This window comes from Melopsittacus undulatus, chromosome 19, assembly GCF_012275295.1.
Source record: "Melopsittacus undulatus isolate bMelUnd1 chromosome 19, bMelUnd1.mat.Z, whole genome shotgun sequence".
NCBI lineage: Eukaryota > Metazoa > Chordata > Aves > Psittaciformes > Psittaculidae > Melopsittacus > Melopsittacus undulatus.
Genome location: NC_047545.1, coordinates 2,026,176 through 2,161,724, shown reverse-complemented (window position 1 = coordinate 2,161,724; position 135,549 = coordinate 2,026,176). Strand labels below are relative to the sequence as shown.

Sequence of the window (135,549 nt, the reverse complement as noted above, 5' to 3'; positions counted from 1 at the left end):
GGCGCGGGGGCCCGGCGTTCGGGCGGGTTGGCAGGGCGCCCGGGCCCGGGCGGCCGGGGCCGGGGGGGGCCTTGTTGCCCACGGCAACGGCCCTGGGGGCCGGGGGCAGAGAGTGAGGGGCGGGCGGGGGGCAGCGTTGCGAAGCCAGGAGTGCGCTGAACAGGCGCAGCACCAGTGCCCCCTCCTGGCCCTCCGGCCCCGGGCGCGGGGGCCCGGCGTTCGGGCGGGTTGGCAGGGCGCCCGGGCCCGGGCGGCCGGGGCCGGGGGGGGCCTTGTTGCCCACGGCAACGGCCCTGGGGGCCGGGGGCAGAGAGTGAGGGGCGGGCGGGGGGCAGCGTTGCGAAGCCAGGAGTGCGCTGAACAGGCGCAGCACCAGTGCCCCCTCCTGGCCCTCCGGCCCCGGGCGCGGGGGCCCGGCGTTCGGGCGGGTTGGCAGGGCGCCCGGGCCCGGGCGGCCGGGGCCGGGGGGGGCCTTGTTGCCCACGGCAACGGCCCTGGGGGCCGGGGGCAGAGAGTGAGGGGCGGGCGGGGGGCAGCGTTGCGAAGCCAGGAGTGCGCTGAACAGGCGCAGCACCAGTGCCCCCTCCTGGCCCTCCGGCCCCGGGCGCGGGGGCCCGGCGTTCGGGCGGGTTGGCAGGGCGCCCGGGCCCGGGCGGCCGGGGCCGGGGGGGGCCTTGTTGCCCACGGCAACGGCCCTGGGGGCCGGGGGCAGAGAGTGAGGGGCGGGCGGGGGGCAGCGTTGCGAAGCCAGGAGTGCGCTGAACAGGCGCAGCACCAGTGCCCCCTCCTGGCCCTCCGGCCCCGGGCGCGGGGGCCCGGCGTTCGGGCGGGTTGGCAGGGCGCCCGGGCCCGGGCGGCCGGGGCCGGGGGGGGCCTTGTTGCCCACGGCAACGGCCCTGGGGGCCGGGGGCAGAGAGTGAGGGGCGGGCGGGGGGCAGCGTTGCGAAGCCAGGAGTGCGCTGAACAGGCGCAGCACCAGTGCCCCCTCCTGGCCCTCCGGCCCCGGGCGCGGGGGCCCGGCGTTCGGGCGGGTTGGCAGGGCGCCCGGGCCCGGGCGGCCGGGGCCGGGGGGGGCCTTGTTGCCCACGGCAACGGCCCTGGGGGCCGGGGGCAGAGAGTGAGGGGCGGGCGGGGGGCAGCGTTGCGAAGCCAGGAGTGCGCTGAACAGGCGCAGCACCAGTGCCCCCTCCTGGCCCTCCGGCCCCGGGCGCGGGGGCCCGGCGTTCGGGCGGGTTGGCAGGGCGCCCGGGCCCGGGCGGCCGGGGCCGGGGGGGGCCTTGTTGCCCACGGCAACGGCCCTGGGGGCCGGGGGCAGAGAGTGAGGGGCGGGCGGGGGGCAGCGTTGCGAAGCCAGGAGTGCGCTGAACAGGCGCAGCACCAGTGCCCCCTCCTGGCCCTCCGGCCCCGGGCGCGGGGGCCCGGCGTTCGGGCGGGTTGGCAGGGCGCCCGGGCCCGGGCGGCCGGGGCCGGGGGGGGCCTTGTTGCCCACGGCAACGGCCCTGGGGGCCGGGGGCAGAGAGTGAGGGGCGGGCGGGGGGCAGCGTTGCGAAGCCAGGAGTGCGCTGAACAGGCGCAGCACCAGTGCCCCCTCCTGGCCCTCCGGCCCCGGGCGCGGGGGCCCGGCGTTCGGGCGGGTTGGCAGGGCGCCCGGGCCCGGGCGGCCGGGGCCGGGGGGGGCCTTGTTGCCCACGGCAACGGCCCTGGGGGCCGGGGGCAGAGAGTGAGGGGCGGGCGGGGGGCAGCGTTGCGAAGCCAGGAGTGCGCTGAACAGGCGCAGCACCAGTGCCCCCTCCTGGCCCTCCGGCCCCGGGCGCGGGGGCCCGGCGTTCGGGCGGGTTGGCAGGGCGCCCGGGCCCGGGCGGCCGGGGCCGGGGGGGGCCTTGTTGCCCACGGCAACGGCCCTGGGGGCCGGGGGCAGAGAGTGAGGGGCGGGCGGGGGGCAGCGTTGCGAAGCCAGGAGTGCGCTGAACAGGCGCAGCACCAGTGCCCCCTCCTGGCCCTCCGGCCCCGGGCGCGGGGGCCCGGCGTTCGGGCGGGTTGGCAGGGCGCCCGGGCCCGGGCGGCCGGGGCCGGGGGGGGCCTTGTTGCCCACGGCAACGGCCCTGGGGGCCGGGGGCAGAGAGTGAGGGGCGGGCGGGGGGCAGCGTTGCGAAGCCAGGAGTGCGCTGAACAGGCGCAGCACCAGTGCCCCCTCCTGGCCCTCCGGCCCCGGGCGCGGGGGCCCGGCGTTCGGGCGGGTTGGCAGGGCGCCCGGGCCCGGGCGGCCGGGGCCGGGGGGGGCCTTGTTGCCCACGGCAACGGCCCTGGGGGCCGGGGGCAGAGAGTGAGGGGCGGGCGGGGGGCAGCGTTGCGAAGCCAGGAGTGCGCTGAACAGGCGCAGCACCAGTGCCCCCTCCTGGCCCTCCGGCCCCGGGCGCGGGGGCCCGGCGTTCGGGCGGGTTGGCAGGGCGCCCGGGCCCGGGCGGCCGGGGCCGGGGGGGGCCTTGTTGCCCACGGCAACGGCCCTGGGGGCCGGGGGCAGAGAGTGAGGGGCGGGCGGGGGGCAGCGTTGCGAAGCCAGGAGTGCGCTGAACAGGCGCAGCACCAGTGCCCCCTCCTGGCCCTCCGGCCCCGGGCGCGGGGGCCCGGCGTTCGGGCGGGTTGGCAGGGCGCCCGGGCCCGGGCGGCCGGGGCCGGGGGGGGCCTTGTTGCCCACGGCAACGGCCCTGGGGGCCGGGGGCAGAGAGTGAGGGGCGGGCGGGGGGCAGCGTTGCGAAGCCAGGAGTGCGCTGAACAGGCGCAGCACCAGTGCCCCCTCCTGGCCCTCCGGCCCCGGGCGCGGGGGCCCGGCGTTCGGGCGGGTTGGCAGGGCGCCCGGGCCCGGGCGGCCGGGGCCGGGGGGGGCCTTGTTGCCCACGGCAACGGCCCTGGGGGCCGGGGGCAGAGAGTGAGGGGCGGGCGGGGGGCAGCGTTGCGAAGCCAGGAGTGCGCTGAACAGGCGCAGCACCAGTGCCCCCTCCTGGCCCTCCGGCCCCGGGCGCGGGGGCCCGGCGTTCGGGCGGGTTGGCAGGGCGCCCGGGCCCGGGCGGCCGGGGCCGGGGGGGGCCTTGTTGCCCACGGCAACGGCCCTGGGGGCCGGGGGCAGAGAGTGAGGGGCGGGCGGGGGGCAGCGTTGCGAAGCCAGGAGTGCGCTGAACAGGCGCAGCACCAGTGCCCCCTCCTGGCCCTCCGGCCCCGGGCGCGGGGGCCCGGCGTTCGGGCGGGTTGGCAGGGCGCCCGGGCCCGGGCGGCCGGGGCCGGGGGGGGCCTTGTTGCCCACGGCAACGGCCCTGGGGGCCGGGGGCAGAGAGTGAGGGGCGGGCGGGGGGCAGCGTTGCGAAGCCAGGACTGCGCTGAACAGGCGCAGCACCAGTGCCCCCTCCTGGCCCTCCGGCCCCGGGCGCGGGGGCCCGGCGTTCGGGCGGGTTGGCAGGGCGCCCGGGCCCGGGCGGCCGGGGCCGGGGGGGGCCTTGTTGCCCACGGCAACGGCCCTGGGGGCCGGGGGCAGAGAGTGAGGGGCGGGCGGGTGGCAGCGTTGCGAAGCCAGGAGTGCGCTGAACAGGCGCAGCACCAGTGCCCCCTCCTGGCCCTCCGGCCCCGGGCGCGGGGGCCCGGCGTTCGGGCGGGTTGGCAGGGCGCCCGGGCCCGGGCGGCCGGGGCCGGGGGGGGCCTTGTTGCCCACGGCAACGGCCCTGGGGGCCGGGGGCAGAGAGTGAGGGGCGGGCGGGGGGCAGCGTTGCGAAGCCAGGAGTGCGCTGAACAGGCGCAGCACCAGTGCCCCCTCCTGGCCCTCCGGCCCCGGGCGCGGGGGCCCGGCGTTCGGGCGGGTTGGCAGGGCGCCCGGGCCCGGGCGGCCGGGGCCGGGGGGGGCCTTGTTGCCCACGGCAACGGCCCTGGGGGCCGGGGGCAGAGAGTGAGGGGCGGGCGGGGGGCAGCGTTGCGAAGCCAGGAGTGCGCTGAACAGGCGCAGCACCAGTGCCCCCTCCTGGCCCTCCGGCCCCGGGCGCGGGGGCCCGGCGTTCGGGCGGGTTGGCAGGGCCCCCGGGCCCGGGCGGCCGGGGCCGGGGGGGGCCTTGTTGCCCACGGCAACGGCCCTGGGGGCCGGGGGCAGAGAGTGAGGGGCGGGCGGGGGGCAGCGTTGCGAAGCCAGGAGTGCGCTGAACAGGCGCAGCACCAGTGCCCCCTCCTGGCCCTCCGGCCCCGGGCGCGGGGGCCCGGCGTTCGGGCGGGTTGGCAGGGCGCCCGGGCCCGGGCGGCCGGGGCCGGGGGGGGCCTTGTTGCCCACGGCAACGGCCCTGGGGGCCGGGGGCAGAGAGTGAGGGGCGGGCGGGGGGCAGCGTTGCGAAGCCAGGAGTGCGCTGAACAGGCGCAGCACCAGTGCCCCCTCCTGGCCCTCCGGCCCCGGGCGCGGGGGCCCGGCGTTCGGGCGGGTTGGCAGGGCGCCCGGGCCCGGGCGGCCGGGGCCGGGGGGGGCCTTGTTGCCCACGGCAACGGCCCTGGGGGCCGGGGGCAGAGAGTGAGGGGCGGGCGGGGGGCAGCGTTGCGAAGCCAGGAGTGCGCTGAACAGGCGCAGCACCAGTGCCCCCTCCTGGCCCTCCGGCCCCGGGCGCGGGGGCCCGGCGTTCGGGCGGGTTGGCAGGGCGCCCGGGCCCGGGCGGCCGGGGCCGGGGGGGGCCTTGTTGCCCACGGCAACGGCCCTGGGGGCCGGGGGCAGAGAGTGAGGGGCGGGCGGGGGGCAGCGTTGCGAAGCCAGGAGTGCGCTGAACAGGCGCAGCACCAGTGCCCCCTCCTGGCACTCCGGCCCCGGGCGCGGGGGCCCGGCGTTCGGGCGGGTTGGCAGGGCGCCCGGGCCCGGGCGGCCGGGGCCGGGGGGGGCCTTGTTGCCCACGGCAACGGCCCTGGGGGCCGGGGGCAGAGAGTGAGGGGCGGGCGGGGGGCAGCGTTGCGAAGCCAGGAGTGCGCTGAACAGGCGCAGCACCAGTGCCCCCTCCTGGCCCTCCGGCCCCGGGCGCGGGGGCCCGGCGTTCGGGCGGGTTGGCAGGGCGCCCGGGCCCGGGCGGCCGGGGCCGGGGGGGGCCTTGTTGCCCACGGCAACGGCCCTGGGGGCCGGGGGCAGAGAGTGAGGGGCGGGCGGGGGGCAGCGTTGCGAAGCCAGGAGTGCGCTGAACAGGCGCAGCACCAGTGCCCCCTCCTGGCCCTCCGGCCCCGGGCGCGGGGGCCCGGCGTTGGGGGGGGTTTGGCAGGGCGCCCGGGCCCGGGCGGCCGGGGCCGGGGGGGGCCTTGTTGCCCACGGCAACGGCCCTGGGGGCTGGGGGCAGAGAGTGAGGGGCGGGCGGGGGGCAGCGTTGCGAAGCCAGGAGTGCGCTGAACAGGCGCAGCACCAGTGCCCCCTCCTGGCCCTCCGGCCCCGGGCGCGGGGGCCCGGCGTTCGGGCGGGTTGGCAGGGCGCCCGGGCCCGGGCGGCCGGGGCCGGGGGGGGCCTTGTTGCCCACGGCAACGGCCCTGGGGGCCGGGGGCAGAGAGTGAGGGGCGGGCGGGGGGCAGCGTTGCGAAGCCAGGAGTGCGCTGAACAGGCGCAGCACCAGTGCCCCCTCCTGGCCCTCCGGCCCCGGGCGCGGGGGCCCGGCGTTCGGGCGGGTTGGCAGGGCGCCCGGGCCCGGGCGGCCGGGGCCGGGGGGGGCCTTGTTGCCCACGGCAACGGCCCTGGGGGCCGGGGGCAGAGAGTGAGGGGCGGGCGGGGGGCAGCGTTGCGAAGCCAGGAGTGCGCTGAACAGGCGCAGCACCAGTGCCCCCTCCTGGCCCTCCGGCCCCGGGCGCGGGGGCCCGGCGTTCGGGCGGGTTGGCAGGGCGCCCGGGCCCGGGCGGCCGGGGCCGGGGGGGGCCTTGTTGCCCACGGCAACGGCCCTGGGGGCCGGGGGCAGAGAGTGTGGGGCGGGCGGGGGGCAGCGTTGCGAAGCCAGGAGTGCGCTGAACAGGCGCAGCACCAGTGCCCCCTCCTGGCCCTCCGGCCCCGGGCGCGGGGGCCCGGCGTTCGGGCGGGTTGGCAGGGCGCCCGGGCCCGGGCGGCCGGGGCCGGGGGGGGCCTTGTTGCCCACGGCAACGGCCCTGGGGGCCGGGGGCAGAGAGTGAGGGGCGGGCGGGGGGCAGCGTTGCGAAGCCAGGAGTGCGCTGAACAGGCGCAGCACCAGTGCCCCCTCCTGGCCCTCCGGCCCCGGGCGCGGGGGCCCGGCGTTCGGGCGGGTTGGCAGGGCGCCCGGGCCCGGGCGGCCGGGGCCGGGGGGGGCCTTGTTGCCCACGGCAACGGCCCTGGGGGCCGGGGGCAGAGAGTGAGGGGCGGGCGGGGGGCAGCGTTGCGAAGCCAGGAGTGCGCTGAACAGGCGCAGCACCAGTGCCCCCTCCTGGCCCTCCGGCCCCGGGCGCGGGGGCCCGGCGTTCGGGCGGGTTGGCAGGGCGCCCGGGCCCGGGCGGCCGGGGCCGGGGGGGGCCTTGTTGCCCACGGCAACGGCCCTGGGGGCCGGGGGCAGAGAGTGAGGGGCGGGCGGGGGGCAGCGTTGCGAAGCCAGGAGTGCGCTGAACAGGCGCAGCACCAGTGCCCCCTCCTGGCCCTCCGGCCCCGGGCGCGGGGGCCCGGCGTTCGGGCGGGTTGGCAGGGCGCCCGGGCCCGGGCGGCCGGGGCCGGGGGGGGCCTTGTTGCCCACGGCAACGGCCCTGGGGGCCGGGGGCAGAGAGTGAGGGGCGGGCGGGGGGCAGCGTTGCGAAGCCAGGAGTGCGCTGAACAGGCGCAGCACCAGTGCCCCCTCCTGGCCCTCCGGCCCCGGGCGCGGGGGCCCGGCGTTCGGGCGGGTTGGCAGGGCGCCCGGGCCCGGGCGGCCGGGGCCGGGGGGGGCCTTGTTGCCCACGGCAACGGCCCTGGGGGCCGGGGGCAGAGAGTGAGGGGCGGGCGGGGGGCAGCGTTGCGAAGCCAGGAGTGCGCTGAACAGGCGCAGCACCAGTGCCCCCTCCTGGCCCTCCGGCCCCGGGCGCGGGGGCCCGGCGTTCGGGCGGGTTGGCAGGGCGCCCGGGCCCGGGCGGCCGGGGCCGGGGGGGGCCTTGTTGCCCACGGCAACGGCCCTGGGGGCCGGGGGCAGAGAGTGAGGGGCGGGCGGGGGGCAGCGTTGCGAAGCCAGGAGTGCGCTGAACAGGCGCAGCACCAGTGCCCCCTCCTGGCCCTCCGGCCCCGGGCGCGGGGGCCCGGCGTTCGGGCGGGTTGGCAGGGCGCCCGGGCCCGGGCGGCCGGGGCCGGGGGGGGCCTTGTTGCCCACGGCAACGGCCCTGGGGGCCGGGGGCAGAGAGTGTGGGGCGGGCGGGGGGCAGCGTTGCGAAGCCAGGAGTGCGCTGAACAGGCGCAGCACCAGTGCCCCCTCCTGGCCCTCCGGCCCCGGGCGCGGGGGCCCGGCGTTCGGGCGGGTTGGCAGGGCGCCCGGGCCCGGGCGGCCGGGGCCGGGGGGGGCCTTGTTGCCCACGGCAACGGCCCTGGGGGCCGGGGGCAGAGAGTGAGGGGCGGGCGGGGGGCAGCGTTGCGAAGCCAGGAGTGCGCTGAACAGGCGCAGCACCAGTGCCCCCTCCTGGCCCTCCGGCCCCGGGCGCGGGGGCCCGGCGTTCGGGCGGGTTGGCAGGGCGCCCGGGCCCGGGCGGCCGGGGCCGGGGGGGGCCTTGTTGCCCACGGCAACGGCCCTGGGGGCCGGGGGCAGAGAGTGAGGGGCGGGCGGGGGGCAGCGTTGCGAAGCCAGGAGTGCGCTGAACAGGCGCAGCACCAGTGCCCCCTCCTGGCCCTCCGGCCCCGGGCGCGGGGGCCCGGCGTTCGGGCGGGTTGGCAGGGCGCCCGGGCCCGGGCGGCCGGGGCCGGGGGGGGCCTTGTTGCCCACGGCAACGGCCCTGGGGGCCGGGGGCAGAGAGTGAGGGGCGGGCGGGGGGCAGCGTTGCGAAGCCAGGAGTGCGCTGAACAGGCGCAGCACCAGTGCCCCCTCCTGGCCCTCCGGCCCCGGGCGCGGGGGCCCGGCGTTCGGGCGGGTTGGCAGGGCGCCCGGGCCCGGGCGGCCGGGGCCGGGGGGGGCCTTGTTGCCCACGGCAACGGCCCTGGGGGCCGGGGGCAGAGAGTGAGGGGCGGGCGGGGGGCAGCGTTGCGAAGCCAGGAGTGCGCTGAACAGGCGCAGCACCAGTGCCCCCTCCTGGCCCTCCGGCCCCGGGCGCGGGGGCCCGGCGTTCGGGCGGGTTGGCAGGGCGCCCGGGCCCGGGCGGCCGGGGCCGGGGGGGGCCTTGTTGCCCACGGCAACGGCCCTGGGGGCCGGGGGCAGAGAGTGAGGGGCGGGCGGGGGGCAGCGTTGCGAAGCCAGGAGTGCGCTGAACAGGCGCAGCACCAGTGCCCCCTCCTGGCCCTCCGGCCCCGGGCGCGGGGGCCCGGCGTTCGGGCGGGTTGGCAGGGCGCCCGGGCCCGGGCGGCCGGGGCCGGGGGGGGCCTTGTTGCCCACGGCAACGGCCCTGGGGGCCGGGGGCAGAGAGTGAGGGGCGGGCGGGGGGCAGCGTTGCGAAGCCAGGAGTGCGCTGAACAGGCGCAGCACCAGTGCCCCCTCCTGGCCCTCCGGCCCCGGGCGCGGGGGCCCGGCGTTCGGGCGGGTTGGCAGGGCGCCCGGGCCCGGGCGGCCGGGGCCGGGGGGGGCCTTGTTGCCCACGGCAACGGCCCTGGGGGCCGGGGGCAGAGAGTGAGGGGCGGGCGGGGGGCAGCGTTGCGAAGCCAGGAGTGCGCTGAACAGGCGCAGCACCAGTGCCCCCTCCTGGCCCTCCGGCCCCGGGCGCGGGGGCCCGGCGTTCGGGCGGGTTGGCAGGGCGCCCGGGCCCGGGCGGCCGGGGCCGGGGGGGGCCTTGTTGCCCACGGCAACGGCCCTGGGGGCCGGGGGCAGAGAGTGAGGGGCGGGCGGGGGGCAGCGTTGCGAAGCCAGGAGTGCGCTGAACAGGCGCAGCACCAGTGCCCCCTCCTGGCCCTCCGGCCCCGGGCGCGGGGGCCCGGCGTTCGGGCGGGTTGGCAGGGCGCCCGGGCCCGGGCGGCCGGGGCCGGGGGGGGCCTTGTTGCCCACGGCAACGGCCCTGGGGGCCGGGGGCAGAGAGTGAGGGGCGGGCGGGGGGCAGCGTTGCGAAGCCAGGAGTGCGCTGAACAGGCGCAGCACCAGTGCCCCCTCCTGGCCCTCCGGCCCCGGGCGCGGGGGCCCGGCGTTCGGGCGGGTTGGCAGGGCGCCCGGGCCCGGGCGGCCGGGGCCGGGGGGGGCCTTGTTGCCCACGGCAACGGCCCTGGGGGCCGGGGGCAGAGAGTGAGGGGCGGGCGGGGGGCAGCGTTGTGAAGCCAGGAGTGCGCTGAACAGGCGCAGCACCAGTGCCCCCTCCTGGCCCTCCGGCCCCGGGCGCGGGGGCCCGGCGTTCGGGCGGGTTGGCAGGGCGCCCGGGCCCGGGCGGCCGGGGCCGGGGGGGGCCTTGTTGCCCACGGCAACGGCCCTGGGGGCCGGGGGCAGAGAGTGAGGGGCGGGCGGGGGGCAGCGTTGCGAAGCCAGGAGTGCGCTGAACAGGCGCAGCACCAGTGCCCCCTCCTGGCCCTCCGGCCCCGGGCGCGGGGGCCCGGCGTTCGGGCGGGTTGGCAGGGCGCCCGGGCCCGGGCGGCCGGGGCCGGGGGGGGCCTTGTTGCCCACGGCAACGGCCCTGGGGGCCGGGGGCAGAGAGTGAGGGGCGGGCGGGGGGCAGCGTTGCGAAGCCAGGAGTGCGCTGAACAGGCGCAGCACCAGTGCCCCCTCCTGGCCCTCCGGCCCCGGGCGCGGGGGCCCGGCGTTCGGGCGGGTTGGCAGGGCGCCCGGGCCCGGGCGGCCGGGGCCGGGGGGGGCCTTGTTGCCCACGGCAACGGCCCTGGGGGCCGGGGGCAGAGAGTGAGGGGCGGGCGGGGGGCAGCGTTGCGAAGCCAGGAGTGCGCTGAACAGGCGCAGCACCAGTGCCCCCTCCTGGCCCTCCGGCCCCGGGCGCGGGGGCCCGGCGTTCGGGCGGGTTGGCAGGGCGCCCGGGCCCGGGCGGCCGGGGCCGGGGGGGGCCTTGTTGCCCACGGCAACGGCCCTGGGGGCCGGGGGCAGAGAGTGAGGGGCGGGCGGGGGGCAGCGTTGCGAAGCCAGGAGTGCGCTGAACAGGCGCAGCACCAGTGCCCCCTCCTGGCCCTCCGGCCCCGGGCGCGGGGGCCCGGCGTTCGGGCGGGTTGGCAGGGCGCCCGGGCCCGGGCGGCCGGGGCCGGGGGGGGCCTTGTTGCCCACGGCAACGGCCCTGGGGGCCGGGGGCAGAGAGTGAGGGGCGGGCGGGGGGCAGCGTTGCGAAGCCAGGAGTGCGCTGAACAGGCGCAGCACCAGTGCCCCCTCCTGGCCCTCCGGCCCCGGGCGCGGGGGCCCGGCGTTCGGGCGGGTTGGCAGGGCGCCCGGGCCCGGGCGGCCGGGGCCGGGGGGGGCCTTGTTGCCCACGGCAACGGCCCTGGGGGCCGGGGGCAGAGAGTGAGGGGCGGGCGGGGGGCAGCGTTGCGAAGCCAGGAGTGCGCTGAACAGGCGCAGCACCAGTGCCCCCTCCTGGCCCTCCGGCCCCGGGCGCGGGGGCCCGGCGTTCGGGCGGGTTGGCCGGGCGCCCGAGCCCGGGCGGCCGGGGCCGGGGGGGGGCCTTGTTGCCCACGGCAACGGCCCTGGGGGCCGGGGGCAGAGAGTGAGGGGCGGGCGGGGGGCAGCGTTGCGAAGCCAGGAGTGCGCTGAACAGGCGCAGCACCAGTGCCCCCTCCTGGCCCTCCGGCCCCGGGCGCGGGGGCCCGGCGTTCGGGCGGGTTGGCCGGGCGCCCGGGCCCGGGCGGCCGGGGCCGGGGGGGGCCTTGTTGCCCACGGCAACGGCCCTGGGGGCCGGGGGCAGAGAGTGAGGGGCGGGCGGGGGGCAGCGTTGCGAAGCCAGGAGTGCGCTGAACAGGCGCAGCACCAGTGCCCCCTCCTGGCCCTCCGGCCCCGGGCGCGGGGGCCCGGCGTTCGGGCGGGTTGGCAGGGCGCCCGGGCCCGGGCATCCGGGGCCGGGGGGGGCCTTGTTGCCCACGGCAACGGCCCTGGGGGCCGGGGGCAGAGAGTGAGGGGCGGGCGGGGGGCAGCGTTGCGAAGCCAGGAGTGCGCTGAACAGGCGCAGCACCAGTGCCCCCTCCTGGCCCTCCGGCCCCGGGCGCGGGGGCCCGGCGTTCGGGCGGGTTGGCAGGGCGCCCGGGCCCGGGCGGCCGGGGCCGGGGGGGGCCTTGTTGCCCACGGCAACGGCCCTGGGGGCCGGGGGCAGAGAGTGAGGGGCGGGCGGGGGGCAGCGTTGCGAAGCCAGGAGTGCGCTGAACAGGCGCAGCACCAGTGCCCCCTCCTGGCCCTCCGGCCCCGGGCGCGGGGGCCCGGCGTTCGGGCGGGTTGGCAGGGCGCCCGGGCCCGGGCGGCCGGGGCCGGGGGGGGCCTTGTTGCCCACGGCAACGGCCCTGGGGGCCGGGGGCAGAGAGTGAGGGGCGGGCGGGGGGCAGCGTTGCGAAGCCAGGAGTGCGCTGAACAGGCGCAGCACCAGTGCCCCCTCCTGGCCCTCCGGCCCCGGGCGCGGGGGCCCGGCGTTCGGGCGGGTTGGCAGGGCGCCCGGGCCCGGGCGGCCGGGGCCGGGGGGGGCCTTGTTGCCCACGGCAACGGCCCTGGGGGCCGGGGGCAGAGAGTGAGGGGCGGGCGGGGGGCAGCGTTGCGAAGCCAGGAGTGCGCTGAACAGGCGCAGCACCAGTGCCCCCTCCTGGCCCTCCGGCCCCGGGCGCGGGGGCCCGGCGTTCGGGCGGGTTGGCAGGGCGCCCGGGCCCGGGCGGCCGGGGCCGGGGGGGGCCTTGTTGCCCACGGCAACGGCCCTGGGGGCCGGGGGCAGAGAGTGAGGGGCGGGCGGGGGGCAGCGTTGCGAAGCCAGGAGTGCGCTGAACAGGCGCAGCACCAGTGCCCCCTCCTGGCCCTCCGGCCCCGGGCGCGGGGGCCCGGCGTTCGGGCGGGTTGGCAGGGCGCCCGGGCCCGGGCGGCCGGGGCCGGGGGGGGCCTTGTTGCCCACGGCAACGGCCCTGGGGGCCGGGGGCAGAGAGTGAGGGGCGGGCGGGGGGCAGCGTTGCGAAGCCAGGAGTGCGCTGAACAGGCGCAGCACCAGTGCCCCCTCCTGGCCCTCCGGCCCCGGGCGCGGGGGCCCGGCGTTCGGGCGGGTTGGCAGGGCGCCCGGGCCCGGGCGGCCGGGGCCGGGGGGGGCCTTGTTGCCCACGGCAACGGCCCTGGGGGCCGGGGGCAGAGAGTGAGGGGCGGGCGGGGGGCAGCGTTGCGAAGCCAGGAGTGCGCTGAACAGGCGCAGCACCAGTGCCCCCTCCTGGCCCTCCGGCCCCGGGCGCGGGGGCCCGGCGTTCGGGCGGGTTGGCAGGGCGCCCGGGCCCGGGCGGCCGGGGCCGGGGGGGGCCTTGTTGCCCACGGCAACGGCCCTGGGGGCCGGGGGCAGAGAGTGAGGGGCGGGCGGGGGGCAGCGTTGCGAAGCCAGGAGTGCGCTGAACAGGCGCAGCACCAGTGCCCCCTCCTGGCCCTCCGGCCCCGGGCGCGGGGGCCCGGCGTTCGGGCGGGTTGGCAGGGCGCCCGGGCCCGGGCGGCCGGGGCCGGGGGGGGCCTTGTTGCCCACGGCAACGGCCCTGGGGGCCGGGGGCAGAGAGTGAGGGGCGGGCGGGGGGCAGCGTTGCGAAGCCAGGAGTGCGCTGAACAGGCGCAGCACCAGTGCCCCCTCCTGGCCCTCCGGCCCCGGGCGCGGGGGCCCGGCGTTCGGGCGGGTTGGCAGGGCGCCCGGGCCCGGGCGGCCGGGGCCGGGGGGGGCCTTGTTGCCCACGGCAACGGCCCTGGGGGCCGGGGGCAGAGAGTGAGGGGCGGGCGGGGGGCAGCGTTGCGAAGCCAGGAGTGCGCTGAACAGGCGCAGCACCAGTGCCCCCTCCTGGCCCTCCGGCCCCGGGCGCGGGGGGCCCGGCGTTCGGGCGGGTTGGCAGGGCGCCCGGGCCCGGGCGGCCGGGGCCGGGGGGGGCCTTGTTGCCCACGGCAACGGCCCTGGGGGCCGGGGGCAGAGAGTGAGGGGCGGGCGGGGGGCAGCGTTGCGAAGCCAGGAGTGCGCTGAACAGGCGCAGCACCAGTGCCCCCTCCTGGCCCTCCGGCCCCGGGCGCGGGGGCCCGGCGTTCGGGCGGGTTGGCAGGGCGCCCGGGCCCGGGCGGCCGGGGCCGGGGGGGGCCTTGTTGCCCACGGCAACGGCCCTGGGGGCCGGGGGCAGAGAGTGAGGGGCGGGCGGGGGGCAGCGTTGCGAAGCCAGGAGTGCGCTGAACAGGCGCAGCACCAGTGCCCCCTCCTGGCCCTCCGGCCCCGGGCGCGGGGGCCCGGCGTTCGGGCGGGTTGGCAGGGCGCCCGGGCCCGGGCGGCCGGGGCCGGGGGGGGCCTTGTTGCCCACGGCAACGGCCCTGGGGGCCGGGGGCAGAGAGTGAGGGGCGGGCGGGGGGCAGCGTTGCGAAGCCAGGAGTGCGCTGAACAGGCGCAGCACCAGTGCCCCCTCCTGGCCCTCCGGCCCCGGGCGCGGGGGCCCGGCGTTCGGGCGGGTTGGCAGGGCGCCCGGGCCCGGGCGGCCGGGGCCGGGGGGGGCCTTGTTGCCCACGGCAACGGCCCTGGGGGCCGGGGGCAGAGAGTGAGGGGCGGGCGGGGGGCAGCGTTGCGAAGCCAGGAGTGCGCTGAACAGGCGCAGCACCAGTGCCCCCTCCTGGCCCTCCGGCCCCGGGCGCGGGGGCCCGGCGTTCGGGCGGGTTGGCAGGGCGCCCGGGCCCGGGCGGCCGGGGCCGGGGGGGGCCTTGTTGCCCACGGCAACGGCCCTGGGGGCCGGGGGCAGAGAGTGAGGGGCGGGCGGGGGGCAGCGTTGCGAAGCCAGGAGTGCGCTGAACAGGCGCAGCACCAGTGCCCCCTCCTGGCCCTCCGGCCCCGGGCGCGGGGGCCCGGCGTTCGGGCGGGTTGGCAGGGCGCCCGGGCCCGGGCGGCCGGGGCCGGGGGGGGCCTTGTTGCCCACGGCAACGGCCCTGGGGGCCGGGGGCAGAGAGTGAGGGGCGGGCGGGGGGCAGCGTTGCGAAGCCAGGAGTGCGCTGAACAGGCGCAGCACCAGTGCCCCCTCCTGGCCCTCCGGCCCCGGGCGCGGGGGCCCGGCGTTCGGGCGGGTTGGCAGGGCGCCCGGGCCCGGGCGGCCGGGGCCGGGGGGGGCCTTGTTGCCCACGGCAACGGCCCTGGGGGCCGGGGGCAGAGAGTGAGGGGCGGGCGGGGGGCAGCGTTGCGAAGCCAGGAGTGCGCTGAACAGGCGCAGCACCAGTGCCCCCTCCTGGCCCTCCGGCCCCGGGCGCGGGGGCCCGGCGTTCGGGCGGGTTGGCAGGGCGCCCGGGCCCGGGCGGCCGGGGCCGGGGGGGGCCTTGTTGCCCACGGCAACGGCCCTGGGGGCCGGGGGCAGAGAGTGAGGGGCGGGCGGGGGGCAGCGTTGCGAAGCCAGGAGTGCGCTGAACAGGCGCAGCACCAGTGCCCCCTCCTGGCCCTCCGGCCCCGGGCGCGGGGGCCCGGCGTTCGGGCGGGTTGGCAGGGCGCCCGGGCCCGGGCGGCCGGGGCCGGGGGGGGCCTTGTTGCCCACGGCAACGGCCCTGGGGGCCGGGGGCAGAGAGTGAGGGGCGGGCGGGGGGCAGCGTTGCGAAGCCAGGAGTGCGCTGAACAGGCGCAGCACCAGTGCCCCCTCCTGGCCCTCCGGCCCCGGGCGCGGGGGCCCGGCGTTCGGGCGGGTTGGCAGGGCGCCCGGGCCCGGGCGGCCGGGGCCGGGGGGGGCCTTGTTGCCCACGGCAACGGCCCTGGGGGCCGGGGGCAGAGAGTGAGGGGCGGGCGGGGGGCAGCGTTGCGAAGCCAGGAGTGCGCTGAACAGGCGCAGCACCAGTGCCCCCTCCTGGCCCTCCGGCCCCGGGCGCGGGGGCCCGGCGTTCGGGCGGGTTGGCAGGGCGCCCGGGCCCGGGCGGCCGGGGCCGGGGGGGGCCTTGTTGCCCACGGCAACGGCCCTGGGGGCCGGGGGCAGAGAGTGAGGGGCGGGCGGGGGGCAGCGTTGCGAAGCCAGGAGTGCGCTGAACAGGCGCAGCACCAGTGCCCCCTCCTGGCCCTCCGGCCCCGGGCGCGGGGGCCCGGCGTTCGGGCGGGTTGGCAGGGCGCCCGGGCCCGGGCGGCCGGGGCCGGGGGGGGCCTTGTTGCCCACGGCAACGGCCCTGGGGGCCGGGGGCAGAGAGTGAGGGGCGGGCGGGGGGCAGCGTTGCGAAGCCAGGAGTGCGCTGAACAGGCGCAGCACCAGTGCCCCCTCCTGGCCCTCCGGCCCCGGGCGCGGGGGCCCGGCGTTCGGGCGGGTTGGCAGGGCGCCCGGGCCCGGGCGGCCGGGGCCGGGGGGGGCCTTGTTGCCCACGGCAACGGCCCTGGGGGCCGGGGGCAGAGAGTGAGGGGCGGGCGGGGGGCAGCGTTGCGAAGCCCGGAGTGCGCTGAACAGGCGCAGCACCAGTGCCCCCTCCTGGCCCTCCGGCCCCGGGCGCGGGGGCCCGGCGTTCGGGCGGGTTGGCCGGGCGCCCGGGCCCGGGCGGCCGGGGCCGGGGGGGGCCTTGTTGCCCACGGCAACGGCCCGGGGGGCGGGGGGCAGAGAGTGAGGGGCGGGCGGGGGGCAGCGTTGCGAAGCCAGGAGTGCGCTGAACAGGCGCAGCACCAGTGCCCCCTCCTGGCCCTCCGGCCCCGGGCGCGGGGGCCCGGCGTTCGGGCGGGTTGGCAGGGCGCCCGGGCCCGGGCGGCCGGGGCCGGGGGGGGCCTTGTTGCCCACGGCAACGGCCCTGGGGGCCGGGGGCAGAGAGTGAGGGGCGGGCGGGGGGCAGCGTTGCGAAGCCAGGAGTGCGCTGAACAGGCGCAGCACCAGTGCCCCCTCCTGGCCCTCCGGCCCCGGGCGCGGGGGCCCGGCGTTCGGGCGGGTTGGCAGGGCGCCCGGGCCCGGGCGGCCGGGGCCGGGGGGGGCCTTGTTGCCCACGGCAACGGCCCTGGGGGCCGGGGGCAGAGAGTGAGGGGCGGGCGGGGGGCAGCGTTGCGAAGCCAGGAGTGCGCTGAACAGGCGCAGCACCAGTGCCCCCTCCTGGCCCTCCGGCCCCGGGCGCGGGGGCCCGGCGTTCGGGCGGGTTGGCAGGGCGCCCGGGCCCGGGCGGCCGGGGCCGGGGGGGGCCTTGTTGCCCACGGCAACGGCCCTGGGGGCCGGGGGCAGAGAGTGAGGGGCGGGCGGGGGGCAGCGTTGCGAAGCCAGGAGTGCGCTGAACAGGCGCAGCACCAGTGCCCCCTCCTGGCCCTCCGGCCCCGGGCGCGGGGGCCCGGCGTTCGGGCGGGTTGGCAGGGCGCCCGGGCCCGGGCGGCCGGGGCCGGGGGGGGCCTTGTTGCCCACGGCAACGGCCCTGGGGGCCGGGGGCAGAGAGTGAGGGGCGGGCGGGGGGCAGCGTTGCGAAGCCAGGAGTGCGCTGAACAGGCGCAGCACCAGTGCCCCCTCCTGGCCCTCCGGCCCCGGGCGCGGGGGCCCGGCGTTCGGGCGGGTTGGCAGGGCGCCCGGGCCCGGGCGGCCGGGGCCGGGGGGGGCCTTGTTGCCCACGGCAACGGCCCTGGGGGCCGGGGGCAGAGAGTGAGGGGCGGGCGGGGGGCAGCGTTGCGAAGCCAGGAGTGCGCTGAACAGGCGCAGCACCAGTGCCCCCTCCTGGCCCTCCGGCCCCGGGCGCGGGGGCCCGGCGTTCGGGCGGGTTGGCAGGGCGCCCGGGCCCGGGCGGCCGGGGCCGGGGGGGGCCTTGTTGCCCACGGCAACGGCCCTGGGGGCCGGGGGCAGAGAGTGAGGGGCGGGCGGGGGGCAGCGTTGCGAAGCCAGGAGTGCGCTGAACAGGCGCAGCACCAGTGCCCCCTCCTGGCCCTCCGGCCCCGGGCGCGGGGGCCCGGCGTTCGGGCGGGTTGGCAGGGCGCCCGGGCCCGGGCGGCCGGGGCCGGGGGGGGCCTTGTTGCCCACGGCAACGGCCCTGGGGGCCGGGGGCAGAGAGTGAGGGGCGGGCGGGGGGCAGCGTTGCGAAGCCAGGAGTGCGCTGAACAGGCGCAGCACCAGTGCCCCCTCCTGGCCCTCCGGCCCCGGGCGCGGGGGCCCGGCGTTCGGGCGGGTTGGCAGGGCGCCCGGGCCCGGGCGGCCGGGGCCGGGGGGGGCCTTGTTGCCCACGGCAACGGCCCTGGGGGCCGGGGGCAGAGAGTGAGGGGCGGGCGGGGGGCAGCGTTGCGAAGCCAGGAGTGCGCTGAACAGGCGCAGCACCAGTGCCCCCTCCTGGCCCTCCGGCCCCGGGCGCGGGGGCCCGGCGTTCGGGCGGGTTGGCAGGGCGCCCGGGCCCGGGCGGCCGGGGCCGGGGGGGGCCTTGTTGCCCACGGCAACGGCCCTGGGGGCCGGGGGCAGAGAGTGAGGGGCGGGCGGGGGGCAGCGTTGCGAAGCCAGGAGTGCGCTGAACAGGCGCAGCACCAGTGCCCCCTCCTGGCCCTCCGGCCCCGGGCGCGGGGGCCCGGCGTTCGGGCGGGTTGGCAGGGCGCCCGGGCCCGGGCGGCCGGGGCCGGGGGGGGCCTTGTTGCCCACGGCAACGGCCCTGGGGGCCGGGGGCAGAGAGTGAGGGGCGGGCGGGGGGCAGCGTTGCGAAGCCAGGAGTGCGCTGAACAGGCGCAGCACCAGTGCCCCCTCCTGGCCCTCCGGCCCCGGGCGCGGGGGCCCGGCGTTCGGGCGGGTTGGCAGGGCGCCCGGGCCCGGGCGGCCGGGGCCGGGGGGGGGCCTTGTTGCCCACGGCAACGGCCCTGGGGGCCGGGGGCAGAGAGTGAGGGGCGGGCGGGGGGCAGCGTTGCGAAGCCAGGAGTGCGCTGAACAGGCGCAGCACCAGTGCCCCCTCCTGGCCCTCCGGCCCCGGGCGCGGGGGCCCGGCGTTCGGGCGGGTTGGCAGGGCGCCCGGGCCCGGGCGGCCGGGGCCGGGGGGGGCCTTGTTGCCCACGGCAACGGCCCTGGGGGCCGGGGGCAGAGAGTGAGGGGCGGGCGGGGGGCAGCGTTGCGAAGCCAGGAGTGCGCTGAACAGGCGCAGCACCAGGGCCCCCTCCTGGCCCTCCGGCCCCGGGCGCGGGGGCCCGGCGTTCGGGCGGGTTGGCCGGGCGCCCGGGCCCGGGCGGCCGGGGCCGGGGGGGGCCTTGTTGCCCACGGCAACGGCCCTGGGGGCCGGGGGCAGAGAGTGAGGGGCGGGCGGGGGGCAGCGTTGCGAAGCCAGGAGTGCGCTGAACAGGCGCAGCACCAGTGCCCCCTCCTGGCCCTCCGGCCCCGGGCGCGGGGGCCCGGCGTTCGGGCGGGTTGGCAGGGCGCCCGGGCCCGGGCGGCCGGGGCCGGGGGGGGCCTTGTTGCCCACGGCAACGGCCCTGGGGGCCGGGGGCAGAGAGTGAGGGGCGGGCGGGGGGCAGCGTTGCGAAGCCAGGAGTGCGCTGAACAGGCGCAGCACCAGTGCCCCCTCCTGGCCCTCCGGCCCCGGGCGCGGGGGCCCGGCGTTCGGGCGGGTTGGCAGGGCGCCCAGGCCCGGGCGGCCGGGGCCGGGGGGGGCCTTGTTGCCCACGGCAACGGCCCTGGGGGCCGGGGGCAGAGAGTGAGGGGCGGGCGGGGGGCAGCGTTGCGAAGCCAGGAGTGCGCTGAACAGGCGCAGCACCAGTGCCCCCTCCTGGCCCTCCGGCCCCGGGCGCGGGGGCCCGGCGTTCGGGCGGGTTGGCAGGGCGCCCGGGCCCGGGCGGCCGGGGCCGGGGGGGGGCCTTGTTGCCCACGGCAACGGCCCTGGGGGCCGGGGGCAGAGAGTGAGGGGCGGGCGGGGGGCAGCGTTGCGAAGCCAGGAGTGCGCTGAACAGGCGCAGCACCAGTGCCCCCTCCTGGCCCTCCGGCCCCGGGCGCGGGGGCCCGGCGTTCGGGCGGGTTGGCAGGGCGCCCGGGCCCGGGCGGCCGGGGCCGGGGGGGGCCTTGTTGCCCACGGCAACGGCCCTGGGGGCCGGGGGCAGAGAGTGAGGGGGGGGCGGGGGGCAGCGTTGCGAAGCCAGGAGTGCGCTGAACAGGCGCAGCACCAGTGCCCCCTCCTGGCCCTCCGGCCCCGGGCGCGGGGGCCCGGCGTTCGGGCGGGTTGGCAGGGCGCCCTTGCCCGGGCGGCCGGGGCCGGGGGGGGCCTTGTTGCCCACGGCATCGGCCCTGGGGGCCGGGGGCAGAGAGTGAGGGGCGGGCGGGGGGCAGCGTTGCGAAGCCAGGAGTGCGCTGAACAGGCGCAGCACCAGTGCCCCCTCCTGGCCCTCCGGCCCCGGGCGCGGGGGCCCGGCGTTCGGGCGGGTTGGCAGGGCGCCCGGGCCCGGGCGGCCGGGGCCGGGGGGGGCCTTGTTGCCCACGGCAACGGCCCTGGGGGCCGGGGGCAGAGAGTGAGGGGCGGGCGGGGGGCAGCGTTGCGAAGCCAGGAGTGCGCTGAACAGGCGCAGCACCAGTGCCCCCTCCTGGCCCTCCGGCCCCGGGCGCGGGGGCCCGGCGTTCGGGCGGGTTGGCAGGGCGCCCGGGCCCGGGCGGCCGGGGCCGGGGGGGGCCTTGTTGCCCACGGCAACGGCCCTGGGGGCCGGGGGCAGAGAGTGCGGGGCGGGCGGGTGGCAGCGTTGCGAAGCCAGGAGTGCGCTGAACAGGCGCAGCACCAGTGCCCCCTCCTGGCCCTCCGGCCCCGGGCGCGGGGGCCCGGCGTTCGGGCGGGTTGGCAGGGCGCCCGGGCCCGGGCGGCCGGGGCCGGGGGGGGCCTTGTTGCCCACGGCAACGGCCCTGGGGGCCGGGGGCAGAGATTGAGGGGCGGGCGGGGGGCAGCGTTGCGAAGCCAGGAGTGCGCTGAACAGGCGCAGCACCAGTGCCCCCTCCTGGCCCTCCGGCCCCGGGCGCGGGGGCCCGGCGTTCGGGCGGGTTGGCAGGGCGCCCGGGCCCGGGCGGCCGGGGCCGGGGGGGGCCTTGTTGCCCACGGCAACGGCCCTGGGGGCCGGGGGCAGAGAGTGAGGGGCGGGCGGGGGGCAGCGTTGCGAAGCCAGGAGTGCGCTGAACAGGCGCAGCACCAGTGCCCCCTCCTGGCCCTCCGGCCCCGGGCGCGGGGGCCCGGCGTTCGGGCGGGTTGGCAGGGCGCCCGGGCCCGGGCGGCCGGGGCCGGGGGGGGCCTTGTTGCCCACGGCAACGGCCCTGGGGGCCGGGGGCAGAGAGTGAGGGGCGGGCGGGGGGCAGCGTTGCGAAGCCAGGAGTGCGCTGAACAGGCGCAGCACCAGTGCCCCCTCCTGGCCCTCCGGCCCCGGGCGCGGGGGCCCGGCGTTCGGGCGGGTTGGCAGGGCGCCCGGGCCCGGGCGGCCGGGGCCGGGGGGGGCCTTGTTGCCCACGGCAACGGCCCTGGGGGCCGGGGGCAGAGAGTGAGGGGCGGGCGGGGGGCAGCGTTGCGAAGCCAGGAGTGCGCTGAACAGGCGCAGCACCAGTGCCCCCTCCTGGCCCTCCGGCCCCGGGCGCGGGGGCCCGGCGTTCGGGCGGGTTGGCAGGGCGCCCGGGCCCGGGCGGCCGGGGCCGGGGGGGGCCTTGTTGCCCACGGCAACGGCCCTGGGGGCCGGGGGCAGAGAGTGAGGGGCGGGCGGGGGGCAGCGTTGCGAAGCCAGGAGTGCGCTGAACAGGCGCAGCACCAGTGCCCCCTCCTGGCCCTCCGGCCCCGGGCGCGGGGGCCCGGCGTTCGGGCGGGTTGGCAGGGCGCCCGGGCCCGGGCGGCCGGGGCCGGGGGGGGCCTTGTTGCCCACGGCAACGGCCCTGGGGGCCGGGGGCAGAGAGTGAGGGGCGGGCGGGGGGCAGCGTTGCGAAGCCAGGAGTGCGCTGAACAGGCGCAGCACCAGTGCCCCCTCCTGGCCCTCCGGCCCCGGGCGCGGGGGCCCGGCGTTCGGGCGGGTTGGCAGGGCGCCCGGGCCCGGGCGGCCGGGGCCGGGGGGGGCCTTGTTGCCCACGGCAACGGCCCTGGGGGCCGGGGGCAGAGAGTGAGGGGCGGGCGGGGGGCAGCGTTGCGAAGCCAGGAGTGCGCTGAACAGGCGCAGCACCAGTGCCCCCTCCTGGCCCTCCGGCCCCGGGCGCGGGGGCCCGGCGTTCGGGCGGGTTGGCAGGGCGCCCGGGCCCGGGCGGCCGGGGCCGGGGGGGGCCTTGTTGCCCACGGCAACGGCCCTGGGGGCCGGGGGCAGAGAGTGGGGGGCGGGCGGGGGGCAGCGTTGCGAAGCCAGGAGTGCGCTGAACAGGCGCAGCACCAGTGCCCCCTCCTGGCCCTCCGGCCCCGGGCGCGGGGGCCCGGCGTTCGGGCGGGTTGGCAGGGCGCCCGGGCCCGGGCGGCCGGGGCCGGGGGGGGCCTTGTTGCCCACGGCAACGGCCCTGGGGGCCGGGGGCAGAGAGTGAGGGGCGGGCGGGGGGCAGCGTTGCGAAGCCAGGAGTGCGCTGAACAGGCGCAGCACCAGTGCCCCCTCCTGGCCCTCCGGCCCCGGGCGCGGGGGCCCGGCGTTCGGGCGGGTTGGCAGGGCGCCCGGGCCCGGGCGGCCGGGGCCGGGGGGGGCCTTGTTGCCCACGGCAACGGCCCTGGGGGCCGGGGGCAGAGAGTGAGGGGCGGGCGGGGGGCAGCGTTGCGAAGCCAGGAGTGCGCTGAACAGGCGCAGCACCAGTGCCCCCTCCTGGCCCTCCGGCCCCGGGCGCGGGGGCCCGGCGTTCGGGCGGGTTGGCAGGGCGCCCGGGCCCGGGCGGCCGGGGCCGGGGGGGGCCTTGTTGCCCACGGCAACGGCCCTGGGGGCCGGGGGCAGAGAGTGAGGGGCGGGCGGGGGGCAGCGTTGCGAAGCCAGGAGTGCGCTGAACAGGCGCAGCACCAGTGCCCCCTCCTGGCCCTCCGGCCCCGGGCGCGGGGGCCCGGCGTTCGGGCGGGTTGGCAGGGCGCCCGGGCCCGGGCGGCCGGGGCCGGGGGGGGCCTTGTTGCCCACGGCAACGGCCCTGGGGGCCGGGGGCAGAGAGTGAGGGGCGGGCGGGGGGCAGCGTTGCGAAGCCAGGAGTGCGCTGAACAGGCGCAGCACCAGTGCCCCCTCCTGGCCCTCCGGCCCCGGGCGCGGCGGCCCGGCGTTCGAGCGGGTTTGCTGGGCGCCTGGGCCCGGGCAGCCGGGCCCGGGGGGGGCCTTGTTGCCCACGGCAACAGCCCTGGGGGCCCTGGGCAGAGAGTGAGGGGCGGGAGAGGGGCAGCGTTGCGAAGCCAGGCGTGCGCTGAACAGGCGCAGCACCAGTGCCCCCTCCTGGCCCTCCGGCCCCGGGCGTGGGGGCCCGGCGTTCGGGCGGTTTTGCAGGGCGGCCGGGGCCGGGGGAGGCCTTGTTGCCCACAGCAACGGCCCTGGGGGCCGGGGGCAGAGAGTGAGGGGCGGGCGGGGGGCAGCGTTGCGAAGCCAGGCGTGCGCTGAACAGGCGCAGCACCAGTGCCCCCTCTTGGCCCTCCCGCCCCGATCGCGGGAGCCCGGCCGCCCTGCAGGCCCGCCCGAACGCCGAGCCCCCGCGCCCGGGCCAAAGGGCCAGGAGGGGGCACTGAGGCTGCGCCTGTTCAGCGCACGCCTGGCTTCGCAACGCTGCCCCCCGCCCGCCCCTGACTCTAAGGCCCAGTACCACAGGGCCGTTGCCGTAGGCAACAAGGACCCCCCGCCCCCAGCCGCCCGGGCCCGGGCGCCCTGCAATCCCGCCCAAACGCCGGGCCCCTACGCCCGGGGCCGCAGTGCCAGGAGGGGGTACTGGTGCTGCGCCTGTTCAGCGCACGCCTGGCTTCACAACGCTGCCCCCCGCCCGCCCCTGACTCTAAGGCCCAGTACCACAGGGCCGTTGCCTTCGGCAACAAGACCCTCTCCGGCCACGGCCGCCCAGGCCCGGCCGCCCTGCAGGCCCGCCCGAACGCCGGGCCCCCGCGCCCGAGGCCGGAGGCCCAGGAGGGGGCACTGGGGCTGCGCCCCTTCAGCGCACGCCTGGCTTCGCAACGCTGCGCACCGCCCGCCCCTCACTCTTCGCCCCCGGCCCACAGGGCCGTTGCCGTCGGCAACAAGGCTCCCCCCGGCCCCGGCCGCCCGGGCCTGGCCGCCCTGCAGGCCCGCCCGAACGCCGGGGCCCCGCTCCCGGGGCCGAAGAGCCACGAGGGGGCACTGGTGCTGCGCCTCTTCAGTGCACACATGGCTTCGCAACGGTGCCCCCCGCCCGCCCCTCACTCTTCGGCCACGGCCCACAGTGCCGTTTCCGTCGGCAACAAGGCTCCTCCCGGCTCTGGCCGCCCGGGCCCGGCCGCCCTGCAGGCCCGCCCGAACGACGGGGCCCTGCTCCCGGGGCCGAAGAGCCAGGAAGGGGCACTTGTGTTGTGCCTCTTCAGCGCACGCCTGGCTTCGCAACGCTGCCTCCCGCCCGCCCCTCACTCTTCGCCCCCGGTCCACAGGGCTATTGCCGTCTGCAACAAGAGCAAGAGCAGCTTAAAACAGGACAGAAATGACCATAAATGTTTAAGAAGTCACCAAAAACAGTTTAAAACTAGCAAGGAATGGGTAGCATAAAAATCCTGTCTTAAATTTCTCTTCAGATCTGAATGGAAAGTGAACACCTTACCTCCTTGCAGGGTGAAATTAATGTGAAATAAACAGTACAGGGGCTATTAGTTAGTACCCATTCAGAATGGTGTGTGCCTTGCTGAGGGTTGTGTTTATGGACCCACTCTTCCAAAGTCTCCCAGAACTGAACAGAATCATAAAGTCTCCAAGAGGATTTACTGAATCCCACAAAAAGAAGTGGTTGCGTGGCTGTGTCTTCTCATGCACAGAACATTAATTTGATAGAATGATTCTGGGACTAGGTGAGGAAGAAGACCAACCAGCTAACAGATGGAACAAAACCCCATCACAACACTGCAATCACACCTCACTCTGTGGGCCCTGTGGATAGAACTAGAATTTTCCATTGCTCTCAGGTGCCTCGTTAAGGCACTAGGGTCATTAGGAAGCCTTAATGACCCTAAACAGCCTCACCTATGCACCAGACCACACCCACGAGCTCTATTTAAACCCAGCTCTGTGCCTCAGGTCTTTCTTAGAGCTTTGCTGGAGGAATGCTGTTTTTCAGCCCTGTCCCTGCCTGTGAAGATTCTTAATCTGGACTTCAGACTGACCGCCCGGCTTGATCTTCTCTAAGATTACAGAGCAGCTTGGCAATTGCTGGACCTGATGGTGTGTTGCGGACTGGGTTGCTGCTTGTTCTCAAGCCTGATAGACTCCTGGCTGGACTTGGCTGCTGCTGGACCTTCTCTTCTTGGGTACCTTGAACTTGGGCCTAGGCTGGCGGAGGTCTCTTCTCCTGCTGTGGGAGCCCAGAGGTGGCCTGGTCTGCTCTTGTTTCCCTGAGGAGTGTGGAGATCCCTGCAAGGTTTGTGGGCAGTGTGGAGGACACGGCTGTGAGGGTGAGCCTGTGCTGCGGCACCAGAGGGGCCTCCTGCCAGGGAGCCGGGAGTGCTGTGTGTTCTGCCTCACCAACTGCCTCATCCACAGACAACTGCTGGGCTTCTCTGGGGCTTTTGCATGGGTTTCTTTGCCTGGAGCAAAACATTTGGCTGCTGACTTATGAACTAACTCCTTAGACCTGTTTGAGGCACTACAGTGAAGAGCTGCAGGTAAAGGCCTGCAGTCTGAGGAGCAAATTATGTGTGTTTTCCAAGTGCCATGAAGTGCTGCCACAGAAGTACCACTGCAAGGCAAAGTATGTGGGGCTGGTGTGCCCTTTCTCTGCTATATGTGTGATTGGACTCGGAAATGGCTTTTAATTGCAATGTTTCGTATCGAGCTTGTGGGGGGAGTCTTGCTGAGGCTGACACAACTCCCAATTTGACTGAGTTAACTGGCTAATTGGAGAGACATGGGAAGATGTACATCGAAAGAGAGTAAGAGGCTTCTGAAACAGGAGGTGGAGAAAGAGAACTGCATTCAAAATCCATTAACAGGAGCTTCAGCCAGCCTCAAGCAGTCATCTGTAATGCAGCTAAAGCAAGGTAAGTGTTGAGCCTTACTACTTTTACTGATAAGACTTTACTTTTTAAAGTAGTATGCTGAACATGTTTAAGTGTTTCTATGTATATTTGCAAACATAACTTCTATTGATGGGTCTCAAAATGCATTTGGAAGCTAGTTTGTGTGCTCTAGTGCTCCTCAGGGTTGCTACAACTACTAGGTGCTAAAAGCCCTTCAGAATAAGACTAAGTAGGAGCTGCAAGGATATTAAAAGCTTGTTTCCCACTTTAAATCACACATTTGATTGAATTGTAACTAAAATAGAGTGAATTTTTTGGACGCAAACGGCCGTGTGGGCCGGGGGCGAAGAGTGAGGGGCGAGCAAGGAGCAGCGTTGGGAAGCCAGGCGTGCGCTGAAGAGGGGCAGCACCAGTGCCCCCTCGTGGCTCTTCGGCCCCGGGCGCGGGGGCCCGGCGTTCGGGCGGGCCTGCAGGCCTGAGTCTGAGCATCCCGAGGAGGGGGTTGGAACGCACCGGGGGTCCCTGCTTAGCGCTCGGTAGATGCCGCAGGATCTGCTGGGCTGTGGGGGGGCTGGCAGAGCTCGGGTTGCTGAGTGTGTCCCCCACACACATAGCACCCCTTGGGCCCCAAAGGCAGCCCCAGGCACCCGCAGACCAGATCTGAAGGGGTTACGGTGCTGGGGTGCGGAAGTCCCTTGTGGTTTCCCCACTGCAGGTCACAGCAAAGTGAGCCGGAGGATGGCTTTGGGGTGCGCAGGGAACGAGCCCCCTGGGTGGTGCATTGAGGATGCCGGCAGCGGGATGCTCTACAGGCGGGGACGGCTCCTGGGAGAGGTAAATCCTTTATCACCCCTGCCCCTGCACCCCCAGAGAGCCCCTAACCCTGGCCAGAACCCCTGCATCCTGTGGTCAGGGTCATCCCCAGGATGTCCTGCTCCGAAGGGGAACCCATCACTCCCCCTCTGGGGAAGGGGCAACTGAGGCAGCAGGGACTGATACTGGGACCGAGCCATTGCCAATCAAGTGGCTTGGCTCATCCCGGGGTGCTGAGCTGCTCACTCCCATGGGATTGTTCTTGCAGGGCACCTTTGGACACTGCTACCAGCTGACAGAGGTGGCCAGCGGCAGGGTCTATGCAGCGAAGGTCATCCCGCGAGCCCATCTCACTGCAGTGGGCATCAGAGAGAGGGTGAGTCCAAGGAGGGGGGACAGAATGTCCCAAAGGAGGGAGGGCAGTGCCCGGAGGGACCCTACAGAGTCCCACAGCCCTGCCCTTGCTCCTTCTCCCTCATCCCGGTTGCTGGGGGGGGTCCCCATTTCCAAGGATGCTTGAGGGGGATCCCTGGGCAGCTGCTGGGCTCCTGCCAATGCAGGTGGAGCAGGAGCAGGAACTGCACAGCCGCCTGCACCACCGGCACATTGTCTGCCTCCATGGGCACTTTGCTGACCACCACCACGTCTACCTGCTGCTGGAGTACTGCAGCCGGAGGGTGAGCGAGCACCAGCACCCCAAAACACAGCATCCCCATGCCAGAGCTTTACCAAGCCCCACACTTGGTCTGCCCCAGTCCCTCGCCGACATCCTGCAGGTCCGGGGGATGCTGACGGAGCCGGAGGTGAGGTACTACCTGCTGCAGGTCATCTCAGGGCTGCGCTACCTGCACGGACAGGGCATCATCCACCGGGACCTCAAGCTGAGTGTGTGGGGCAGCATTGGGGGTGCAGCAGGAGGGGGACCCACACCTGAGCTACCCAAGCTCACCTCCCTCTGCAGGTAACTTCTTGGTGACCAAGAAGATGCAGGTGAAGATCGGGGACCTGGGGCTGGCACAGCTCAAGGCTCCGGCTGCTCTGCGCTGGGGGTGAGCGGGGCCATGGTGCTGCTGGGGGGGTCACTGCCAGGCTGGGGTTTACCTTGCTTGCTCCCCAGGGCGCTCTGTGGGACCCCCAGCTTCCTGGCCCCAAAGGTGCTGGACCGCAAGGGACACGGGGTGCCCTCGGATGTGTGGGCCCTGGGCTGTGCCATGTAAGCAGGGACCTGGAGGGCGGGTGATGGGTGCTGATGGGTGCTCCTGGGTGCACTGAGCAGCCTGACCCCCCCAGGTACACGGCGCTGACAGGCACCCCCCCGTTTGAGGCTGCTCAGCAGCAGGAGCTCTACCAGCACATCCAAGCTGCCCGGTACCCGCAGCCGAGCCAGCTCTCAGCCCATGCCCAGGCCCTCATCGCCCACCTGCTGGCCCCTGATGCTGCAGCACGGCCCAGCCTGCAGGATGTGCTGGACTACAGCTTCTTCACACAGGTGTGGGGCCGGTGCAGGGCACGGCCATGGTGGGGATGGGCCTGGGGGTCAGTGCCTCTCGCTCCTCAGGGCTTCACACCACAGAGGCTGCCACCCCGTGCCTGCCACTCGGTGCCCATCTTCCTGGCACAGGCCCTGCGGTGCAGACTGCGGCGGTGGCTGTGCCAGGAGCACCGGGATCACCGCAGCCTCTGCCCCATGAAGGAGCAGGACCTGAGCCATGCAAACATCCGCTTAGGAAAACCTTTATTAGTGCTAGGAACTGTCTAAAATCCAGTCATTGACACAAGCAGGGTGGGACGGGACCATTACAGACAGCGCACACTCACACCGGTCTGCCCTTAGAACAGGTTAACAAATAAATGAAAGACCCAAACCTGAATGAGACCTCTTTTCCCTGGGATGGGAAAGGGACAAAGAGCTGGGGAGGGAGAAGGAGAAGCTCCAAGAAGCCTGGTGCCTGGGGATCATCCATGCAGAGGGAATGCTTGGAGCAGCATCACCCCCCTTGCTCTGCCTGGCTGCAGGCTCCTGCAACACTTCTAACCACACCAACAGCAAGGTTTACTGGAAGGAGGAACTGAGTTATTTGTGGCCTAGGAAGGAGGGAGGAACGTGTGTGGCTTCCCTGTCCAGCTTCAGTTCTCTCCCTCAAGAGGTCTGAAAGAAAACACTGAAAGCTTGGTTAAATGTGACACCGAAACACCCACAGCGTTAACTCGAGTGGCCCCGGCCCCACTGACAGACACTCTCCTATGCCTAAAACAGAGGGTGGGGACAAAGACAAGATGCTCAGCGTGGCCCCAGCAAGCACCAAGGAGCCACTTTGCTGCTTATAGACCTGTCCACATCAGCGCAAGAGGGGACTGGTGAGGGAGGGTGTCACCAGGGGCTGTGGGGCAGGGAGGGGAGGTGACAGCAACAACTTTGTCTGCACTTGGGGTGAGTTTCTTCCTATGCTGTCAATCCCTGCTGGGAACAAACCAGAGCTGCTCAGTGACAGCCTAGACAAGAGAAGCAAAGGAACAGCCTGGCTGGGGAGGGAGATGCAGCACAAGACCCTGGCTGGGATGGTGGGTGCAAGCGCAGCACTCAACACCCTCCATGTGCCAGACCAACCCTGCAGCCCTCATACAGCATCACCCAAGGCTGGAGGTGGGGCAGGACACTAGAGCATAAGATCTGCTCTCCAGGACCATTGTCACACATCCCTCATGCTGACAGCTCCCCCCTGCTACCTTCCAGCTCCCCTGCACACTCGCTGCCATGCATGATCCCTACAGGAGCAAACCCAGAGATCAGGTTTTGACCTTGGGGGCAGTGCTCCCCCCTCCCACAGTCAGAGCAGAGCTGCTCACCTGCCTGCCTGGGCTAGAACAGCACAGCAGAGGGGGGCACACGATGCTAACACAACCCACGCCGCATGGGCACCAGTTTCAGGGCTCCTGGGGACAGGGGAAGAGCTGGAGGAAGCAGTGTGGCTGCTCCCAAGGCCGGGCAAAGGGCTGCTGCTGGCCCCCAGCTCGGCGCCTGGCACAAAGCCACATGGTATTTTTATCCTGGCATCTGTGGTGTTTTAAGCTGTCAGCTTCTCTTGCTTTAAACACAGCCCTGCCCTGTCCCACCCTGGCTCATAGGGGCCAGCAACAGCAACACACCCTGAAGCTGGCCCCTGGCACAGGGTCCCAGCACCTCCAATATAGCCCAGGGGAAGGCTGGCAGCGTGCGAAGCCCAGGCCACGCTCCCCAGATCCACTACTGCTCTGGGAATAGCTGCACTGGCCACCTCTGCCCCCCTCCCAGGCCTGCTGCCCAGGCAGGGGTGTCTGAGGGATTCAGGGCAGGACATTCCAGGAATTGCAATGGGATCTGGGATCTGCCCATCTTTATTCCGCAGCTGCCCTAAGACAGGGAGAACGTGGCTCCCAACAAGCTCCTCAGACCACTTGTTTGGTGCTCGGAACAGTTAAGTCTGCCCCACGGCACAAAACAAGCCAAGCCTGGTGGGAAGCCTCATTCCTTAAAAAGAAGGGATTAGAACAATGACTCAAGCTTGGTAACTGCTCTCACCCCCCTCCCTGGCTACAAACGAGGCCAAAACTCACCCTCATGCAGAAATTGGTTTGAAGTTCAGCCAATTCGTGTGGCTAATGACAGCCCCAACCCCTTTGTGCAGAGGTGTGTGCGACAAAGGCAGCTCAGCTCCTTTGGCAGAGCTGTCACTGCAGAGCCCTTTGACAGCTCTGCAGGGCTGAACCTGGCTCCTGAAGGCCAGGGTGAGCTTGGAGCAGGATCCTGGAGGAACAGCTCCAGGTAGGGGCTGCCCCAGGATGCATTTGGTGACAGAAGTAGGGGGCATTGCTTGGCCTGAGAGGACTGGAGTGTAGACAAAAGGAGCTGGCTTGATTCAAAAGAGGCTGGAGCAGCTTCTCAGCAGGCTGAAGGCAGTGAGTTGCTCTCTACCTTCAGTCCTTTGCTGGCCAGGAAGGCATCCTGCTTAGGCTCACGGCCCAGGAACTTCTTCAACATGTCAGAAGCATCCAGGGAACCACCAGGATGCAGGATGCAATTCCTGTAATCCATGCCCACCTGCAAGCAGAGAGAGACAGGGAGATGTGTTAAGACATCTGCTGATGCTGCCACCTTCCTCCACCTCTGTCAGGGGAGGCATCCCCTGCCATGCACTGGGAACCTGTGTGGGACATCCTCCTACCTTACAGTTCATGATCCCCTCCTGCTTGAAGCGTGTGTGGAACATATCCATGGAGTACACTTCACTCCAGAGGTAGCCATAGTACTGGGCATCATAGCCTCCGGCCAGGTGGCCAAATGTAGCAGGCATGTTTGTACCTTTGTGCATAGGATGGGAAGGGGAGTTAAGAGCAAGGCTACTGGAATTGCTCACAGCATAGAAAACCCCTTCCATAGTGTAAATATGGCAGAGCAGACACTGGGTCAGCTGGTTGACAATCCCAGGGGAAACAGGGAAGAACTTTCCAGCTATTTTTGTATCGTTTCAGCCCTGCTTTTCCTGGAGCCAGCAGAAGCTGTCTCTGCTGAGCCAGCCTGAAGCCTAAGCCTTGAAAACCCAATGAGCCAAGCTCGCAGGTGGGCATGGATTACAGGACCCCGAGCCCTTGTGTACCTGGGGTAGCAGGGACGCCCAGCACCTCTTCACATAGCCCAGCAAACACCTCCACGGGGTCAGCCTTCGTCTGGGTGTGCAGTGCCTGGTCCACCTTGGCCAGCACGATCTGACGCAAGTTGAAGAGCCCTGTTTCCAGAAGGAGGAGGCAAAATGAGCTGCTTCCTGCAGGCAGGAACATCTCCAAGGCTGGGTCTCAGCAGTGCAGGCTGGGGGCCTCCCATAGTTCCGCTCACACCCAACTTCTGACCCCTTTCCCCCATCCTGGTTCAGCAGCACTCATCCCCTAGGTCCCCAGGGCACCACGGAGAGCAAAGCAAAGACTTTGCTCTACCTGGCACTAACGGTCTCCTCAACCCCACACTCAAGGGAACACCACAGCCATGCTCTGCCCTTGCTGTGGATAGCATAGAGCCCTTGCTCCCTCCAGCCCCTCTGCAGGGACCAACCTGTGTTTGCCTGCCGGGATTTAATGAGCTTCTCCAGCAGCTCATCAGGGATGGGGCTTCCAGTTTTGTAGTGCCTGGACATGCGCAGCAGCGGCTCCTTCTCCCACACCCAGTTCTCCAGCATCTGTGATGGTGCCTCAACAAAGTCCCGCTCCACATGGGTCCCACTGAACATGGCAAACTCCGCCTAAGAGATGCAGCAAGCTGAGCAGGATGTCATTTAACCCCCACAGGAGAGCGTGACAGGGGGAAGGTAACAAACCAGCCCCTCTGCCAGCCCAGCCAGGCCTCACCTGAGAGCACAGCTGGTGCATGACATGCCCAAATTCATGGAAGTATGTCTCCACTTCATCGTGCTGCAGCAGGGAAGGTGCATCCGGTGTGGGCTTGGTGAAATTAGCCACCATGGCAGCCACTGAGATCTGCCGGCTGGAGTCTGGCAGGAGGCAGCCTGGCTGCAGGCCAAAGCAGGCTGCATGCCCATACTTGCCTTCCCTAGGGCAGGAAGAGGAGACTGTTACACAGATCACCCCCAAGGCCATCCACAGACCACCACCATCCTGCTCAGAGTAAAATCCCCTGGTAACCCCATGCTCTGCCTGAGCAGACACCGCTCCCACCACACAGCCCCACATCTGGCAGTGAGACAGCCTCTTCCCCAGGTGCATGGCAGGCCCTCTTCCCCATGCCCTGTCCCTTCTCTCTTGCTTCCCCTTGCCCAAGGCCTCACCTTGGGTACAGGTCCAAGTAGAATTTGCCAATGATCTCCCCAGAGGAGGCATCCTTCACCGTGTAGAGCTGGACGTCTTCATGCCAGACCTGAGCTTTCTCTTCCAGATGGAAGGTGAGGCCCAGCAGCTCCTGGTAAATGGCCAGCAGGCCTGTGGTGACCACCTGCATGGGGAAATACTCCTTCAGCAGATTCTGGTCCACACTGTACTTGGTCTCCTCCACCTGGTTCATGTAATAGCGCATGTCCCAGGCATTGATACGGTTGTCAAACTCCAGGCCACGCTTCTCGCACTCTTTCTTTTTCAGGTCCAGGATCACAGCCCGCTCCTTCTCCCCAAGGGGTTTCAGCTTCTGAGCCAGCTCATCTAGGAAAACCAAGGCAGGCAGGGTTAGTGCCCCGGGCTGAGAGCAGCAGACCTGGCTCAACACATGCCCCAGCTCTTGGCTCCACAGCCAAACGCCATACCCAGGAACGAAGCCACTATCTTGCTGCTTTTAGCCATGTTCATCTCCAGCACAAAGTCCGCGTGCGTGCTGAAGCCCAGCAGACTGGCTTTCTGAGCCCGCAAATCCACCAGCTCCTTGAGGATCAAGCAATTCTCCTGCATGGCAGAGTCAGAGTAAAGTGAAGCACGAGCCCCAGTGTTGAAAGAAGCACAAATGTCAGGCAAGACCCCTTTAGTTTCTGGCCCTGCTGGCCCACCTACCTCCTTGCACCTGGAGTTGAACATTTCCTCCACCTTCCTCCTTGTCTCGGGCACGTAGCACTTCTTCAGGAGAGGGAAATAGTGTGGGTATTTCAAGGTGACTTTCAGCTTGCCATCCTCTGTCTTCTCCAGGGAGTTCAGGAAGTCCTCAGGGAGCCCTCCTGAGAAAAGAGCAGACAAGACTGATGGAGAGCCCAGGCCTCTCCAGAAATACCAGCTCAGGGACTGAGGACCCTAACAGGCTCTTATTCCTTAGCCAGAGGAATCCAAGGCACTCAGGGCCACAGTAGCAGAGAAATAAGCCTGAGTGCTCCATACCTAGTTCTTCCTTCGAGAAGGGTAAGTAGGTGGTGTCTTCATTGAGGTTCTTGTTGAAGTCTATGCAAAGGACGCTCAACTTTTTCTTAATAGCTTTGATTTTCTTTAAAATACAGATGAACAGAGAAAAGTTAGTCCAAAAGGGGAAGTCAAACAGCACCATCCACTGTCTGCAGGCAGCAGCCTGCTGAGCTGCCCAGTAGTGAGTCTGTACTTGGCTTGAATTCAAAGACAACGCAGCAGAATTAACTGGATGAAGGTGCTGAGTTCTCAGCCTAGTACAGCCTCCCTTGGATCACACCTGGTAGGAAAGCAGCCACCTCAGCAAGGTCCTGACTGTCTCCTGCCAGTTCAGGAGGTGCAGGTGTTTAAGCAACAACCTCCTCTACCTTCATTTCACTTCACCTTCTCTTCTGTTTTTAATCTAGCTTCAAGCTCCTTCACTGCGCCACCGGTGCAGGGTGAAATAGGGAGATGCTGAGCTGCTCAACCCCCCTCGCCTGATCACCCCTTTGCATGCAGGGACTGGGTGCTGCTTCCACTTGGCCTGCACAGCACCATCTGTAACTTCAGCTTCTCAGGAGCCCCTCAACTCCCAGTGCTGACCCCACTTTGTAAATGTCATCCCCTGGGAATCAGGGGCAAAACTTCACTCTAAGCCTCAGTCCTCTGCTCTAGTGCTACAGTGTCCTCTTAGCCCTGCAAGGCTCCCATGCTTGTGCTTACTTTAAGCTTTGTGATCTCACCTCCTGCGTTTCCTCAGGAAGATGGAGACCATTTCTTTTACCCAGTTTGATCAGCCTCTCTAGATATCTCTTTGCTTCAGGCTTCAGTGAAGCACTCTCTGCTTTCTCCTGTAAAACAAAACCCAGAGGCACAGGGATCAGGTGTTGCAGAAAGTCATCTCCTGGTGGGAGCTGGGGGTTATTGTAACACCAGTGACCCAGAAGCAGATGGAAACACCCCACAAGAGGGCTTTGGTCTGGTGTGTTAGCTACTACAAGACTGCTTTAAGCACATCACCTTTATACCATAGTACAGCATGTTCCAGGGCGTTATGCTGCTCTGTCACCACAGAAGGCAGGCTGGGTTTACTAATATCACCTTATCAAAGGGGTAACTGAGGCCCTGAGGGAAGGAAGAGCCCTCAGAGCCCAAGTTTCTAATCCCCCAAACCAGCTGGACCATTCTGCCATGATCACAGAGCGATTCAGTTCCAGACCTGACTCGCCATCATTCGCTTCCAAGTTCCGGGATGAGGAAAAAGGATTTGTTGTAATTCCAGGAGGTTTCAGTGCCCTGCTCAGGCACAGCACTCACCTGGAGCCAAACAATCCTCTGGTACACGTCCTGCCTCATGCTCATCTCCACGTCGAACTCGGAGAGCTTCTTGTCAGCCTCAGTGCTCGCTGCACGGATGTCTTTGCAAGGAGAGACATGCTGGGGGAAGTCCAGCATGTTCCGACGGACTGCATGAGAGAAGAGGGACTGTGGTAAAGGCAATGGCTTCATGTCCCAGAACTGCTCGTGAGTGGGAGTGTACACAGAGAGCCTGTGTTAACTGGGAGCCAGTTTGACAGCCCTGGAGCCTGACCTGCCTCCCACACAAGGGAAGAGTGAGGCAAGCGGCTGCCATCAAACAAACCCAGCGCTGTCCTCTGCGAGCAGCACACTGTCACTGACAGCACCCAGTCACCCTTCCCCACTGCCATCCACTGACTTCCCTCCACAATCCCTCTTTCCCACAACCCCCTCACGGATTTCATGCCTGTGAGTTCCCAATCTCTTTTCCTCATTTACAGCTGGTATCAAAAAGAATCACAGGGTTTCTATGCTGGCAGACACAGGGCAGCATCACTGCTCTCCTTAAAGGACCAGGCTAAAAGTGACACACCTTTACTGCAGACACTCCTCAAAAGCCACCACACCCCAGGTGTGCTCTGGCCTGATGTGTTTCCAGTTTAGAAGGGAAAACAAGCTGCCACCATCTCTGAACTAACACTGCCCTCCATGCACAAGGACTCTCCACCCAGCAGACAGGCAGTAGGCAGCTACTCTCTGTTGCCCAGGCAAAGGGCTGAGAGTTCTGCTGAAGTTAACATCACCCCTCCTTAGTAAGGGCTTTTCCTCTTATTGTAGGAAGAAGAAATCAGAGGGAAGAAAGAAAAGGCCTGCAAGCTGGCTTCTGCTCCACATGGAAGCCCTAAACTGATAGCAGTGTTTGAACAAGGCACACAGAGAGATATTTACCTGCTGCCTTAAGGGAAAAAGGTAGCAAAGAGCTGAAGATTTCTTAGTACCATTTCTGCCCACACACGATTTGCTCCCACTAATGCACCTTAAAAGCAGGAGACAACCTGGCTACTCCGGCCACAGACCATGCTGCTGCCAAAGCACTGTCCTCATTTTAGACCCACTTTTCTATTCCAAATCTCTATTCTTTGTACTCATATCTAAGCTGTATAAACATTAACTGGAAAGAAACCACCCCAACAGACTGCTGAGGGAGCCAAAGGAAGGAAAAAGGAGGTGAAAGTCCAGAGGGAAAAAACAAACACCAAAACCCATCCATAAGACATAGATTTCCACACTTCCTCCTCTGTATGCATACCTGTATATTCAACCTCCACATCTGCCAGTGCCTTGAGAGTGTTCTCATAGGACACCTCACCCTGCTCCTGGGAGCCCACCCGGTCGTACACAGCCTTGGTCCTCTCCGTCAGGTCTGCAGCCATGGTCTCGATCTGCTCGGCCGTCAGGTCCCATCGCAGCTGGTTTGCCAGCAGCCTGGGGGACTGGCTATCCACAACGTTACCTGGAACATGAGGAAACGCTCTGCGAGCCGCAGCCGGGGAGGAAACCACAGCCGCATAGCTCAGGATCGATACAAGCACTTAAAGAAGAGGCCCAGCAACCAAACCACGCCGATGGGCACCGGGCTCCGAAGGAACGGCAGCCGCGGTATGCTCCGGCCGCTCTCTCCCCTCCACAGACCCCGGCTCCGCACCGAGCCCCTGCCCACGGAGCGGGGGGACCCTGGCAGCCCCGGAGCGGAGCTGTGGGCACCGAGGGGACGAGGGGCTCCCTATGGCAGCCCCGGTACCTGCGGGGGGCGCCATGCCGGGAGGCGCCGCGCTGCGGACGGGGCCGGGAGGAGACCGAGCACGGAGCATGTGCCCCAACCATAGAGGCGGGCAGAGAGAGCGGCCGCGCAGAGGGATTGTGGGAGCGTGGAGGACTCAGCGCCGCTCTCGCCGGGCCCTCACTGGGTCGGTGCGCTCACGGACGCGGAGCTCCGTCCGAGCCCCGACCCTGCCCCGACCCTCACCGGCGGCCCGGGGGCAGCAGCGGAGCCCACCGGGAGCAGCCCCGGGGCCCGGCGCTCCCCCCCGCCCGTTGCCATAGCAACGTCCCCTCTCGATGGTAAAACCGAGGAGGAGCAACAAGCCGGCTCTGCGCATGCGCTGTCTCCTCCTGCAGGACAGAGCCGAGGGGGGGGGAGACGGGAGCACTGCACAGGCGCAGAGGGCGGCGCATGCGCAGTGCTGAGCCCGCCCCGGCCGAGGCGAGTGTTGGGGCGTTGGGTGAGCGGGGCGGGGGGGGGGCCGGGCCAGGCCGCGTGTCCCGCTGAGGCACCGGTTGTGTCCGGTCCCTGTGGGGCAGGGACCGGGCCGGGCTCCGGTTGCAGCGGGGCCCGGAGGTTCCCTCCACCGGGGTCCCGTGTGGGCCGGGCCGGGGGCTGTGGTGCGGTGCGTTCCGTTATGGGGCCATGGGAAGTGCGGGGCTCGGGGCGGCCGTGGGTGCTGCGGGCAGGGGAAGCGGCTGTGGGATCCCAGGCTCGGTTGTGGCTGGGGCCCGGAGCCCAGCGCAGGCAGCGGTACCCGTGGCTGTGAGCGGGGGTATCGCTGGTGTACCGCTGGTGTCTCTCAGTGGGGGCCGGCTGAGCTCTGCTGGTGCCTCTTTCACACAGTTGGTGTTTAAACCGTGTAATCCCTATAATAAATCCCCTTGAAGGGGTTTGGGGTCTATAAGGGCAGTGCAGTGTTGTGGAGAGGCAGAGTGCTGCAACTCAGCAACAGTGCTGCTCAAGGAGATAGGGCTGTTGCACTTCCAGGACCTGCCTCGCGATCTTTGGGTCTGCTTATGGGGGTTGCTTTGCTTTAGCTCCTTCACTATCCATGTGCTGGTAGGGCAGGCTGGGGAGCAGTGCAGAGGACTGGCACCCTCAGCCCCTGCTCTGCTAGCAGTGCCACACAGCTTCAGCCTTTGGTTTGGTTTCAGAACCAAATCATGCTCTGGAAGCAGAAGACTCTGCTTTCTTAGGTGTGAGCGCCTCAGTTTGTCTAGTCCTAGTCAGTCAGAGCTGTTCTGGTGGCCTGAATGCCTGCAACACCTTTGGTGTATCCTTGGCAGGAGCCTTGCATGGCACTATTGTGCAGTTTGAGCTGAAGAGGGTGACTTGAGGCCTGGAGAATTCATGGAGATGGGGTTGTTTTTACAGCAGAGTGTTCAACAAAGGTCCTGGAAGCCTCAGCCAGTCCTGAACAACTCTTTTTCCTTACATTCATCCTGGGGGGAGAGCAGCAGTAAAGTTCTTCGATTTCTTGTCCATCAGGTCCTATAAGTTTTCTCTCTGTGGTTATTCTTGTTAAAGTTCCAAGGAGTTGGAGCGAGCTGCAGGGATGGCAGACCAGAAGCGCCTTGCCTACTCCATCATCCAGTTCCTACATGACCAGCTACAGAATGGGGGGCTGTCTCCAGATGCTCAGGAGAGTTTGGAAGGTAGGTGGCTTTATGTGCTTCCCTGTTCATGCATCCACGTCTGTCAGCCCAACACGTAGACACTGTTATTCTCTCTGCCTCTTCCTTGCTGTTCCTAACTTCAAACCTTGATCAAGATTGGAAATGAATTTGTCTTCTTGGGGAGGTATGAGGAATGCTGATTGCTCATCTGATTTCCTCTTATCTCTTTCAAAAGCAGATTAGTTGGAGGAAGGGATATACCCGAGATTAAAAACCCTTCTGACCCTGGCTTTGAGACTTACAAGTGTTATCTTAAATGAGGTAGAGTCAGGGGGGTGTAGTGTAGTGTAAAATCACATCTCTGTTGTTCACAGGTGTCTCATGCTTGCAGAGGGCTTCTCCCCTTTGCTGTCAATGCTTTTCCTCAGCACACCCTGGAGTACTTAGAGGTTTTTTTAGAGAGGGCTTTACTGGTAACAAGAGTGCCCTGATCTTAAAAGAGCTACTTAAGGAGCTTATGCTTTGGTCTTTGGCTTTGTGCATTTGTCCCACTAAAGGAGAGTACAGGCATGTCTGCAGAGTGGTGGGTGTATTCCTGGATGAGGCAAGAACAAAGGAGGGTGTTGGCTGGATAGAAGGGTTTGATCCTGGTGCTTTTGGACTATAAAACATGGCATGAGAGCTCCGTTGTGTCACTGCTGTTCCCCTCTTGTACTGGAAACAGCTTCCCCACCAGACTCCAGATGAGGGAGGAGGTGGTGGTTCAGTGTCTTTTGCATGGCCACAGTGACAGGCACCCTCTAGCAAGTGAAATGTACAACTTTCTCCTTGCTTTTTGCTACCCACAGCTATAGGAATGCCAGTAAAACCCCAGCTTGGTTAACTTGTACCCCCAGCACCTGCTCTGCAATCACCTGAGGGGAATAGGAGTTGAATGACTCCATTCAGGAGCTTTTGCTCCAAGAGCCCAGTTTGCCCAGCTCTGAGGCTGTGGTAAAATTTGAGGCTGTGTCCCAAATATCCTGGTGTGTAGTTTGTTTTCTTGTTTCTGGTATGTTCCACAGTAAGAAATTCAGCTGTTGTGGGAGAGGGTTAAGATTTAGATGGAGTGGGGAAAGCTAATTACATGACTCCTCTTGTCTAGTTGCCATCCAGTGCCTGGAGACAGCATTTGGGGTCTCGATGGAAGACCAAGGCCTAGCTGTGTCTCAGACTCTTCCTGAAATATTCGAAGCTGCTGCAGGAAAGGTTAGCAAGTGTCCTAAAATATGTGCTGAGTTTCCATTTGAGCAGCCAAAGCAATGAGCTCTGCTTGATTCCTCTGAGGAGAAATGCTTCCCCCTCAGAGGTGTGTGGGAGGGAAATGTTTTGGGCTTGATGAACCTGTGCTTGGGAAGGGGGAGGTGTAAGTTCTCCTCAGTGGGAGTCTAGCAAAGCCTTCTCCCTCTGCTTGTAAGGAGCCTGAACACATCAGAACGAACTCGGAGCCCATCACCCCCTCTGAAGATGACATAGCTGAGGCTGAAAGACTCAAGACTGAAGGTAATCTCCTCTGGAGCTGGTGTATAATGAGGTTTAGATGGTATTGAGGCACCTGGGAATGCTTGGAAAAGGTGGTGGTGGGGGGAAGACAAATGGGATCAACCCTTCTATTTCTTGTCTCTGCTGGTGCTGCAGTAGGTTGACATCATTTGGCTGTGTGGGACAGGCATCTTTCCTGTTGAGCTCTCCTCTGTGTGTTGCCTTTTTGCTGCTGTGCAAGAGAGCACGATTAGTTCTGCAATTTGATGGAGATGGTCCTCTGAGCCAACACTGCAGTGCTCTTCAGGATGTGTTCTGCTCTGGGGAGGCCTCAGATGGGCCTAAACTGGGGGGGGGAACAGCTCAAGCTGCTAAGGGGGGGCTTGCAGGATCAGGCAACCTGGAATTACCACTACACAGCTCCCCACCTTGTTGCTGAATGTGCCTTGCACTGCACTTGACCAGCAGCATTTGCAATTGGTTTGTGTTTCGCTTGTCCTATTTTCTTAAGTAGAGCATAGATTGAGGCCTGTTGCTTCTCTTTGACCCTATTTCCCCCCCACCCCTTTGTTAATGAGCCTTTTCACTATCTTTTTAGGAAATGAACAAATGAAAGCAGAAAACTTCGAAGCTGCAGTATCTTTCTATGGAAAAGCAATTGAATTAAATCCATCCAATGCTGTGTATTTCTGCAACAGGTACTGGTTATTTTTCTCTATCCTTGTACACCTGTGTTTTTGTTATGTAGATATAAAAGCCTTGAATGGTTAAAATGCCGTTGGTTTGTGGGGTTTTTTTTGGGGGGGTATGATTCTGTAGACTGCTTGTTCTGTTCCTTGCTCTTTGTGTGGTTTTGGGGGTTTTTCTAAGCTCATAGTGACACATACTTTCCTGTGCCCTGACATCTTTAGGTAGGCTGTGGGTGTGGAAGCAAACTCTTAGGCATTTGAGGAGACATAAAGATGCTAAGAAATACTGTCTGCTTTCATGCAGTTAACTCTTAAGTGGGATGGAGGGCCCAGGTTTCAGAGGCTGTGTTGATAATAGAAGCAAAGGAGTGAAATGAGACAAGCTTGTTCCTGAGAAGAAGTTGATGTGTGTGTAAAATGGGGTATGCAAGCAAATTCCCTGCTTTTCAGTTCCAGGCAAAAGTGTTTGGAAGTTGGTGGGAAGGCAGTTGGTGAATAAAGCAGGCTTTGAATTAGGATTTGGTTTAGCTGCCTACTTATTATGAGTATGTACCCACAGCTGGCTACAATGAAGAATGTGTCTGCACATATATTGATGATGTGGTAAGGTGCTTCTTGGGGCAAGGAGTGCACCTGGTGACTTTAGGTGTATGTGGGTCAGTCCCATGAGGTTTTGGGTAAATGCCCCTCAGTGAGAGTAGTGAGACTGAGGATTGAAAGAGCACATATGGCTTTAAAAAGCGTTTTCCCCTCTTGTGTGTGTGTGGAGGAAATGGATAAAACAGTTCTTATGACTAAGAAATCGAGGCATAAGAGAAGCTGGGAGAGATGATCTGAACTTGCAAGTGTGATAGTACAATGCCTCTCTGGAGGCCAGGCTCCTCTTGGAAAGTCCATAAGGAGAAGTAAGCCTAGATTTATTTGCAGTAGGAGTAGAATGTGGAGCTGGGTGTTTGGTTAACAGCCTGCTTGCTTAGGTATGACCTGGATTTATGTCAAGTTCACACCTGACTTTGCCTTGTACAATAGGAGACTACAGAGATTAAACAGGAGTGACCTTGATCAGCATATTGAAGCTGTTAAGTGTTTTCTGTATATCTTTCTCTGTTCCCTCCAGAGCTGCTGCATACAGTAAACTAGGAAACTATGCTGGAGCAGTGAGAGACTGTGAAAGAGCTATAGGCATTGATCCAAACTACAGCAAAGCTTATGGCAGAATGGGGTAAGAGCATTATGGTGTTTTGTACCAGAACTTTAAGCTCAATGCCTTGTGGCAGTGATACTGTTAGGGGTGTTCTGCCCTGGAGTGCCGTTTCTCCTTTGGGGCTGGAGGAAGATTGCAAGTGCTTATCTAAATGTGACCTTTTATTTCTGCTTTCATAGCTTGGCCCTCTCCAGCTTAAACAAACACACAGAAGCTGTAGTTTACTACAAAAAAGCCCTGGAGCTGGATCCAGACAATGACACGTACAAATCCAACCTTAAAATAGCTGAACAGAAAATGAAGGAGACTCCAAGTCCAGTAAGTTCGGAAACTAATGTTTGTTATCTGTGGATAAGATTAAAAGGAGGCTGCTTCATTGGAAATGAAGCTGCTTTCTGCTAAGCCTTGATGGCCTTAATTGTGTTTAGAATACAATTCTTGTGTGCAGACAGAGAGGGGAGACAAGTCTTGTTGTGACCATTGTTGAGCACAGTCACCTCAGGCTTATTTGAAAGAGCTGGAAGATGAGACTATTTAGAAAGGAGTGTTTTGAAACAGACAAGTCACTGCTCCTAAAATCCAGCTTTTTTTTTCCCCTAGTGACCTGTTAGCAATACCAAAAGGGCATTTTTTGTAGGTGGCTTTTTTTCCTTGCAAAGATTGTTTCCTTAAGAAACCTAGAGGTTTCCTAGCCAGAAAGCTGCACTGCAGCCTGGTTCCATGCAGGAAGATGTTCATAATTGTGAAGGGTTTCTAGTTCTCTAAAGACTTCTCCAGTGCAAACATGGCCAAGTGGATGTGTTTCATTTGGCACTTGTAATGGTTTTGAGCTGTATATTGTAATGTGGCTGTGAGGGGGGTGAAGCTGCCCATTGACTCCTTTAGTGAGCCTAATCCCCAAGGCTGACTGTGACTTGGAGCTTTACAGAAAGGGTATGGACAGAGCCTCTTCCCTTTGTTTTGTAACGCTAGGAGTAAAGTATTAATGTCCAATGTCAGGAAGTGGGAAGATATCATCATCTGCATGTGGTTTCTTTATGCTTACAGACTGGAGGTCCAGGAGGATTCGATTTAGCTGGCTTGCTGAACAACCCTGGCTTCATGAGTATGGTAAATGTGGACACAGATCAGGCTGTATGGTCTGGATGTTGGTCTGTTCAGGATGACATGTAGCAGTACGTGGCCTGGGAAGCTCCTGTGTCTCTAGCAGATTTGTTTTCATTCAGTGTGGAAACTGGGCTTGTACTTTGTGAAGTCGCTGCTCTTCATTTGACCTCATTCACCAGCTTCTCCTTGCAATATGCTGGCTATAGGAAGGGTGCCTGTTTTGCATTACCAGCCTTGTCTTGTGTGTTGTACTGTGGCTCCTCTTACCTATTTTTGTCCTACTGATCTGTTTCAAAGTATTTCTGCTTTCCCTTTGTAGCTGAATGGCACAACGTCTGCATATCCACCCCGTAATTTCTGACTAAATAGGGTGTCATTTTTTCTCCCCTCTTTAAATAGGCATCTAACCTAATGAACAATCCACAAGTACAACAGCTGTAAGTTTGATCCCATCTTGTATTTCCTTTTTGAATCGTTCATTTGAGGCTGTGTATGTGTTTGGCATTTGGAGTAGGTCTGAACTGGTGGGAGCAGGAGGGTGCTTAGACCAAAATTATGAAGGGCAGCTTTAAACCCATCCAGCTGCCTTGACGAGTGTATTTTGAGCACTCCAGACTGTGCTGAAGAGGTATCGTGGTATAAGCATTTGCAGAAGGCAAGCAGGGTAGATCATGGCACTGGAATTGAGTTTGGGAAGCTTGGGCTCAGCCTGGCTCTGCTGCATAGTGTTTATGTGACCTGGAGACAGGATTTCACAGCTCCATCTTGGTTAGAATGAGAATATTTCCATTCTTTGTGCTACAGGATTATGAGGATCAACTTAAAATGTTTGTGAGATACTTAGATAATACAAAGTCATCAACATAATAAAGCATGCATGCCACTAGTGAATATATTTAGGCAGACCTGTCAGTAGGTCTCTTTTGGTGCAGAGCAAGCAAATGGCTTGCGTGAGGAAGGGCAGTGTTTTAATTAAACCAAACACATGGCTTGCACACAAAAAGGGGCATCTCTGGGAATACAGGAACTGACAATCTTATAGGTATTGTGCAGTTTAATGTTACAGTTCCTCTTCTGCAGTTAAAGAAAGAAAAGTTGTTGCAGAAGATGCCCTTGCAGATAACATCATACTCTGTGTGTGAAGGTGCTCCCATTATGCCAACACTCCCCTTCCACTGTAAGCTAAACCATTTCTGTGGGTTTTTTTTCCTGCTCTGAGCAATGACTCTTATTTCCTCAGCATGTCTGGGATGATTTCTGGTGGCCACAATCCCATGGGAGCAGCAGGTACCAGCCCATCCACGAATGATCTTGCCAGCCTCATACAAGCGTGAGTAGGGAGCTGGGAGTTTCCATTGCCTTGGTCAATAAATTGGTTTGGGATTTTCTTTTTATGACCAGAAGCAGAACCTTAATTTAACAGTTGAGAAAGGCTTAAATACTGGGTGAAGCATCATGGAATGGTTTCGGTTGGAAGGGACCTTAAAGCTCATCCAGTTCCAAGCCCCTGGAACTGGCAAGGACATCTTCCACCAGAGCAGGTTGCTCCAAGCCCCATCCGGCCTGGCCTTGAGCACTGCCAGGGATCATCAGTCCTCTGCAGAAGGATGAGTCTTTGAGTCTTGTATTTCTAAACTCTCTCCAACCTTTTCATTAAGCCACAGTTTCTCTGGGCATCCTGTGCCTCAGCACCCTCACAAGGAAGAACTTGTGCTAAGAGCTCATCTCAGTCTCCCCTCTGGCAGGTTCAAGCCATTCCCCTTGTCCCGTCCCTACAGGCCCTTGTCCAAAGCCCTTCTCCAAGTTTCTTGTAGCCCTTTTAGACACTGGAGCTGCTCTAAGGTCTCCCTGGAGCCTTCTTCAGGCTGAGCAAGAGAGCAGACTGTGTGAGAGCATAAAGAGAGCTCTTGCTTTTTCTTCTTCAGGGGACAGCAGTTTGCTCAGCAGATGCAGCAGCAGAATCCTGAACTAATAGAGCAGCTACGAAGCCAGATCAGGAGTCGAACTCCAAGTGCCAGTAATGAAGATCAGCAGGAATGAGCCCTCCAGGTGAGGCTGTAGCCAGGAGTGCTGCTGGACTGTGACCAGCTGAATGGGAATTTTATGTATTTGGCTACAATATCAGTCTTCTGCCTTAATTTAGCATTGTGGTGTGTCTCCCCTCCACAGAGACTGGGTTATCTGCATCAGTACTGCTAGTACTGTGCCTCATGCAAGGCTCAGCCCAGAGGAGCGGTGAATAAGAACTTCCCTCACACATTGTGTGGCTGACAAAGAGAGTTTCATTATGTAGTGCTCACAGTGGTTAAAGGGACACTTTATTTGCTCACAGATTGAATTTGCAAATGTCTTGTCTTCCTGTCTCTGCAGCGCAGTCCGTGGGAACTATGTTCTTTGCTTTAAAAACTGGAAGCCATGTGTGTGTTGCCATTTCTTGAGTTGGAAGTGTCCAAGAGGGGGAAAAAAAATAATGGAAAACCAAAATACTTTCTATGACCTGCATGTTAAAGACAGAATCATGCTTTCTTTCCCTAGTCTTCATCCCTGCTCCTCTCCCTCAGCCTTTCCATTAGTCTCTTTGTTTTCTTCTGGAAGATCCAGCAAGCTGACCACAAACCAGCAGCAGCAGCAGTCTAAAGACACTCAGAACAATTAACTACACTGTTGCAGTTCTGTTATTTGCTACATGGGAATTTTTTAACTCATTTTTGAAGATTGATGCACTCTTCACTACAGGACGTCTTCACTTTCCTGCCATGTGCCACTTCAAAGAAGTGCTCAAGTCCTACTTAAGCCCACTTTAATCCTCCTGCCAGTTATGGTGTTTGAACACTGGAGATTGCAGGATCTACAGTTGATTAGATTGACTGCATTTCTCATTCAGGTCTGTAGCAGCATGGCCATGGTGTTAATGCATGGGAGTTTGGTGCACACCTCTCAAAGGATGGTGTAAATGTGGGGGACTCGTGACTGGCCAGGAAGAACCTGCCTCCATGCAACAGTGTTTCCTGGTGCAGTGCTTGGGGTTCTTCCCCAGTCCTGACAAAATTTGTCTAGTGTTTAGTAATTATGGCTCTGTTGTTGGAATGATCCAATCTGTGAACTAGTCAGGTGGACAGTAAGGATGTTTTTGGTGTTTAAAGGGGGTTTTTTTCCTGCTTTTTTTTATCTTATATGCATGTAAGTAATCAACCTGTTTGACCGTGCTAATGGTAGGAGTAGTGGGTGACTGAGTAGAGAGCAGATGGAGTAACAATACTGCCTGGATTCTAGGTGATGAAGTGGCTGCAGGTTTGGTGTTGGGGATTGGCAGTCACACCTCAATGTGTGGTGTGTGAGAAAAGGGAAGAGCTCTTGTAGCCACCTCAAGCCACCTCCTGCAGCCTTCCACCCCTCTAGTTACCTGTGTCACTCCTTGGGCTGATGTAAAGCTCTGGCCCCATCCCATAAAGTCAGCAGTTGAGGCCAGAGGCTTACATCGACCACAGAATGGGTTTTAAAGTAGTTATTTGCCTGTGGTGGGGTAGGTGTGTTCACAGCCTAACTGCTGGGCAAAAGGCACCCCCTCTGGAGATGGGTAGGTGTGAGATGGAAAACACCCTCTCAGGAGGCCTGGTGCTGTGAGTGAGCAGGTATATTTGCAGATTAATATCAAGGGAAAAAAACCAAAACCAAAACCGACCTGTAAATGCTCCATAAAGTAATATGTGATCAATGTAACTTGTGAAGAATAAACTATTTGGACACTTTCTTTGTTATCCCTCTTGCCCAGGTGACTGAAGCAATACATGGTGCTGTGGGGTCAGGGCTCTGCTCCTCCGAGGCCAAACCTACACCTGGGGTTTATCCACCTTTCCTCATTGTTCATTATTCCCTGCTGGAATGCTGCTCCTGCTGGAATGCTGCTCCTGCCCATTCCTGCTTCCCATACGCTCTTCCAGTTCTCTGCAGCTGGTTTTTGGTGGAGGATGCCATGCTCTTCGTTGGCTCCTCCACCGCTTGGGCCATCCCCAGCCCCTGTGCCTTGGCCCGGTCAGCACCGCCCGCTGCGGACAGTTCCCCGGGCCTGTGCTGACCCGGAACCTTCCGCCGCGCTCCGCGTTTCCCCTCCGGCGCGGCTTGAGCGGCGCTCTAGGCCGGACACCCCGTGCTGCGGGGGCGGGATGACAGGCGGCCCTCTCAGCCAATGGGCGACTGGGGCTTCCCGCCTGTGACCAATGGGAGGGCTTCGTGGGCGGGGCTCCGTGAGGGGGCGCTCGGACGGTGCGGGAGCCGGTGCGTGAGTGGGGGTCGGGGGGGGGCTTCGTGAGGTAACGGAGGGTGCGGGAGGGCTGAGGCTCAGGGGGGACCGGATGGCTCCCTCCAAGTGCCTGCAGGAGGATGGAGCCAGGAGGGGCTGGGCTCTGCTCCCAAGGAACAAGGGATGGGACAAGAGGAACCAGCCTCAAGCTGCACCAGGGCAGGTTTAGATGGAGCTGAGGAACAATTCCTGCCCCACAGGGTGCTCAGGCATTGGAACAGGCTGCCCAGGGCAGGGCTGCAGGCACCGGCCCTGCAAGTGCTCACACACCCTCAGTGCCATGGGTTAGGGGAGGCCTTGGCAGGGCTGGGAATGGTTGGACTGGATGAGCTTAAAGGGCTTTTCCAACCTGGTTGATTCTATGAATATATATATATATAATATATATTTTCCTCTATATAGGGCCCTCTGCTTTATATCATATCTCTTCTTGCTGGCATGGTTCATTATGGGCTGCTAAGCCAAGCGGTACCTGTCCTAAGTTAATTCTTTATTACAGAAGGCTTTCAGGCTGGTGAAGCAGTCCAGACGCTGGCAGTGCTGGATCCTGAACACTGGGCTGGTGGCAAGAGCAGGCAAGGAGAAACACGAGGTATTTCCTGTACTTACTGCTTCCTTCTTCACTAAGCTGCTTTGGCCTCAGGTCAGGGGCAGAACGGCTGCTCTCAGCTGCTGCAGGCACCTGGAGGCTTTATGCTCTGTTGGGGCTGTTGCTGGGTTAGAAGAAGGAAGATGAAAGCCTTGTGAGCTGTGTCGGCGCAGTCCTGGGCTCAGCCTGGAGAAGGGAGCCTTCTCTCAGCTGCATCAATGGGCTGCCTGCTGCAGAAGCCCTGTCCATGTACATTGAGCTGTCAGGATCTGGAGTGACTTGTTCAGACCTGGCTTGGCTGCTGGGTCAATCAGTGGCCGGGATGAGCATCACTTCTCATGGGTGCTGAGGACCCAGGGCCTGACCACTGTGACCTCTCTCTGTTGGCTTCTGCTTGAGTTGCAAATGTGGAGAAGATAGAAAAGAAAGCATTAACCCCCCCCCTCCCCATACCAAGTACAGAATCATTCAGGCTCCCACTTTCCCTTATTTAATAAGAGCCACCATTTCTGCCCTGTGCATCATGGGTGAGGGTGTTAACATGGCTGGGAGTGTTCAGTGTTAGTTTGTTACCCCAGTGCACTCTGGCTGGCAGCCTTTACCTGGTGACCTGCAAGAGAACCTTCTCAAGGTGCCGTTGCTTTGACTTTACAAGGCAGTTCTGTGGAAGTGGTGAGAGCAGCAGGGGGGGGACCTGTTCACATTTATGTATTAACAAAAAATAGTTTTAGCAGTGTTATTTTGCAATTATTTTAGGAAAATAAGTTTCACTGCATGAAACCTGGAGGGAAATGCTTTAATGTTTCAGATCAAGTCAGTTTTTGTGACCTAAGCAACTCAGATCTTCTGTCTTTCTCATGTATGAAACAACCTCTGCCTCTTCTTTTGTCACCCCCTATGGCCAATAGAAAACCTTGCAGGTAATTTCTCTGTAGGGTTTCCCTTTAGACACATGGGTATTGATCAGCAATCAACACTTGTACTGCCTCCTGGTACAGTACAAACAGCCAATGGTAGAGGCTGTGACCCACTCCAGCAAGATGGTGCGGATGGCTCAGGAAATTGAGCAGGAATTAATCCAATAGCGTAGTTTCAATTATTTAGTACCCCAAAATCCCCTGTGTGAATGTGGAAGGGAGATCTTTAGGTTCATTCCTGTGTGACAGATCCCACCCGCCCAAGTCCATATTCTCTTCTCATTGTTAAAAACCAAAGACTTGATCCTTTGGTTGGGCTCTATTGCAGTGTCAGGTGGGTTGTGTCTGTCCTGGTGTAGGTGTTTGGGGTGAAACCTCTACAGCCTGAGGCTGTGCCAGTTTGCTGTGGCTGGTGCAATTCTCACAAGGTTGTTAAGTTGCTGTTCTCTGCAGTTCCGTGTTTCTCTGCTGGTTTCTCTACTTGCTGTGTGCAGGGTTCTGCTGCTGTCAGCTCCTTCCACCACCTCTGGGGAGTTACAGGGGTTGCTATGCAGAAGCTGGCTGTGTTTTGGGATGCTTCTATAGGAAAATCTCTCTTGTTTTACTCCTGTCCACAGAGACTGAGTCCAGGAGCACGTTCCCCCTGAGATCTGTCTGTGCCATTGCCTGCTGATGTGCCTGCTCTAAGGGGAGCTGGAGGGACCCCCACTAACCACTGTCCACAGGGCCATTGACCAGGGAGTGCTCACCAGGAAGCACAATGAAGATCGTGGTGGCCAAAGTGCTGTGTCTCCTGGGCATCTGTGTCCTCATGCTGGTGGGGTCCCTCCTTCCTGTCAAGATAATCGAGGCTGATTACGAGAAAGCTCATCGCTCCAAGAAGGTTCTTGCCCTCTGCAATTCTTTTGGAGGAGGAGTTTTCCTGGCCACGTGCTTCAATGCTTTGCTGCCTGCTGTGAGAGAAAAGGTAACTGCTTCTGAGCCTCTCTCCTATGAACACTTCTGGTCAACTGGTGCCACTGTGTTCAGGTCCCCTGTGCAGGGGATGCAGCCTCCCTGCTCCTGCCCTGAGCTGGCCTCTGAGGCTGGTGGGAATAGGGATGAAGGGTTTCTGTCCAGCCAGGGCAGCTCATGAAGCCTCCTCAGAGATGGCTGTGCCTGGTGCCCAAGAGCTGTGCCCATCTCCCATTCAGCTACTGCTCCTGTGCAGATGGGGATCTATCTAGTTTTTAATGCAGAAGGAGGCTGAGCATCATCTGGATGTGAGGCTCAGAACTCCTCCTGTTTAGCGTGTGTTGAAAGCATTGACAGCTGCAAACCTTGCCCTGAAAGGCAAATAGGTTCCTTATCTCCCGTGCTGAGGCCTGTATACAAGGGTACAGGAAACATCCTGGATTAATTTTGTCTCCATTTAGAGACATGCTTCACTTTTTGAAGGACAAAGGTGATTGATTCACTGTGGATTGTTTGCTTCCTTCCAGCTCAATGAAGTTCTTCGGCAGGGGAACGTGACCACTGACTACCCGGTGGCTGAGACCATCATGATGGTTGGCTTCTTTGTGACGGTCTTTGTGGAGCAGCTCATCTTGACTTTCCAGAAGGAAAAACCTTCCTTCATTGATTTGGAGACCTTCAATGCTGGTTCGGATGTCGGGAGTGACTCTGAATACGAGAGTCCCTTCATCGCATCTTCCCGCGGGCGCCCCTTGTACAGTGAGCACAGTCACCACTCGCATGGCCTGAACATCAGGGAGCTGTCCCGTTCCAGCCCCATACGGCTCATTGGGCTGGGGTTTGCTTTGTGTACACACTCCATCTTCGAGGGACTGGCCCTGGGCTTGCAAGAGGAGGGTGGCAAACTCATGAGCTTGTTCCTAGGAGTTGCCATTCATGAGACGCTGGTGGCAGTGGCATTGGGCATCAGCATGGCTAAGAGCTCGTTGCCACTGAAGGATGCTGTGAAGATGTCTGTGACAGTGAGCCTGATGATTCCTCTGGGCATTAGCATTGGGATGGGGATTGAGAGCACCCAAAATGCAGCCAGCAGCATTACTTCCCTGCTCCTGCAAGGCATCGCAGGGGGCACTTTCTTGTTCATCACCTTCTTTGAGATCCTTGCAAAGGAGCTGGAAGAGAAGAACAACCGCCTCTTGAAGGTTCTGTTCCTGGTGCTGGGCTATGCAGCTCTGGCTGGGCTGGTCTTCTTCAAGTGGTGAACACAGGAGCAATGGGAAGCAAACCTCACCTCCTTCCCTTGCAAAAAGCACCAGAGATGAGCTTCTCTTCAGCCAAGGGGGATGTTGAAGCAAAATGGCTCAGTGAAACATCACAGTCCAGGTGGTATTTCCATATTGACTTAAAGAAGGAGAATTTCTTCCTGTGTGCTCAGAGGGAGATAAAGATGAGGAGTGTCCCAATGTAGGTGCCACAGGTATTGTCCCTCCTCTCCGAATCTGCAGGCACAGCAGCTTGTGGAGAGATTAGTTGAGCCAAACATTAAGAATCTGATTCTAAGGCTGCCTTCAAGGAGCCCATCAAGCATATGTGGTTTCCTGTTAATCTGCACTGCCAGCCACCTCCCTCCTTTCCCTCACACACATTACACAATCTGGGGCTGAGACACTGCTCCCTTCACTCCTGGGCTCTGAGAAGGTGAGAAACAATAACAGCAATACAGTCAAAAGCAAGTGTGATCATGGATTGCACAGCTGCACTAAGCTGCTTTTGTTAGCTTAGTTTTGAGCAATGCCTGGTTGTGAGAGCTGCCAAAAATCATCCCTTCTGGGCCCGTGGTGTGCCTGGTGCACAGCTCCCCCCAACAGAGCTTCCATCCTAATCCATGGTGACTCAGGAGCTTTTGTTTCGGACTTGTTAACGGACAAAACGAGGCCAGGTCCCTGTCCCGTGTTTCATTGTCCACCTCTCACCCATATGTTGAGCATTCCATAAGGAAAACCTCCAGCAGAGTGCTAATGTACCATTTGGCAATCTCATGTCCCTGTCCGAGGGCCTTGCTACAGCATTCCCAGAGCCTGGGATCCACCAGGAATGAGCAATTCCCAGCAATAATATTTGAAGGGCAGGTGCCTGTGCTGAAGTGGGTTTAGCAGCTGCCCTCAGGTGTGGCTTTGTGCTCCCTGCTCTCCCTGCTGCCAGGCTCCCGTGGCTGTGCTGCATTACAGAGGCTTTGCAGGGCAGCTTGCTGGAGTCCTCAGAAGCAATCTTCCCTTGGGCTTTAGGAGGTTGTGGAAGGGCTGATGAGAGGCACTGCGCAGGAGCAGCATTCCCATGGCTCCAGAGCACGGCTTCAGGGAAGCTCAGTGCACTGCACATCCTGTTGTGATCATTGGATTTACCCTCCTGGCTGAAGAGCTCAGATCAGAGCCTGGAGCTGGGAACTTGGCCTCCCTGCTGCCTCCTGCTGCTGTGACATGAGTGAGCCTTTGCTTGTGCAGCAGCTTCCTCAGGCAGAGCAAAGCTGGTTGGAAGTGCTGATGGGATTATAACGGGCTTAGCTGTGGTGCAGTCCCTGTTAGTGTGATCCAAAGTGGGAAGAAGGATGGGTGAGACTGTGAAACAGCATCTTGGAGGCAGTGGTTGGCACAGCTGCAGCATATGGAGGCTGATGAGACTCATCTGACACTTCCTGGTGATAGCTATTTTAATTGCCACAACGTACCAAAGTCAATTAATCTTGCTTTGAAAAACCTGGAGTGCCAGGGGGAAGGGAGAGTTATTTTAGGCCTCAGATGGCATAAATGAGCAGGGCCTGAGGAGAACGTAATAGGCCTGGATGTGATAAAGCTCTGTGTTGTTTCACTTCTGCAGCCAGCCACTCTGTATCCCAGCACCCCATTCCCCCTCCTCATCTTCCTCGTCCTTCGTTGGGCCTGGCCCCATCTGCATTTGAGGGCTGAGGTACTAAAGCCAAGCTAAGCTGTTGATGTGAGGTTTCTTAACCTGTGCCCGAGAGATCAGTAGGGATCCACTGCTGGGAGCTGGGATCATGGATCCCCCCCAGCCCTCTCTGGGTCTGGGGTCAGTGTGACAATGAGGAGCCAGGCCTCTGGTTTACACCCTTCTTCAGGTGGTGCTGAGCTGTCCCCCCTCTTCCTGCTGCCCTGGAGGGGTTTATTCACCTGTGAGTAGCAGAGTCCAGTGTTCCTGGGTTGGTTTAGGGGCAGAGGAGGATGAGCCCTATCTGCTGCTCCCAATAAAGCCTCTGGCCTCCATCCCTTTGTATCCCTTGTTCCTTTGAAGTCACAGTTGTTCCGCTGCGACCCCTGGTCATGCAACAGGGGCCTGTGCACATCCTCTGGCAGGCAAACCCCAGCCTGAGCTCAGAGGGTGAGCACAGGGGTAGAAGGCTCCCGTTCCCCCCTTCTCCCATCCCACCCTGCATGGCAGTGATTCAGCCTTGCGTGTGCAGCAGCCCCATTGCGTAAGGCTTGGGGGGGAGCTGGGGACTGAATGAAGCAAGAGGAGGAGCCGCAGCTGAAATGATCAAGGAAACTCATTCATTGCCTCTAATGAGTAGTATCCATCCAGCTCCTAACACCATGGGGGACTGCGGGCTGGGGGGAGCACAGGGGGGTGCCTTTTCATTGGGGGGGGGGCCAATCAGGGCCCTGCCCCATTCCCAAGAGGGAAGGTGGGTGGTGTGTGTGTGTCCCAGCCCCTTGCTTCCTGCTGGGCCCATCCTGCTCCTCAAGGGACACGTGCTGGTGGCTGCTATTAATAGGAGCTGCGGATTTTAATTGCTGCACGAGTGAGACGCTGGTAACTGCCCCCTCCGCAGTGACCTCCCAGCCCATGGGGCCTGTGCCCCCCTCGGGCTCCAGCCCCACTGTCCCCACGGTGGGGCAGAGCACCCCACAGCTCCTGCAGCTGTGCCCTGCCTGCAGGCCCCAGTCCTGCTTGGCTGCACTGAGGACGTGGTGGTGGTGGGGGGTCCCACAGCCCCAGCAGATGCCACCCGAGGACCCCACTGATGGGGGCTGTGGCCGAGGAGCGGCTCTGCCCCTGCCGGGGGCCCCTAAAGGGTTTTGGGGCTCCTGATCCTGCTCTGCCATGGCCACTGATGACAGAGCCCCCGTGCTCGGTGCCTGCAGCCCAGGGACCTGCCTAAGCCACCCCCAAAGACCCCGGGGGCTCTCAGCACCCTGCCGGCCGGGGGCTCAGCACCTCTGCATCCTGCTCCGTGTCCCTGTATCCACCCGTCCCCGTGCTGGGCTGTGCGCCCCTGTCCGTGCATCCTCGTTCCTCCCCCTGTGTCAGTGTCCGCACGTCCACGGGCGGCCCCATCCGCGTCTGTCCCCGTCCCCGTCCGTCTGTCCCCGTCCGTCTGTCCTCGGGGCTGGGGGTCCGGCGGCCCCGGGCGGGGCGGGCGCGGCGGGCGGGGCCGGCGGTGGGGCGGGATCGGCTTTGCGGCGGCCGCACCGCACCGAGCCCCGCAGCACCGCACCGAGCCCCTCTGCTCCGCACCGCACCGAGCCCGAGCCGGGCCGAGACGAGCCAAGCCGGGCCCCCGCTGAGCCGACCCCCGCTGAGCCGAGCCCGAGCCGAGCCCCACCGCACCGAGCCGAGCCGGGCCCCCGCTGAGCCGAGCCGAGCCCGAGCCGAGCCCGAGCCGGGCCGAGCCCCCGCCGCTCCGCACCTCACCGCTCCGCACCGAGCCGGGCACCACCGAACCCAGCCCCGCTGTGCCGGGGCCGGCCCCGGCCGGGCCATGCGCTGAGGCCGCCCCGCAGCCAAGGGCGGATCCCGGGCAGGACACGGTGAGGAGCGGGCACCGCAATGCGACCGGAGCGGAGGGGGGGGACGCGGGGGGTGCCCTGGGCGATGACACCGGGAGGGGGGGGGGGGGCAGCGGAGCCGAGACCCCAGCCCGGAGCGGAGGGACCCTGGTCCTTGTCTTCATCCTGCCCCTGCCATCTGAATCCTGCCCCTGCCATCTGAATCCTGCCCCTGCCGTCTGCATCCTGCCCCTGCCATCTGCATCCTGCCCCTGCCATCTGAATCCTGCCCCTGCCATCTGAATCCTGCCCCTGCCGTCTGCATCCTGCCCCTGCCATCTGCATCCTGCCCCTGCCATCTGCATCCTGCCCCTGCCATCTTCATCCTGCCCCTGCCGTCTGCATCCTGCCCCTGCCATCCGCATCCTGCCCTCCATCCATCCCTCCCTCCTACCTCTGCCCTCCATCACGATCACCAGACCCCCCCCCCCCAGCTGTTTGTCTCCTCCAGCGCTCGTGTCCAAGTGGGAGGTTGCTGGTGGGTGAAGAGCCCCCCGGCAGGACCATGTCTGGCTGACCCCATCCCCAGGAGCTGTGGGGAGGCCGTGGCCTCGGTGGGCACACGCTGAGGGCAGTGTGGGGTTGAGGCAGTGCCCATGAAGGCCCCTCCAGCCCAGCCCCTTGGTCCCAGTGCTGTGGCCCTGAGGCCGGGAGCTCTTTGGTCTGCGGGACCCTCACCAGCCCCGGCCAGGGTCTGATGTTCCCAGCCCTGGTCCCATGAGCCAGTCACGTTTGTGACATGGTAGAATCCAAGCGGTGTTTTTCTGCCCTCTCTGGGACAAGGTTGTGGGGTGCCCAAGGCCACAGTGATGGGCTCCCTCTCTACATCCCAGCTGCTTGCTCCCTGCCTGGGTGTTTGGGAACGAGCTGGGGTTTTGGAGCTGCCCGAGGGATCTGGTGCTGTTGGGTGGGGATGCCACAGCCATGGGAAGGAGCTGGTTCCCCTGGAGATGCATGGGGATGGAGGAGCTGTGGTGCTCAGCACAGGGCTGCCCAAGGGGCATTACTGTGCCCCTCTTCCAGCCCTGTTGGTCCCCGGATTGAGATGGAGGTGCTGGGAGCAGTGCTGGCTGGGACAGGATTGACTCCCTCCAGCACCCGCCCAAAGCAGTGTCACTGCCCTCCCTGCTTGTTGCTGTTGTGGGGCACCTCCAGACCCCCTGTCCATGGCCAAGGCTCTGTGATGCCCTATGTGTGCTGTGGACACCTCACAGGGCAGAGCTGATGCTGCCCTTCCTGTGCTGCAGCAGGGAAACTGAGGCAGGGTCTGCCTGAGGCAATGCTCAGCCTGGGGCTTGGCATCAGCGCCTCGTTGTGCCTCCATGTTCCTCATCCTGAGACTGCATCACTTGTGGGGGGGGGGTACAACCCCACAGCCCCATGTGAGGGGTTTGGCAGCCACAGGGGTCTGGGAGCCTGCAGGCCACAAACCCACAGCCGTGCCCGTGTCTCTGTGCCCCTGCAGCATCACCAGGGTGTGAGTGGAGCAGAGGGATGGCAGAGCACAGGACATGGCACAGGGCACAGCGTGGTGGCACTGGGTGCAATGGCACCTCTGCAGCCACAGCAGAGCTGGGGGGGGCTCTGGGGGGCACCGAGTCCTGCCTGGGCCGGCAGCTGCCCCATGGGGCTGTTCCTGCTGCCGGGGGGGGTTTGGGGGTGCTGGGGCTCTCAGTGGTTGTGTGTCCCCCCCCCCCTCAGTGCCATGGCCGTGGCTCTGCCATATGGCTGCAGCAGGCGGCTGGTAAAAATAACCAAAGCTGCTGCACCCCCCCCGGGCCGGGAGCACCCTGCAAGGGCACCTCAAGGGCATGGGGGGGGCCGGGACCCCCCAGTGCATCGGCCTGGACGGAGCAGGGGGGCTGCATCTCTAAGAGGGCTTCTACTGGGGTCGGGAGGGGGAGGCTGCCCCATTCTCCACCGCCCCCCTTCAAACTGGTGTCAAACTGGTGCCAAACTGGTGCCAAACTGGTTCCATCCCTATGCCCCCGCTGTGACACCTCCCTGTGCCCTCTCCCTGGCAGCAGCAGCAGCATCCGCACGGCAAGATGCCGGAGCAGAGCAACGATTACCGGGTGGTTGTGTTCGGTGCCGGCGGCGTGGGCAAGAGCTCCCTGGTGCTGCGGTTTGTGAAGGGGACCTTCCGGGACACCTACATCCCCACCATCGAGGACACTTATCGCCAGGTCATCAGCTGCGACAAGAGTGTCTGCACCCTGCAGATCACCGACACCACCGGCAGCCACCAGTTCCCAGCCATGCAGCGTCTCTCCATCTCCAAGGGCCATGCCTTCATCCTGGTCTTCTCCGTCACCAGCAAGCAGTCCCTGGAGGAGCTGAAGCCCATCTACCAGCAGATCGTGCAGATCAAGGGCAGCGTGGAGAGCATCCCCATCATGCTGGTGGGCAACAAGTGCGACGAGACCCAGCGGGAGGTGGAAAGCAGGGAGGGGGAGGCCATGGCCAAGGAGTGGAAATGCGCCTTCATGGAGACCTCGGCCAAGATGAACTACAATGTCAAGGAGCTCTTCCAGGAGCTGCTGAACCTGGAGAAGAGGAGGAACGTGAGCCTCACCATCGATGGGAAGCGCTCCAGCAAGCAGAAGAGGACAGACAAAATCAAGGGGAAGTGCAGCATCATGTAGAGCCCCACACTGGCCCGCACCCCCCCTCCGGTTCACCTCCCTCTCCCCCATGGCTGGATGTGGCATCGCAGTGGGGCCATCCCCTCGTCCTCTGTGCCATCACTGTGACTGTGTGGGCACGCTGGCAGCGTGGGCTGCGCTCGCCTCAGGTCTTGGGGTGAAGATGGGGCATCCCAATGAGCTGAGGGATGCTCGACCGCCCCGCGCTGGGCACAACGGGACCAGGGACACGCAGACAGGCACCACTGGGGAGCATATGGATGCACACACCCCCCCCTTCACGTTCTCTGCAGCACAACCGGCCTGGTCCCCCTCCTGTCCCCTCCCTGTGGGAGTCCCCACATTGGGAAGGCCGGTACAGGATGAGGGTGTCGGTGTCACCCCTGGGGACAGTCACTCGCGTCCCGGTTGCTCCACGCACCCCTGCCCGCACACAGGCAGAGACCTGGGGTAGGAGCAGCCCCTGCTTGGTGCCCGCTCACCCCTTGCCCCCAGCCCTGTCCCGTGCCCCCCCCCCCCCCCCTGCAGCCCCCTGCCCAGTTCTGGTGCCGCAGCCGGGAGCCACCAGTCCAAGCACAAAGCATCGGGTCCGAGGGAGGTCCTGACCCAGCACAATCCTGGTGAGCTCCGGTTGGAGACCCCCGGCCGCCCCCCCCCTGCCCTGTGAGCCCCACAGCCTGACTGCGCCGCGATGCGGCGGTGATGGGCGCTGCTGCTCCCTGCCTGCAGTGGGCAGCGTGTCCCTTGTTCCTGCAGTCCCTGCTGCAGACCCCACACCCTGGGGACCCCCAACACCCCCTGTCCCCCAGCTCCGGTGCAGCCCCGCTTGTTCCCCAGTGGCCGGAGTGGGGTCCCTGCGCTGTCACCAGCCCCTCATCCCAGCGAGGTTTGTCCCCTTGCTCCGGCCCTGCTCACCCTGCACCAGGGCCCCTGGGGCTGTCCCCATGGGGGTGTCCCTGGGGTGTCCCCCCCCCCAAACCCGTGCTGCTGTGCCCAGCTCTCCGCACCCTTGGCTTTTACAACAGGCCCCAAGCCCCAGGGGACGAGGTGAAGGTGATGTGATGATGTAGCCTTTATTCTAGAAATAGTCTTCCTTCAATAAAGAGATGAGAAATGCTCCTGCGTCACCGCAGAGCAGCACCGGCCAGGACCACTCTTGGGGGGGGGTAGGAAGGGGGGGGGCACTGCTTGGCACCAAGTGGGTGCGAAGAGGGATAGGGGTGCATGTATGTGCATCTGTCTGCATGCTCACCCGTGCATGCTGCAGGTGTGCGCGCACACACGCATGTAGAAGCATGTAGGTGCATGTGCACACGTGTGTGTGTGCCCCCCCCCCCAAAAGGGGTCCGTGCCCCCCCCCCCCCCCCCCCCCCCCCGCTCCTCGCTGCTGATGTCCCCGTGGGGAGGGGGTGGGAGCTCGGTGCGTGCGTCATCATGCCTGTTGCCATGGAAACCATCTGCTCCCCGGGCACGGGAGCCGTGTGGGCATGTGTGCGCGGGCGGGGGGCGGCGGGGGCGCGCGGCGGCTGCGGGGCCTTGGCATGGGCACGGCCCCACGGGCACGGCCCCATGGGGATGCTCAGGGCCCCATGGGGATGCTCAGGGCTCCATGGGGTGCTCAGGGCTCCATGGGGTGCTCAGGATCCATGGGGATGCTCAGGGCTCCATGGGGTGCTCAGGGCTCCATGGGGTCCTCAGGGCTCCATGGGGATGCTCAGAGCTCCATGGGGTGCTCAGGGATCCATGGGAATGCTCAGAGCTCCATAGGGTGCTCAGGGTTCCATGGGGTCCTCAGGGCTCCATGGGGATGCTCAGGGCTCTATGGGGATGCTCAGAGCTCCATGGGGATGCTCAGAGCTCCATGGGGTGCTCAGAGCTCCATGGGGATGCTCAGGGCTCCATGGGGATGCTCAGGGATCCATGGGGATGCTCAGAGCTCCATGGGGATGCTCAGGGCTCCATGGGGATGCTCAGGGCTCCATGGGGACAGCTGCAGCCCCGCTAGGATGGCACGGCTTCCTGGTGCTGTCCCCTTGTCCCTCCTGTCTGTATGTCCCTCCTTCCTGAGGGATGCCAGGGGCCAGGACCTTCAGGCAGAACAGGATGGGCACAGACAGGCACTGGGGACATTTGGTGCTGGTCCCCACCTGCTGGGACCCCCAGGATCCCCAGGCAAGGCTGAGGGGCTCACAGGGGGGAAAGGGGGGCAAAAGAAACCAGTGTGGGGACTCCTGTGCTGAGAACCCCCAGTGCTCACAGCAGCTCTGCAACACCTTCAGCTGGGGAACAGAACATCTCTGCCTCCCCATTCACGGGTCTCCCATCCCATGTCTTTGCTCCCATCCTCCTGTCTCCCACTGTCCCCCCCCTCGGGCTCGTGCAGATGGAGACCTGTGTCAATCAAGTCACTACGGAGCAGGAGCTCAATCCTGCTGCCTCGTGGGATGCTCCAAGGGATGTCCCTTAGGATGTGATCACTCAGCAAAGGCCTCTTTCTCCAAGGAGGGTCTGGGCAGCTGTGGCGACTGCAACCCCCCCATGCCCATGCCTGGCACTCAGCACCCATCGAAGCACCCAAAACCTGCACCCAGGAGCTCGGCTGGGCAGTGGCACAAGATTGAGACGGGCGATGCTCGCAGGGCACCCAGAGCCTCCTCCCTGGTCCAGGGGTTAAACAAGATGCTCCTGAGCATTCATTAGTGGCATGAGCCGTGCTCCAGCCCTTTCCCATTGCTCCCCCCGAAGATGAGGAGCTGTTGCTGCAGCCTGCAGCTGTCAAAGGCATAAATGCAGCAGCTGGGACCCAAATCAGTGCCTGGCACCATGCATCACGCCAGGCCCTGGTGGCTGCACAGGACATGGTCCCTGGTGTCCTCCGAAGGGAGGGGTGGCAGGGAAGGCTCCTGGAAGTGCTCGTGGTCCTTGCGGTGCTGGTTGGAAGCCTATGCCTGGTGTGGCCCCATCTGCAGCCAAAGCGGCTTAAACACCGTGGGTGAGGACATATGGGAGCAAACTGGATTAAGGGTAAAAATCAGCCTTCTCCCCACTAACAGGATTATTGGGTTTTCAGCCCAATCTCGGCCAGCGCTGGCATGTTCCTGGCAGCGGGGCCAGGGGGATCCGGTGGGGGCAGCCCAGACCCAGTGTTTGTCCATGCTGAGGTTGGAGCTGCAGCTAGAACACTGTGGTGTGGCCTGGCTGTAGAAGCGACGGTTCCAGTCTCTCCTGCTCCAGGGTCGTGGCTCTGTCCCCACACTGGCACTGCAGCCAGGAGCCAGGCACCAGTGGGATCCGTCCGGCTGCACTCGCCCTGTGCCAGTGGCAGCTGGGGGGAATCAAAGCCGTATTCATGGCCAGTGATTTCCTGCTCTCCCGCTGCTGATTCATCCCCCTGGGTTTTCCCCTCTCTGCACAGGGAGAGCAGCTCTGCAGCATCCCTCCAGTGGGAGACTGAGGCCATGGCCCCCTGGCACACAGGGACCACTGCCCCAGCCAGTGGATGGGGCCAGGGCACTGGGGGAGCAGGATGGGGGCACAGTGGGGCTCAGGGGCATGGGGACACGGGGCCATCCTCTCCCCGCACCCCACAGGTGCCAGGCACCCAGGGAAGGCTCTGCCCTGGGCACTGGGGCTGTTTGGGGTGCGTTGAGTCCCGTGTGAGACCCCTGCACACCGAAGGATCCCCGTGCCTCGCACCCCGGGCACCACGTGCCGCCGCTCCGCGCCCCGCCCCTCTCATTAATATTAATGTCATATTTACCTACGGAAGCCCCGCCCCCGCCGCTGATTGGCTGTTCATCCCGCCGCTCCGCAGCCGGCCCCTCCCCTTCCCCGCCCTCCCTCCGCACCGCCGCCGCAACCGAACCTGGCGGCCTCGCCCGGTCCCACCCCCTCGCCGGGCTGCGATTGGCTCTCCCCGCGACGCGAGCTCCTATTGGTCGGCTGAGCCGCCCGTCAGGCGGCGGGGCGGGGCCAGCCCTGCCCGCGCCCGGCCGGGGCTGGGCAGCAGGGTGCGTTGCGCGGCGGCGCTGGTGTCTGAGGCGGCGGCTCCGGTGTCTCTTCCGCCGCTCCGTGCCCCGGCCCCGCCGAGCCCGGTGAGGAGCGGCCCGAGCCGCGGGGACACGGGAGGGGATCGGCGGCTGCCGAGCGGGGCGGCCACGGCCGGCGCAGGCCGCGGCCTGCCGGAGGTTCTGGGCCGGCCTGGTCCGGCCCGGTCCGGCCCGGGGCTCCTCTGCGGCCAGTGAGGGGGGACATGGAGGGGTTGGGGGGAATGGGGATCTTGAGGGGACGCGGGGCAGAGAGGGGGGGATGGAGATGAGGGTGAGGGAGCGGAGGGGCCGGGGGTGCTCTGTGGGGCTGAGAGTGGCCGGGGCAGGGCCCTAAGGCGGGGCTGGTGTTGGAGGTGCCGGGGTCTGAGGGCTTTGGGCTGGCTGTGAGGGGTGCTGGGAGCGATGGGGGGTGCTGGGAGCCGTGGGGGGTGCTGGCCGCCGAGGTGGAGCTGTTGGGGGGCCCTGGGGTGTTGGTTGTTTCCTGGGGTGAGTTGGGCTGGAGCGATGGGGTTAGGGGGGTGCAGGGCTGGGGCAGTGGGGTGGGGTTAAGGGGCCCTGGGGGTGCTGGAGCTTGGGGTGTTGGGGTGAAGGGTAGGGATGAGCAGCTGAGAGGGTGTCTGATGGGGAGCTCGGGGTGCTGGTGCGTTGGGAGGGTGTAATTTCTGCATGAGGATCAGTGCTGGGAGACACCATGGGGCTGTGTTTGGGGGGTGCATGTAGAGAAGGGCTGTGCTGTGTTGTGGTGGGGGCACAGCAGGAGGCTGTTGGGGGAAAGGGGCTGTGGTGATGGAGGTGGTGGAGCAGGGTGTGCGACTGGAGCTGGAATGGTGAAGAGCATCCCCAGCTTTTGGGGGGATGAAGCAGTGAGGGGGGAGCTGGAGCTGATGGGAGACACAGTTCAGCACCAGCCCTTGTTGGAAGTTGTGTGACTTCATGGGGAATGGGTCTAGATCACCCTTTGGGGTCTGAAGGGAGGTTGGGAATCTTGTCAGAAGGATACCATGTAATCTACTTGGGTTTTTTTGGGTGTGAGTTAACGGTGGCTTGGTATAGAGAAGTTATGGAGAGAAGGGGAAAACAGCTGGAGGAGTTGATGGCTGGTAAAGGATAGTAATGGCAGGCACTCTGTTCTGGGCAGTACTTTGGAGGCATTAGTGAATTGTAGTGCATGGGTTATATAAAGGAGGGGTAGCTGCAGTATCTATCCGGATTTTCTGTGTTACTGAGGTAGAGCAGAATAGAGGAGGTAAGTGGGTGCCACAGACAAGGGGAAAAACCCGTTCCCTTCTCATTCCCAAACAGAGGTGTGGAATGAAAGGGCAGCTGCTGGCAGGTGTCCTTTAGGAGGTGAAGTGTGTGCTGTGTAGATGAACAGGGACCGGGACCACGGTGCGTGGTTTGGGAGCTGGGTCCCTGACCTCGGCAGCTCATTGTCTTCACCTGTGCTGGAGCAGGTGAATGGGATTTAGCTCTGTACTGAGCCATTGCCATCAGGTGTGGTGAAAGACTGATAGAGCTGCAGCCTGCACGTTCTCTGGTACCATGCTTGTTAATGAGACACGAAGTTATTGTGGCTTTTAGGGTGCTGAGCTATGTTTGATGTGTGGGGTGGGTTTTGTTTTGAGGGGGGAGCTGACAACCTTTAGCTTTATTTATAGCTGGGGACTTCTTGTAAAAGTGACCTGGGCAAGTACAACCATGGTGATTAGAACCAGGAGGAACGCTGGCTTGTGAAACGCAGACCACAGAGACCCATAGCATGCTGTTAGTCTGAGTAAGTAAAGTTGAAGCTTTTGAGGTAGTTGCTTGGCTTCCTCAATGTACCGCTTTTCAGACACTACTTGCTTCTCAAACATGTGTTACTGAAGTCACACCTTCATCCTTGGGTGGCTTTGTGTCTTTATGGGACACCTCGGGTGTGCAGGCAGATGATCACTGCTGGTTTGGGTTCAAAGTCATGATTGTAAAACAAATGCGCAGGAGCTCTGTGACAACGTAGCACCATTTATCATATACTGGTTATAGCCAGTATGGAGGAGGATGCACCAAAAAACCTGGATCAATATGTTTAAATAGAGCTTATTGTTTGTGAGGTTTTCTTCTGCCCTCCGTAGCTGTGAAACGAATGGAAATGGCTCTCACATGTGGCTGAAGTGTTGTTGTGGATTTTGATCACAGGAGGCACCTTTCAATGTACCTACCATTTTTATTTCTGCGTCCATCTTATCCCTGGCTATAGTGTATTATATATACTGGTATTATACTGGTGTTACGTCAGATGATTTGTGCTTTTTGATGTCATGAGTTACCTTAGGAAGGCATTATCCCCCTTTGAAGGTAGGGGAATGGCATCCTACCAGGAGAGTGACTTCTCGTGGTTCAGACAGGCAAGGATGATAACTCAGTGACCGGGAGAGAAGCGTGTGACTTGGGAGATGTAGATTTGTGCTCTGCTTATTGCACTTCCCCTGTGGCTGGCCCAACTTCTGCCTTATTTTCTTATCTGCAAACCAGAGATAACTGATCTACCCTGCCTCATGTGCTGGGAGGTTGTCATGCTCTGAAGTTTGTTAATGGACCAAGGTGAGTGCCTGGCTCCGTGTCCCTGAACTTGGCTCCAGAGGAACTAGACACTGCCCTTCAGAAAGCCCTGATTCTGATTCCTGGTAACTGCTGTTCACTTCCTGCTGTGCGAGTGAGGCAGTGGAAGTTGTCACTGTCAGTGGCCGGGAATCATGGTTCTCCCTGCCAGAAACTGTGCTGTTAGTGCAGGGGTTAGCCTGTGGAACCATGAGGCTGGCTGAGCACCAGCACCTACCTAATTGCCCTTAGGTCTTTTTTCCACAGGGCTTGAAGTAGCTGCTTGTCCACTTGTCAGCGGCAAGGGGAAGTTTTCTTTGGCATCTTTGGGAAGTGAATGGCAGAACTCGCTTAAAAACCCCTCCACCTTCTTGCCCTTTCAGCTGTGAAGATTAGCTCAGGTGGGAAAGATCATCCAGTTCAGTTGTCTTGGGTTTATAGACCCCAGCACAGCTCTGATTCAGGTGAGTTCCGAATGCTGTGAGTAGCAGCAAAGCTGGTGAGAGGGATGTCAGTGCTGCTGTGCTGTAGAAAGGCTGTGGGTGGATGACCCAAAAATGATGGCTGCATAAAAAGCAGGGTAAAAATGTTGTAATTGTCTGGGGAGGGTAGAGCGAGAGGAAAAAGGGGGTTATAAAATACCATATCTCTACCAGTGTAATAGTGGGTATGGCTTCAGGTAAGGTACCTGCTGTGGCTGTGGTCATGGCTTGCTTGTGTTTCTGGTAGACCCAGTGTTGATTTCCCCTTATGCATAAGAAATCAAAGGAATTGAGATGCAGAGGTCCAGTAGTTGAAAGCTCTCCCCAGTTGCTCAAGTATCACTCATTTAATGGGTTTAGCCTCAGACCAGGAGCCTTCCAGTGGGATCCCGTGTATACAGCCCAGTTCAGCATCTCTGACTTCTTTGGACAATGTGTGTCTCTTCTTCTCACCTGTTGCCAGATAAAGGGATAGATTTTCTTTCTTTCTAGCTTGATGGAATGGCAGAAGAAATGAAATGGGGAAGGGACCAAAACTAAACGAAAATGTAAATCCAGTTCCCTCCTGCTGTGTGGTCTGACTGTCATCATAATAATGACAAACCAGCAAAACTGGATTGGTTTGGTTTGGCTTTTGTGGGGTTTTTTCCAATTAATTTGTCTTCTATTTATCCACTTACTTTGCATTTGAAAATAAACTGCTGGAACTTAAAGAGTAAGAGAGCTGGAAGAGTTGGACCTTGCTTCTGGGTACCAGCTGGAAGCACCTGGTTTTGATGGCCATGTACATGGGCAGTTTGCTTCAGCTCACTCTGCTCCATCCCTTGGCATTAGTTCCAGCCATACAGATTTTACTGCTGTCACGTATAAGAGTCCCCTGTTATCAGCTGCTTCAGCTTTGTTCTGCTAAAAGGCCCTTTATTAAAATACCAGAACAAATGGGCCATTGTGTAATACAACCACGTTTTTATGTTAAATGCTGCTTCTGAAAGTTGCTCCCAACAGTCGCGAGTTTCTTGGACGTAAATTTTCTCTCCAGCAAACCCATCAATTGGATAAAAATGTTCCTTGTATTGCACAATTTCACTGCTCTCGTCCTTCTGCTCCTTAAAAATACCTGAAAATCCACAAACTAACTTAAAAAAACCCCAGCTGAAGGTGGTTGAGCCAACAAAGCTGTTTGTAAAGGCTGGGTAGAGCAATGCACAGTTAATTCTTAATGCTGGTGGTGTTTAGCTGGTGTGTGAGAGGAGCAGTTCTTCAGCTTAAGTAGGCTTAAGCTTTGTTTTAAGGGGTGTAGGAGATGTTTTCTTTTTCCTTGAGAGTGAATGATGAATTCGGCTGATGTTTCAAACTTGAGCATGCTTGAAACTTCCCATAGCTTTGGTTTATGTTAAATGGGTGGGGAGGGATTGACTGTGATGTTAAAGAGAGGGAAGGGAAAAAAAGGGGGGGGGGGGAGAAAATTTAGGCACACTGTTAATGCTGAGACAGAAAACAGGGAATTTAGTTAAGGATTACGCTTTTCCATAATTTGTGTGGTTCCCCCCTTCTATCAGGCAAGAAATAGCTTTTTACTCCAGCCTGTGTTGGTTCTTAGCACAGAAAATGTTTCCAAATATGCAGTTGAAGCTGTATATATTTATTTAATGGACTTTTAAGAAACTGTAAAAGCTGAGAAACTTCAGTAGCTTCTGCTTTATCTTAATTCTACAGAAAGAGGGAGGGGAAAAGGCTACAAAACAGACTGCGTAAGAGTCTCCCATACTTCTAATGCTCTCCAAAAGCTTTATTTTATCAATTTATTGCTTTCAGAAGAAAATAAACCTATTTTTAATGCTATAGTTTGGGGGGTTTTGAGCCCTGAAGGCTTTTTCTCCCTTTCTGCCTCATCTGCTGTTAGAAAAATGCACATGATCTGAATGTTTCTCGTGTGTTTTAAACCTTTGCAGCTTATCCTCAGATTTCTCTGCTTCAATTCTGAAGCCTACAGAAGCATTTCTCTGTAGGCTTACTGCAGACATTGCTTTTAGGAGGGTTTCTGCTGTAGTCTTCCAATCTAAGGGCAACTTCTTTCTTTCTGCTAAAGAATCAGTTATGCTCAATAAATCATGATATATCATGCCTGCCCTTCCCAGTTCTTTGCTAGGGATTATGGTATGATTCCCTAACACAAATGTGAATGTAATGTTACCATGCAGCTTTTTTACTGGGGGTAATAAAAAGGCCTGAGATGCTCTTTAACTTTTTAAAAGGAAAGCTTTTAGTTAAGGTCAAAAAAATCTGACCTTTCTGCTTGTAACTTTGGAATGGTGTCCATAAGCATAATCTTAGATGTGAATGCACTTCTGGCCACTGTGGGAATGAAGCGTGTGCATATAGGGGTGCTGAGAATCCGAGGGGATGGCTTCAGGTAATGCATTTCCAATGACCAAAAGGATCTGGTGAGCATTACATGTTGTGTCTTGGGCACAGTGCTGGGAAACCACAAGTGGAGTGAGCACCTGCAGTTGCATCCGATGGAAAGCTTGTGTTAGGCTCCTGTCAGGCAGGTTTCATTGCAGCTAATCTCCATTAAGTGTTGCTGTCACTCATATTGTGAGTTGCATTTGGAGTTATGCTGTTGATCTTGACCCATTGGATTCCATCCTTGTAAGATCCTGCCTGGTAAAGCTTGAACAAAAGCGGTGCTGATCATCTGGAAGGATATAAAGTGAGTTTTTGCAAAGAATGTGTTAAATGTTAGCAAATGGAACGTGCCTCCTGGTACCAGCATGTTTTCTGCTTAAGTACTGGTACTGTAGCTTTGAGATGGGGAAATAAATACTCATAAATCATATGCTTTTTATGAGGTTTTTGAAGGTATCAGCTTTGAAAGCAGGGAAGGTTGAGATGAATGTACTAAAATAAGAAATATTATCTAGCAGTTGAGAGTGGGTTGGTGGCCTGTAAGACATGGAATGAAATGAAGTTTGGAGGCAAAAGTCTGCAAGAATAGATGATCTTCAAACTGTCTTTTCTTTCACATGGTCAGGGAATCACCAAGTTTCATTTCCTTGGTTTGGCTTGGTGGTTTCTTGAGTGTTTGCTGGTAAAGAAGGGTCACAGGAAGTCTATAAATGAGGAGGACCGTTCACCTTGTGCTTCAGTCAGGTGAGGACAACTGCAGGTACGACAGGATTAGATGCTGGTTAGTACAGTGATTTAGTATTGTGGTTGGTTAGTTTGTGGTTTCCTTTTTCCCCCCCCTCACAAACAAGATCTGGAGGTTGTTTTCAGGTGAATGTGTAAGAAAAGCTCTCCAAAAGGAATGCAAAACTAACCTCTCATCATGTCTTTCAATTGAAAACCTCATGTTGCTTTGCCTACAGGTGGTTTCCAGAATGTGGGACCTGTAAGTGCTGTCAGTTTGGGGCAGGTGTGTTTTATTTGAGGTGGGACTGTACAGCATGCCCGTGTTTTGGGAAGCAAACAGCAATGTGGATACACATGGCCTTTTCTCTCACAAGTTTCTCCTTGCAGCCTTACTGAGCTGAGTTTGGCTCCTAGCACTCCAGCATCCATCTGAAAGAGCTGCTTCAGGCTGTGCTTTGCATTTCCTGCTCATTTGAATGAATTCTTGTTTCCTGGTGCTGTGGTGCTGGTTGTGTTGGGAGCCAAGTGTATCCCCAGGAAGAGATGGGAGAACAACGGGTGTGTTCCTCTTAATTCCATTTTGGTGAGTCTGCAGACTAGACAAAGCATAAATCCCACCCTGTGCTCTGAAGGGGCTTGTGGTAAATGCCCTTCCCTGGGAAAGGTAACCAAATTCCATGTTTTCTGCTCATTTCCACTGCAGAGGTGCAATGCCACATTCATTTGTCAGTTGCTCAAGTATATGGCACTATGGTCTCTGGTAGAAAACCATCAAGTTTAGAGCAGTTGTTTTAAAGACTGATGTATTAGTGCCTGTGAGGCGTAGCAGATACACTCTGTAAAGATACCAGCAGAAATATATGCAGCCTTTTTAACACTGGGGTGAAAGAAAGGGCTTCACTTTTGTTAGTATAGCTATAAGAGGAGCTGTTGCAAGTGACAGCAGTAGCTCTGTGCTCCCAGCATACCAATGCAGATGGAACTGGTTCCTTGCCAGGTATTAGTCATGGGGCACACCTACTTTGGAAGAGTAGCCTGTGGGTTTAGAGGAGTAATTATTTTCTAGCAGCCCTGTGGGGCACAAGCAATTGAGCTTATGGAGGACAAGGAAGGGCTTGCTCCAGGATGTTACTTAAAAAACTGTGTGCGTATGAACAGCAGCTGGTGATGACTTGACTGGAATTTAATTTGCCCAGGCATTGTTCATTACAGGCATCGTGGAAGACACAAGCTTCTGAAGGCTGAAACAATTGCTGGACTGATACATCTTTTGTGGCTAATTGCAATGGAAGCTGGATCACCAGAGCTGCAGCGGGCAGCCTTTCAACTTGGGCAGGGAAGAAGCTGAGCTGCTCTCATTTCAGGCCTTCTGGTAGACGGTCCAGCTTAGCCCTTCATCTTGCAGAGCTCTTGTAGCAATTAGAGGCTCTCTGTGTCAGGGACCTTGGGGTGAGCGACCGAGAACCTCTCTAGCTGAACTGCAGTGCTCTCGTGGGTCAATATTAAGCTTAAAGAAGTCAGTGCTTCTGGCTGATCACAGGATTCTTCTTCTCTGATTGCTAATTAGATGGGTAACATTCTTTGCCTTATTATCCCACCCTCAGCTCTTCTTTCCGGGGATTTAGGTTGACAGTTTCTAGAGTGCAGTTAACTCTTAAATTGCTGAAGTAGTTTAAGAACAACCTGCTCTTTTGGTGTGTGCTTGTGAAAAGTGTTTGTGGGGCCTATGTGTGAAAACCAAAAGGATGTGCTCTAGATCTAGCATTTCTGTTAGGAATACATATGATGTTGACTCAATGTTGCATCTCATTTTCCTGTTTCTTTTGGTTTATGGGTATTTCTGAGGGCAGTTTCAGCATTGAGTGCCTGTAGCTGTGACTTCTGGAGGACTATATTGTCAGTCTGTTTGTCAGAAGGCAAGGGTCTTGTCAGGGTAGAGGGAACAGATGCTTTCCTACTTGCTAGTGAAGAATATCTTTGTGATAGCCCAGGTAAGACTATTGTACCCAGTCCAGCAGGGCAGTGACTTTAATAGTCTCAGCAGCTGCATGGGTTATGTGTAGGAAAGGGTCTACCTGCATTAATAGGCTATCTTTGCTGGAGAAGGTTCCTCAATCTCTTGCAAAACTTCTTAAACAGCCATGATTATTTCTTTTAATATTTTTTGAGTGTGGAAAATACTGTTCTTGTGTTATATGGAAATAGTTCTCACCTTTGGAATAATCTTGTTCAGCAGCACTGGAGAGGCATAGTGCTCAAAATAGCAGCAGCTGCCATAAGCCAGGATGGAGCGGAGTCGAGTGAGTTGTGTTGTCAGTCGTGGGAACATAAATCCCATTCCACCTGCAGATGAGCATCCCCAAAATAGAAGAGGGTTGTCAACTACCAGAGGAGATGTATTGTGTGCATCTCTCTGGTGCACTGTTACTGCGCTCCCTTTGTACTGCATGAAGACGAGGAGAGTTAAAGAGTTGCTGTGGTTTAGCTGTAGCTCGAGAGAGTAACCACTTCCTACTCTCTTCAGTAAATAACAGCTGGGAGAGGTTGTTTGGCTAGTAACTGTGCACGCTGTTATGTTGTAAGGGAAATACAATCTGTCTGCAGGCAAACCACCCTGCTTAAAAAGTGTGCTGCTCCCTCATTTTTCCTGTAGTTTGAGAAGCCAGGGAGTCTGCTGCAGCTGTTTTAAGAACTTCCTGAATCTGCATTGAACCATTTCTCCTTGATTTAATCATGTAATCCCTGAAACTCTTGTCCCCTGCATAAATAAAGCCTTTCTCCTTTATATGCCCATGTGCACACTGCTGTGCTATGCTGTAATTGCGGGTTCACATTCCTGCAGGGACTGATTGTACCAAGCTAACCCAAGTGCTGGTGCCTCTGGATCAGGTTTGGACTGTCAAGAGTGATGTGGCTGGCTTCTTTTAAGCAGTTGTCCAAATGCTGTTTGAATTTTTAGGGCACACAAGGTAAAACTTAATCAAATGTAGGAGTTTTAAATTACTGCAAAAGGGCTCTCTGTTGGCTCTGGGTTTCTCTCCACCTTTCTCTTGTTGGCTTGTAAATTCCCATTCCTTCAATCTCAATGAGGGACCTGCTGGCTTAACCTGTAGCTTTTATGCTGATTAAAAATGAAATGTAATGGCTGGGTGGGAAGAAGAATGGTCTTGGACTCTTTTCACTTAATCTTGTAAGAGCATTTGAGAGGCTTTTGTCCACATCTTCTGTATTTCTTTGCTTGATGTTCTTCAGCTTGCTAGCAGGCTGCAGCTGACCCAGAGTGGTTCCTCTTGCAAGTGTTGGAAGCACAGGGCATTAATAAATTGTAGAATCCTGAAAACTGTAATTTCACACAGTAAACGCTTTATCTTGGGGCCTTTAGATGAAATTTGAGTGAAATTATTGAAGTAAAAGGCCATTTTCACTAGCAGTGTTTAATTTGGCGAAGAAAAATCAAAGATGATGCTCTTGCTTCTTGTACCTTCCTTCCAGGATAACGTTGTTGTTACTGCTAATTTAAAAGGTTGTTGTGGAAGTAGCTGTTGGAGTAGGACGTTAAGGAGCAGGTGAGCCTATTACATGATCTAATACTTGTCCCTCATGCCTGCATGCGTTTCTGCTCATTTCCTACAGGCTAACAGAGTTTGCTGGCAGGCTTGTTGCCAAGTCCTCTTTACAAGGTTTTGCAGGCTGGATAAATGTGCTGGGAAAGAACGGATTTGTAAGTGAGAGCTCATCAATCTGTGACCTCTTCCACCCTTGCACCCAGAGCTGGCAAGTACCTCTCTGTGAATTTGCTTGCATGACCAGATTTAGAGAAGATTTAACTCTACTCCATTTCTATCAATATTATTAGCTTGCTCTCCTGGCTTATGTGATACCGAAACAGATCTCATTAGGGGTGGGCTTTCTGTAGCATTTGGAGGCTGCCTCAGTTTTCTCCCAGCAGTGGTTGCTGTTCAGACCTGAAGAGGTTTGTTCATCGACCAGTTAGGGTTGGAAAGGACCTTCCTCTTCATGCATGAACTATTTGTTCGTGCAGTTCAGACATCATTAGCTGGTCTGAGTGAGGATGACTGTGCTACTGCACATCAGTGCTAAGAGGAGGGTTGAAATGGTATTGCCCCAAGTCAGCCTGGCTCTTGGGATGCTGTGGATTCCTGCTGTCATCTCCAGTATGACATGAACCACACTTGATGTTTCGGCGGTAGAAGGAGCTTCGGTGTTGGTCCATTGTGCAGGATGCAGGTTCATTGGATGATCTTCATTTATCCCAGTGGCTGGGCAACCATTTGCTTTGTAACATACTCAGTGTGCTCATAGGGACACTATAGTTCTGTATGGCTTTGGCTTTGCATTGTGACTGTAGGTGAAGGGGGTGCTGCTCCTTGTGGGTACAAAGGGAAAGCAGTAGTGATGCTCTGTCTTGGAGACAACAGGCTTCAAGAGCTTCCCAGCTCTCTGATTGCAGATATTTAGGACCATCAGCATGATTATAATGAAGCAGTTGAGCTTTTTCTTTTCAACACCACATTAGTAGGGAAGCAAACTATAGTTGCTTAAGAAGATTTTGAGAGCTTTTGATAAAAGATACTGAAGGAGTGTGATTTGAATACCCCTCTTTAAATACATTGTTTGAAAAAAGGCCTATTTCTGTGATGCTTTCAAGCACAGCTCTGCCTTACGTTATGTGAATAGTTTATACATACATACAGGGGTCAGTGATGAAGAACAAATGGTAACAGGCTCTGTTAGAACCCAGTGAATGTACATTCGGGTTGGTGCTGCTGTCTGGTAACCTTAAGTAATTCAGTATCTCAGAGTGTGCAGCTGCGTGTTGAAAGTGTTGGGGTTTGTTCTCTGCTTTGCTCAGCTGGGCAGGGGTAGTGCTGTGCCGTGCTGTGCTGTGCCACATGGGCTTTGTCCTTGTGTTCATGGAATGACAGGGAGCCCTGCGATGGAGGATGCTCCTGTTGGAGGCATCTTCTGGTAGAGAGCACCACAGGGCCCGGGGTTATTGTGGGATGGGCAGAGCAAGGTTTTGTCTTCGGGAAGTGAAGACAAATAGGTTTGCTGCCTTTTTCATAGTGTTTTGGACTCTTTTTACACTTGTTTAGAACCCATCTTTGAACATCAGCTCTATTTTAAGAGGTTTGGGGTTTATTGTTCTTTTGAGTGATAAAGGTACTCAATAGGAAAGGTTTAGCGAGGATGATGCAGATGGCACTTCTGATGCTGGCTTTCTCCATGCTCATCCATGGAGTCGTACATACCACTGGCCTTGAAGAGAACAATTTATATTTACTTCAAAGGGTCTTGCTTAGTTCTCTTTCCCTTGTGCTGTCACCAGGCTCCAGCTACAGCAACCTCACCTGTACTTGCTTCCAGCCAGAGCTTTGGAGGTTCTGTGGGTACGGGGCTGAGGTGTGCATGCCTCCTGGACAGAGGCGTGTGCAGGGAGGGCCTGGGAGCCTTGTGCCCGCTTTGCAGCTGAGCGTTCTGCTCTCAGCAGTCGTCTCTGGGTTTTAGTCAAGGGAGTGGGGTTGGTTCAGAAGGGAATAAACACCTCTCTGTTCCCAGTATGCGATAGATACTGATGCCTCATGGGTTGGGCTGGAGTGAGTCTGAGTGGGTGTCTTGGTCCAGCAGATTTCATGGAAGGGTGACAAGACTTGATGTTTTGCATGTTGTCTGATAGAACCATAGAATAGTTTGGGTTGGAAAGGACCTTAAGATCATCCAGTTCCAACCTCTCTGCCATGGGCAGGAACACCTCACACTAGACTATGTCACCCAAGGCTCTGTCCAACCTGGCCTTGAACACTACTAGGGATGGAGCATTCACAGCCTCCCTGGGCACCCTGTGCCATTGCCTCAGCATCTTAACAGTAAAGAACCTCTCCCTTACATCCAGCCTGATAGCAGTGCCCGTGTTTGTGTGACACCCACATCAGAGCTATCACAGCTGACAATGCTCTCAGGCTGCAGGTAGGAGACAGGTGCTGCTGCACGTACTGTCACTGTGCTTAGTGCCTGCCCATCCCTGTCCTGCCATGTAGCATGGGACATGTAGCTTCTCTTCCATGGGGTCAGTGTGCTGCACTGGCAGTGGATGGTTAATGCACCTCTATTTCCATCTCAGGCTCTTAGGGGACTCCCACACCTGCTGCTTTATCACAGAACAGGATCCTACAGGTGCAAGTTGGGCTTGGTTTGCCCTCACAGCTTTACCAGGCAAGTAATGGGCTTGACACATTTGAGGTTTGCACTTTTCAGACCACGTAACTCTGCAGTATTTCTGGTGAGCAACCTCCCAACACTGCTGCTGCTGCTGCTTCTCATCTTTAATGGCAGCAGCAGCTTAAAATGCCCTGATGCATAGGAGCATGTCTGATCTTCTGCCTTCAGCACACTGCAGCAGATGCTCTTGCTGTTTGGCTGAGAGAGGTTTAAAGAACAAATAGATTATTACTTGTAATTCTAATTTCTGTTGTTTCCTGCAAAGCTGTCCCTTCTGCAGGGAAACACAGTAGAGCCATAACAGGAAGGAGCAGACATCCTGTGCTTCCTGGTGACTGTAATGTTTCTGCTGACATGAAATGCATCATTGCATTAGTCTATCGCTAGCTGACTTTTATCTAGGGTGGTTTTTACTGTTAATGATTAGACACTAAACAGTTCCCTCTAGGAACAAGCTATGCAGCTACTTGTCCTCGCAGAGCTCGCAGCATCTGTTTTGGTGTTGTTGCTATGAAAACAGGCTGGGCACCAGCAGCAGCCCTTTTACTGCCCTGTGGCCCTCGCAGCACCAGCTGTAGTTACCTGATTGGTTTTATCATCACTTTAAGGAAACCCAAGCTTTACCTAAAATAATAATGTTCATATCCTCTACTCCCTGTGTGCTTTCTTCTGATTCACACCAGCACATTTAATGGGTGTTTCTCTTCTAACAGCCAGAGAAGGTCAAGTCTTAGAGGGATCTCTGTAGCTCTCTGTTGGCTGGCTGTTGAGGATGCTGAGGTTGACTGCCTGTCACCATGATTTAAATGCTAAGGTCATGTTTGGAGCTTCAGACATCATGCAGTGGAAACAGAAATGCAACTAGGATATTTATCCTTAAGTCAATGGCAAATCTTGCCTGATGTTGGTGGAGCCAGGGTTTTATCTCGGATGTATTCAAAGGTATAGATGAAACATTATTAAGGTTCCTGAAGAAAGGTGTATTAGTAAATCAGAGCTCTGTAACTGGGTGCTGGGCACATGCCTATGCCAAGTTCTGGTTTTTATGTTGTCTTATGTTGATGTCTTGTACTTGTTGGGCTGAGTGTGTGAGGGTAGCATTATGGCTGTAGCTGCAATGAGGACATGGGAGAAAGCATTGGGATCTTGGCACAGTCACTTGTGTGTCCTTTCATTGTCGCTTATGCCCTGCTGGGTGGTATTTGTGGGGCCAGAGCTCCTTAGGTCCAGATTGGTAAACCCATACCTAAGATTCCTTGGTTTCCTTCTGGTTTTTGCATGATGGGTCCAAATTCCTGCATTTTCTTGTGCTGATTTCATTATCTGTCGCTTGACAAAGGAAGATAATGCAGCAGTTTTCTGAAGCTAAATAGTGGTTCTGAATGACTGTATTTCTATCTCCCCTGTAACTTTCCTTACTTTAGGTGTGTGGGCTTTTTAATTTGATCATTGTGAGGAGGAACAAAAACCTGAAATGCTGCAGATCTGCCTTCCTCTTCCCTTTCTTTAGTTAAATTCTTGTCATTCTTTTTCTCTTTGACTCCCATGAGTTGCTCAGGCTATTTTTCTCTGGTTTCTTTTGTTGTAGGTTCTATATCGCAGTCTTACATCTTTAGAAATATATAATGCACATATGTGACTGCTTCCATGCCTTCTCAGCAGCATTGTTGTCAGCCTATGACAAATACCATGTGATTGATGGCTGACTAAGCATTCTGATTATTTCTTCATTCTTTGTGTGCCTAATGATACTTTTCTCTTGTTATAGGGAGGCATAAATGGATGGCATCTCTTGTGCTGATGGAGCCATCTTCAGACTCGGATCTGAAATTGCACAGAGTGCACACAGGTGCTCTGCCTCTGTGGCCAAAGGCAGCCTTAAAGCTTGGCTGACCATCAGCTGCTGATCACTGAATCCATGGGACATGTCCCTCATACTTGGTGACTTGAAATAGTTCTGTAATAGCCAAGTCCAGCCTGGTTGCCACAGGGCAAAAATAACACCAGTGTCTGTCAGGGTAAAAAGGGTCTTTGTAGCCATATAGCTACAGTGTCTGCCTTCATAAACCCCAAAAGGTGTGAAGTGCATTAGCTGGTTGGATGAAAGGCTGATGTCCAGAGTAATAAACATTCCCTGCAGGAATGTTTTAATTGCTCAAAACTCTCTCCATTTCCTTTTTTAGGAGAGCTGTCCTCTTTTCATCAGCCTTTGTGCTGAAGAAGGTGGTGTGAACACTCTCTGACCAGGTATGTTTATGCAGCAGTACACCATAAAGGCATCTGAATCATTGCTCCTCCCTCACAGTTAATTTTCCCTATCATTGTATCCTTGACTCCCCAAACCAGGGATATCTTATGAGGTGAGAAGTGTGGATATGGTAGCAGCATGCTCGGAGTCCACTTAGAGACAGTTTGGTCAAGATAAGGTGTAAAATGTCTAAAATTGCCCCAGGGTCACACAGAAAGGTAACGTGGAGCTGTTGCCTACAAGCTGAAATGGTTTTCCTGAATTATGTTCTTTTATGTGATGACTGTTACCATATCACATTTTTACTGCTCTTTAGATGTTAACAGTAGTCTCCAAGCTAGACACAGCTGTGCCATGCATTATCTGCTATACAGTTCCAGGTGAAAAGACTAAAGTTTTGATAGGATGATATAAAGGTACCTACAAGGTTATTAGTCAAAACTGACCTACCTTAAGAGCAGCTCTTCCAAAAGGCATTTACACATCCTTCCTCAAAGCGCTGTATCTGGCAGGGGAGCGTTACCAGAGTTGCTTGTTGCCTCTGACTTGCCTCTTGGGCAGAAAGGTCCTTTAGAGATGCCAGGAGCACGTTGATCTTCAGTGCCCTTCCATGGGGTTGGCATTGGAGTCGCCAAGAGAGGGCAGTGTGTCCTTGGAGCTGGACCCCACAGCATCAGCTGCCAGGCATGTGCTGCTCCCGCTGTCATCTGAGCAACAGCCTGAGTCTCAAGCACGCTGAGAGAACACAAGTCCTTAAAACCATATGAAATGAGTAATTGACTGGCAGATTTGTTAGCAAATGCATTAGGAGCTGTACATCATCATGTGACTGTTGGCCCTTTCCCTGGAACCGTGGCAGGGATACGGCAGTGCTTCCTCTTGCCTCACTTTCTGAACACAAGTGTCCCCTGTCTGTCCCAGTTGCGTCATTCTGCTCTACTTTTTGCACTTGGTGTCTCCTCCAAGAGGAGGAAGGATGTTCGTGGGATCAGTGTAGAGCTTTGCTGTGAGTCACAGTCAACTGAAGGCATAATTTAAAACATAAGGAATTGGGGAGGAAAAAAAACCAGCAACAAAAGGAAAACTAACAGAGGTTGCTACATGGTAATATTTTGCCTCAGGGCATCAAACAGGAGATGCTTATGCCAGTCTCCATCTCCAAAGCAAGTCTTTGTTCACTAAAGAGGCAGATATTCATTGAAGTGTAGAAGCATGCATCTCTCCCCAGCCCAGTGAGTTCTTTTCCCTTTCTAAGCTGTTCCTGCAGCAGGGCCTGTGAATGAGTTGTCACTGCTGTTTGCCTTCTGTTTTCAGGACCCATTTGTGAACCCTTTCATTTCATTCAGCTCTGAGTGGTGAATAACTCACTTCTCTGCTGCCAGTCAGGACTCTCACAGCTCCTGTCTGTTAGTTAGGAAGTGGTTTTTAATGCTGGCAATGTTGCCCAGTTCACAAAGTTAGGGGAAGGCACCTTTACTGCTGACTTATATCTTGCAGAAATGATGCTGCTCTGGCCTAGTAATCAGTGATATATCAAGAACATCCTGTTTCCCAGGGTTTATTAAGGAGTTCAAGTTTATAACTAATTGACAGTACAAAATTGCTTGATAGTCCTTGGAAGACAGGGTGCTTTGTATAACAGGAAAGTACATTGAAATAACCTCAAAAGTTGCTTCAAGAGAACAAGGTATCCCAGGAGGAGCAACCACATTGAAAATTATTAACCTTGCTTCTAAATCCTTCCTTGACACAGTTTTCTCACTTTCTGTCATGGCAGAATGAGGTGAAATTTGCCCATCTGGTAGGAAAGGGGTAGGATCCCCTCCCTGGGGGGTGCTGTATTGCTGGCTTGGATTTGAAGTTAGCAGCCTGTAGATGTTTAGTATTTGTTTTACTGGAACAGTTCCTGAATTGTCAATGAGCACAGCTATAGTTTATGCCATTCGGCTGCTTGTCATAATATTTAAAAGCAAATGTCTGCGCACTTTTATAATGGCACTTGAAGAATGATAAACCACAGCATCCCATCTGTGTTTCGCTTTGGTATTTACAGGGTAATGAATTCTCCCTTGCTGCTTCAGCTGGATATGCTTTCACCTCCTCTTCCTGTTTCAAGCAGTTGTTCAGTTGGTGTGCATTTTAAAATGCCTCCAGTTTTTAGGAGGTTGTCAGTGATAGAAAAGAACTCTTACTGCTTTTTTGCCTAGCAGAGGCATTGAGCTGATCTACTCATGTTAAATCTAAGCATCCCTAGAGGAAAGAAGTGTATTGTCACTGATTTGATCTGGTTAGAAGAGCTGGAGGCATTTGCTCAAACTGGAAGATTCCCCTATAAACATGGTTTTTTTCTTCAGACATACAGATTTTTTTGTTACTATTCTTAATCTGTCCTCTAAAAGGAGGAAAAGGTGATATTTTTGGGGTGAAACCAAGTTGTGAAGTCCAGAAACCTATCTAATGGAGCTCCTAGCAAAAGAAGGCTGTTGCTACAGCACATTCTTGTTCCATTACTGTTTGTACACTTTAAAATTGAGTTTTCCAAACAGCTTGAGGAAACTGGCATCCCATAAGTAAAGGTTTTAAATATAGCTCAGTTACTGCTGAAATAAGTCAGTTGTTTCCATGAACTGTTGTCCTGAGTAGGTTGCTCTAAAACCTTGGAAGTGTTCAGTGATATAGTGCAAAACAGAGTCATAACCCCAGCTATTTACTGAGGAATTGAGTTTGTCCTCGTTCTTTAATGAACTCTTGCAAATGGAATGCTCCTGTCTGCAAGGTTTGTTTTCAACTTCTTCCTCTTTTGCTTAGGGGAAAACCAAAGCCTGAGTAGGAATGCAAGACTGTAGTAACTGCCCTTGTCAATACCCCATCTTGCTGCAGAGTGGCCGGGTAGGTAAATCCAGTGCTTGAGTACCACACTGTGCTGCTCTGTGCTCCTTTTCCTTAGATCAGTGAGCATTTAAGGCGTTTTCATAGTCATTTCAGTTATGAATGACTTGTTTGTACACGGCTGTGTGGTCTTGAGTTGCACCTTCCCACGTGGGAACCCACTCGTGCATAGATGCCTGTGCATGAAGCTGGGTGGGGATCTGAGCTGCTTGGGATGCTTGCAGGCATCCTAGCAATGCTTCCCATTGCTCTGCTGTGAGATCCCAAGGGAGCTGAGCTTCACAGGAGCAGCTGCTGGTCAGGCTTTGCCTTTGGAGGGACTTTAAAGTGACAAGTGTAGTCTCATGGGTCCTGTCAAATCACTTGTGCAGCTTTGGAGCTTGGAAGCATAGCTCCCTGGAGGTGTGAAGCACTGCAGGACGTGGGGAAGGCTGTTTCTGCTTGCCTCTCCTCCAGCTCTTCCCTTTTTAGGACTTCAAAAATCTTCCAGAGCAAGGTGCCAGAACTTCCTAGCAACTTCACAACTAGTGATGTGCCTCCCAAAGCAAATGTGCACTGGCTGTGGTAGCTGTTCCTTAGCTGGGCAGCGTGCTGGAAAACAGCAGGAGCTCTGTGGGCAAGGAAAGAACCTGCTCATCCCTTGGAGGGAATAATGAGAGAAGGTTAAACTTCACAAGCTCTCCCTTTACCAGGGATATTTTGCATGGGTTGTCCGGATACAATTGTTTGATATTGATTTTACTATTTATAGGTACATATTTTTAGAGACATGACAAAGTCTGCTTCTGGGCCAACATCTTTTGCCTGTTATTGAAGTACTAAGCAGCAGAATTAAACTAAGCAGTGGAGTTGGTTATTCCATTAAGGTTACTTAATTCTGAGTATGATCTGAGCAGCTTCACCTTTAGTAATGCGTTTCTCTCCCTTTAACTTCACGTCAGCACTGGGGAGCCTGAACTCCTGGTGTGGATCTGCACCTACTTGCCTGCAGTGAGAGGTGCCATGCTGTCCAGAATCGCAGCACTGCTCTGAATCACTGTCTCGTGCTGATGCGTCTCAGTGGTAGTTTATCTGTCAGCCAGTAATGCTTTCATTCAGGCCTGTGGTATAACATGGAACAGTTCCTTGATTAGGGAACCATCAGGCATCTTAAAAGGAGTCTTTTGCTGGTTTACAGATTGTTTCCATGAGCTATTCTGCATTCTCTAAGGGTGCTGAATGACTTCACATCATCCCTTGGGTTAGGGTAGCTAGAGCTCCATATCAGCCCCACTGCTGAGTTGCCTGCAGCAGGCTCTTAGCAGAGAAGGGCTCCCTTCTGGAATGGGAATCTTGAAGCTCTTCTATACAAATAGCATGCTCTGGTTTTGAAGCCCCAAGTGAGTTTGTCAGGAACATTACATGTCAGCCTTCCTTTGCTAAGGTTGGTGGCTTGTTCACCATATGAATGCAGCACCTCTGACTTTCACACTTTTTCATGTAGTGAAGCATTCATTAAAAATCATAAAGACTAGTAGCACAATAGGATCATAGAATGGTTTGGGTTGGAAGGGCCCTTAAAGCTCATCCAGTCCCAACCCCCTGGAACTGGCAAGGACCCCTTCCACTGGAGCAGGTTGTGTCCAACCTGGCCTTGAGCACTGCCAGGGATCATCAGTCCTTCTCTGCAGAAGGATGAGTCTTTGAATCTTGTATTTCTAGACTCTCTCCAACCTTTTCATTAATCACGGTTGGAATGGTTGATAGCCCTGTTTGCTGCCTGCTCCATGATCTGCCAGATCTTGGAGTGTCCAAGGGAAGTATAGCAAGTTTTTCCTGCTGATGAGCTGGAAGATCCTGGTGGAAAGAATTCCATAGACTCTGCCTCCCATATTGTTCCTGGCACTGCAGGTTTTCTGGTGGGCTGGAATGGATGATCTGGTTTCCTTCGAGCCTTGCCCTGACTTTGAGGGAATGTTGGCAGCTGCAGGCTCCGGCCCTGGGACATGCTTTGCATAACCAACTGTTGCTGCTTCCAGTTAGTTTGGAAAGGAATTCCCCTCCTTGCTGCCCACTCCCTCTTCAAGGTATCTCTTCAAATGCTGGTACTTGTGCTGCCAGCCACATGCATGTTGGCAGAGCAGGCTTGAGAAGGGGGTTCTGGCCCGCACTGTCAAATAGGGCAGCACAGGTCATGAATGTCCAACTGTGATGAAGTTGGGTTGCTTTTTCCCCCAAAACCTGTTGTTGTGATAGTTTTCCATGACGATTTCCATGTTTCTAATGAGAATGGTAGAGCCACTCAATTCGAGCCACGTCTTGAATGACGACTCAGGTTCTCTGTTCAGGCTCTGTTGCCAGTAAGTGCTGCTGTGCAATATCCTCCTGGAGGAAACTGCAGCCTGCTTATCAGCTGTGTAGGAAATGGTTCTAAATGGGAGATAGGGGAGTGTCTGCTGTGAGCATGGCTGTCCATGCAGGGAGAGGTTTGTGCTAGGTAAGTGAATGCTGTACTTAACATAGACCTCATAGCAGCCTTCCAGTATCTGAAAGGGGGCTATAAGGATGCTGGTGAGGGACTCTTCATTAGGGACTGTAGTGATAAGACAAGGGGTGATGGCTTCAAACTTAAACAGGGGAAGTTTAGATTGGATATAAGGAAGAACTTCTTTACTGTAAGCATGGTGAGGCACTGGAATGGGTTGCCCAGGGAGGTTGTGAATGCTCCATCCCTGGCAGTGTTCAAGGCCAGGTTGGACAGAGCCATGGGTGACCTGGTCTAGGGTGAGGTGTCCCTGCCCATGGCAGGGGGTTGGAACTGGATGACCATAAGGTCCTTTCCAACCCGAACTGTTCTATGATTCTAACACACAGGGCAGCAAGCTGAGGACCTTTTGCCAGCTGGGAAGTGCCTGATGAACATGCAGGAGCATGTCCAGTCAGGTTACCACCTTGGCTCTGACAGGCTTGGTTTTGATGTCGGTAAACAGGAGGCTGTGCGGTCACGCTCTGCTCGGTCCCACTGCTGAATATCATGTTCTTTACCTTTGTGCTGGGAGAAGCACAGAAGGAAAGAGGGGGCAGAGTTTATCCCAGCACACTGAGGTCAAGGTTGTTTTCCCTCTTTGAGCAAGAACAGACCAGCCCCTGGAGTCGGATTCTGCAAGCCCATAAACAAAAGGCTTGTTTCTGCCGAAAGCCAAGGATGGGATTGTGTTCATCCGGAAAGTTGTTGGGGGGGGTTGGAACTAAATGATCTTAAGGTCCTTTCCAACCCTTGCTATTCTGTGATCCTCTTGCTCTGGCCTTCATGTTTATGTGGATAGCTGGCATTTGACACTCTCGTTTGGAATGTTGTCTTTGTGGGAATTGCTGTTAAAAAAAAGGAATATTTTCAAGTTCTTGGTTTTTGGCTGTTTTTACCGTTTTCCTGAAATCTGCAGGGGTGGAGGTGAAAGGGGCAAGGGCAGCCACGGCCTAAACCCCAGTGGAGAGTAAATGACGTGGGTTTTGCTCCTTTAAACAAAACAAACCCAACCAGATTGTTTGTGTTCAGGCAGCAAGCGCAGAAAACAGGCAGGCTTAGCTTGCAGCTCACATGGATTCTTGGAATGAAACCCTAGCTCTGCTTACAACAGCTTTGCCTTCAGTTGGGCTGACCAGAGGAGGGTTGAGCAATGGCTTACTGGTAAGCAGGAAGGAGGATGTCCCACGGAACTGGGTAACGTGGTGTAGCAGAGCAGCATCTCAACATGGGGGAAAGCCAACACGAGCTGGTTTCTCTCTGGCTTGTTTTGAATGCTTTCCTAAGACCAGCTTATTTGTGTATCTTGTGGTGTTTCTCAAAACCAAAACTTGCTGGTTTGTGTTTAGCCAGAGGACTCTACTTGTTTCTTTGCTAAAACACTGCTCTGCAGCATTCCCCTGCCCCAAAATGTGCAAACAACTCTCCCTCTCCCCCATGGGGGCTTAAGCTCAACATCTCAGGTCCCACATATAAGAAGGATGTAGACCTGTTGGAGTGGGTCCAGAAAAGGCCACAAAGATGCTCTGAGGGCTGGAGCAGCTCTGCTCTGGAGACAGGCTGAGATATATGTTATTCCTAATGATAACTTCATTAATAATGAACTGTCTATTTAGTGTATCAGTGATGGATCTCCTGAATTCCTCTTCTCTTGCCAGGAGGAATCACAACCGGGATCCCCAGCAACAAGCACAACCTGCGAGGCAGGAGCTGGAACTGCTTCACTGCAGTAAGGAGGTGAGCAAGAGCTTCAACCTTTTGCAACCTGTGGTATCGTTTCATTATTCATTTGCCTTCCTCTGATGATGAAGTTTTACCTGGTACAGTGGAAGATGGTACAGCAAATGGTACCACTGTGGTGGTTGTGATCTGGGGGTGCTGTTCTGGTTTGACTCTTGATGCTCCTGCTGGTCTGAGACAGAGGGTGGTGATTCCTCACTACCCATATGGAGCAGTGTCATGTAACAGTAATCCACCTCGTTAATTAGGGAAGAAGATCTGTAGATTCCAAAGATGACATGTTCCTCTGAGTCAGAAGGCATGAGGTGTTCGTGGGAGCCTTTGTTCTTGCTGGGAGACAAGGGAAGCTGTGGGCTTCAGCTGCTGTAGCTGGATGATGAAGTTCAGGTTCCTTTTTTATCTAGCCTTTGCTGGTAAGCATTTACCTGTAGCACACGAACACAGGATGCTACAAATGATGGCTTCTTTATTCCATATAGCAGTGGTTTTGCTCTGTGCTGGAATATTAAATGTTCCACACGACTTGTCTTCTCCCTGCCCTCTAAGCAGAATGGTCAAGGGTAGAGGCAGGAGATGCAACACATGATTCAAGGTGTGTGCCTCGCTTGTCCTGTGCTTTGTGACCTCTTGTCTTTGGCTCCACATGCATCCCACTGAAGCTGTTGCTTCTCTGACAACCATAATGATTTTTGTCCATTCTGCTGAGGGCAGCTCTTGCAAATAACCTTGTATTCCATTAAAATGAAATGATTTGTTCCAATCTTCCCTATACAAACAATCAACACTAAAGCATTGTCTGGTAGTGCGGACTAACAAAGCCTGTAATTAGTAATCTCCAGTTAATGGAGCAGCGTGGTGATTAAAGCCTCATGACTTTTCTATAGAAGAAATAAGTTAAACATTAGTTGTGCTGGTTTAAATTGTCCATGAGCTTTGTATGAGCTCTGAGAGCAGGAAAAATCAGCACCTTTCTGAAAGTTTTAGACTTATTTTTTCCATTTTGTTGGTATTTTCCCTGTGTGTCCCCAGATACAACACTGAAGTTTGATTTAAACTGCAATGGTGGGGTTCACCTCCTAGTGAGCTTCATTGACCTCACTGTGTAAAGGAGATGGGCCACAGTAGATGGGTAAACTTTGGTGTTCTTGAAGGCAAATGCCAGTGAGGTTAAGCATGGCATTTGATCTACACCAGGTTCCTTCCCTTTTTCCATTTCACCAGCATGTTTCCACTGCTTCCTTTTCCAAACCTTGCAGTTTTACTCCCAACCTTGTCTTCACATATGGTTTTCCTTCAGAGGTCTTGAATCTCATGTTGCCATGCAGATGGTGTTCTGTGGCACCACACGTGACGCGATGCAGTTGGGTCTAACCACATCCCATTTGTCCATTATTGTCCTGCTGGTCACCAGATGCTGACTTTTAAGTGCAGCTGCTTCTATAAAATACTTAGAAATTGTTTTAGTAGTCTTTAAATAAATTGTTGCTGCTTGGAAGGATCAATAGCTGAAGATTTCACAGTAAAAGGTGGGCTGCAGTATGTGAATATTGGTGTCCCCTTCCTCTGGTTGCCTCCATCTTCATAGTGTAGTACTTGACATGAGTGCTTTCCATGGAGCTTCACAAGTGCCTTTGTGCAGCAGTAGTCCTTTTGTGAAATCCTGTATTTCCTGTCCCATGTGTGAAATACCAGCAAGGTAAAGGAATTTATGACAAGCCCATGGCTGAGAATAGAGTAACTTGCTCCCATAGTTGTTGTCCTAGGGATGGATTATCTTTAGATCAAGGGTGCTGTATTTCAAAGAGGAGGAGTGTTGCTTGCTTCTATTAGTGTACCCATTGGAACTGATGGGGCAGGAGGCTGAGTGCATGTTTCAGTCCTCCCCATTTTCAGGAAGCGTTTGATATCCACACTGGGCATCTGAGGTCTGGGTCCAGCTGATGCTGCTTTGGGGCAGGAAGACAAACGGGTGCTGTTCTGCAGCAGCAGAAGTTGCTGCGGCAGCTCCAAAGAGCTAAGATCTGTGTGAGTCCAAAGGCAGTGGGTTCTGTGTGTCACAGGAAGGCTTTTGGAGATAAAAATGATGGCTAAATGTGCCTTTTGGGCATCAAATCGTCTACACCACTGTTCATTTGAGTGGGGGAAAAACTCCATCTGGAGTAACTGCTTGCATTGAGCTGGTCTGAACTGCAGAGGTCTCTGTTAAGCCGCTTAAGCCGGTGGAGTATTTAAAACTGGAAAGCTCTCTTTGTTATGCTGTGGCCTTTAATATTAAATAACGTCTGTACATTTGAATCAAGGAGACTATCATGCAACCATAGCTGTAACCGCAGCTCCAGCTAACAGTGCAGGCCAGCCAGCCCAGTGGAGCGAGGCACTGCAGCGCTTGGAAGCGGCAGCTCAGCCTTTGCAAGGAGGAAGATGGTTTTTGTTGCTGCTCTGAGCACTGCAGGGCAGTCCCAAGGCAGAGGTGCCCTCAGGATGCCCAGGGTGTCAGCAGATGGCAGCACCTTGCCCTGTGCTGGCTGTTATTTCTGGCCGGGAGATGCCTTGCTCCCCTGGATTCAACACCACAGTCTAGACTTACTGACAGACAGGATTCTTCTCCTGTTAGGTAAGCAAGATGTAGACGCCCATTATGCAAATTCCCAGCCATAGTGTCCCTCTGTAGCATACTTCAAATTGTCTAAATAAGGTGGTGTTTCATACAAAAACTTGTGGCCAGGCTTTTGGGCAGCTTTCAGCCCTCTCTGCTTGATGTATTTTCCCCTTGGAGATGGCTTATGGGTGCACACTGAGTGCTTTTTGCCCTCTGTCCAGATGTGGAACCATAGCAGGAGGCAGGCTGCATAAAGAACTAATGCTTTTCACAGGAAAAACTTAATGACCAGTAGCTTGTCTCTGTCACTGCAGCACACTACTCATACAAGCATCTCCATGGGTGTTGCTACATAAACCATAGATTCAACAGGCGTTTTTTGGTGTCCCTCTGTAGCATACTTCAAATTGTCTAAATAAGGTGGTGTTTCATACAAAAACTTGTGGCCAGGCTTTTGGGCAGCTTTCAGCCCTCTCTGCTTGATGTATTTTCCCCTTGGAGATGGCTTATGGGTGCACACTGAGTGCTTTTTGCCCTCTGTCCAGATGTGGAACCATAGCAGGAGGCAGGCTGCATAAAGAACTAATGCTTTTCACAGGAAAAACTTAATGACCAGTAGCTTGTCTCTGTCACTGCAGCACACTACTCATACAAGCATCTCCATGGGTGTTGCTACATAAACCATAGATTCAACAGGCGTTTTTTGGTGTCTGAGGGCTGTAAGCGTGCATCCCTGGGAACAGAAGGGTTAGAGGGTTATTTGTTAGCTGTTTACAGGGGAAATAACACACTCTGCCCTGTGGTGTCTGCAAAACAAGTGGTGTTTGAATGCTCCAGCTCATGTTGACAGCCAGGAGTAAGACTTTGCCCTTTGCAGTGCTGGGTGGGACTCTCCCTTCCTCTCGTGTGGGCTGTAATCCCATCCCTTCCTGCATGGGAAGGCTGCCTGTCCTTCAGCCTCCTCCTGCATTAATCCCTGAAATGTGCTCTGCATGTTAAGTAATTGCAGCCTGCAATTACTGACTCGTGATGTGATCATCTGCAGCTTCCCAGTGCATCTGTGCTCCTGGTTACTTGCATGAGTTACACTGTCTGTCTGCTTCCAGCAGCATTATATAAACCATCTCATTTAGAAAGTGTATTTTAACATTTCTGCTTGAAGATGTGAGATAATGAGAGGGGGTGAGCGTTGCTGAGTCAGTTCTTAGTGGCTCTGCTTTTTGTCCTTCCTGCCCTCCCACATGCTCCACCTGGGGATGGAGTTAACCTTCAGCAGTGACAGCCCCCCTGGGCTTTCCTCTCAACACATAGCAGTAAACAGAGCCTGGTTTCCTATTCTCCTGTTCCTTGGCCTGAGATAGCAGTTGAGGCTTTTGGAAGAGCCCTGGCTGAGGAGCTTTGGAGATCTGGGAAGGAAGCTTGCCCTGAAGTTTGGGCAAGCCGCTGCTCTGTCCTGTCCTTGCCAAATGGGCAAGCAGCCAGGATAACTAAATCAGCCTTGGAAACACTGAAACTCGAAGTAAAGGGGCATGTATTTGTATGGGTCAGCCCGGAAAAGAGAAGGTTGTGTGGTGACCTCATAGCAGCCTTCCAGTATCTGAAGGTGGCCTACGAAGATGCTGGAGAGGGGCTCTTCATCAGGGACTGCAGTGATAGGACAGGGGGTGATGGGTTCAGACTGAAACAGGGGAAGTTCAGGTTAGATCTAAGGAGATGGTATGGTGGCATCTGTGGTGCAGGTCAGCAGGGTTTGTCTGGCTTGTGATCCTTTTGAAGTTTAGAGCTGCCTAAGCACTTTTCTATTGGTGTGCAATAATGCTTGCTGTGGGTTTTAAAGGAAGCCTTTTCTGGTGAGATGGGAAGCTCTGGCTGTGGGCTTAACTGGAAGAACAGTTCCTCCTCTGTCAACATGGGGAAAGGATCTGCCTGACTGGGAAATTAGGCTGAGACGGTGCAGGGGATTTAGGTGAACAATCCATGTTTCTAGAATTGAATTCTGACTTTCTAGTGTGAAAACCCTTAATCTCTTCTGTGAATCCCATTGAATTTGTGCTTTCTGATTGCAGAACAGAGTTGCAGAGGTATATTGTCATTAAACGGGTTATGTGTTTAGCTGGTTTTTCTAAGTATAGGTTTATATAAAAGTGACTAAACAGCACTAACTTTTTACCTCCTTCCAGCCAGTTTCCCATCCTAGTGCAGGGTGCACGTACAGCTGCTCTTGCTGTCTGGACAGGCTTGCATTCCTCAGCCCTGAGGCCAGCATTCCTCTGCTCCTCTGCACCAGCTCATTTGCTCAGTGTTTGTTTCAATTTGGACTCCTAGAACTGTCTCCAGATCACTTAAGCTGCCAGACACCTTTAATAGCTGTGCATACAGCCCCCACCCTCTGGCATTTTCATATCTTGTTCATACTTACTAAAATAAAGTGGATATTTGGCAAATTTCAGTCGCTTGGTGCTGTTGTTCACTGGAATGAACCTGGAATCCCCAAATGCCATTTGTTAAAACCAGTTGCAATTGGCTTAATAGACACTGAGCTATTTCAGTTAAAAATCTGAGAGGAAAGCTGCCTTTTTGGTTTGTAAGTTTTGGGGGCAGCTTGGACTGGAGCAGTCTCTGCTTTGGGTTTCTCCTCTGCTCTGTGCACACAGGAGCTCATGCGTGAGCTGTACCTTCCATAGACCTCAGCCTAAGGTGACTCAGTTTTATTGTCATTTGCTCCCCACCGTCCAGTGCCACAGGGAAAAATGTGTGTGCAAAAGTGTCTAGGAAGAGCCAAATGAGTCACCAATTAGTTTGGGTGCTGTGCTTCAGGTTCAGAACAGCATTGCTGCTTCTTACCTATCGCTTTCCTCAGTTTATGTCTGGCAGCTGTATCTTTGTCTGGGGAGAAAAATCCAAACCAGCCCCAAAACACAGACAATGCATCCTATGCCTCGATGGCTTTGATGTAATTCTGACCTCAGTGCCTCCAGCCTGAGCTGGAGTTGAGCTAAGACAGTGGTGTTGGGATTCTTCATCTTTTTGAAGTCTAGACCTAAGTAATAGACTTTCTGTGTAACCATGAGGACAAGGCCAGCACTGTGCCAGCTACAGTTATAGTAAATCACTGCTCTGGAAGAAACAGTACAAACAAATGAGGAACAACTTTCCTTGGAAGCCTCCCATTTGAATATTGCCATAGTCTGATTATATGTAATTGATTGTCAGCATTTGGAAGTGAACTAGCAGGTCTGACTGTTCATAGCCACAGTTTGGCCAAAGCCTGATTAAACTGTATTGTATCATCTGTACTCGAAGCTTCTTAAAGGTGAATCTTCTGGGACTCATCTTTGCATCTTCTGGTCTTGGCTTTAGTAGCTCTGAACCAAAGGGATGCTTTATTTCCACAGCAGATCTCCAATCTGTTTTGGTGTTTCTACAGATAGTCCCCAGCTTGGGGACAGCTTTGGTTCTCTATGAGATACCTGCTATGAGGACTTGTAAAGCATCTGCAAGAGAACACAAAAAAGCCTCAGTACCATGAGGACAGGCAGTTTTGTCCAAGAGATTTCCTTATAAAGTATTGCTACAGCTGCAAAGCTCTGCCAACAGGAGCGGTCCCTTTCTCTCCTTTTCCTTTCCTTTCCTTGTTGCAGTGAAGACTCTGCTTCTGCCAGAGTCACACCCAGTGACTGTGATCGATGCAGAGCATGAAGGTGGCTGAAGATCCACAATAGATGGAGTTGTGTGCCTGACTGTGGAACCGGAGATGCGGAGAGGGTAGTTGTGCAGAACAGTTGGGAAAGGCTTCCTTTCCCACTTTCTCAAAGCTGCTGAATAGTGGAAAAAGGAGAAGGGAGAACTTATGCAGGGGTTCAGGTTCAGAGGTATGTCCAAGACAACAATAAGGGCTATCTACCCTCATCTCCCATGGTTTGCTTGAATAAGCATAAGGGTGTGAGAGTGCAGTTAACACCCAAAATCTGCGTTCCAGCTTGAAGGGATGTGAAATACTTGAAGTGGGTATGACTGAAATGCTGCATGCATCACATGGGGATACACAAAGTGTATTTATTTTTGCTGGTGGTATCTCTTCCCATTGCTCTTAGATCTGATGCTTCCTTTGGTCTGTCTTGGTACTGATGTCCTTCAAATGAGTTGACGCCTCTTGTTTTCAGTAGCTTTGGGGAATGACCTCTCCTTTCCCACAGTCATGTGCTGGATTTCACAGCAAGAACATGTTTCTTGCTGGTTGCCATTTGAGCATCACACCTGGGAAATGCGTTACTGGGAAAGAATGGCTTGAAATAGGGTTCACAGGCCCAACAAGTTCAGTTTAAGTGCAGTTGGTTTTGGAAGGCTTGGGCAAAAAGGGTAGTCATGGTCCCTTAAGGACCCTGAAAGGCATCAGGAGGGGAGGTGAGCTCAGAGCTCGAGTTGAGTTGGATTGAACTGCCATAGCTGGAGAATGGGAACTGCTGCTCCGTTGTCTTTGTGCCAAAACAACCCTGGGAGTCTCCATGAGAGAAATAAAATGGCTTTGGTCCAGTATTTACTGTAGGATGGGGAAGAGCAGTGATGTGCTTCCAGGCCGTTCACACGGCTGGGGCTGTGTGAATCATCTTGCACGGTTACCCAGCTTGGGAGGTCGTCTGTCTGCCTTGGCCCTCCTTGACATCTCCCTTTCCCTTCCCACGATGGGAGGGGAGATGTGGTGATCTCCGGTGAGTTTCCTGTGGTTGGGTGACTCAAGCAGTACTCAGTTGTCTTACTAATGCTTCTCATGTGTCACTAGCCCGTGTGGCCTGAGCACCCAAAAACCTGCTTGTGGCTAGCGCCTGGCTGGCACATGGTGGCAACCATCCCACCTCTGGAGCCTCTGCTTCAAAGGCCAAATCCTGCTTGTCTCTTTAGGTTGCCTGGGAATATGCCATAAGGGTTTGTATGAAACTGTTCCAGAATGCAGCTCTTCGCCTGTCAGTTTTGCTTAATCAAAGCTGAGTTTAACCTGCTTGGTTTTGATGGAGCCTGGTGGTAGTAGTGGGTTTTCTTCCCGGTTCAGACCTTAGTCTGAACACCCTGTTTCTTTCAACAGCTTTTGCCTGGAGGCTGTTCCTGCATCCTTTTCCTAGGTTTGAAGCTTGCACTTCCACAGCTGCATTTCTGCAGTTTGATTTCTCTCTTGTAATATCCAACTGCTTTATTTTTTCCTCCCTCGAACAAATAGCAGAATTAATGTGGGTTGAAGGTGATGTGCAACCCTCACCCCTTTCTTTCTGTTGCTGTCAGGGCTTCCTCCAGTCTCAGATGTTCAGAGAGCAATAATTTGGCTCCTTTACACCATTGCTCCTTCTTAATATTACACTGAAATTAATAGAGGTAAAGATGCCATTGTTCTAAGTGTGCTTTGCCTTGATACTTCACTTGGCAATGAAAACGGTCAGTAAAGCATAAATTTGAGCTAGAACAATATTTCTTAATGCTTTCAGTGATTTCCTTACCCACTGTAGACTATGAGTGGTGAACAGATTACTTTGGTCCTCTGGCTGAAATCCCCTGTGAAATTCCTATCACTAAGCATCCCTGGTTTGCAGAGGCTTCCCAGAAAAGCCTGTGGAATTTCTTCACAGTCATTAGCTTCCAAACCTATGTCACAAAGTTGTGTTTGTGGAAGGATTATCCACATCCAGACATTGGCATCTTGCTCCTGATTTCTCTTGCAGTTTCCTCTGTGTTCCCCACCATAGTAGCATGTATGGTAGCATGTATCACCATAACCACCATGCCTCTGCCTTGCTGGTTGTCCTGCCAGTCCCACCACTGCTGTTCTCTGCACTGGAGGGCTGTTTGCAGGTCCATGTGGCAGGGAAGCCTTGGGCATCTGGAGACACCCAAGTCTGTTCCCAGCAGTGGTAACTCCGGGAATTGCAAGCACGGACGGATTAATGGCAAACAGAAATGCTATTTACATGATTCCAAGCAGAGAGAGAGAGGAAAACCAGTATTCAGGACTGCAGCTGCTGCTGAAACTTGGTTCAGTGCCAGTGCTGCCTGGATTGGTGCCTGCCTAAATCAACAGGCAGCTCAGTTTGAGGGAGTTCCAGGAAGGGCCTGAGAAATACGTTTTTACTGTGGTTGTGTCTTGCTCCTGCTGCCCTGACGTGGAGCCCTAAGCTCATGCTAGCTGGATCTTTGGTCTGAATAGGTATGCAGCACAGGCTGAGTGCTCCAGTCCTGCTCGCGCTCTCTGAAGGGGAATGTGAGTGAGCAGCTTCATCCAGCAGATTAATACTTGTGTTTTGCCTTTCCTTTTTCGTGTTCGGGCTGTTTATGTGGGTGATTTCAGGTGGAAAGCTTGTGAGTTGGTTGCATTTGAGGCAGCCTTTTCTGGAGCTGATAAATACATCCCGATGTATGAAGAATTCAGAGCAGCTTTGTAGAAACCGCATGGTTCGGCTTATGTGCTCTTCAAGTTGTCACAATGTCTGCAGGTCATTTCACAAGGAACAGGGATATAATGATTTAAAGAGCCCTTGCAAACAGCTCTGTGCTCTGTTTGGTCTACAGGCTGCTACATCTGCAAGTTACATTTTGGCTTTGCAGGCTTTGCCCTCTGTCCTATTCACCCTTTATGGTTGGCTGAAATAAGACACAGTGTGACACTGTGGGAACCAGGAGGGAAGCACTTGGGAAGTAGCTTAAGAGGGTTTGTTGGGATAGGGGGGAGGTGGCAAGCAGCACCTCACTTGTTTCTCATCATGAGTTTCCCACGTTGGTAGCAAGGCCATAAATTAGATGGGGAGCTCTGTTGTCCAGAAATATCTGGTATTTTAAAGACACTTATTTTGTTGCCAGAATATACCAAATGTACCAAAATGTTGCCAGAAATACCAAAGTATTTGTTGCTGTAAGATCAGCAGGCCTGGAGCCCTTCATCTTTGCCAAAGAGGTTGTTTGGTTTAATGTACTATTAAGATAAATTGCTGATTAGTTTGCCATTAAGAGCCTCCCTCTGACACGTTTGTAGACTCTTAGCTCCATGCTTTTCCAAGTGGCTGATTTGAAGGCTTCTTTAACTGCTACCTTATTGAAGGGTCCAAAAAGAGGTGACAGCAGGGGGGGATCTATCAGCAAGGCTTCAACTCTCAAGACCTGAAGCTGTTGTGCAAGAAAGGGTGTCTGATATAATCAGGCACAGAAGTACCACCGAGCTTGGAGTGGAGGAGGGTAACTGAAAGGCTTCCATGTGTTTTATCCTGTGTTCAGGTTGGATATAAAGAAGTTCTTTACTCTGAGGGTGCCCAGAGAGGTGGTGAATGCTCCATCCCCGGCCAGGTTGGACAGAGCCCTGAGTGACATGGTCTAATGGGAGGCATCCCTGCCCATAGCAGTGGGGTTGGAACTGGATGATCTTAAGGTCCTTTCCAACCCAACCCATTCTATGATTCTGTGACCTAATCTCGAGCTGCCCAACAGGCCAAAAGCAGCTGATTCATTTATGATCAATCTTATGTGGAAAGGAAAATGAGGAGGACTGTGGGGTTAGGTTTGATGGTAGGATGCTGTACAGCCCGCTGTGTGACTCAAGCGGGCTACATTCCTGCTTTTGTCTTCTTCAAAATGTGATGAAGAGTTAACGCCAGTGCTTTTAATTAAGTTGTTTGCATTCATCAATGGGTGAAAACAGCTGGAGGGCAGATAGAAGCTATCCTTCATGTACAAAGCAAGTCCAACAGATTGTAGTTTGTCCCTACAAGACAAAGTTACAGCACAGTGAAGACTAACCACATGGCTGTGCTGATGGTGAGTTTATTCTGCTCAAGTTGATGGACGTGCTAAGCTTATCTCGCCTTAGGAGGCCTGTAATAGACCTGGAGAGGTGACAAACAAGTTCTCGGTGCAGACCTGTAATGCATTAAGCTTTGTTTTGATTAACATTTTATTTGCTGTACCTGCTGCTTTTGAATCTGCCTTATGGCTGATGCTGATTCCCCCCAGATAGCACTGTTTTTCCCCAGATAAAAGCCACAGAACCATAGCCTGGTGCTCTGACAGTGACAGCAGTACACACTGATGACCACAGGAGCTTCTGTTGTTTATCTGGGTGACCACAGGGTCATTTGTCACGCAGTAACCGTTCAGTTAGGCTGTGTGCAGGAGAAACAGCAAGCCACACTTCTCTTGGCAATACAGTGAGCCAAAGCTCAGCTCAGTCTCCCCTCGGGCAGGTTCAAGCCATTCCCCTTGGCCTGTCCCTACATCCCTTGTCCCAAGCCCCTCTCCAGGTTCCCTGCAGCCCCTTTAGGCACTGGAGCTGCTCTCAGGTCTCCCCTTCAGGAGCCTGCTCTTGTCCAGGCTGCCCCAGCCCAGCTCTCTCAGCCTGGCTCCTATGGGATCTGCTCCAGCCCTCGCAGCATCCCCATGGCCTCCTCTGGCCTCGCTCCATCAGCTCCAGGTCCCTTTGGTGTTGGGGACCTCAGAGCTGGATGCAGGACTCCAGGTGGGCTGAGGTGCTGGCACACAGTGAGTGCTGTGTAAGCTGCTTCTTATGTTGGAAGGAGCAGATGAGATCCAGTGGTCATAGGGGATGACCCTCAAGTCCTGGAGCTTTAGAAATCATAAAACCAGTAGCTATGGACTGCTGGTTTCCTGCACATTTTCCTTCCTCTCCTGGCTGCTATGCAGGATGAGCAGCTTTGCACAGTGAATCCTGCTGCAGCCTGAGCACTATAGAAGCTGTATGTGTAGAGGCTGACCCTTTCTGTTGTAAACTTCTCCTTTCATTGAAGTTCACAGCTTCAAAACACTGTCCACAAATTAATCTGAACCTGGAAGTTGAGCAGAGGAGCCTTAATCTGTGCCATTTGTAGAGTTTGTGCTGTTCTAATTGTGGGATTCTGCAGAACCACTTTGTGAGTGCTACAAAGAACAAATGGACACAAGCAGAACAGGCTGATGCTGGAGGAGCAGCTTGTTCCAGGCATCTGTGCTGTGTGCTGACAGCAGAGGACTCCTGCTTCTGGTCAGGACAGGCTGCACTGCTCTAAAAGAGACAAGTTGTACCCTTCTGGCTGGGTCACTGTGGGGTTTTTCATTTGTTTGGGGTTTTTTTCATGTGTGATTTTTGGGGGATTTTTGGTTTGGTTGGTTTTTAGATAATGGGATAATCCTCCTGAAAGGAGCATTATGATCTGCTCATTATGAGCTCTGGGGTCAAGTTCCACCTGGCCAAGGCTTGAGCTGCTATGACTGCTCCATGTGAATATTTGCTGCTCTGGAAAGTTATACATAGCAAAAGTTCACCCTGGGTAGGATGCTGTGTGCAAGTGAGTGATGTATCTCCTCTTTCCTCTCTGTGGTATTTGCTGGGACAGAGCTACAGTGAGCAGCGCTGGGACAGGCACTGGTTGTTCCATGCTCAAGGTGGAACCTGGCTGCTGACCTTTGATAAAGTGTGTGCTTCTGATCTTGCAGGAGTCGTGGAGTTAATCTGGACCATCCGAAGATTGATGTTTATACAAAGTGTAAAGCCAGTGACATTTACCAGGCACTTACTGGCATAGCTGATTTGGACTCAGTGGATGGGGATTTATTTTTTAGCTGCCTTTGTTCTGCAGGGTAGCTAATATTCCCAAATGGAGTGTGCTTTTATCAGCAGCATCTGTGGTGCACAGTCTGACTCATGTGCTCTTTGAGTGAGGATGACAAATGGAGAGTGGAGACAAACAACTCCCCAGGATCAGTGTGCATAGGGAGGGAGGAAGGAGGGAATGGTCATATTCTAATCATGTCCTAATTGCTGCCCTCATGTGGGGAAGTTTGGCCTTTTGCTTCTGAAGAAATCATTTATCTCCTCAATTCCTTGGATGCAGAGGAGGGCAAATGAGCATCTCTGATAAATGGATTGGAAAACTCTGCAGCTTCTCAGTTTCCCCTACACTCTAGGAGCAGTGCTTGGGTTTGATGGCTGAACCATCCCTATGCGTACACCCGGGGTGGGTTGTTGGTGAAGTCTGACTGGCAGCACTGGATTTTAATCCACTCCATTACAGCCGTGGCCTGTCCTGGTGCAGCCCCAGCAAAGGTATTGCATGTCCCTGGCAGCAGGACGGGGCAAGCAGCCTGTGTTGGCTGCTGAAAGAGCTCAGTCACACTCTTTCCTTTGGCTAATAATAGCTCAGAAATGTTTACCACGCTCTGCACCGGATTTTAACCTCCTGTAGTTATCAGGTGAAATTTCAGAGGTCACTTGTCATAGTGAACAATGAAATGCAGCTGAGCGTGTTAGCTCTGATCAAGCCAGCACTGGAAAGCTGTGTGTGATCCAGCTGAGGACAGAGGGGCAGGGAGAACAAAACAAAGCCCTTTCTAGGGTAACCTCCTGAGCAAGTGCCTCGTTTGCCTCCCTTCTCCTTGTGCCTCCGGGTGGGAACAGAGGAGAGATTTGCTTGTTGCTCTTGAGAGCAGTTTTGAAGAGGATTGGGGACCAGGTAGAGGAGTTTCCACGCATATTTCATGCTCTGATGTGAGGCTGGGGGTATCTGTGGGTGCGAAGGTAGGTGAGGCAGTGCTTTGAAATGCTTTGCTTGAAAAGTGAAGTCCTCATTCTGGCATTTGTTGAAAGGGGATTGCCTACAGTCATCCTTTTTAGGAATAGATGGGTGAAATGAAGCTGCCTGATTTTCACTTTGATGTTCCTTTTAATTTTCACTAGAACATAAGCATTTTAACTTAATTTCCCCTATTAAAAAAAACACTTTTTATTATTATTCTTTAGAAGAGATCCTTAACTGAAATTGAAACAGTCTTCAAGACATTGCACAACTTTGATCCCTCAACTTAAAAGCTATGAAGGAGATAGGATTAGTGCTATGACTTCTGTGACTTGAACAGAAATTAAAGGGGGGAATAAACATCTGTCCTTTGAGCTCTGCAGCTCAAGGTCCGGACACTTCTGGAGCATGTTGAATTACTCCACATTTCTGTGATCTTAACCCATCCATAACTTCAGGCTGCTTCATGCTCTGAGATGCCTTGAGCTGTGACTCCCTTTGAGTTCATCCACAAGTTACCTGCTCAAGTGCAGCACTGCTTTTCAATTGACATTGACTGGTGTACCCGGACAGCTTGACAAGAGATGGAAATAGGTGCTGAGCTGCAACCCAGCTCCTGGGCAGAGTGGGTGGAAGGTGAGCAGGAACCACTGGTGTCTTCCAAACAGCCATGGGTTTGCTGGACTCTTTCAGCATCCTGGGTGCTGTGTATAAACTAATACAGCATGTGGCTTTTCCCATGCAAAGCTACATCAGAGGTTTAATTTAAGTTCTGCTTCTGTGATAGCACTTCACTTCATGCTGCTCCCAAGCTTTTAAAGCCAAGCCTTAGTGGAGAAGACTACGAGCAGCACAGCCACAGGCTTACCCTGCAGCTCATTTGTTCCTCTGCCCGTGGTGCCTCAGACTCCTCTTCCAGGGGTTTGGGGTAGTTCTGCACCACTTCAGTAAAGAATTAGTTTATGTTGTTTGGACACAGAACTTGTAGCTTAGTTTGCCCCCTCTTGCTTGAAGCAGAGCCCTGAGAAGCTGGACTTGCTTACAATAAACTTGCAAATAGCTTTGGACAGCTGCTGTACCTCAGATTGAAACCCTTAGAAAGCAGTGACTGCTACAGAGGTACTGCTGCAGTGGCTTAAAGCAGGTTAACCAGTCTCCACTCCTCCAGCACTTCCCAGGTATCTTCAAGGAACTCTAGTTCTTGCATTAAGTACATGCAGAACTGCTTCCTTCCTGGCACTTTAAGGTGTTTGTTCATTTGGATGGGAATCTGCTAGAAGGAAAGTGCAGCACATGGCCTTGTAATTGCCTTAATGCTGCCAGTGTACAGCCAGAGCAGTGCAAGAGGCAGCTGTATCATCACAGGCCATCCCCTGAGTGGTGGGGATGGCTCAGCAGGATGCTCCCATGGCTTTCATGGGCTGTAGCAAGGCAAAACCCTGGTGGGAAGCTGTGTGGTACCTGAGCTCTGCCTCACTTCTATGGTCTCAGTGCTGGAGCTTTATTATCTCAGACACTTTATCTGGAGCTCTAGGCTATACAGGAGCCAAGAGGCTCACAGAGAGCTATCTGTTGCTTTTAACTTTGGGATGATGTTGCTTTCAAATGCACTTCCTCAGTCTCCATAGGTCTACTTACTTGTGCTTATTTACTTGTGGAGGGTATCAGCTAAAAGCTGATAGACTTTGCCACATTGAGATATTGCAGTTTCTCTACTTGTAATTCCAAGCCAGATGTCACCACACTTGTCTATTGCTCATGGATTTGAGCAGGCATTTTGTCATCTTCCTATTGCCATCAAATTGCCAACAGTTTCAGGCTGGCAGCCAGATCTTCATGTGATCCTGGTGGGAGTGAGGTGGTAATGCTGTCTTCAGTGACCTTCTTTGAGGAGCAAGGGATTTGATGTTACAGGTGTGCAACATTGGGTCAAAGTGGCTTTTAAGGTGGTATTTACTCTGAGGCACTGACTTGGAGGAGCAGTTAGGGCTGATGCTGACGAAGTAGGTGACTGGGGGGGGGAATAGGAGAGTTACAGGATTCCTGCAAAGCTGGGAACCTGCTGTCCCGTCCTAAGTGTCACCAATTGCTTCACAAGTTGTGGAATATTAACCTGGTCAAAACCACTTGTAGTTAATGGAGCGCTGATCTCCTGCTTCTCAATTCCTCTTGCCTTAAACAGCCTCTGGGAAACTTATAAAGCAGTCATTTGAAGACACTCCTAACATGGTTGCAAATGCTGTGAAGGGAAGACTCTGTCTTATTCCTACCATCTGTCTCGCCACACATGCCAGATGATGCAATGCGCTGTATGCCACATGAAAATAAACCCTTTTATTTTTAACAAACTGCATTTAGGAACACATTAGCAGAATATTTAGCCAATCCCTAAATTTGGGACTGATTTTACTTAATACCTCAAGGCAATGCTAGCACACTGCATCCTTCAGCGCTGGAGCTGGCACCGAATTGCTGCAAACTCCTACTCTGACATTAACAGAAATGAGCCTGTTCCACTGCAGTGCTCAGAGCTGGGCTGATTTACACTGATTCACTGGGTGTAAGTGGTGTTTGTCTTCAAAGGACATGTGTGCACATGTGTGTGCGTGCTCCCAAGGCTCAACTGTAGCGTGATCTGTAGGGCAAAGGGTCTGGGTGTCAGGCACTAAAGCTTTTGGAGCAGCTCCTGTATGGAGCCAGGCTGAGAACATTGGGGCTGTTCAGCCTGGAGAAGAGAAGCTGCATGGAGACCTCAGAGCAGCCTCCAGTGTCTGAAGGGGGCTATAGGGATGCTGGGGAGGGACTGTTCATTAGGGACTGTAGTGACAGGACAAGGGGTAATGGGTTAAAACTTAAACAGGGGAAGTTTAGATTGGATCTAAGGAAGAAATTCTTTCCTGTGAGGGTGCTGAGGCACTGGAATGGGTTGCCCAGGGAGGTTGTGAATGCTCCATCCCTGGCAGTGTTCAAGGCCAGGTTGGATGAAGCCTTGGCTGATATGGTTTAGTGTGAGGTGTTCCTGCCCATGGCAGGGGGGTTGGAGCTGGGTGATCTTAAGGCCCTTTCCAACCCAAACCATTCTGTGATTCTATGAAACTGGTAGAGGTGGAAGAGCTGGAGGTGCCTGGCCAGCAGCTGGCACATTGAATGCAGCTCAGCTCCTCTGTCCCCCGCAAGCTGTGGTTGGATCACTGGAACATCAGCTGTGGGTGGCAGCATGAGATGTGTCCTGACTCTGAATGCTTTAATGGGTGTTCCCTCTGCTTGCTTCTCCTTCTGCTGGTGCTCCCTGTTATCCTGTAGTTATTGCCTTTGTTCTGTGACCAGGCTGGTCATACTGCAGCTGGGCTGGCTCATACGTACTTCTGACCGCAGAGGTATGTGTCATGAGTCCCTCTTTAAGATGCCCAGTGCAGGCTGGTGACTGCAAGCAGCAGATCTGCTGCTGTCAGACACATGAAGTTGTCAGGTCTAAGCCATGACTGGCAAACATACTAGCTCTGGGTGTGCAAGCTGGCAATAATTGGATCCTATTGCTAGAGCACTTTGAGTTACTTTAAGGCTTTGCTGAAGAGAGTGCTTGAGCCATGGATGTGCTGCCTTAATCCCTGGTGGTCTTCAGGATAAGCAACTTCACCAGTTTCCAGCCTGCTCCAAACTGGCTTTTAGTCCCTCTTTTTTTGGCTTGGAAGCAAGCCAGGACCTCATGTGTGGGACATTACAGCCCAAACCAAGCTTGTTGCAGGACAAGAGAAAGTTTGCACTGCAAAGTATCCCAACAGGCGTTTTTTATAGCCATAGTAGCAACTGATACTAAAGCAGCTTGTGGCCGCCCCACCAAACCCAGGCAGGCATTTTCACACAATGCTAAATCCTGCCTTTCTTCCTGTATTTTTAGTATGGAGACTCCAAGTAGATGCAGCACTATCAAATCAGTGTGAATGTGCAACTTCAGGCAAGTAGCAGGAGTCATTTGAGGCTCTTGTATAGCACGAGGACTTTGTTTTTTACTCCAGCTAACTGTTAGGAATAACCTTTGCCTTCCACTGATGAGGCAGCGTGGCCCTGATGTAGTTCTTAATTCCTGCTTTTCTTGCTGGAAGTCCTTTGGGAATGTTGTGTGTGGTGCACAAGAACTGAGGCATCTGCAGGGCTTTCTCTTGGCTTTTCCAGGATGAGCCTGATACAAATCGGATCTCTCAGTGATAGCATCAGGCTTGTAGTGTCTGCAGGTGGGTTGAGATGCGTTCCCCTTGTGCTGATGGAGTTAGCTGACACTTTATGCCCCATTGTAACCTGCTGCATCGCTTGAAAACCTGCTCAGAAAAGAGCCATTGTGCAATAAGCTTTAGGTCCAGGGCCTTTTGGGTATAGCTAGATTAGTGCCAGACTTGGAACACATTAAACAGTGGGAAGTGAGAACGAAGCCCAGTTTTTAACTACTTGGAATCTGAGCAATTGACAAATAGCTCTCATAGCAAAACAGGGCTGCTAGAAACTGCACTTCTTGCTTAGTTAAGACCTGTCTCTTTTCATACGTCTAAATTAAGCTCTGTAGACAGTCAGGAGCCGGTTGCAAAACAAGCCTGAAACAGGTAGTTAATGGTCCTGTATTAAAACGCAATTGCAGGAAAGCCTGGTGTTGCAGCATAAATGTGGCCCCTGTCATTGTGCCTGCCTGGCTTACTCTGCTTTTTAACTGGGGGGGGGGGGGGTGGTTTATGGTGCCTGAGCAAGAGCAGGAGAGTTGTGGCATCAGGACAACCTCTTCCTTTGTCTCTTTGAGAGAGATGAAATGAGAGTAGTTGCATCCCCATTCCAAGCTCTTTCAGGGACATCCTTGGTCCCCCCCAGCCGGGCCATGGGACAGCTCCAGCCCTCGCCGTGTTACCTCCACACCTTCCAAAGAGCTGCCTGTGGGTGAGCATCTGACTCAGCTTTGTCCTTTTCCTGTTGTGAAAAGCGATGTCTCTGTGGTTTGTGGTCCTCCCCCTCCTCTGGCTGAGCCCACAGTGCTGCGGAGGGGAGCGGTACCCACTGCGTTGGCAGGGAGATGCTGGAGGAGGGTTCCCTGACCTGCAGCCCCTGCACTGATGCAGCCCATTGACGTATTTCCTCCTGCATCAAAGTGACAGTGGCCGGGCTGCCTGGCTGAGCCTGCCCTTCGTTTCTGGGGTGGTTAATGTTAAAGCACAAAGCTGCTCAGTAAAGTAACCACATGTGTCTGTGTTCTTTGAAGTGGGGCTGGCTGAGTGCCTGAAAACCATTCTCCAGTGGTGGTGGAAAACAATCCCATTACGTTGTACAAAGAGTTTTGGTTTACTTCACCCCTTTCTTTCAGAAGCTTGACAATAGTCTTCTGGAGGCTGCATCTTCTGTTGCTGGCAGAGGCTGACCTGTAGCTGAGTGCAAACAGGACTTGCATCAGATGTTGAAGAAAGAAACCTTGCCATTTAGGTGGCTGGATTTGTGGCTGTCATTCCACATTGTGCAATACGTGTCCCTAACCTTGTTCAGTGTCTAGCTGTTGGCAAGCTTAAGAGTTGAATGAGCAGCCTGGAGTTTTCAGCTTGGTGCTTCAGTGGAGAGGTTTTTAAGCAGCTTGAGTGTATTCATAGACTAGGGTTGGAAAGGACCTTAAGGTCAGTATTGCTGCTAACCTGAATGCAGCAGGGTTTAAGATGAAAAATACAATGAAATGGGTCAGGTTGTGTTTTCAGAATTAGCATATAGTTCCTGAGCAACAAGTACTGGACTAAGCATTATTGGAATGGGCAAGGAGGAGGGGAAATAGGATCAGCTGTAGGAACTGACAGTGTGTAGCACGTGTATGTAATCTGTATCTTTTAAATGCACTGGTGATGTGTTCCTCATAACTTCAGCTGCTAAATGAAGATGTTAATTAGGCAGGGATTAACAACTGGGCTTTATTTTTTTCTAAATATAAGCACCAACCCTATGGAAAATAATCAGTGAGCCAAAGGTCACCTATTACCTGAAGGCAGATCCTTCACGTGCCTTCTGGTACAAGCCTTTCACCCAGTGTGCAAGTTCCTTCTTTAGCCTCTCTGCTTTTTCTATGCAGCCCCAGCCTTTCCCCAGCAGTTCCCAGTCCCAGCCCTGAGCTCATTGCTGAACCACTGCCAGCCCAACATGATTTTTCTTCCTGTAAAAGAGACAAAAGAACACGACCTGCTTCCTCTCCCTGCCTGCCCAGCAGATTCCAGCGCTGATGTAGGAGTTGTTCCTTGTTGCAAACCCTCACATGATGTTGCAGTCATCGGGATTACCAAAAGACCTGGGTTTGCATGCAAACAGCCGCACAGACACTGCAGTCACATGGGGATGGTGGCCTTTGAGAGTCACTGCTTTGGTGGTTGAAACAAGTGCAAAAATAGTCAGCAGGCTGATGAGGCTGTGTCCTCATTCGCATTTGGAAGTGAGCCACTTGGGTTTTGCTTGCCTGCAGCTGATTTAGGGAAAGAGGGTGAGCCCTCATCTATGACCTATTGTGAGTTTCTCCCAAGGCCTCTGTAGCTACATCAGTAATGAAAACAAGATGACTAGAGAAAGTCATAGGACTCCTCTCCTAGCAGTGTGTTTTGTGGGTGTCTGAAGAAAGCAGTTCTATTAACACTCATGTGATGTCTCTGCTGCTAAAGGTCACTCACATTTCTAATGAAATTAGAAGGAACTGGCCCTCAATACAAACGAATCCCCCCTGCAGGCAGTAGCTGCAGTGAATAAGCATCCCTGAGCAGTTCAGCACTAGCCCAGCTTCAGAATACCTTGAGCTGTGAATGTGCTTGTTTGCTTTAGCTCAACCCCACAGTGCGTTTGGGGTCCCAGCAATTACAGGGTCATAGCTGTTGCTTTACTTCGTCCTGTATCGCTTTCCTCCTTGGTCATAGCTCTCTGTAAGCAGGTGAGATACTAACACGAGCAGGGATCATGTTTGTTTCAATTCAGGGTCATTGAAGGACTCAGGGGTTAGGCTGGTGGAAACTGTTCTTTTCTTACTGCTTGAGGTCTGTAGTCAGTGTCTGGACATATTGCCCATGGCTGTCGAGTCAATGTCTTACTTAATCTGTGTTGCTAAAGAAGGTTCAACATTGCAGCCGCCTGCCTAGGCACTGTGTTTTTCAGTGCATCGTTGCCTTGATTCACTGGGGGTACATTATGTCTTGAGAGATGTTTGCATTCAGTGTCTTCCCCTTGAAACACCCATTGCTCCACTCCACTGTTCACAGGCTTGCATCTTTCAGATGACCCATGGGAAAAGGAGTGAGTGTTTCATCCTTAAGTTTCACACAGATTGGAAAGGCTCTCGCTGCATATATGGGGGCATCTGGTTTCTTCACTGACTCAAGATGCAACTGCTATAACCCCAATTTAGTATTTGAAAGCTCTACTGTGCTATTTTGCTGCTTATATCCTTAGCCCTATGAGTATTTGCAACAAGTACCCTCACCCACAGCTTTGAGGACTCTTCACTACAGTAGTAGAAAGCATTTGCAAGTTGTGACCCAGATGTATCCATAGCAGATGCGCCAAGTAAGGAGGTTTCCTTGTGGCTGCTCTTTGGCAGTAATTGCAGTTCAAAGCAAAGGAGCATGAGCAGCTCTCACTAAAGATGTCATTTATGAACCTGGAAAACCAGCTCTTCTGTGTTCTTGACAGAGTAAGGCCAACATCAGTCGATGTTTCAAGCTCTGCTAGCTGAGAGATGGACTGTAAAGGCCTCTTTCTGTCTGGATGCTGTAAGATAGAGCAACTGGGAATTTAACATAGAAATACACAATTCTATTTGAATCAACTGGGTAGTTGATTCTCCTTGCTTTGCAGACCAGAGTTAGCAGTTCCTAATATCCTTTAGACCATTCGTATTTTCGTGTAAGGTAAAGATAGAATGATGTTTTGAAATGGGGTGGACTGACAACAATTTCTACATGCAGTGATTATGCAAACACCATCTGGCCCTTAGGACCAACCTTGTAGTCACTACTGACTGTGGCAAACACCATCAGCAGGAGCCAAGTATTGTGAATCCTCTGGGTTTGCTAATGTGGCTTCAAAAAGGCATTCTGAATATACAGAGTGTAAAGCAATGCGCTGACAGCCAAAAATACACTGTGATTTATGTGCTTTATTTGGAAGCTGGTTTAGGTGTGCAGTAGCCAACCCTCTGTCAGCCCCTTCAGTCACAGAGAACAGGCTGAAATGCTTTTGGCTACCATTCCTAAAGAGGCTTCTTCACAGCTCTGTGCTGCACCAAGACTCACCAAGGAGCTGGTCAGCATTTTTCTTGTTTGCTCAGCAGCAGCTGAATGCTGCTTCCCAGTAGTGTGCAGCTTGTCTGGAGAACAGGCGTACAAACAGGATTACTTATTATTGCTTATTATATAGGCTGGGGGGATTAATTCCCCCAACACGGGCAGCCGTGTTGCTTATCTGTTTGCTTTTTGATGTTGCAGACGGTGAGCTGAAGGGGGAGACTTAGAATCACAGAATGGTTTGGGCTGGAAAGGACCTTAAGATCATCCAGTTCCATCCCATGTCATGGGCAGCAATGCTTCACACTAGACCATGTTGCCCAAGGCTCTGTCCAACCTGGCCTTGAGTTCACCCTGAACTCCTTGGCTTCAGTTCAGACAAAGCCTAGAAGGAGAAAAATCAGCCTTGAATTCTGATGTGAAGGTTGATAATGAAGAGTGATGCTGGAGCAGATGGCCCAAGTTCCTCGGTGTGGGATATCTTGTCCTAAAGCATCAGATGACCTCATCTAAGCCTCCCAGGTGACTGTCTCTGCAGTGACACCAGGGGTAACCAGAATGGCTTCAGACCACACTGTCTTCAGCTCAGCCTGCAGGGTAGTAACAAAACATCTCTGTGTGGGCATATAGAAGTCCTAAAAGGTTAAGTTACAGTGAATAGTGCGTTCTGCTTCCAGGCTGATTCACACGTGTGGGACCAGGTGTCTGGTCTCTATCTGCCACCTCCTCGCTGACTCTTAACTGCAGTGTTGTGTCCGTGCTGGCTCCAGGGGAAAACACCTTCTGTGGCAGCCCAAGGGATTGCTCATCGGGTTATTCAGCTGGATGCTGCTGGGGCTGACAGTGTCACTGCAGAAAACAAGGCAACCAGGGTGAACTGCTGCTTGCTTTAACAGCGGTTGGAGGGTTATATTTACCTTCTTTGAAATGCTGCTTGAATGCACGTAGGTATAATAACTACAGTAAATGTAATGAAGAAACCCTGTTTCTTCTTCTGTAACACAAGAAAAGGTAGCTGAGGGGCATATTGTGCTGAGAAGGTTCATAACAGCCATGTTACCCTGGTTATTTAGCAGTTCCCTATCTTCCCAAGCAATGTGGAGCAAGCTAGGCCGAGCCATACAATGACGATATTGTAGCTTGTGGTTCTGATGTCATTCCCACCAAATACTCTTTCCACAATGAAAACATGAAGTTAGTTGAAACCAAACTCCTTGCCCTTTTCATCCCCTGCTGACAGCGCTGTGTGAAGTGCAATAAACATGCTCTGCTGGGCTTGCTCAGCACAACAGCTCTCTGAAGCCCTGCAGAAGGCCCAGTATCTTCTGCTGAATAGGGACCATCATTGGCACAATGCTCCTAAAGCTCGTCCTTGGATTCTTACGTTAGGGATTTCTTGTAATCATTAAATTCCATATGGCTGACTGGTGCTAAATGTGTGATCCTGTTGTGGGGAGAAGAAAAGTAAGGTTGAGATAATAAACCCTAAAAGCATTCTGCTCCCAGATTGCAAGCAGAGGGGGTGCCTTTGAATGTGTCTGAATGCTCACGTGGCACAGGAAGATACTGGCTGTTTTGGAGTCTCAGGAAAGAGACTTATTCCTCTGATAAGATAGTATTTTAAAGGAGAGCATTTTATCTGGGCATTACGATTACTTCAGTGTAGATAAGCCAGGGACTTGTTTCTTTTCATAGCCTTGCATTACTGACAGGGAAATTCTCTGCTGCTTTCTCTACCAAAACGGCTCCCGTGCCCTCATCTCTGTTTTCTTTCCTTTTCCCTTGTAAAACAGTTTGGTGTCTCCTTTTCGCATTCCCAAGATAAGGCTGGTTTTGAGGCTCCCAGGGAGAAAGTGGAGGCTTGTTCTTTCACCTGTGCTTGAGATGGGGCAGCAATAAAGGTAGTATTTAAAAGAGGTGGACACAAGCACCAGTGACCAGATGATCTCCACTTTAAAACAGAATGGGATTTTTGGGTGGCTGACAGTTCTCCCTTGCAGTGCTGAAGTGTTGGTGTGCAGGTCCAGGTCCATCTGCCTGTTCCTCTGCTTACAGCTGAAGATGAGAGCATCGCATCTGCACAGTGGTTTGGTTGGTACCGTGTTTCACGTTTGGGGCAAGATGGATGTGGCTGCTTTAGTCAGAGGGTTCTCCCTCTTTGGGCATTTGCTTGTCTGTAGAAAGCTCCAAAGTCACTTCAAAAGCCTTTCCAGCCACTCAGCACCCAGGCTGGCTGCGGGCTGCTTGCTCAGCAGTGTCATGGCTGATGCCCTTCAATCTGCTGCTCTTGGGATGAAGTAACTTTTGCCCATGGGACCAATAAATTCCTGTGACCTCAAGATGCACTCTCTGTAGGCTCAGTAAAGAAGGGAATGGAACACTGTGCCATGGTAAAACTTCCCCTGCCTGCTTTAAATCTCTTGAGTGCTGATGCTTGCAGCATTTCCCAGCTCAGATCTTGGGAGTTATGGGACATTCCCAGGAAACTTTGTGATACTCAGCCTAAACTTCCCTTTCTTTTATCTCCTTCTATAACTTAATACCCCTGTGCTATGGCACAGCCCAGCTTCCTGCTTAGTCTTTATACCCTCCTGTTGAATGTGGAACTGCTATCAAACCCTCCCAGACAAGGACAAAATCTGAAGTGGTCTAGCCAGGATATAGACATTTAGTTCTCAATCTACCCACTGCAATCAGTAAGTCAGTACCTCTCTCTTTTCAGGCCATAATTGAAGACCCAAGCCTTTGTGTCTTCAACTGTGCTTACAGCCAGGGCAATGTAGGACTCGAGGACCTGAGAAGTAGGAGAGGAAACTGCAAAGGAGCAGATTCAAAGCAAGAACCTGTAGTGCTGTGCCAGGGGGTGAGAGGTTTTGGGGTGCAGCACTGGCTCCTGCCAGAGTGAGCTGCAGTTTTGCCTCTGCAGAAGCCCTTGAGCTGCTCATGCACAGATCAAACCTGCGTGGGCAACTGAAAGCAGTGTTGGAGCTTGTTCTGCTTTTCTGCTTGTTTGTCCTTCCTAAATAGCTGCTGCTGGCCGAGAGCTCAAGGTTTCACAGCAGCTCCAGAGCATATAGGGAATGAGCAGCATATAGGGAATGTGGCCTGATTCTCATAACAGCACTGGTGTGGGAGCTGTCAGAGCTCACTGCTTGTATGCTGGTTTTCCCCTCTGACTGCACTGACCAGAAATGCAGGGAGCATGATGAGCAAACAGGCTTTGCAGTGCAAGTTCTGATTTATTTGCTTGCACTCAGAACAGCCCTTAAGCACCTTCACTAAAGCCCAGCTTTAGTTCCTAGTTTAAATTATATGGTGGAACGTTTATTGTTTATCTGGCCGCCTGTATTGTACTAACACAGGGGAGTAATAGGAAGGCCCAGTTGTGGCTCCAGACCTTCAGGAGGGTAGCCACATCCCTCCAGGGTCCCTACTGCTTGGCCACAGGCTAGTGTGGTTGCTGTTGGAGCTGCTTCTATGCACCATGAATGTGTCTTGCAGCTCCCCCCCTCAACAAGCCAAGGAGAAAATGGCTTTGCATTTCAAACCTGGTGTCCAGCTGGCTGTGATGCAGCTCCTGGGTGATGGCTCCAGGTAACAACTGATGGAAATGCCTTCGTGCTCTGCAGTCTGAAGCTGGAATGTGCTGCAGTGAGTCGGGATGCAGGATCTGCAGCACTGGGGTGCTGGTTGTAATTGCCATGGCAGTCCTGCCACAGGTTTCCACTCAGCTGGCACCAAAGCTGCCACAGATAAAGTGGAGGAGTTTCAAGCCAGACCTAATACAACAGTGTGAGTTAACTGTGTGGGGCTCCCCTAGACACCACAAGGTCTCGTGGATGTTCTGCAGCTTAGCTGGCAGATGTGTCCTGCAGGATTTCACGCTCTCTCAGCCAGGTAATCACTGCCTTTAATGGGAAGGAAATGGAGCTACTCATCTCTAGGGATATTTTCTCCTTCCAAAATCCTTGGACAGTTTAAAACTAGAGCAGTTCAAGAAACAGAATACTTAAGCAATGACTAGATCTTATGGTAAAGAGACAGCTGTATCTGAGGCACATGCCCCCTTGCCTGTGTCTGTGCTGCATCCTAGTTGCTGTTAACTTGTGACATGTGCATCCAGGAGGGGTATCAAGCAGCTGTGCTATCCTTCTCTTTGAACAGCCATGCTGCTTGTAAAGCCTCCTCTGAACTTGGGGCATAAACCTGTTAGGGCACTAGGGCTGTAGCCCATGTCACCTCAGCTGGGTGGCTGCTGAGCCCACTGCCACGCTACTCTGTGTGGCTTCAGGCTTCAAGCCCCATTGTATGTCATATGCCATAGAAGTGCTTGGGAAAACCCCAGAGACTTGGAGCTCAAGGGTTTCAGTGCTGCAACACTGATAGAAAAGCAGGCACACTGTTTGCCCAGCTTTGCAAAAACCCAGTTTACTTCTGTGTGTCAGAAACCCCCAAATCTCTGACACATTGGCTTGGGTGGTTTCCATCTGGAAACAGAAAGACTGGAGTTGGGGGTGGAAATTAACCTTGAAGAGCGAATTGCTGTCTGTATGGACCTAAAATTGAGGGTGAGACTTCTCTTGGGCCAGTAATGATGGGATTTTAAGCTTCTAATATATTAAAAGTGGGCTGGAGTGCAAGGCTCGGCCCCAGTGATGGTAGCTCCAAAGGGCCTGTTGCTGCCATGCTGGAGCTGCTGGTGGCTGCAGGAGGGATGTGGAATGTCAAAATCCATGGCCTAGTTACAACCTGTTGTAAGGATGCTGTAATTTCTCTAGGGAGGGACAGCATGAGGGGATGTTTTGTAAATCCAAAGGAGCTTACAGGGCACTTTGGTAACTTGTTTACTGCTCATGTGAAATGCTTTGGCATCCCTCTCCGATATTGAGCATGCCGGTCAAGCTGCAGGTGATGCAGAACAAAGTGTGGAAAACAAGCTGGAGCATTTCAAAGCTGAAATGTGGCTAAACCCTCATGGGGAGCAAGAGGCAGAGCAAAGCCCAGTGCTTCTCCATGCTGGGATGGCTTCTCGCTGCAGTCTCCCCCCCAAGTACTGTCACACGCCATAGAGACGTGGAGGTCTTAAAGGAGGAGGGGAGGCTGAGAGAAAAAAGTGCTGCACTCGGGGAAAAAATTCAATAGCTCATTCAGCTGTTAAGCTACTGATGCAGGAAGTGTAAAAGAAAAATGGAGCCTCCTTTGTTCTGCCCAGACAAGGAGTAAATGCCATCGCCCTAACAGCCTTTTTCTGTTCCAGAATAGCATGAGGTCATCTTTAAAAGCAGTAACTACCAAGCAGGTTTACACTGGGTTACCAGTCTCAGGCTTCCCCTTCATCCAGCCCCTTTCCTGGCACCAGCCTGTCTCAAGGCCGGCACAGGGTTGCTCCAGAGAGGTGTGTGTTGCTCCACTCCCATGCTGGGGCTGCCGCCGGCTGCCTGGCCTCACTCCAGGGCCATGGTGGAGGAGTTGCAGCTTTATCCTAGGAGGGAGCTGCTCGATAACATGGGGCTCTGAGCATGGCAGGCTGTGTGCTGGAGGTGCTTGCCTCTCCAGCCAGGGTGGGATGCCCTTGGGCTGCCAGCACTGATCCTGCATTGCCTGTGATCGCGTGGGAGATGGTTTCATGCACATCTGTGGCTCCAGACTTGGTGCTGTCTCAGTGGTGTGGGATGTTTCACCCTTCAGCAACACACACTGTGCTGTACTGCAGTGAACACTGCCGGTGGTTGGGCTGTTCTTTAAAAGCTCAGTTTGGTTAAGGCTAAGATCCAGGAACAGCCTGGAACACTATGAGCTCCCCATGTCCCTTCATCAGCACAGTGTACCCTGCTCCCTCGTCACACTGGCCTCATGATGAGAGGATGTCCAGAAGATGATGATGCTCCAGCCAAGCCTGGCTGTGAGCTGCAGGTCATGAAGGCTGTGGGAGGTGTGCTGTGCAGCGGGCAGCTCAGCACAGGGACAGCCATAAACACAAATGGCACAGGTTTGGTTTTAATCTGCAGGGGGGGAAGACAAAAGCAGCCTAGCTGGCAGTTACTCTGCTCTTCACTTGTTTATTTACCCTGCTTAGGAGTGGCTGCTTCCAGCTATGAGAAGTATGGGAAAAATCCAGAAACCAGAGGGATCGGTGCATATTTCTTTCCTAGTGTAATGCTTCCTGCAGTTGGGCTGACGAGGCTGTGGGTGGGAGCGTGCAGGTGGCACCCATTGCATAAAAGAGAAAGGGCTTTGTGCCGAGTCAATGGTTACCAGTTTTGGGTGTCAGCCTTGCAGCACAGCACCGGCTCTCCCAAGGTGCAGCTCAGAGGCGTGCTGAGGCAAGCCTGGTTTCTCGGCACGCTGCGGTGCCGAGGGTGGCAGTTTCATCCTCGTGACCTGGATGCTGGTGGAACGTTTCGGTGCAGTGCTGAGGGCAGGGTGAGGCCCTCCATGCATGGAGCAAAGCGCAGGCTGCCAAACCCTGTCCCGCTGTGACCTTGCTCCATGATCCGTCCTCGCCTCCGCGGGAGCAAGGTTAAGACATGGATGAAAGGGCTGAAAGTGGGCAAAGCCCTGCCCAGAGCCAGACAAGATGCTCGATGGAGGAGGTGTCTGCTTTGACATGAGCTTGTGCTGAGTCACGGCTCATCAGAGCCAGCCCTGCTGTCAGCACTGCTGCTGTGTGCCTCTGACTCAAGAGCTGTGCTGGTTTGGGATGCTTGGGTTTTGTCCTTAGTGGGACAAGAAAGTCACCAAATCATTACCTTTGCAGTCTACCTGATGGGGGGAGAATTGGCTTATGAAAAAGAAAGCCTTTGTGAGAAATAGAGATGTGTACTCCAGCGTCTTAAATCCATCTTGCTTTGATGTTAGAGGGCTTTGCAGTACAGATCCTCGGTACTGACAGTACAAAACAGTCCCATGTAAATGCCCTTTTCACGCTTGCCTCGATGGAAACATTGGAATACCAATAGTAATACACTGCCTGAAGCACCCTGCGTTGCAAACACCGAAAGACTGTTTTTGCTGAAGGTATATGAAGAATGTGAACACAAGAAAGCTGCTTTTGTAACACTTACTGTGATCCTTCAAATTCTTTTGTTTAATGATGAAACCTGATCTAGAAGAGGATATTTGAGATTGTGCTCGGGTCAGAGACTGAGATGATGCAGGACACAATTACGAGCATCCAGACATGCCTTCAGTTCATAATCCCAGAATCATTTGGGTAGGACGGGACCTCTGGACATCATCCAGTCCAATCCCCTGCCAAGAAAGGGCCACCCAGAGCAGGTTACACAGGAACACGTCCAGACGGGTTGGGAATGTCTCCAGAGAGGGAGACTCCACAATCGCCTTGGGCAGCCTGTTCCAGTGCTCTGCCACCCTCAACGGAAAGTTTAAGGTGCTTTCCAAGCCTAACCATTCTAGGTCGAGGTGAAATACACAGTTTCAACCAGCAGATCCTGAGTGGTGCAGGATTTGTGCTGATGTGACTGTTGGGACTCTGTCTTCCAGTGCTTTTCCTAAAATAGGCAGAAGTGCTCACAGGATGTTTGTGTTGTAGCCAGATCATACCTCGGGACTTGTTTGCTGCATTCTCCAGTCTGCTCTGCTCCTCGCCTGCACTCCTGACTCCCTGTTTACTGGCTGGAAGCTTTCATAACCCTCCCTCACTGCTGCTTTCTTTGGCGTTGACCTTGGAACACCGCTGATCTCTTCCACGCTTTTGCCTTCTCTTACTTCGCATTAATTTGGGGTGTTTCCCTTCCTGCAGCAGTGGTTTTGCACCTCTTAGGTGTGAAATCTCCCTGCAGCCCCAAGCCCTGTTCATACCTCCCCAGTCTGGGACCTGCAGCTGGAGCAACAGGAGAGGCAGCTGCAAGACCATCTGATGACTTCAGCCCTCTTGGAACTACCCGCATGAGAAACGCACCCGGAGTTAACGTCGTGTTAACGCAATAGGAGTAGTTCCCGAAAATTGGGTTGTCCTTTGTAGGCAGGAATGCTGCTGGGCAGAGGTGGAAGATGGATCAGCCGGGGGAGCACACAGTGCTTTGGCAAAGATACGGGAAGGTTTATTCCTGCTGAATGATGTCCACGCATGACTGGGCAGAACGCAGTGGTGTTCTCATTCTGCAGAGTCACCAGTCGATACCAGGAAAGGAAAAGCCTGCCCTGGGCAGGCACTGGCCGCTCTCTGCAGGCAGGAGCAGGAGGAGGTCGGCTGTGGCCCAACACCAAAGGCTTGCAGGAAGGAAGCCAAGCTCTAGGGGTTATTTCTCCGCAGTCAAATGACAGAGCGGAGGCAGGAGGATGTGCATGAGACCTCAGTGTCCTCACCGTCCTGTGCTGCTTCCCCAGCCCAGCTGCAGACATCACCTCCCTGTCCGTTTCCAATGCCCATTTCTTTAAGAGAAGGCATGACTTTGCTGCATCCTGCATGTCATCTTGATTTGCATTGCACACACTTTACTCCTCTTCTGCATGGCTTTTCTTCCACATTCCTCTATACACGAGTCTGCTGAATGCCATCTTTAAGGTTTGGTTTGGCTTTTAAAACACCCCAAGGACCCCCCTTTGTGCCATGCAGCAAAGCCACTGTGTCTTCTGTATTGATGGTGTCCAGTTGGTGATGACATGTGTAGTTAATCGCTCTCCAAGATGACAGAAGCAGGTTTTAAACCCTGTCTGGACAGAGCAGTCCTGTTCCCTGACCTGTGCCAGCAGCCTGGACTTGAAAGTGATGCAGGTCCTGCTTCATCTCTCAGAGCATGGGAGCACGTGGCTGTGGTTGCGGTGCTGACCAAACCTGTGCCATCAGCGGGTCTGGACTGAGGAGCCTTAGGGCAGCATCCGACCAAACTCCCCTTGGCATTTCTAAGAGCTCAGCTGCTGCAATTTGTACTTGGAAATGTAGAACACTGAAAGAGGAACTGTGCTGTCAGTGCAGCACGCAGGCAGCCCTGCATCGTGGTCACTGGGTGAGGGCAGATGAGGAAGTAGAAGCTGCTGTGACAGATTCTGTTGCTATAAAGCTGCTGAACCTGTCCTCGTGGAGTTTGATGCTGCTCTTTGTGTTTGGGAGAGGCAAAGTGCATTGCTGCCCTAGGCAAAGCAGGGGCTGGCTGGCTGGCAGGTGACAATGATGCTGGAAAGCAGTTGTCAGCAGAGGGGCAGGGGAGGACAGATACTTGCCTGCTTTGGTGCTGTAATGACTCAAGCAAAGTGTTCTTTCTGATTTACAGGTGTTGCTTCTGCTTTGCAAAGACTCCATGAAGCCTATAGCTTTCAATGGGCAGAGTAAGAGGAAAACTTTCCCCCCCCCCTTGCCAAGGTTTGATACTGGGATTGATAATTCCTGCCACACAACAGGACTCTTCATGCTGTACTTAATAAAACACAGGCTGGGGGGCCCTATGAAGTGCAAGCTGTGGGATGCTGCAGGGACCAGGACATGAGTGCTGTGGCAGAAGTTCCCTTAAGTAACTTGCCCTCGACTGATTCATCAGCCTTGTTCCATAAACGGGAAGCTGGGAAAGTACAAGCAGGTGATGTTGCTGCAAACAGAAGTTGGATCTGTTTGGGTTCTTTTCTCCAGCTGCTTGCTAGCTCTTTATGTAGCTGACCAATTGTTTTGTCAATGAGGGATGACCTTTTTGCAGTAGGGGAGGTTTTTCAGGTTCCCAGTCCAGATTTAGGAAGAACTTGACTTTGAGACAGTTTTTCCCTAGTCCTAATGGTGCCTGAGCTGGTTTGAAATGCTTCAGATCGGAGAGAAAGATCCTTCCCTAGAGGAGCAGCCTCCTCCCTCTCCCACTTTCCACAGTGCCAGCCTTTATTTCAATAGCATGGTTTCCCATCTTGCCCTGACGAACATCTTCCAGGACTGGAGAGGCGGAGATTCCCGAATCACCCTGTTTATTCAGGGAATCCTCCCATGGCAGAGCTGGTAATGCTGTCTGAAGCACCAGTTGTTTTCTCCCCCAGCAAACGAAGCTGGATTGAAAGGTTCAGCACACATTGCATGCTGCTGCCAAGCAAAATCATCCTTCAGAGTGCTGCTGTGGTCTGGAATAAACTCCCTTAATGTCTAAACATAGGCGAGACAGCTCAAGTCTGCTAGGATTTTAGATGGGGCAGACACTCCCCCCTCTCTGCCCTGCAGTGAAGGCACCAGTTCAGCATCTGCTTTGAAGCTGCTGGTCCTAGGGAGAAGACAGGAGAGTCTCTAATTAAACCTAACACAGAAGGGCTGCAGTGGGCATCTGACTGGAGCACTGGGACCACTCCAGTATCTGACCCCATGTTTGCTTTGGCTCTTTCCTCCTCCCTGCATCATCTCATGCTTGTCAGGTGGTGGGAGGTGATACTTGGGTGCTCGCTTTCCCTCTCCCACTGTTCCCCACCATTACTGAATGATCAGGGGCTGAGTCACTGCCGGGCAGAGCAAGGAAGTGACTTTTCCTGACACCTCTGCAGCAGCCCCACAGAGATGATCCTAAAGGAATGACCCGAGAACAATGTCTGACCATAGGAGTCTGATTCGGATGGTGTGGTCAGAGCTGCTCTCTGCTGTGCTGCTCCACAGTGACAGTAATGCATTGCATTGGTCTCATAGACAAACTTCTTTCAGTTGCTGCTTTGGAATGTTGAGGAAGGTTGTTTAACTGCCTTACACATTGCCTAACACCAATGCCTCATCTCCCTGCCATGAGAGATGAGGCATTGGTGCTTCAGTGCTTTCATATCCAGCCTCATCTCTGCCTGTCCCTCACTGCCTGTCCCCTGCTTCCATCCTGTGTGTTGGCATCTGAGAAACCTCTGTCCCTTACCTGAGCCCTGGCTTTCCAGCCAGCCTGGGACCAGCCATCACCTTAACTGCATTTCCTACTCTTGAGGATCATTGATTTACAGAATAATGGAGAAAGAGCTTAGGTCTGAGTGTGTTCAGTATTGAGTGTTTCTAGTTGCTGCTCAGAACCTCTTTGTGCAGAGCAAATCCTGACACAGGAGTCAGGGCAGAACAAAGGCACTTGTGCACCAAGGAGATGAAAAGCAAAGGTGAACATCCAGGGTCTGTGTGTGCTCACAGCCCAGCATCGTTCCCATCTACCTTCCCCTTGCCTTGCTGCAAGCAGGTTCCACAGCCTGGAAGATCCCTCTTTGCTTTTCCAGTCAGTTGAATGCATCTGGCAGGACTTTCTGCAGGAAAAGTTTCATTTTGAAGCAAGTTTTGGTGGGGATTTGGTTGGTTGGATGGTTTTTGGTTGGTTGGTTGGGGATTTGGTTGGTTGGATGGTTTTTGGTTGGTTGGCTGTTGTTTTGGTGGGGATTTGGTTGGATGGTTTTTGGTTGGTTGGCTGTTGTTTTGGTGGGGATTTGGTTGGATGGTTTTTGGTTGGTTGGCTGTTGTTTTGTGGGGTTTTGGTTGGATGGTTTTTGGTTGGTTGGCTATTGTTTTGTGGGGTTTTGGTTGATTGTTTTTTTGGTTGGGTTTTTTTTTTTAATTAATTTAAAAAAAGGAAGCCTGAAGAGGGTCCCCCAGGACCACGAGTGCTGCTTAAAGGAAAGGAGAACCTGAAGCAAGATCAGGAAACATGAAGTTGGTGTCATCAGTTTAGAGCTCATGGAAGCTTGCACGTGGCTGGCACTGAGGCCAGTGGTGCACAGCCCTGGTGGAGGTTGGTGCCCTGTGGCACAGGGGCTTCCCACACGGTGTAAACCCTCCTCTTCCCCCTTGTTGTTCTGCAGTATTCTCGTGTGCTGGGGCCTGGAGCCAATGGCAGACAATGTCAACAACTAACAACATAGCGCAGGCCCGCAAGCTGGTGGAGCAGCTCCGCATTGAAGCTGGCATCGAGAGGATCAAGGTGAGCACATGGCACATGTGGCATCTGGGCTGGCAGGGATGCACCCTCGGGCAAGTGCTTTGGGTTTTCCCCACACGCTTTCATGCTGCTGCAGTGTCTCTGCCTTGGGTACTGCAGCATGTCCAGGAGAGGTGATTCAGAGCAGCCCTGTGGAGAAAGGGCTTGGGTTGATGAGGAACTGCACAGTGTGTGCTTACAGCACAGAAATGAACCGTACCCTGGGCTGCATCCAAAGGAGCGTGACCAGCAGGTCCAGGGAGGGATTGTGCCCTTCTGTTCTGCTCTTGTGAGACTCACCCCCACAGCACTGTGTGCAGTTAGGTGTCCTCAGCATAAGAAGGACATGGAGCTGTTGGAGTGAGTCCAGAGGAGGCCACAGGGGTCAGGGGTTGGAGCAGCTCCTGTATGGAGCCAGGCTGAGAACATTGGGGCTGTTCAGCCTGGAGAAGAGAAGCTGCATGGAGACCTCAGAGCAGCTTCCAGTGTCTGAAAGGAGCTACAAGGATGCTGGAGAGGGACCCTTCATCAGGGACTGCAGTGACAGGACAAGGGGTGATGGGTTCAGACTGAAACAGGGCAAGTTCAGGTTAGATCTAAGGAAGAAGCTCTTTACTGTGAGGATGCTGAGGCGCTGGCACAGAGTGCCCAGGGAAGTGGTAAATGCCCCATCCCTGGCAGTGTTCAAGGCCAGGTTGCACAGTCTAGTGTGGAGCATCCCTGCCCATGGCAGGGGTTGGAACTGGATGATCATAAGGTTCTTTCCAGCCCAAACCATTCTATGTTTCTATGAGACCCTTTCCTACAGGCACTGGTAAGGTTGTGGCCTGGGCAGCTTTTCCCAGGTTTTGGAGGTGATCACACAATCCAGAAGCCAGGCAGCCACTGTCATTAGGTTCCTGGGGCTCAGCTGGCCACATGCAACCTGTGAAGACCCTGAAGCTGCAGGGGATGGACACAGGAAAGCTCTGCTGGCATGCTCACATACATTCCAGTCTTCTTGCCCCATCTTTTTGCAGGATGGCCTCACTGTCTATATGCAGTTTCTCTCAGAACATTGCTGCTTGCAGTTATTTCTCCACTGCTCCTGTTCCCAGTTCTTGTGAATGAGGATGGTGACATGCCTTCACTCTGGTTTGAGGCATGTTTGTGGTACAACCAGGGAGTTAATTTTGTGCTGCAGTTGTCCAGGATAGCAAACCAGAGTCCATGCTCAGCTGCGTGCTGGCTCACATGGAAATAAAGCTCCCTTTGGCACTGGGAAGTTGGAGCAAGTAATGTGCTCACAGCCACAGCATCCCATGAGAGTGTCCTGCTGCTGGCATCAGGGCTCTGCCAGCCTCAGTGGCCTCATGTTCCAGGCAGGCTGCAGTCAGAAACTCCCTGGGAGGAAGGGAAGGAGGGAACACGTTCATGGAAAGTCACTTGTCACGCAGAGGAAACCCTCCTGCATGGTGATGAAAGGCACAGTGAAAGGAACACCATAAACCACACAGGTGTTAAATCCACCTGAAAGTTTTTAATGCAGTTTTACTGGTCAAAGAATATTTTCTTTGACTTTCCATCCCTGCTAAGTCTGTAGCAGCAGGTCCTCTGTCATCTCTGGTTTTGATGTGTCAGAGGAGCTGCTACTGCTTTGGGTATATATATATAAATATATATACATATATATATATATCAAGGCATGAGGTTTTGTAGCTGTTTTTAGGGCCACCACTTTCCAGACTCCAGTGATGCACCCATCAGCAAGGCCAATTTAGGGAAGAAAAACTAAATTACAGGTCTTCCCCCAGCACAGACGTTGTTGACTCTGCTAAGAATGACCATGTCTCAGCTCCAGCATCCCAAAGGATGCACGCCGGGCAGGATGGAGGGTGTGTGTATACTTAGCAGCCTTTGTAGCTGCCACTGTCTTAAATGCCTTGCTGGGAAAGAGCAGTGGTGAGACCGCAGCATGCTGCTATTTAGGCTGAGTGGAGAAGATGTGCTATGTGGGTGAGTTGTGATCTGCAAACCCAGCTCTCGGGCGAGTGTGCCAAGTCAGCCAGCTCCTAAGTGCAGGGTTAAATGAGTGTTTGCTCCTCCAGCTCCTGCTCTCCCCACCTCGCAGCTGAGCTTGGGAGATAAGGGGAAGGGGCTGCCCTGGGAGCAATTAGGAGCAATTACTGTTTGATGTGATGGAGTTAAGGTAGAGCCTTGACCTTGTCTCTGCAGAGCAGTTTTGCTGTTGGATCCCAATGTATGTGATTATTATGCTGAAGTGCAGGCCAGCAGCAGTTTGTGATCATTAGAGGTGTTCATTACTGGTTAAGACTTCAGTAGTTAATATTGCAGTAATACCTGGAGACTCCCCACAAAAGCACCGTGTCCGATGCAGTCTCTGGACCTGCCATTCCAGGAAACACCAAAAAGGGAGGAGGGGGGTTCCTACCCTGTGCTGTGGAAGCACAGGTTAAATGGGGTTTGCCCAAATCACCTTTCCTCCTCCTCTCTTTGCACTCTCAGTTGCTGCTGAAGGGTTTAAGAATGACAACTCGCATCTACAGGTTCCTGCTGGCTGTGTGCTGCAGCATCCTCTGCAAGTGACCCTTGGCTGGTGCTGCAGCGAGGGAAGCAGAGCTGAGGGAGCAGGGAGGTGGCATGTAGGTGCCCTAGATTTAGGAGCCCCTAATCAAGGCTTAGCTCAGCTGAGAAGGACAAGTCCTCCTGGAGCCAAGCAGCTGGATCCTCGGAAGGCAACCGCTGCCATAAGGCTCTGCAGCTGCAGCAGGGCACATCTGGGTCTTCCAGATGTGGTGTGGTCGTGTCTGTGTTTTGGGTTTGCCACACGTTCGACCTGCTATTAAGTTAATGAAGATAAAAGGGGGCTGATGCTGGTCTCCAGCTGCCAGCACCTCCCTGCCTGAGCTCCCCCCGTGCCTCCTGCCTTCCTTGCTGCCCACCACCACGGCCCCATCTCTGCCGGGCTGCTCTGGGCTCCCACTTCCCAGCAGACACCTTTGAACTAAAATAAGCAGAGCCTTAAGTAATAGTTTCAAACAATTTCAAAACCTCCTTTTTTAACATCAGAGGGTGGCCGCTCCGGCAGGCTTTTATTTCTCCTTTTTTATCCCAAAGCCCTTAAAAATTAGGACAATAATATCTCCTTTCCAATCTCAGACCATTTTTCACGTAGCCACTGCTTTATTTATATCAGACCTTCCAAACTTTGTCTTTTCTGATGTCCATTTCCTCCCTCTTCTTGTTGCCAGCTCCACAAAGTGTCTGTTCCAAAAAGCAGAACATGGGTTCTCTTCCTCCCCGCAGAGAAGGGGTCATTGGTGCTGACCATGGGCTGAGCTTTGCACCTTCACCTGAATGTTCTCACTAACCTTCTGCTGTTTTGCATCCTTTAGGTCTCGAAAGCATCCTCTGAGCTAATGAATTACTGTGAGCAACACGCCAGGAATGACCCACTGCTGGTTGGAGTGCCCGCTTCGGAGAACCCTTTTAAGGACAAAAAGCCTTGTATCATCCTATAGCTTTGCTCGCTGTGGCGTGTGTGATCTCTCAGGCAGGGCACTGTTCTCCATCAACTGAAACCAAGATACAAACTTATAACTGTGCCGAGGGGTAAATACTAAATGTTGGATTCAAATAGAGTTTAAATCGGGGGGGGAGGGGGAGGGAGGGATTGGGGGGGGGTGTAAAACATTGCAAGTGGTTTTAGGGACGGGTGCCTGCTCCAGGGCAGGTGCTGCTCTGAGAGGGGTCAACACTTACAAAGGAGAAGGGAAAGAACAAACCCAAACCCCATGATTTGGGGAAGGGGGGTGGGGGGGTGTATTTTTAATAGCGACATTTGTAGTTGGTACCAGGGTGGTGGAGGCAGTGGGGGTTCTTATTGCATCTGCCAATGCAAGATCTAAGCAGTGGGACCTCCCCATAGAAGCTTTGAACAAAGCTCTGAGTGGGTCTCATCCAATTAGTTTGTAATTAGCACATTGTTGCAAGAGTTTGCTCTGTTCCTTGAGGAGGGAACGAGGGAGAAGAGTCCAGGTGGGGAGTTATTCTGTAGAAACCCAGTCCTAAAAAGGAAAACCAACCAGAACACCGCTTGGAAAACCACTGTTGGAATGGGTAAACTGAGGCTGGGGCCGGGAGGAGGAGGATGAAGGCCAAGAGGCTCCCTCCTTGTGCTGCAGAGCTCTGCTTGCAGGAGGGGATGGGACCACAGGAACACGCTCTCTAGTGTCATATCCATTGGCGAAGAGTTTCCATGAGCAATGCTAGGAAGCCTGAGGCATGGGAGAGGCCAGGCTTGAGCTGCTCTGATGGCTCTGGGGGTTTCTCTGTGCTGTTATCACTGGTTTTCCCAACCAGGATTGTACTGGGGCGGGGGGGGGAGGGGGGGAGCTTTCAGTTGTGCCATATCACATGGAAAGTCCTTTTTGAGTTTGCCTTTTGTGAGTCTTCGTTCAAAACACTAAATTGGGCAGATCTGTGAGCATTCCCCATCTCCCTTTCTCTTACCAAGAGCAGCAAATGGAACTTGTTCCACAGAACCCAGTTAATTCGGGGAGATGGGGGTAAGGCTGTAGAAGAACTAAGTCCTTTTCCCATCCCTTGGAAATCTGGACATGCCATATCAATGGGAGCGCTCTGCTCATCAGTGTTAAACGTTGCAGCACCGGGGAGAACGTGAGGAAGAGGGGACAAGCAGGAGCCTTCCTCCCACTGCCCACCACAGAGCCCCAAGGGCAGCACCAGAGCTCCGTGCTGGGGCAGGTGGATGCTCAGGAGGAAATACCAGAGCTCAGGGAAGTCCCACTGTGTTTCCCCCTTGTCACTGGAGCTGCTACCCCACGGTAGGCAGAGGCACGGTTCCATTTCCAAACCAGCATGCCCAGACCCATTCCCAGTTATCCTGAACCCCATGCCGGGGTGTGAATCCAGGCAATGACGGTTTCAGTTTTGGGAAGAGAAGGAGAAAAGGAAACAAGCCAACACACCTGATGGGAAACCTTGGGAGTTTTCCCCCTCCCTCAATGCTTTGGATTTGGTTTTAAATGCCCCGACCTCCCACTGGGATGGAAACCACAGGCGGCTGATGCCTTCATGGGACAGGGAGTGCTTCCCATGGCTGTGGCTGCCGGAAGGAGCCTGGAGGAGGCTCTGGTTCACCTTTTGGTGTCATGATGCTTTGTGTCATGATCACAGCACATACTGCACAGTGCTCAGGCTGGTCGGACTTCACGGCCCAGGCAGGGTACTGGGAGGCTTTGCTGGCTGCTCTTCAGAGGCTCATGGTGTTCCAGTGCCAGAGGCCGGCACAAAGGCAGGGATTGGAGCAGAGCGTGGCTAGTACCCAGAGAGGACAGGTTGTCATCAGGGCAGCTTCAGAGGTTCTTCCTGCCCTGACACAGAGATGGGCTCTGGAGTATTGGCTGAGTGCATCCAGCCCCTCTCCAGTACCAACCGGCCCTGCAGCCAGCTCAGCAGCATTGGCAGAGGCTGTGGTTAGCAGAGCTGCTCCATTTACCCTTCTTGGTTGCAGTATCTTTCCATCCCTTTCTTTAAGTACGTGGTCACTTGCCTTTTAAAACCAACTTGGAACCCCCCTACACACGTTTTGAACACTAACCCAAACCTTGGCACCTCCCGTGTCCGTCTTGCAGCTGCTTTCTTGGGGTCCTTTGCTGATCTGAGCATTTTACACCTCCTGTTCCCCCCCCCATCCCACTGTGCCTGTCCTGGCAGCAGCCTTGGGACAGGTTATTGTGATCCCCTGGCTTTCCCCCTGTCCCCGTGGGAGTGCTGGGGGCAGGCAGAGCACAGGGAAGTGGATTTAGTTCCCTCTATGTCCCCCAAGCCCTACTTGCCCCCTGGCCACCACGCTGAGCATCGCCTGGCACAGCAATGGGTGATGTCTTCCCCTGCAGTGGGGAGTGAGCTCGGTCCTGGGCTTTGCCTCAGCAGGGCTTTCTCTTCTCCATGGGGGAATTCCCTCTGTCCTTAATCCAGTACAGTTTCCAGCCTTATTTTTCTACTCCGGATTGCTGGTTCTTCCTCTATGTTAGAGACCTGTGCATGGTGCTATAGCCGGGGACCCAGGCAGCCACCAACGAGTGACTGCGGTTACCATACACTGCTCCTGGCTTGAGACCCGGCCTGTGCTGCCCAGGGCCAGCACCCCCTGCCTGCACCCTGCCCTTCACAGTGCCCGGGATGGCCATGGGGCAGCTCAGCCCCATGGATGGTGGGGGGGTGTTGCTATAGGATGCTGCTGCAGCACAGTGAAACAGGGTCCATCCCTTGTCCTCCCACCTGCATGGGCCCCCATGCTCATCCCTGGGGTCTCGGGGGGGGGGTCAGTGAGGGGCAGGTTTAGGCTGGAGATGGGAGCAGGGGACAGGGAGCATCTGCTTGGAGTCCCTTAGGAAGATGGGGACAGGGCTGGGGGCTCCGGTGGTCCATGGGGTGGGCAGGGGGCTGCCGGCGGGTGCTGGTGTCTCAGTGGGTGAGTCGTTTGGTGGAGAAATCCTCGAGTTTGTGGGGTTTCTGTTTTCTTTTCTTTTTGAGGTTTGGTTTTGTTTTCCTCGTCTGAGTAAATGAGTGCTCATCCTGTAGGTGTTTGTGTAGAGCATCAGTATCAGTGCAGGTTCCGGTAGCTGCTTGTGCTTTGTTCGTGCATTTGCTGGGCAAAAAAAATAGAAAAGACAAAAAAAAAACCCAACAAAACAAAACAAAAAAGACACTTTTCAGGACTTTTTAAGTGCTCCAAATGGCAAAGGGGGAATGGGGACCCCTGATGAGGCACGGGCAGGCAGTGCCAGCAGCCCCGGCCTCACAAACGCCTTGGGTTTGGATGTAACCACGTGCCCAAATCCGCCTGGCGTTTCCTTTAGCATGTGGCCAAGCTGGTGCTGAAAGAAAGGAGGGAGACAGCGAAGAGGAAGGGAGAAGAGGAAACACTGCTCCTATTTCATTTGCCTTGTCCTCCCCTCCCTGTCTCCGGCACCATCCCAGGGATGGGAGATGCCTGGCACCGGCTGATGGAGCCTGGAACCCATTCCCCTTCCTCCGAGTGCTTAAAAAGTCAACTTTAACAAGTCAAAGTAATGCATTTCCTCCATTGAACAGAAGCCACGTGTCTGATACTTTGCGCTCTTGATTTCTTCTCTCTGGCCTATTATAATTAGCATTATTATTTGCCAAACTCTGATCTTGTTGCCAAACACAAATCAAGGTTTGTAAAGACTGTACTTAGGAAGTAATCGGTGTCTGTAATGTAGGCTCCTCATAACGTCTGCAGTTTTGGATCTCTTTGATTTTTATTTCTGGTGTGCCATAGCCCAATTCCTTGCACAGTGTTTAATATTTTGTGGACTTGTTGTTAAGAAGTGAAATTGATAATACAATAAAAAGGCTCACTTTTCATTTTGCCAGATCTCCCGTCCAGCCTGTCCTGCATCCCGCATCCCGCATCCTGCATCCCGCATCCCGCATCCTGCATCCTGCCCAGCCTGTCCTGCAGCAACCTGGCATGGTTGCTGCTCACGTCCCCGTAGTGCTGCCAGCTTGGGGGCACAGCAGGAGCTTTCTGCAGAGCTGGGGTCAGTGAACACCTTCCCACCCCTTTCCTTGGGGTGTTCCAGGCATCTCCTCCTGCCCAAGGCCACCTTGCTCATCCCAACCAGGTGGGATGAGGCTGAGCAGCATCCCCACCGCCTCACTGGGTGGCACAGCCTTGCAGGCTGAGCTGGTGCAGCCCCTTTGCAGCCCTCTTCTCCCACACACAGGGGCTGCTCCCACCAATCTGATGCTCCCCATCTGCCCCAGCAGCATCAGAGCTGATGTTTCTGGGGCCCTCCTGCCCATGGAGCCACAGCAGAACAAAACCAGGTGAAAAGGAGAAGAAAAGGAAGGGGCCTCTGCCTGCCCTGGCTGCAGCCCCATCTCTTCCCTCAGCTTCCCAGCAGCTCCCATCCCAAAGCAGCCCCAGGTCCGGTGCTGGAGCTGCCTGGCAGCAGCATTGCACCACTGGGATTGCTTTCCTGGAAGGCAGAGGCCTCCAGGCCGGCAGTAACAGTGCTGCTGCCATGGGCAGGCCGGAGCCGCACTTCCCCTGCGTGCCTGGAATAGTTGGGATGTTTCAGTGTCTGACCCAAGGGCTGAGCTGGGACAGGAGGCAGCAGCTTCGGGCTGAGCCATGGTCCTTGGGCTGTGCCACCCTCCACAGGGGATGCCTGACTGCAGGGCCAGGGCTGGGGGGATACAGGGGAGCAGAGGGGATGCGATTCCCAACAGCATCTCAGGGAGATGTGGCCTTGCTGGGGTTGTTCCCAGAGGTCCTGTGTCAGATCCCTGCACCCCCCATGCCACAGCTCCCCAAACCCCTCAAACACAGGGGCACACATCAGGGATGCTGCTGCTGTGCTCTTGTTTTCCTGGCAACCCAGTGCAAAGCCCGAGCCTGGCAGCACATGAGAGGCCATGAATGGACCCTCCTGCAGCACAGAGCTGGGCAAGGGCTATAAATACCCCCCCCTCCCCCCCCAAGGCTGTTTTTAGCTTCCCCACAGCTATAATTAACCCATCTTTGGAGCCAGGGCTGGGGAAGCTGCTGGCACCACAGCCAGGGCTGCAGGGACATGGCCAGGGTGGCCCTGGGGACAATGGCACTTGTCCCACCAGGACTGGGCACCAGCAGTGTTGGGGTGCATGGGGCGGTTGCATCGCTGCAGCCGAGCTCCCCACCCTGGCAATGCATGGCCCTGGGTGTCCCCCAGCATCCCTGGAGCCCCAGCCACAGCCCAGGGGCTTCTCCAGTGTCTCTGGGTGGATGCAGGGGCGGCTGGGGACAGAGGCTGGGGACGGGGCCAGCCCAGCTGCCTTCTGCCAGCAGCCGCCCAGACCAGACCCATAAATCAGAGGCTGTGGCCTCCCTGTGTGCTGGGCTCAGAGCAGGATCCGGCCTGGCCCTGTCTGGCTGCAGCCACCCCAGAGCCAGCAAGGGGCTCAGTTTGCCCCCCCCTCCATCCAAACCAGCACCATCCCTGACCCTCCCCTTGTATGCGCATCCCCTCCATGTATGGATGTGCAAGGTCCTGGTGACCCTGGGGAATGTGGCTGCATCTGTGGACCTCCCCCCATCCCCAGGTCACTGGGACCCCCACACACCAACCCCCATTGACATCAACCCCAGCCCTGCTTGGGGTGAGGGTCAGGAATTTCCCATGGAAAATGGTTGCACTCTATGGGATGGAAAGGACTGGGGGGGGGGATGCTGCGGTGCTGGATATGCCCCCCCCACACCCTGCCATGGTAGGGTCCGGGTCGGGCCAACGCAAGTGTATGGCTCCCGTGTGGGCCCGTCCATGTGTGCTCCGGGGGGGGGGGGGGGCTGCGGTTTGGGGCTGCTCCTGCCCGGGTAGGGAAGGAGGGAGGGAGCATCCCCCCCCGCACCGTGCCCACCACAGCTCAGGTCCCACTCCCATGGCCCCTGTGGGTGCCACAGCCCTGGTACAAGCACTGGCACCGCGAGGATGCATTGCCCTGGGGATGCCTGCACTGTGGTGGGGGGGTCTGACTGTGCATGCTGCAGGGCCACAGCTCAGGGGCTGGTTCTCATGCACAGACCCCGATGCTGTCACTCATAGAGAGCCTCAGACCCACACCCGGCCCCCCCAGCACCCATTGCGTGTGTGTGCAACAGGCCCAGCTCCAAGGAACGCAGACAGCCCTGGCTTTGGGTATTTTATTGCAAATAACTCGGGGTTTTTGTCTTACATCAGTATAAGAATAAACTCTGCAATAGATCCAACTCCAGGTCTCCAAGTGGTTTAGAGTGCAAGAAACTCGACACGGATTACAGGTCCATCGGTACAGACAATAACCTCTCCCTTGGAGAAGCAGTTCCCTGCAGTCCTCACCTCTGTCAGTCACAGCTGCCAAACAGAGACCATCGCACGCTCTCCACCTCTCACAACACATGGCCCAGGGCTCCTCAGCACAGTCCCCGGCTCCCTGCAGCCAAGCACAACTCCTTGGCATGGATCCGGCGCGCTCCGGCCAGCGTCTGACCCGGCTGCCGGCACAGCTGGACTCCGGCTGCCTCCTTCCCGTGCCCACCGGTGCCGCTCTGCTCCTTCCTCCGCTCCCGGTATGAATGACAATGAAATCGGTGCCTGTTTGTGTTTAGGGTTATTTGGGTGGGTTTGGTTGGTTGTAACTGGCCGTTCGCCTTCCGTTCCCTGCCGTTTGACTGTTTCCCCCCTCCTGTTTCAGGTTCAGAGCCGGGCATGGGCCGGGGCTGGCTCAGCGCTCCTGCAGACACACAGACGGCACCCACTGGTTCCTGTCGCGGCTCTCGGTGCAGTATTTGGCCACCTCTGCCAACCCTTGGCTCTTCCAGGCGTCCGTGTGCGGGTTCTGAGGAGCAGGAACACGGAGTCAGCACCACCATCACCTTCACACCCCAGGCCTTGGCATGGGACCCAGTGCGTGCATCACCGCCCCACTCGTGCATCACTGCCCCACACGTGCATCACTGCCCCACTCCTGCATCACCACCCCACTCCTGCATCACCACCCCACTCACCGTGACTAAGAGGCAGTGGAGGTCACGGGGCTCGGTGCCGGGCTCAGGCTCCCCCAGGATGGTGGCCAGGCGCTGCATGCCCAGCACACGCAGGATGTGGATGTCGTTATCGCAGCAGAAGGCCTGGATGAGGGTGAAGTGGATCTGCAGGGCAATGTCCCCTTCATCCTCCTCGTCGGTGGCCAGCACACACAGCACCACACTGTCCGGGTCCCTGTGGGCACACGGGGCGTTAGAGGAGCAACCAACTCCGGATGGTGCCGTTATACCCCCCCCGACACCCATAGGACACCGGTACCCCCCATCACCTACAGGTAAGGAATGGGGGTCACACACCCCCCGTGTACTCACACATTCATGAGCTTGGCGGACTCGTACACCCCCACTGTGAGCCGGTCCTGGTGCTGCGCTGCCACCAGCACCCGCTCCACGGCCTCGCTCACCGCCTGCATCCTACACGGGGAAGGGGAGACGAGACCCGGTGAGCACCGGCAGCAACAACGGCGAACCCGGTTCAGCCCCGCACCTCCGGGCCCGGAGCCCGCACGTACCTGCGGCTGTCGCAAGGCACCAGCTCCTCCAGAGTCATCGTAATCCCAGAGCGCCCGGAGCGTGCGGGCTCCGTGCGGAGAAGGCAAATCCCAACCGCGATAGATCCGTGCGCGCTCCCGGCGCTGTCGCGATGCTCGTCCCCGTCCCGTTCCGCACCACGATGCGAATGAGCCGCAGCTGCGCCCGGCGCTGCCCTTTATACCCTCCCGTCGAGCGGGGGGGGGGCGGCCCCGCTTCGCCCATTGGCTGGCTCCGCAGACAGCGGAGGGGATTGGACAGCGCGGACCGGTCCCACGTGGGGGTGAGGAGGGGTGCGGGGGAACCCCCACCCCGGAAGTGTCCCCCGGGCTGTGCGGGGCCGCGCACGGGGCCGCGCACGGGGGCTCCGGGGGGGGGACGCGCACTGGGAGGTCGGTACCGGAGAGGGAGCAGCGCTGCGGCGCCCCCTGGTGGGGGCTTGAAGGAGCGCTGGGGCTGAGTGTAAGAGAGTAAAGATAAAAGCTTAATGATGATGAAGGAAATAAGGAATATGAAATATTTTAATATATATTTTAATATATAAGAAATATACATGAAATAAGGAAGAGTAAAGGGAATAAAATCAGGCATAGAAAGAAAAACAAGCATCAAGTTTGAGGGAAATAAAGGGAAAAAATACCTGGGGAGCAAAGTAACAGAGATGCAGCAAGATGAAAAGCAAGGGCACTGAAATGAAAGCAGGTATTGATAAGAGGCAGGAAGCTAAAGACAGTGAACAGGATAAAAGTAGAACACTAAAAGCAAGGGTGATTAAAGGAATAATAAGGAATAACGACGGTGCATTGGGATGGAGACATGCAATGAACACTGAAAGCATTGCGGGGGTTGTGATTTAAAATACAGCAAAAGAGAGAAAATGACGGATATTGAAAGCGAAATGAGTAAGAATTGAAAGGCAGAAAGACAAATCTATGTCAGACACAGAACTCGGTACATTGGGAAGCAGGGGATGCCTGTTGTCAATGGCGGCTGTAATGGAACAGGAACAAGGCTCCTGTTGTCCGGCTGTCGCTCTCCATCCGGGTGACAGGATGGATACAGCTCCGCACCATGGTACCCAGCAGCGGCCACGTTGTTCCCGAGGCATGCCGGGAGTTGTAGTCTCCCAGCGCCAGGAGTGCGGTCGGCCATGTTGTTTCTGAGGGGCATGCTGGGAGTTGTAGTCCCTCGGTGCTCAGATGCTGGGTTTAAACCTCCCGTCAGATTTAGAGTTTTCAGTAAAAAACCGATCAGATTTAGAGTTTTCAGTAAAAAAAAGATCAGATTTAGAGTTTTCAGTAAAAACCGATCAGATTTAGGTATTTTTTTGGTGTGAATCTGGTCAGATTTAGCATTTTGAGCGTGGACCCGACCAACCCTTCGGGTGTGATGGGGGGTGCATCCGTGCACGAGCCGACCAGCCCGTGTGGCTCCCGTATCCCAGTTCACCCCCGTTGGCCTCGCGTGCGGTGGTCGCGGATGCCCCCATGGCAGACCCCAGGGGCAGTGGTGCTGACCCCACTGCTACAAGCGCCTCTTTCCCTGCAGGATCCGGAGCTGTTGTCTTCGGGACAGGAAACAGAAAAGAACAATTTACCTTTTACCTTCCGAGATGAATTATTCCGGTCAATGGCGTTTGTGACAAACGCGTTTTGAGGTCACCGCATTCAAACACGCGTGAAGGGAACTGCAATGAGGACTTTTAACGCATTGCTTCTCCCAGCAGTGAGAACCCGATGTGAACCAAGGCTTTCAGTGAAGGATCCGAGTTTAAGCGCTTGTGATGCGCTAAACCCGACCCGCTCCTCTCTGCAGCCCCATCCCGAAGGATTCGCGTTGGGGTGTGCAGGGATTCGGGGGGTGAAGCGCAACCGGTAACCCCCGGTTCTTTCACCGTGTGTGCTGCTGTTGCGGTCCGCTAGATGGGGTGTGAGCACAGCACAGCGCTCCTGGGAGCGAGGCGAGGGAAGGACCCGTTGTCCCCATTGAGTTCTTAGGAAAACCCGATTTGAACATCCCAAAACGGAGTCTCTGCTTCGGAATTCGGCTTTGCTCTTTCCCAGACCGGCTGTGGCAGTGAAGGCTGTTAATGCGTTGTACAGACAGTATTTTCCTTCATTAAACAGGATGTTTGCAGCTCAGCATTGCATTGGGGGGCTTATCAAATGGCACTATGAGCACAGCTTTTTATTCTGGCTACTATCAGACACGCTCATTCTGTCCAAGCAGACTCATTGCATTGAACCTTATAGACTTTTGTACTTGCAGCAACTCATTTGTGACCATTCTCTTCCCAGATCTTTGCCTTCAACTCCAATGGTTGACATGTCACTGTGCTTCATGAGCGAATGCTGTGCCACCAAATGAGGGTTTCATTCTGATTGTTCCCTGCTTTCCCTGTAGGCATTTCAGCACTGAGCTCCTCTCTTAAAGCACAGGTTGAACGTGGTGCTGAACTGGTTTTTGTATATGAGATATTGGAATGACACAATATTAATGCTTCACCATCTGCAATATTTCCCCCTTTATTTCTGGAAATAAAGTGGTTTTTCCAGGACCATTGCAGACAAGTGTAAAGTTGAATTCTGCTATCAGCCATGTGTTGGCACCGAGAAACCAGAAGTTCAATTGGAAAGAGCTGAAAGGGAACTACCAGTGATAGCTTAGCCCTATAAATACCCACCCATCCAAGAAGCCTGCTGGGCAATCAGTGCCGCCCCACGTGCTGCTTCACTTCTGACCACTGACGTTCCATGGCTGTTATTGGGATGAGCTGCCAGCAGTGAGACCGAATCCGGTAACCACCACCTCCCATTGTGGCATCTCGCGTGACTGCTGAGCACCAGGTCACCTCTGGCCCAGTGGAAGAATGTTACCTCCTGCCCTGGCAAAGCAAAGGGGTGAATGGCCTCAGTGGGCAGCAATCTGCCTGCACACAGGGGCTGCTTTATCAATGGGCTTTGCTGTTCTTGAGCTCGTTTAGCAATGGCAGTTACTCAGAAACACTGAAGATGGGTGCTTGTAGCATTGAGGATGAATCCCTGCAGGCTTTGTGATGTTCATAGATGGAGTGGCAGCTTTGATTTGTGACTAATGGCTGGGGGCTGCTTTAGCCCTCAGCTGCATTACACAGCACAGGGCTCTGCTGTGCTGCTCTGCAGGGTAACGTTATAGAGAGAAACGGCTTCTGTGAGGCTTGCAAACATTGTGAATTGCTTCACTTTCCCAATAGCTTGGGAAATCCAGAAGGAGAGATGTTTATCAGGCCTAGGGCTGAGCCTCCCTTGGCTTCTTGGCAGGCAACCTAATGCAGACAGCAAGGGAAAATGAAGAAAGAAATCTCTGGGAGTCTTGGGTCATGTCAGGCCGGTGAATGCTCTGCTTCCAAGCCTGGCAGCAATAGGAACCATGGGTCAGCCTAAGCTTCCCTGGCAAACAGCCTTGTGCCAGAGACTCCTCCTGTTACAACAGTTCCTGTTTCAGGGTGTCCTGGGTCACAGCTCCACTGGAGGCTTTGGGAGGGCTGTTTACAGTAGCTGGGCTGTCGGGATGCTGGGGTGGCAGGAGCAGGACACTGCCTACAATGGCTCCTTGGCTTCTTTGGGCTTGGGATCCCCTGGCTTTACTTTGCAAAGCTTCTGTGTCCCTTCATGGGCTGGGAGCAGCTTTCCCAAACCAACAGCTTCTGCCCAAAAGGGGGGAATCTTGTCAAAGGATTTGATGGACAGAGCCGGGCTCTGCTCCTGCCTGCTCCCTGTGTGCAAGTCCCCTCTGTTCTCATTGTCTCTGCTGTCACCCTGATGTGAAACCTCACGATCCAGGAGTGATGATGAACAGTGCTAAGCATGAAAATCGTTTTTACCATGATAACTCAGCAGCCAGGAGAGCCATAGAATGGTTTGGGTTGGAAAGGACCTTAAGAACACCTAGTTCCAACCCCTGCCATGGGCAGGGACACCTCACACTAAACCATATCACCCCAGGCTTCATCCAACCTGGCCTTGAACACTGCCAGGGATGGAGCATCCAGAACCTCCCTGGGCAACCCATTCCAGTGCCTCAGCACCCTCACAGTAATGAATTTCTTCCTTATATCCAATCTAAACCTCTGCTGTTTAAGTTTGAACCCATTACCCCTTGTCCTGTCACTACAGTCCCTAATGAACAGTCCCTCCCCAGCATCCCTATAGCCCCCTTCAGACACTGGAAGCTGCTCTGAGGTCTCCACTGAACAAGTGACATTAAAACCCGACTCAATCCCACCTGACATTGCCATGACATTTCTGGCATCGGCGCTGCCTCCTGATAGGAGCTGGAAGTGGGAAGCAGGTCCTGAATAATGGATCAGATACGCCTGATCTGTAACATTTACAAAGGACGGGCGTGTCTCCTAGCGACAGAACAAACCGGTTATCAACAGGGGAGCCAGGAGCTCCGCGTCCTCCTCAATGGGAGATAAAGCAGCGCAGAGCACGGAGTTACAGCCCATAGAGCATCCCTGTGCTGCCCATGGGGCTGTCCCCTCCACAACCCCCTCTGGAGAACGTGCATTGGTGTGAAGGGAGAAGAAACAAGAGACAAAACGGGGGGAGCTGTAGGTGAGAACTGGTGTAGCCGGTTGGTTGCCTGGAGCACAGTGTGCCCGTCCTGTGCGTGAGTGTGACGCTGGTGCAGCCGCTGCCTCGCACATGGCTGCGATAGGGAACACGCACAGGGAGGGTTGTGCAAACCAGAGCTGGGGTTGGCTCAGGTGTCCTGTAGGAGATGGTGGATGAAGGGATCGAAGGGCAGATACAGGGCAGGGAATCCCACAGTGGTTTGGGTTGGAAGGGACCTTAAAGCTCATCCAGTGCCAGGGCAGGGACCCCTTCCACTGGAGCAGCTGCTCCAAGCCCCTGTGTCCAACCTGGCCTTGAGCACTGCCAGGGATGGGGCAGCCACAGCTTCTCTGGGCACCCTGTGCCAGTGCCTCAGCACCCTCCCAGGGAACAGCTTCTGCCTAAGAGCTCAGCTCAGTCTCCCCTCTCTTGGGCAGGTTCAAGCCATTCCCCTTGGCCTGTCCCTACATCCCTTGTCCCAAGCCCCTCTCCAGGTTCCCTGCAGCCCCTTTAGGCACTGGAGCTGCTCTCAGGTCTCCCCTTCAGGAGCCTTCTCTTGTCCAGGCTGCCCCAGCCCAGCTCTCTCAGCCTGGCTCCTATGGGATCTGCTCCAGCCCTCGCAGCATCCCCATGGCCTCCTCTGGCCTCGCTCCATCAGCTCCATGTCCCTCTTGTATTGCTGCCCCAGAGCTGTTTCCTAGCTGGGCCCTGCTTGCTAGCGCAGGTTGGGACCACAGGCTGGCGTGTGGTTCTCATAGCAGTGAAGAGATGTCTGGGTTCTTTTGAGTTGAAAAAGAGCTGAATTAGAACACAGGTTTCTGAGGAGGAATGGGCAGCAAGCTCAGGCTCTATCTGTTACACCTAAAATGCTAACTGAACAAAAGCAGAAACTGGGCAAAAAGGTCAAATGAGGCTGCAGTTGGCTGTGGAGAGCTGTGACGTCCTTTGCATCCCTGTGCTGCTTTGGACTGCATGTGGCAGAGAGATGCCCTCTGCCATTTCCACCTTGGGCAAAGGCTGCATTTGCTAATGGAGCCATAGAATCCTCCAGAAGGACCTGACAGTGTTTCCTGTTTCAACAGTAAAAAACGGGTCTTGGCACGTGAAGTGACCGGATCCTCATCCTCTGAGCTCTCTCCCATCAAGAAGAGAGCAGTCCCTTAACGGGTTTGGTGTGGACGGAAGGAAGGGTAAGAAAGGAACTTTGTCAGTCCCTGACGTGGAACATTTTATATTAAGAGATTTGGCAAATGGTTCTGTGGGAGTCCAAACAGGATGTGATAAATGTTCACCAGTCAGCTCCCCTGTACCCTTGGCTTTAGGTTTACTCAGTTCTGTAACCTCTACAGCAACATCCTGCCAGTGATGCAGAGCCTGGGCTATTGTTGGCTCCAACAGCAGCTCTTCTTCAAAGGACAGAGGTTGGGCACTGTGAGAAACTTGGGAGCAGGAATTTGTTTGACAGATCAATGAAAACAGAGCAACCTGAGCACCAGGGTAACTATCCACCCCTGCACTTGCTGCCCACTGTCAAGAAAGGCCATGCTGAGCAGTGGGGGAAGCAGGAGGTGACAGTTCTGACCCTCAGCTCGGCCTTCTTCGGCTTGCTGTGGGGCTATGGCTCACTGAGCTGGACTTCAGCTGGTTTGTTCTTAACAGAGAATTACTACCAATGTACCTGATGGTGAGTCAATGGCTCTAAATCATAGAACCATAGAATGGTTTGGGTTGGAAAGGACCTTGAGATCACCCAGCTCCAACCCCCTGCCATGGGCAGGGACACCTCACACTAAACCATGGCACCCAAGGCTTCATCCAACCTGGCCTTGAACACTGCCAGGGATGGAGCATTCACAACCTCCCTGGGCAACCCATTCCAGTGCCTCAGCACCCTCACAGGAAAGAATTTCTTCCTTAGATCCAATCTAAACTTCCCCTGTTTAAGTTTCAACCCATTACCCCTTGTCCTGTCACTACAGTCCCTAATGAAGAGTCCCTCCCCAGCATCCCTATAGCCCCCTTCAGACACTGGAAGCTGCTCTGAGGTCTCCACACAGCTTCTCTTCTCCAGGCTGAACAGCCCCAACTCTCTCAACCTGACTCCATATGGGAGATGCTGCAGCCCCTGATCATCCTTGTGGCCTCCTCTGGACTTGTTCCAACAGTTCCATGTCCTTTTTATGCTGAGGGCACCAGAACTGCACACAATGCTCCAGGTGAGGTCTCACCAGAGCAGAGCAGAGGGGCAGGATCACCTCCTTTGCCCTGCTGGTCATGCTCCTTTTGATGCAGCCCAGGATACAGTTGGTTTCTGGGCTGTAAGCGCACACTGCAGCCGGCTCATGTTCGTTTTCTCATCAAAGCTCCTTTTGGGTGCAAAGCTTTGTGTTCTGCACTGGTCTGGAGGAGCTGGGATCTGGTTAGGAAGCCATAGAATAGAATGATAGAATCAACGAGGTTGGAAAAGCCCTTTAAGATGACCAAGTGAGTGCAGTTAGGTGGGTTTCATGCGAATGCATTTGTAGGGCAGAGCAGTATGACTCCATGCTTCCAGTCCCTCAGAGAAGAAAGGTTGGGACACAGCTCCAGGAAGATCTATTTTAAGTTTACTTCCTATTCCCTAGCTCTTGTAGGCTGTTGTGTGGAGGGCACTGACCCTACAGACACTGTGCACCTCCCCTGAGGAAGCCCTGGACATACAGCTTTACACGGCTATTTCCCTGTACCCTTTTAGGCTGTCCTGTGACTGTTGGCAGCTGTAAGTGACTGTAGAGCAAAGAGGAACTCATGGGACAGCTTTTGGGGGATTTCAAAAAGAACAAGGCTTTTGATTAGGCCTGTTCTCTTGGGTGCTTTCATACTTCTCCTACTTGCATCGTTTAATATATAGCACTTTTATTGTGTGTTACCTCAGCTGAAATGCCAGTGATGACAAAACTGAAGTGGGTTTTCGTTGGGGGGGGCACCATTTGGGTTCCAGCTCTGAAAGGACAATGAAAATGCTGTCACATTCATCTTCTACATAGGTTTGAAAGGAAAAGATCCCTTCTGAGCACACTGAGGGTTCTCAAGACACAAGTAGTAACCTGGCTGCTACTTCTTTGTACTATTTGTATAAGCTTTATCATATCCAGAGTATCCTTCAGCGAGCGTACACTGACCTGCTATGTAATGAGAGATCATTTTCTGCATTAAAGAGATGAAATGTTAAAGGTTAAAAACCAGAATCTTATTTTGAAGTTCCGTACCCATTTTCTTTGCCTTCCCTGGCACTTGATACTGATGAGATTTATTTAAGTAAGGAATGAACCAAACCAAACCCCACTAAGTCTTTGTGGGGTTAGAAAGGTAGATACCCTCTATTTCAAGTCTGCCTGTATGTATTTTCTTAGGAGGACTCAGAAATGAACCCCAGTACTTGGTAAGTGCCACAGTTCATAGCAGGCACTTCCCACTGCTTAGTTATAAGTTATTTTGACTAAACCATGAAACACTTGTGGCAGGGAGAAGGAGAAGTGAATGTTGCCAAAGAAAGTGGCATCTAATGTATCAAACAAGCGATTTTAGTAGTTTCTGCTCTAATTTCTGATTTAAGAGGCCACAGTGCAGCTACTGGGGGAAGAAGAGAGTGCGCAGGTACTGGCTTAGCCTCTTTGTGCCCGCATTGCTCCTGTTGCTTTATCTGATTGCAAACCTAGTGTACTGTAGCATGATGAACATGTAGCAGTGAGCGTATGGGAAAGATGCTGGAAAGATTGCACCCTGATGTTCTTAATCAGTAATTAGAAACTAAAAATAGTATTTTAGGGAAGGATAATAAATCCGTAGCCTTTAATCCTCCTGTGCCAATCTGTAAGCTGATATCATTATTACATGAAAGGCAATAAGAACATAAGTGAGTAAGCAAAAGGAGGTTGCTATTACAGTCGCATTATACATTCCACACAGCCCAAGCCGTCTCGATGATGTTTGGTGCTGTCTGCTCTATGCAAAGCCTATAGCCATAAAGCAGGTTAATTTGCAAGCAGAGAACACATAGTTTTGTTGTTTACTTCCATTCCTAACTGCCCTTTTACTTCCTGAAGGAAGGTTCTGAGCCTGCTGCGCCTATGAGTTGGAAGGAGGAGTGCACGTTGGAGAACATGGCAGCAAGAACAACCGGAGGAAGGGGGGGGATTTGTTCCCATGACGGCAGCTCTGACGCACCACCAGGCTCTATCACCAGGCACACATCTCGAGCTGCACCCATGACAGAGGCAGC

At 56.4% G+C, this 135,549-nt stretch overlaps 7 protein-coding genes across 12 annotated transcripts; 5 read left to right on the top strand and 2 right to left on the bottom strand.

Moving 5' to 3' along the window:
* Positions 1 to 24,708: 24,708 nt before the first annotated feature.
* Positions 24,709 to 27,928, top strand: LOC106023406 (inactive serine/threonine-protein kinase PLK5-like). The gene is made up of 8 exons (XM_034070918.1): positions 24,709 to 25,265; positions 25,960 to 26,078; positions 26,326 to 26,543; positions 26,578 to 26,734; positions 26,813 to 26,942; positions 27,019 to 27,106; positions 27,175 to 27,270; positions 27,348 to 27,928. The coding sequence occupies exons 1-8, from the start codon at positions 25,133 to 25,135 to the stop codon at positions 27,814 to 27,816; spliced, it is 1,410 nt and encodes a 469-aa protein (XP_033926809.1). The 5' UTR covers positions 24,709 to 25,132; the 3' UTR covers positions 27,817 to 27,928.
* Positions 27,776 to 36,157, bottom strand: THOP1 (thimet oligopeptidase 1). Its single transcript, XM_034070630.1, has 13 exons — positions 36,001 to 36,157; positions 35,509 to 35,712; positions 34,218 to 34,366; positions 33,644 to 33,751; positions 32,898 to 33,000; positions 32,580 to 32,740; positions 32,339 to 32,474; positions 31,871 to 32,237; positions 31,434 to 31,635; positions 31,141 to 31,327; positions 30,692 to 30,820; positions 30,260 to 30,396; positions 27,776 to 30,135 (listed from the first exon to the last, which is right to left on the bottom strand). Exons 1-13 carry the CDS (start codon positions 36,068 to 36,070, stop codon positions 29,977 to 29,979), a joined length of 2,112 nt encoding a protein of 703 aa, XP_033926521.1. The 5' UTR covers positions 36,071 to 36,157; the 3' UTR covers positions 27,776 to 29,976.
* A 241-nt stretch (positions 36,158 to 36,398) lies between these two features.
* Positions 36,399 to 45,919, top strand: SGTA (small glutamine rich tetratricopeptide repeat co-chaperone alpha). Of its 4 annotated transcripts, none has more exons than XM_034070634.1 (12): positions 36,399 to 36,462; positions 37,552 to 37,679; positions 38,785 to 38,888; positions 39,098 to 39,182; positions 39,760 to 39,859; positions 40,968 to 41,072; positions 41,234 to 41,372; positions 42,102 to 42,164; positions 42,561 to 42,598; positions 43,402 to 43,491; positions 44,087 to 44,210; positions 44,331 to 44,523. In XM_034070634.1, the coding sequence occupies exons 2-11, from the start codon at positions 37,580 to 37,582 to the stop codon at positions 44,199 to 44,201; spliced, it is 939 nt and encodes a 312-aa protein (XP_033926525.1). In that variant the 5' UTR covers positions 36,399 to 36,462; positions 37,552 to 37,579; the 3' UTR covers positions 44,202 to 44,210; positions 44,331 to 44,523. The 4 variants fall into 4 exon arrangements, with proteins under 4 accessions (XP_033926525.1, XP_033926522.1, XP_033926523.1 ...); XM_034070631.1 differs by lacking the exon at positions 44,331 to 44,523 and adding an exon at positions 44,532 to 45,919 and having other exon boundaries at positions 36,400 to 36,462; XM_034070632.1 differs by lacking the exon at positions 44,331 to 44,523 and adding an exon at positions 44,532 to 45,919 and having other exon boundaries at positions 36,462 to 36,481.
* Positions 45,920 to 46,393: 474 nt separating this feature from the next.
* Positions 46,394 to 52,184, top strand: SLC39A3 (solute carrier family 39 member 3). The gene is made up of 4 exons (XM_034070994.1): positions 46,394 to 46,436; positions 46,961 to 47,053; positions 48,585 to 48,934; positions 49,449 to 52,184. The coding sequence occupies exons 3-4, from the start codon at positions 48,728 to 48,730 to the stop codon at positions 50,181 to 50,183; spliced, it is 942 nt and encodes a 313-aa protein (XP_033926885.1). The 5' UTR covers positions 46,394 to 46,436; positions 46,961 to 47,053; positions 48,585 to 48,727; the 3' UTR covers positions 50,184 to 52,184.
* Positions 52,185 to 53,649: 1,465 nt separating this feature from the next.
* Positions 53,650 to 56,839, top strand: DIRAS1 (DIRAS family GTPase 1). Its single transcript, XM_034070855.1, has 2 exons — positions 53,650 to 53,744; positions 55,787 to 56,839. The coding sequence occupies exon 2, from the start codon at positions 55,811 to 55,813 to the stop codon at positions 56,405 to 56,407; it is 597 nt and encodes a 198-aa protein (XP_033926746.1). The 5' UTR covers positions 53,650 to 53,744; positions 55,787 to 55,810; the 3' UTR covers positions 56,408 to 56,839.
* Positions 56,840 to 60,381: 3,542 nt separating this feature from the next.
* On the top strand, positions 60,382 to 119,143 carry GNG7 (G protein subunit gamma 7). Of its 3 annotated transcripts, XM_034071007.1 has the most exons (5): positions 60,382 to 60,501; positions 75,077 to 75,140; positions 82,192 to 82,270; positions 115,423 to 115,541; positions 118,934 to 119,143. In XM_034071007.1, the coding sequence occupies exons 4-5, from the start codon at positions 115,461 to 115,463 to the stop codon at positions 119,057 to 119,059; spliced, it is 207 nt and encodes a 68-aa protein (XP_033926898.1). In that variant the 5' UTR covers positions 60,382 to 60,501; positions 75,077 to 75,140; positions 82,192 to 82,270; positions 115,423 to 115,460; the 3' UTR covers positions 119,060 to 119,143. The 3 variants fall into 3 exon arrangements, with proteins under 3 accessions (XP_033926898.1, XP_033926899.1, XP_033926900.1); XM_034071008.1 differs by lacking the exon at positions 75,077 to 75,140 and having other exon boundaries at positions 60,398 to 60,501; XM_034071009.1 differs by lacking the exons at positions 60,382 to 60,501; positions 75,077 to 75,140; positions 82,192 to 82,270 and adding an exon at positions 100,220 to 100,330.
* A 6,120-nt stretch (positions 119,144 to 125,263) lies between these two features.
* Positions 125,264 to 126,851, bottom strand: GADD45B (growth arrest and DNA damage inducible beta). The gene is made up of 4 exons (XM_005140785.3): positions 126,672 to 126,851; positions 126,472 to 126,573; positions 126,121 to 126,334; positions 125,264 to 125,951 (listed from the first exon to the last, which is right to left on the bottom strand). The coding sequence occupies exons 1-4, from the start codon at positions 126,707 to 126,709 to the stop codon at positions 125,838 to 125,840; spliced, it is 468 nt and encodes a 155-aa protein (XP_005140842.1). The 5' UTR covers positions 126,710 to 126,851; the 3' UTR covers positions 125,264 to 125,837.
* Positions 126,852 to 135,549: the final 8,698 nt, after the last annotated feature.

Coding starts and splice junctions, on each gene's coding strand:
- LOC106023406 (XM_034070918.1), top strand. CDS start 25,133: ATGGGAAGATGTACATCGAAAGAGAGTAAGAGGCTTCTGAAACAGGAG. Junction 25,266..25,959: donor TGTAATGCAGCTAAAGCAAG/GTAAGTGTTGAG, acceptor TCCCCACTGCAG/GTCACAGCAAAGTGAGCCGG. Junction 27,271..27,347: donor TGGGCCCTGGGCTGTGCCAT/GTAAGCAGGGAC, acceptor TGACCCCCCCAG/GTACACGGCGCTGACAGGCA.
- THOP1 (XM_034070630.1), bottom strand. CDS start 36,070: ATGCTCCGTGCTCGGTCTCCTCCCGGCCCCGTCCGCAGCGCGGCGCCT. Junction 33,001..33,643: donor TTCCTGAGGAAACGCAGGAG/GTGAGATCACAA, acceptor TGTATTTTAAAG/AAAATCAAAGCTATTAAGAA. Junction 32,238..32,338: donor GATAGTGGCTTCGTTCCTGG/GTATGGCGTTTG, acceptor TGGTTTTCCTAG/ATGAGCTGGCTCAGAAGCTG.
- SGTA (XM_034070631.1), top strand. CDS start 37,580: ATGGCAGACCAGAAGCGCCTTGCCTACTCCATCATCCAGTTCCTACAT. Junction 39,183..39,759: donor TGAAAGACTCAAGACTGAAG/GTAATCTCCTCT, acceptor CTATCTTTTTAG/GAAATGAACAAATGAAAGCA. Junction 41,373..42,101: donor TGAAGGAGACTCCAAGTCCA/GTAAGTTCGGAA, acceptor TTATGCTTACAG/ACTGGAGGTCCAGGAGGATT.
- SLC39A3 (XM_034070994.1), top strand. CDS start 48,728: ATGAAGATCGTGGTGGCCAAAGTGCTGTGTCTCCTGGGCATCTGTGTC. Junction 48,935..49,448: donor TGCCTGCTGTGAGAGAAAAG/GTAACTGCTTCT, acceptor GCTTCCTTCCAG/CTCAATGAAGTTCTTCGGCA.
- DIRAS1 (XM_034070855.1), top strand. CDS start 55,811: ATGCCGGAGCAGAGCAACGATTACCGGGTGGTTGTGTTCGGTGCCGGC.
- GNG7 (XM_034071007.1), top strand. CDS start 115,461: ATGTCAACAACTAACAACATAGCGCAGGCCCGCAAGCTGGTGGAGCAG. Junction 115,542..118,933: donor CTGGCATCGAGAGGATCAAG/GTGAGCACATGG, acceptor TGCATCCTTTAG/GTCTCGAAAGCATCCTCTGA.
- GADD45B (XM_005140785.3), bottom strand. CDS start 126,709: ATGACTCTGGAGGAGCTGGTGCCTTGCGACAGCCGCAG. Junction 126,335..126,471: donor TCCGCCAAGCTCATGAATGT/GTGAGTACACGG, acceptor GTGTGCCCACAG/GGACCCGGACAGTGTGGTGC. Junction 125,952..126,120: donor TCCACTGCCTCTTAGTCACG/GTGAGTGGGGTG, acceptor CCTGCTCCTCAG/AACCCGCACACGGACGCCTG.